This window comes from Cricetulus griseus, chromosome 2 (assembly GCF_003668045.3).
Source record: "Cricetulus griseus strain 17A/GY chromosome 2, alternate assembly CriGri-PICRH-1.0, whole genome shotgun sequence".
NCBI classification, from domain to species: domain Eukaryota; kingdom Metazoa; phylum Chordata; class Mammalia; order Rodentia; family Cricetidae; genus Cricetulus; species Cricetulus griseus.
In genome coordinates this window covers 194619020-194763198 of record NC_048595.1, presented here as the reverse complement: position 1 = coordinate 194763198, position 144179 = coordinate 194619020, and the positions used below count along the sequence as shown (strand labels likewise).

The window sequence follows — 144179 nt, the reverse complement described above, 5'->3', positions numbered from 1 at the left end:
CTACGAGAATGAGAAGGGAAGAAGAGGAAGGATGCAGAGGTCATGAGGGAGCAGAAAGGTTGAGTCAGGTGAAGAATAGAAGAAAGGCTATGTGATAGGTAGGGTTTTAGTTGGGGGATGGGAGGGAGAAGGGAACTGGGATTGTCATGTAAAACAATCTTATTTCTAATTCAAATAAAAAAATCTGAAAAAAAGGAAAAAATAAAAAAGAACTATAGATAGATAGATAGTTCAAAAAAAGAAAAGGTTGCCTTGCTTATAAGCTTCATATTAAAGAATAAACATGTTTCATATTTACTAAAGGAATGTAACAACTACTCCTGTCTCTGTTAAATGATTAGATGGAAAGGAAAAAGTTCAAAAGTATTCCTTCTTCAGCATGAAGTCTTCTTTCTCATAAAGCTCACCTTCTAACGATATTGGGAGTGACGATAATAATAAATTGGTTCATATATAAAATGTTAAATGCTAATAAGTAAAATGCAGAGAAATAAAAAAGAAAAGAAATTGCTGAGAATGGTGGAATTGGCTTGGTCTAACTACCTTGAGAGGCATGCATCATAGGTTTTTCTGGTTATGTTACTCTGACCGTTTCCTTAGTAGCCAAGGAAAATGAAATCTTAACAGGATAATTGGTCTCATACATTAATCTTAAACACCCTGTATGACTTGCAAACTTCACTAAAAGTATATTGTTATACGGAGGTTCCCCAGGGTCAGAATTTTAACATTAATAAATGAAGTTCAGATAAAAAAAATAAAGAAGCTTGGTTTAGGGCATTGGTGGCACATGCCTTTAATCCCAGAACTTGGGAAGCAGAGGCAGGCAGATCTCTATGAGTTCGAGGCCAGCCTGGTCTCCAGAGCGAGTGCCAGGATAGGCTCCAAAGCTACACAGAGAAACCCTGTCTCGAAAAACAAACAAACAAACAAACAAGCTTGATTTAAAATTTTATTTTGGCTTGGTTTGGGTTCTTGGTAACAGATTCTCACTATGTGGCTTAGGTTGCTGCAATTTTAGATGTGAACCACAGTGACCTCGAATTCCTGACACTCTTGCCCCTGGCTCCTCAGTGCTATGGTTTTAGGCATGGGGTCTGATGCCTGGCTTTGTTGTTTGCTAGAAGTATCCAGACATCATAGCTTGTAAATGAGAGCTAGCAAGTGTGGAACATCAGCCATAAATCTGACAATTTATAGTTCCACTATATCTAATAATCTTTGTAGGTTCTTTAATCTACATATGAGAAGACTGAAGCTGACAAGTCTCAGGGACATTAAGAAGAATGGGAAAAGTTGATATTTTCTGCTATATCTCATGTGATTTCATTTGTTGTTTGAGGGTCATGTGCTAAGTTTACATCCCAAGTTTGAGTGGCATGGGCAGGTTTGGACCCACATAGGAGTCCTCTAATAAAGTCATTGGTTCCTCAAACTATAACAAAACGACAGCCCACAGACTGGGAAAAGATATTCACCAACTCCACATCTAACAGACGGCTGATCTCCAAAATATACAAAGAACTAAAGAAGCTAGTCTCCAAAACACCAAACAATCCAATTAAAAAATAGGGTACAGAACTAAATAGACAATTCTCAATAGAGGAATCTAAAATGGCTAAAAGACACATAAGAAAGTGTTCAACATCCTTAGCCATCAGGGAAATGTAAATCAAAACAACTCTGAGATACCATCTTACTCCTGTCAGAATGGCTAAAATCAAAAACACTAATGACAGTTTATGCTGGAGAGGATGCAGAGAAAGAGGAACACTCCTCCACTGCTAGTGGGAGTGCCATCTTGTACAGCCACTTTGAAAATCAGTATGGCGACTCCTCAAGAAAATGGGAATGAGTCTACCACAAGATCCAGCAATTCCACTCCTAGGCATATACCCAAAAGAAGCACATTTATATAACAAGGACATCTGTTCAACCATGTTCATAGAAGCATTATTTGTAATAGCCAGAAACTGGAAGCAGCCTAGATGCCCCTCAACCGAAGAATGGATAGAGAAAATGTGGTACATTTACACAATGGAGTACTACTCAGCAGAAAAACAATGGAATCTTGAAATTTGCAGGAAAATGGATGGAACTTGAAGAAACCATTCTGAGCAAGGTAACCCAATCACAAAAAGACAAACATGATATGTACTCACTCATATGTGAACCTGCTTTATGATACATACTAGTGACCATGCTTTTCAGAGCTGTTTTTAATGATGTTGCTCAGAATGGTTTCCTTCCAGATGATGATTGAGAAGCTAATTTTTTAAAAAATGGTGCCAGGTACCACAAGAGTAACAGAACTGTGCTGTTTTCTGGGATTCTGTTTTTTACTTTATTTATTTATTTATTTTTTTATTTATTTTTTAAATGGAGTATGCTGGATGTCTCTACAATTTTGTTCAAATGAATGCAGAACCTGGAAAAGCTGTTGCTGCTATTGATGCATAACATACTCCTATTATTGGTCTTTATTTAAATATATATATATATATATATATATATATATATATATATATATAATTTGAATTTTTAGAAACTTTAGCTGTGCTGTCAACTTTGGAAAAAAAGTATCCCAGTTTACCGTGTTGACTTGGCATTCTACAGAAATTAACAGCCACATTGGTCTAGAAATGTTGAACTTATTTTTTTTCCATTTGTACAAGGGTAACACACTGTATTAAATATGTAAGGTCTTATCTACGTGGGTTTAATTACAAAATTAATAAAGTATCCCCTAAATAAAAAAAGAAAACATTACATTTATTTACTGTTCCTTAGAAAGATAAGTGGCAATCAGGTGGATGTGTCTCTGTCCTAGCTGGTCTTGTTATCTGGAAGACTACCCATGAACACTGGATTTGACATGCCACTTACCTTGTTCCAATGCACACTATGAGCTGTGCTATATTTTGCAAAGCTAATTTTCACATCTGACCACAGAGACAGCTGATGTTGGAAGCTAACATGTGGGCAATTTCACGTGCATTAAGTGGTGATGGTCTTTTATGAGGCAGGGCAAGCAAGGCAAGATTGAACTAGATGAAATAATTGTCTATCTACATAATCTGATTTCAGAAGACACTTGTCCTCAGAAATAACTTTTTCTATGATTTTTTTTCTTACTTTTATTTAAACTTTTTTCATTTTACATATTGACCCTAGTTTCCCCTCCCTCTTCTTCTCTACTCCCCTCTCTTTACCTCCCCCCTCCACAGCCATCCAATCCTCAGAGGGGGTAAGTCCTTCTTTGGGGAGTCAACAAAGTCTGCTATACCACATTGAGGCAGGACCAAGCCTCCCCATTTGTCCCCTGTATCAAGGCTGGGCAAAGTATCCCATCATCAGGAATGGGCTCCAAGAAGCCAGTTCATGCACCTGGGATAGGTCTTGGTCCTACTGCTAACCCTCCCCCTCATAACTGTCACCCAAATTCAGAGGTCCTAGTTCGGTTCCATGCAGGTTCCCCAGCTATCAGTCCGTAGTGGGTGAGCTCCCCCTAGCTTGGGTCAGCTGACTCTGTCGTTTTCCCCCTTCATGATCTTGGCCCGCCTCCCTTGTTCATATGATCCGTCCTTCCTCTCTTCAACTGAATTCTAGGAGCTCAAAGCACAGCTTGGCTGTGAGTCACTGCATCTGCCTCCATCAGTTACTGGTTGTAGTTTCTATGATGACAATTAGGGTAGTCACTAATCTGATTAAAGGGAAGGCACGTTCAAGTACTCGCTCCACTATGTGGATTCTGGGAATTTCTCTAGTGCCAGATTTCTCCCTAGCCATATAATGGCTCTGGCTCCCTCTATCAAGATATCTCTTTCATTGTTCTTCCCCTCTGTTCTTCCCTCAACTCAGCCTTCTCAGTCCCTCATGTTCCCATCCCCATCTTCTCCCTTCTAATTCTCTCCCACTCTACCCAGGAGATCTTAACTATTTTCCTTTCCTTTCCTAGAGCTCTCCATGTGTGTCCCTCTTAGGGTCCCCCTTGTTACCTAGCTTCTCTGGGGTTGTGGATTGAAGCCTGGTTATCCTGTACTTTAGGACTAATATCCACTTAAGAATGAGTACATACTGTGTTTGTCTTCTGGGTCTGATTTACCTCACTCAGTTCCATCCATTTCCTGCAAATTTCAAAGTGTGATTGTTTTTTAACCTCTGAGTTATACTCCATTGTGTAAATGTACCACATTTTCTTTATTCATTCCTTGGTTGAGGAACATCTAGGTTTGTTTTCAGGTTCTGAGATACCATCTTACAACTATTAGAATTGCTAAGATCAAACACACTGATGACAACCTGTCTGAGCCCACAAGATAACTCTGGTTCATACTTGAAAAGGGGAGTGTGAATTGAGAAAAGAAATAGACAAGAAGCAAGAGATAGTGTTAGGAGGGCATCCAATGAATACTGAGTCACCCAAGTTTATTGTTCAAAGATTTTATACCCCCATCAAAAGAGGAAGAGAAGACTTCCTTTCTAATGATACAAGGAACAAATAGTAATTACCCCTTCAATACCCTAAACATCAAATAACCATTTCCTTAGTTAAGTACTTTTTGTTTAGGCAGGACATGCAGCAACCACACATTAGGCCAAACTTTCTGTTGCATTCACATCTTAGGCAAGACATCTTTGTTGTTTCACACATTGAAAGAGCAAATGAAGGTAAAAATTCTCTGATCTTAAGTCAAAATGGAATGGAGTCAATTCTGTGGGCTCCCACAACAGATTATGCTGGAGATGGTGTAGAATATTGGGAGCTGGTGGGAGTGCAAGCTTGCACAGCCACTTTGGAAATCACTATGGTGATTTCTCAGAAAAAAAAGGGAATCAATCTACCTCAAGACCCAGCAATACCACTCTTGGACATATACTCAAAGGACTAAAAATCATACCACAAAAATGTTTGCTCAACTATGTCCATAGCAGCTTTATTTGTAATAGCCAAAAATAACTCTTAGGTGTGCCTCATACATAAATTGGTACCAATAGAAATTAATTTCTCTAGCTAGAATAATTTCTCTCTTTGTCAAAATATGGGCTTCTCAGACCAGACATCACTTTAAAATAGGCCCAGTATGATCTACCCAGCAGAAAGATATGGTCAGAATCTATTTATGGTGCTTCATCAAAAATATGTTTAAGTATTAGCAGCCTGGTGGCTGGAAGCAGTATCGGTTTTCTTATATAGTCCATTTCTCATATAGTCCATAAAATAGTCATCTTAAGATATAATACACATTTACACCTTCTTTTGCTGGACTCAGGGAATGTGTCCATAGTACCTCAGTCTAGTTTTTGAAGTTGTTACGGAAACCCTAGAAGGTTATCATAAAAGAGATGGTTGTTCCCTCAAAGCTCTGAAGGCTATGGACCAATGTTCTAGCAGCTGGCAAGGCTAATCTTACTACATCCTCACATAGTGGAATGCATGAGTACTAGAGAGTGAGAACCCTTGAGGGAAGCCCTTGCTATAGTGGCATTAACCTGAGAGGGTGGGAACTCACCTCTCAATAAAGTAGCTCTGGGACTCTTCTAACACATACATTTTGGGGAACACATGTAAAAGAGTTAAACAATAAACAATCCATAACATTGTTTCACTGAAAAAACAAATCAATATTTTAACAGAAAAGAATCTTGACACTAAAAGTACTAGTTTTCACATGCTAATATCTGAAAACAGCCTTATCTGTAGTGTCCAGTACACTGAACTCCTGCCAGGACTCTTTGACACCACAACATATTCAGGAAGAGGGAACACAGGGGAGTATACAATCAAAAAGCCAAGACTATTTAAAAAAACAAGCCAGCTGATCTGACAAAGAAGCAAATGGAAGCTCAAAGATTACAGTTAGAAAGACAATAAAATTTGGGTTATTGATTATTAAAAACCTGTATTTTTTAGTCACCAAATAGTTTCTAGCCACTTACTGTGTGTTGACACTGTGTATGCCTGAAGAAGCCAGTCAACAAACTAGAAATGACCCCCACCACTAGATTGGGGATGGCTGATCATAAATGACTTTGACTGTTGAATCAGTGACTCTGGGCCTCTGGATGCTGAATCATCTAAAACTCCCCATCTATGTTGTTTCAGGCTGTTATCCCATCCAAAGCACACATAATGGAAATTTAATCCCTAGGGCAACCATGTTGGGAAATGGGGACCAAATGCAGGTGTTTAGGTCAGGTGGGTAAAAACTTTATGAATAGGTTCACACTCTTGTAAAATAGGTGGCAGTATTGTGCCTCATTTGTCTGCTCTTCTGTTGTGACAGAACATAGCATTCCATATCCATCCTGAAAGCAGAGACTGGGCCCTAGGATGTAAGTGACTTGATTTTTTTTAATTCCCAGCCTTTAGAATTAGGAAGCCCCAGGAGCTGTGCTCTAGACAGTAAGCAAAGACCAGAGTTGCCTTGACTAGCATGGACAGGACAGATGAGCCAATGAGGGAAGCCTTACAAATTCTAAAGCCAGTGACCCTTGCACCTCTATACAGATTGTAATTCTACTTAAAACTTTAACTGTTGGAAAGGTTCTAACTATTAAAACAAAGTAAAATTTATATAAAATAAAACTGTGCATAAAGTTTAATCAGTGTAAGGCTATGGCACATCCTCCAATTATTCTGTCCCTGCAATCTTTGTTTTTACCAGTATAATGTATTAACATGTAATTCTTTAATAAAACTGCGTATGTATTTTATTATACTACATATTAATTTGTTACACATTGACATTATTTAATATATTTAGTTATTGTCATTTGAATTATAACTATTATATTTATAAATGTTACAAATGTAAAATATGTGACTATAAAACAATCTTACATTTATATAGTATAAGTTTAAATTTGGGACTGGAGAGATTGCTTAGTGGTTAAGAGCACTGACTGCTTTTCCAAAGGTCCTAAGTTCAATTTGCAGCAACCACATGGTGGCTCACAGCCATCTATAGTGGGATCTGATGCCCTCTTCTGGCATAAAGTCAATAAAACACTCAAATGCATAAAAGAAAGAAAGGAATCTTTTTAAAAAGTAAGGTTTAAATTTAAGAAGCAAGTGAATTGGAGTCATTCTAATAAGTCACATGATATTTTCTGGAGAATTTAAACTTCATGGTAGGAGAGATAATTACAACTTTTAGAACACAAACACACTGGTTCAGTTTGTCTCTATGTAGACAGAATTATTTCCACAAAACTAGATCAATGAATAGCTCTTGGTACGAGGTCAGATCTAGATGACTCTAATAAAAACTAGGTCAGACTCAGTAATGGTTATTTGACAATGAAGAAGGAAGTTCACCATGTCAAGAGAAATGAGTGTGGGTTATAAAAAGCCAGAGGCACCTGAAGAATAGCATGGATACTGTAATTTTAGTGAATTTTCATAATTTGGTTATAATTTGGGAAGTACTGTGTTTTTTAAAAAATAATTATACTCACCTCACAAAACAGTCATCAATATTACACACATATTGCTAACATAGTCCTTGCAAATTATGTGCATATATTTAAGTGAAGTCAATACTTGTGTTTAATTTTCATTATTTTAAAAGTGTCCAAATGTTTGTTGAAACTTTATGGCAAAAATTAAGAAATATAGTGTATATGAGGCAAGAGTTTCAAAAACAAAACCAAATCGCAAAATACCAATGTTTATACTTACAGTTTCAGTGTCTTACATGGATATTATATTTCAGTGACACAATCATTAGGAAATTCTCTTATAATAACATGCTACTTTAGTAAGTTTTAAACTGACATTTTTTGAAGACTTCTACCTTGTATTAAAGCAGTAACTTTTTAAAAAACTACAACTAGCAATTATTAAATTTTCAGGTTGTAAATTTTCAGGTTATTTCCCATAGCTACAGGAAAACATCATCCTTCAGTTGTTGGAAAATCTTTTATAGAGAAGTCTGAGGGCACACAATTAGGTAGTGTCATGGGGAGCCAGGGAAGGCAAGGAAATAGTGAACATTGGCAGCCCTGTGTTCACTCTAAAAAACATGATGACTGTGCTCTCCATTCCTTTGGGATGAAAGGGAGCTATTTATAACACAAAGCTTTTTGTGCCATATTATTAAGCTAATAAATGGTACAGGCAATGAAGTCTTGTTTGGGTACCACCAATAATTTGGAGGGGTGTACTTAGTAGATAGTTACAGTCTTTAAGAAGGAAATGGTGTCTGTGGCTAAATTGAAACTAATTGGGGTAAATGAGTGTATCTGTCATAAACCCCTAATAATAATGCTTATTATCATGTTTATATAAGTATTGCAATTAACTAAGGAATTTCACTGGAGCACAGTGTATCCTTTATCCTCAGATCTCCTCTGGCAAGACACAGTTACAAAGCTCCCTTTATGCCACAGATAAAGGAATTGTTGAATGTGACCAACACACAAGACAGGCTGAAACAGAAACCAGCTATGTTTAAGCTCTGACAGTATTTCAAGTTTTTTGAATATGCTGCCTCCATTGTTTTCAAAGGCTTTAGGAAATGGGAACAGAATGGTGCTTAGGATTGCTATCTGCCTTTGATGCCATCTCTAGGGACATGAGCAATGCTAAATGAGGGGAAACGGCAGGTATATTGGGTACTTGTTGCTATGACAATATAACTGACAAGAGCAATGGAAGGAAGGAATGGAGGAAGGGAGGGAGGAAGGGAGGGAGGAGGGAGGGAGGAGGGAGGAGGGAGGAAGGAAGGAAGGAAGGAAGGAAGGGAGGGAGGAAGGGAGGAAGGAAGGAAGGAAGGAAGGGAGGAAGGGAGGGAGGAAAGAAGGAAGGGAGGAAGGAAGGAAGGAAGGGAGGAAGGAAGGAAGGAAGGGAGGAAGGAAGGAAGGAAGGGAGGGAGGAAGGAAGGAAGGAAGGGAGGGAAGCGAGGAAGAGAAGTATGGAGGAAGGTAGGGAAGAGAGGGGGAAGGAGGAATGAAGGGTTTATTTTGGCTTACAGTTGGAGAGTATGGTCCACTGTTGGAGAGGAGACATAGTAGTAGGAATAAGAGACAACTACCCACACTGCATCTACAGCCAGGAAGCAGAGAGAGGGAGAGAGACAGATGAATGCTGATGCTCAGCTCTCTTCCTTCTTCAGGGTGCAGGGAGTGGTCTGAACTTGGTACAGAGAGTTGAACGTTCATGGTAATCAGTGAGTTGATAACCCAGGGAAACTGTCAGAAAGCTAAAGCACTCTTAATGAATCTTTACCTGTTTCTTTGCTTTATATATCAACGTCATGGAAGAAAATTTAAAAGAAAATTTGAAGACCTGGGTGGGGTTTAGCATGCCACTCTGGGTATTTAAGAGTTGGAATGGAAAGACTGTTTTTCCAAGATGACAGTTCAGCATCTTTCCTAAACACTTGATGTAATCAACTGCTTGGTCTTTGTGAGGACACTAGTTAAGTAGAAGTTGATTTTTTTTTGTTTAATTGATTTCAATTCACACATAAATCAATGCTTTACGGCATCTTCATCCATGGTTGGCTTTGGTTGATCCTCCATTTGTTCTTTTCTCTCTGTCCCCTCTTGTCTCTTTCCATCCCCAGTAGTCTTTTCTCTGCTTTCCTGTCACATGGGTCCTGTATCCATTATATGTTTCTATAAAAATTAAGTTCACTGAAAAAGGAATTAAATATGATTAATATTCTAATCTGAATTTTTTAAGAGACACTGCAAAATAGTATCAATTCTAGTTAATCATAAGTTGGAAAATATTTTTCATGGTTACTTTAACAATTAAGTCTAAATTGGAATTAGATGTGCACCTTTAGAACTGTTAGGATAGAACTGTTCTATCCTCTTGCTTGAATGGCCCAGGTCTCTGGAGATTTTCTACTGTCATTGTGCTTTTATTCTAGTAAAAATAAATAACTTACTACCAGCTGGCAGGATGGTTTGGCAGTTAAAGGCATCTGCTGCTAAGCCTGAAGACTTAAGTTCAATCCCTGGAGCCCAAATGTAGAATGACGAGCTGATTCCACAAGCTGTCCTTTGGCCACATGCATATACACACTCATGCACACATGCCCTACTCTGAAAGCTGAAGTAATGCTAAAGTAAGTTACTTCCCTTGTTTCAGTGCTTGCATGTCGATACAATGATCTTGTCACTCCGTGTGAGGACAAAGCCAGAAGAAGTACAAACATAAGGTCAGTCAGTGTTCTTTGGGTCTTTAGGACTAGTACAGCATTCATTCATATTCAGAAAAACTGAAAATTTCAGCTGGTTTGAACCGGAAAACTCACCATTCATATGGGGAATGGGAGCAGACTGATTGAGGTACCCCAGTTCTAATCCCAATTTAGACTCAATTGATAAGTTGAATTTATAAATTATATATCTTCTGAATCTCCATGTCCTTATTCCTAAGGCATGGATGATGATAACTACATGGACACCTGTCAGAGATCAGGTGATGTGCTTCATAGGAAGTCTTTCAAAGGGTGGATACTCACTGGCTGAGATACTTTCAAAAGGATGACAGCAATTAGCTTTCTATCTTCTTTCATAACTCATGACCATTACCTTCATCCTCATCAATGTTAATCTTGGACAAACTGAGATGGTTAGTCATTCTAATCACAGGTCACATGACATCTTCCCTCTTCATAGACCAGCAGCACAAGAAGGTCCATAGAAAGAAACTCCAAAATTCAACATCATCACTTCTCTTTTCCATTAGAAAGTCAAACCAGAGGTGGGTACTCAGTGACATCTCCAAATGCAGAGAAAGCTCTGAGATGTATTTCAGGTCATTGGTGGGATGCTTTGTTCTGATTCCAATTTTTAAAACAGGATGCAGAAGGGTGTATGATGTCATGGCATAAATCTGGGACCCTGACGAAGAACACTTGGGTAAGATTCCTGCTTTTGGGCCTAGAGAGATGGCTCAGAGGTTAAGAGCACAAGCTTCTATTCCAGAGATCCTGAGTTCAATTCATAGCAACCACATGGTGGCTTACAACTATCCATAATGTGTTCTGGTGCCTTTTCTGGCATTCAGTGCAGGCATACACGTAGACAGAATCTTTTTAAAAATGATTTCCACCTACTTTCTTTAAGTCCTCAGTACTGACCAAGTATTGGGCTGTCTGCATTAAATAAGAGTGTGAAACAAGTGTTGAGTGCAGAACTTGGCACACAGAAACACAAAAGAGATGATGATGATGATGATGATGATGATTAACTTGAAACTCGGATTCTTCCTCCACTCTATTAATGTAATCTTCCTCACCATAATTATGGTTTGTTATCTAGTGAGAGGAGACACACACAACCATGGATACAGAGACCTTTTGCTGAGTAGTAGGCTGTGGGTAACTCAAAGGGCAGCACTTCCCTCTTGAAATTTTCTTGACATAAGTCATTGAGAACTTGTGTCATGATGATCTAAATAGTACAAGGCCCTTCCTTGAAAAGATATCTTTTGGAGTATGACAAATGCATGGAAATTGCTTTAGTAATTCAGTTTCCAGGCACTCTATTAAGGTTCTTCAAAGATTCTCTTTGCAAAATGCACAACCTCCACTACAATCCCTTGGCCATTATAGCCACTACTGTATCCTCAGCCATTCTCTATAAAAGTCAAACTGTGAAAAGAACTTGCCATCCTAAAATAAATATGTCTGAAATGATTTCACAATCATGCAACATAACAATGGGACTTGTAGAACTGGTTTTAGTTGAGAACTAATGCCTCAAGACTAGACCTAGTATTTAGAAAATGAGGCCTATTTTGGGATACAAAAGAAAATCTCCTTCCTCTAGTCTTCTTTCTCAACTCAGTATTGTGGCTTGTTAAAATATGAGTCACTTCCACACCCATTAATATATGAACTAATAGATTACAAAGAAGTTTTAGGGGCTGGTAAAACAGCTCAGCTTGTTCTAAAGCCTGGCAAGGTGGAAGGAGAGATCTAACCCTACAAAGTTGTGCTCTGACTTCACCCCCAAAAAAGCTAGTCTCTAAGGACCACAACATTAGTTCTTGAATATATATTCTTAATTCATTGACACTAAGATAGTTCACAATTTTCTGGCTTGCCTGGTACTCTGAATTATTCTATTTTTGTTGCCTATAAACTTTTTGTAAAAATTTGAAGATAGAAAACCTCACAGCAACTCTAGGTGAAAATCTCTCTAATTATAACTAAAGTAGGACAGACTAAGAAATGATTCTTGTCTAGGAAGTGAAAATTATTATTAGAGGAGAAATATGCTTAGAATTTCATTAATATTGATACAAGTTTCCAGAGGGGGGAACTTATACATTAACCCAATATAATGCAATATTTAACCTAAACACACAAAATATACATTAATACATTCTCCTACTTTGATCTCTGCTGCTGTGGCAAAAAGCAAGTGTAGGGAGGAAAGAGGTTTTTTTTGTTGTTGTTTTTTGGTTTTTGTTTTTCGTTTTTTGAGACAGGGTTTCTCTGTGGCTTTGGAGGCTGTCCTGGAACTAGCTCTTGTTGACCAGGCTGGTCTCGAACTCACAGAGATCCTCCTGCCTCTGCCTCCCGAGTGCTGGAATTAAAGGCGTGCGCCACCACCACCCGGCGAGGAAAGGGATTTTTAATCTTATACTCTGGGTCATACTTTATTACTGAAGGAATTCAGGCCAGGAACTCACGAGTTCAAGACTTGCCTGACTCTATAACGAGACTCTACCTCAAAATGTCCCATGGCAAAAAACAAAAACAAACAAACTAATAAAACAAATTAAATTGTGTGTTTTTGGAGAACATATGATGGGCACATCAATGACTCACCTAGAGGTGACTAAGAATGTGTTACAGAAGAATGGCATCCAGTGCGGACCTGAAAGTTAAGTACAAGTTAGTCTTGCAAAGAGAAGAGGGTTAATGCCTCAGAAAAGGAAAAAAGTTAATGATTTAAACCTCCCACCTTTGAAATACATCACAAAAATATTATATTAAAATTTATATTTTTGTTTTTAAATGGTGTTTGTAGAATTAAAACTGTACCACACATGTGTCCATGTGAGCTACGCAGAAAAGAGGCCTGCACTATAATGTGAATATCACTGGCTTTGCCAAAAACTAGACCTGAGTTTGGGAAACCTCCCTAAGTCATTTTTCCCCATTTTCTATTATGAGAGCAGTGATACTACCACAGGGTTCAGGTGTGCAGGTTACATTGCTTCCTCACATTGCATTGGAGGTCCGTTCTATGTGTTGAGCCCTGATCTTCCATAACCCCCCAGCACTCTCTGAACGCACAGGTTCTCTCTAGCCTATGGTTGTGTCCACATTGTTTCCTCTGGCTGGAACCCTTGTTCATTATCTCCTTTGGACAACTGGCTAGTACTTACTTTTAGGACCACACATGGATATTCTGTGCCAGCTTTGCTGACACCTCCAGACTACACTGGATGCTTCAGTTATGTACTCACAGAGCACCCCAAATTCTTGGAAGGCCTGGTCAACGTGTTTTCAGCTGTCTTTTTCAGTAGCTGATAAATTCTTTTCATAGCACACGATTCTGTAACATTCAATGTGGTATGTATGGCTCCTGGAAAGGACCTTTCAAAGCAGGCGGTGCAGCCGAGGGTGTGGTGAGGTGGATTATCTTCTACTGGTCAGACATGAAGAGCATTTGGTGTATGCTAATCCAAGTACTGGGTACCCACATGGCACAAGGCATGTCTTACTTTGTCATATTGACACTGCTTAGTTCAGGTGCTTCCATCACATGCACATCATTCAGTTCAGAAAGCAAACGGCCTCAGACTCTAAAATTAGGGGATCTCAACTTGTGGTTCGAGACCCCTTGGTGTCCAATAACCCTTTCACAGGGGTTTCCTAAGACCATCCTGCATATCGGATATTTGCATTATGACTCATAACAGTAGCAACATTACAGTTATGAAGTGGCAATGAAAATAGTTCTATGGTTTAGGAGGTCAACACAACATGAGGAACTGTATAAAAGGGTCATAGCATTAGGAAGGTTGGGAACCACTGGTTTAAACATTTGCACTCCACATGCAGCTTTTCAATACACATTTATATGTATATAACAAAAGATCCTCAGACCTTCGTTAATTTACACCAAGTTCCCTCTACTATTTTCAGGCAGCTGTCAGAGTATTTTGATTCTATGTATACCTTTTATTTAAGGCACCAGAATAAAATGCCCCCTTTTCTTCCTAAGTGTGTTTCTTCTCTCTCTCTCTCTCTCTCTCTCTCTCTCTCTCTCTCTCTCTCTCTCTCTGTCTCAGTAAAATTGTGTCTGACTCCCGAGGTGTGCAGTAACAACAGCCTGCTGTTTGTTACGGGCTCAGCAGAGCTTGTCCTACAGAACAGAAGTTGGTTTATCTGTCTTCCTATCTACAGCTCCTGGCAAGGAGCCCTCCTAACAAATGATCAATACAGCCTAGTAGGTAATTAAGCAGATAAAGAAGGAGTTACAGAATTTGTAAATGGTATTTGAAAACTGAAAAGTTCAGTCAGTCAATGAAATCGGAAAACGAATGGGAGAATCTCTTACAGGGCAATATCTGAAAGAAAAATAGTACAGGAGACCATTACATGCTGTACCTCAAGGTGGTTGGACCCTGGGAGAGAAAACACTGTGAAACTTAATGAACACAGGGTTGAATTCGACAAAGATCAGAGAACTTAGTAAAAATGAGACTGTGCTACAACATGATTATAACTGTGGAAAACTGGAATGTTGTTATGAGAACACACCTTCTAAACATCAGGGTATAATTTGCATATCAAAACAAGAAAAAATAAAGCTTTGTGTTATACAAAGACCGAAGAATGGCCTTACTGAAACTGAATTGCAAGTGGATCTGTTTTTCTGCTAACACATCTTGAGGCTTCCCAGTGATGCCCTGTTTAAAAATTCAGTGTTTTTCACACAATCTTTCTTTCCTCAAGGTGTTCCTCTCAATTTTTTTGCACACCACACTGCTACTCCAATAACACTAAAGTTTTTAATCGTTTTTCCTCAATATTACACACTTAGGTCTCCATTCTCCCAGCCTGGAGGTTACTTCTACCTAAACCCCAAACCCTCTGGGTGAGATGCAGTGTTTGTTAGTCTTTTCTTTCTTCAAACACTGTCCTACAAAGGGATGCTTCCTTCTTGTAGTTACTGCTTTCAGGTACAGTTTGGCTTTACTGTCTTTCCTTTCATGATAAAAACATGTGTTTTACTGAACACCTCCTTCCTTTACTGAACATTGCCAACTTCCAGATGCAATGCTATACACACAAGGATAGGCAAAGCAGAGGTCATTCTTGTCCTCATGGTGTTACATCCAATCAGGGAAATGAAGCAAAGCAGTCACAAAACAAAATCATTGCAGCACCTCCTCCTGAGTAATAGCAGGAGAAATCCAGGGCTATGATAGAAAATGGAGGAGGAACCAAGATAAAATTGTAAAGAAGGAGTTGAAGGAGCATCTCCAGTCAGAATAAATGTGAGCTGAGAAACTTATATGACAGCTGAGTGAAAAGAAACGCAGAAGTATGTCTATAAAGAACTATCCAAAGACCTGTGGGAGGCAGACTCAGCACAGCCTGCACATAAGCAATTTGGATGGAGAGAAAGTAACCCTGACTCAAGATGAGTTAGTTGAACAGAGTGGCAAGGACACACAGTTTATAACAATGACTACTAGGGTAATTTGGTGGTCTGAATGAGATTGGCCCCCAGAGACTCATATATATTTGATGCTTAGTCCCCAGTTGATGATCTGTTTGGGAAAGATTAGGAGGTGTGGCCTTGTTGGAGGTAGTGTGTCACTGGGAGTGGGCTTGGAGGTTTCAAAGGCCCACACCAAACCCAGTGGCTCTCTCTGCCTGACTGCAGGTCAAGATGTACTCTCAGCTACTTCCCCTGTCACGTGTGCCAGCATGCTCCCCGCCATGGTCATAACAGACTACCCTGAAACTGTAAGACTCCAATGAAAAGCTCTCTTTTATGAAAGCTGCCTTGGTTACAGTGTCTCTTCACAGCAACAGAACCTTAACTAAGACAGGTAAAGAATGTCATTTTACTTTACCTGCAGTGGCTTCAGACTATTTCAGGACAAGAGGTACATGGTTGGAGTACATGGTTGGAGTTTTAGTACATGGTGCTAAAACTTGTGATGTAAACCATGATTTACTTTGAACTTCCTTGGTTACTTCAATCTCCTCTCCACTGGGGGGCTCCAGAGATTGACACATGCATATAGCCCAGTTGGCCAAGTAAGTGCCTAGACTATGGCTGGCTGCCCTTTCCTCACAGAGATGTGTGCAGCCAGCAAACAGGCAGGAAGTAGGGACAGTGGATAATATGAACAATTAAATTTTTAAAAAAAGAGAGAGAGAATAAAGTACAATTATCTTGTTGAACTAATTCTGTTCTTGATAGAGAGGATACACCCATAACTTAAATTACCCGTTACTTTTTACTTTTGAAACTTCCATACATATTTACAATGAAATATGATCATATCACCCCTGACACACCCCTTCCAAACTGATAGTCAACTAAGTCCAGTTGGTGCTGTTCATATGTGTGAGGGTACAGAGTCATCTGCTGGAACATGAGAACCCCACCATTCATATTCTCAAAAAGAATGATTCTCCTTCTTCCTGCAACTATCCACATCCTCTGTATGAGGTGGGTTCTAGAGATCATCTACCTTGTTATGCTGGCATGGTGGCTGGCTTGGTGTTGCTCAGATCTTGTGCAGGGAACCACAGCTGCTGTGAATTCATGGGTCCAAACCATGTCACAACCAAAAGAAAACATTTCACAGTTCTCCTTCCCATCTTCCAGCTTTTACACGTTCTCTTCCTCAATGATCCCTGAGTATTGGCAGTATGTGTGGATAATATGTGGATGTTCCATTTAGGGCATCCTGTCTCCTGTTCCCAGAACCTTAGAAAAAAAAAAAAAAGGTGCTTCTCTGACCAAGGCTGAGAGAAGTCCAAGTCTAGCTGCATAAACATTAATATTTGGAAGCAGCTTCACAACATGACTACTGAGCAAAATAACAACAGCAAGTTCTAGCCTAGGGCCTATCACCTCCCACACCATGGACTTTTTACAAGGATTACAGTACCAGGCTTGTCATTCCCTCCTGTAACACAGCCCTCAAATCTAATCAGAAAGTCATTAGCCTGTAACACTTGTGCCACTATCGCCTGGTGGGGCAAGTGGGTATTATAGCATGCAGAGTCCTATGCTGGATAAGACCAGCATTGATGTATTCCTCCCCCAGAAACCTGCATAGCACTTGCCAAAACTATAAAAAGTAGCCAGGAGGGAAGAAACTTTCTGCTGTCAGTTTGAGATTTGTTTCTCTATGTCTTCGGTGATAGGTTCTTTACCAGGTAGTTATGGTGAATAACCAAGGGCAATGGCAATAATGTTGTTTTGAAGACCTCAATGGCCTCCCTGACCAACAGCTCATATGAGGGTATCCTGTGCATTGTATTAACATTTTTATTTAATTTCATTTTAATTAACCTTTTAATTAATTTCATTTAATTAACATTTAATTTAATTTAATTTAATGTGTCATGAGCAATATACTTTTAAAATTAAGCCCTCTTCTATGCCAAGATTATAAGGGGCACATGCACTTGGCTGAATGGCAGCTTTGTTTTAAGCAAAAGTGACCGAAGCTGAAGAAGAATTGCTTACAGAGCAGGTCTGAGGAGGATGGGGTACAGCCTAGTAGCTTGTTTACTGAAATGGCAATCTTTTAAATTTTTCATTAGATTTTTAAATTTTATTTTATGTGGGGTTTCTTTTTCTGCATGTATTCATGTGCATGTTTGGTGTCCGTGGAAGTCAGAAGAGGGTATCAGATCCCCAGAGACTGGAGTCACAGATGGTTGTGAACCACCAGATTGGTGCTGGGAATTAAAGCTGGGTCCCTTGCAAGAGAGACAAGTGCTCTTGAACCACTGAGCAGACTCTTTAGCCCTGAAATGAGAACTTTAAAAGTTGTTAATTTGAGTGTGTACTCTGTCTTGTCCATGTTTACCATTGTGCCTCTCATTCAATCCTCCCCCTGACTACAGATGTCTTTACTGACATGGTCTCCACAAGGCCCCCTGCCCCATCCAAAGCTGGAGTTTGAACATTTTCACACAGAAAAGTGAAGTGTGCTTCATTCACACTAGTGATTGCTAGGCCTTTAGGTGACCTAGTGAACACCCCAGAGATGGCAGTTTGGGCATTTGGCTGGAAGGCTGTCTGATTCTACATATCTCCATGTCAACCTGAGTGGTTCCTGGAGACTTGGATCTTGTCTTAGTCCACTTTCTTGCTGTGTTAGTTTCTTGGATGATAAAATAGAACTCAGAATGTCTTGGGATATTATGATGATATTAATACAGGCTAAGTCAATCTGTAGTGCATGCCCAGTTCCTTGATAATCAAGAGCTTTGTTAACTATCAGAGGCCATACAAAATAATATTATGGCAGGTATCTGCATTTTGCTTTAAAAATAAAACCTTTACCATAATGAATTCATTAAAATTTTACTTTTCCTCCTGGCGGCTTTTAGTTCCCATGTGCAAGCTACGTTAAACCTCACATTAAATTTTAATTTGTAGCTCCAAATCATAAGCACAGTTTTCCCTTTGGATGTCCAAGGCAAAACGCACACGTGGGTAAGATAAAGGTAAGATAAAGGCGGCTCCGAGTTTTAAAACACTTGGGAAGAACGTAGTTCATGTTTAATTGTGAAAGATTAGGAAAGTGGCTTGAGCGAGGACGGCAAGTCTCATCCCGAAACATTCCCTTGTGCCTTTGGTGAGGCTTCAACAATTTCAGACACCAAGAGCCACACTGAGAAGTTCAGTTTGGTTCTGTGTTTCCACTCTCGTGGAACCACAACTAGATAGATCCACGAGTAGCGCTCTGAAGATATTTTAGTCAACGCACATTCTGTGTTACTAACAGTTTTTAAACAGTTTAAAAAACATTGTTAAAACTTGCAAATGTTTAGAAATAACGGCAGTTTTAATCCCAAAGTTCTCATTTTCAGTTTCTCTTTATGGATCTGAGCATTCGACAGCGCTTATCTGGGATTCCCATATGGCAGGGATACATGAAGATGGACAGAATTTGTTGCCACTTCCAAACTAGATCCCCCGCTGCCGGTTTGTTTCCGCCTGGCAGCTGCCCGGCTGTCGCATCGGTCACTTCTGAAGCATCTGCTGCAGCACTCTTCTCTTGCCTGGAATAGTGTGACCCTGGCGTTGGAGGGAAACAATAAGTTACTTCAACTGTGATGATGACTACAGAGGGTAGTAGAGGGAACTGCCATGGAAGCAGACCTGATAGCTCTCTCTTGGTTACTTCCTCTGTACTTGTGGGGGTTCCCACTCTTTCTTCCACCAGCAAGTGAGCATACAGAAATGGAGGGAAAGCTGGCGGCCAGGAAGGTCTCCCCATAGATGGTTCTGCTACGGTGGGCAACCATTCCCTGACTTACGCCTCAATTACCCCAGCAATAAAATGGGGCAAGCCATGGACTGTCTTTACTTCTCTAGTACCCGCCACCCTCACACCTACCACCCCGCAGCGCTGCCAGGAGTGAGGTGGGGGGACGGGAGTCGTCTCCACGGACCCCTTTAGGAAGAATCCCCTACTGCCTGGGTCTGAGAAGTTGGAGAGCGCTCAGCGTGCAGACTGCAAGAAACAGAACCAGCGACCGGGGCTCCCAGCCACGCCCTCCAGCTTTCCAGCTCGCCCTCCTGGGGCGCTCTCCCCGCCCTTCCCCCGCCCCTCCCCCGCTCGCGCCTCCCTCCACCCCCTACCCCCAAGCTCAGGACGACTCACAGTTCCCGGGCGACTGGCACGGTTCCAAGCGACTGGCAGTCCGCTCCGGGGGAGGGCGCCGTCTGGGGACGCCCCTGGCGGACTGCTAGGCGCTTTTCTTTTCTCCCGGGACCCGCCCCTCGCTGGGGAGCTGCGCGGCTGCGCTTGGTCCCCTCTGCAGCCGCAGGTGCCTGGAGCCCTGCACGCAGCCCTGCCTGGCAGCTCTCTCAGCCCCGTCCTGCTAGGCAGGTGTCTTCTGTCCCCACTGCTCTTGGCCTGCCGAGTGTGGTCAGCTCCAGCTCCTCGAATGCAAGCATCACCCTGAGGTGAGTGGAAGGGCTAGAGATGGACGCGTAGTGGGTGAGTAGAGACTGCACATACAGAATCGCCCTGAGTGAAGAAGGGCACTGGTGGGAAGCTGAGAAGTTCAAGGGGATGGGGATGAGAAAACACAAAGGCAGTCGGTCAGCCGGGCTGGCATAACCAGATGGAGGATAGGACCCACCCTAGTTATTGCCCTCATCTGCTCCTCCCAAAGACTTCAAGAAATATTCTCTGGGTTGGAATGAGCGAGGGGAGGGTTTCCCACCAGCTTCTTTCATCTAGTTTCAGAAGAACTAGCATTACTTTCCTTATGCTTGTCATCGTCTCCACAAGGCCCCCTGCCCCATCCAAAGCTGGAGTTTGAACATTTTCACACAGAAAAGTGAAGTGTGCTGCATTCACACTATTGAAAAAGCATGCATCAGAGTTGTAAAGATGTGCGCGCTCATACTTAGTTCTCCGAAATAGGATGGCTAATGAGCACAGCAAGATGCTAGGTGCACCCCCTTCGTGGTGCCGTTCAGAAGGCTTATTTTAAAACACTTCTCCCTTTTAAAAGTGCGGAGGTGTGTGCAGATCCAGGAGCTGTCTTTGGGAGGTGGAAAAGGCAGTCTATTTGGTTGAGGGTTAATGTGGAAATGTTTACTTACCTGTAACTTCCAATACCTAAAAATCATGAAACAAAGTTGAAAAATACAAACAATTGTTAATGGAGAATGTTGCTATATTCAATGTTTTCCATTCTTGTTCTTTCTTGTATTTCTAAGTTGTTTTTAATGCAAAAAATTAATTATGACCGTGTACACATTGCGATAATGAAATCTACACAGTGCAGTGAGATGTTGCAACATTCTTGCATCACACCTGGTGTTCTCCAGTTCTAGGAGTCACTAGGGAGACAGAGCTGCTCCAAGCAGCCCTCCTCCTGACTTGTTCAGGGCTGCAAGCCACACTTGAAATGCCCATATTGGAAAATTAAGCTACATTTAATAATCTGGTAGTTATGGGCTCAACATAGAGTGTAAACTCTTACCCATTCCTGCAAGACAAATCTGTCTTCTTCCCAGTATTCTTGGGATTCCCTTTCCTCTCTCGTGGCTGCTGCTCTGCATGCTTTGCTGACTCTGGGAACTGGGAACAAGAGGTCAGCGAGAGTAGAGGTTTTATGGGAGTCTTAATATTTCTCCTGTTCTCTATTCAACAGAGTAGGAAGAATGAGTCACCATTTTCTTGCCAGAGAAGGGCCCATTTCTTTCTAGTTAGGAGAGAAACTTACTTAATTTGGTTATGTACTTGGGGGAGAAAAAGTTAAAGACAATTCTCAGCTAGATTGTGTGTGGTAGCTACCATGGGGGAAGATGCTAAGCTGTCATCTAGTACTGCTTACCTATCCCCTTCTAACATCATGACAGTGGTTACCTTTTCATATACTTTCCTCCCGGTGAAATGGATGGCTATGCAGTAGGTAAAATTGCACACCAGAAAGGAAGTCTAAAACGTGGGAAAATATTACCACCTCTTTCCCCGTCTGACATGACAAAGTGCTAGGTCAATGCTTGGCATGTCTCATGTGGCAGAGAGATGAGCTACTTGAGAAAAACATAATGTGCGAAGAAAAATATAAGAGAGGTAGAGCTGTTATGTTATGTGAAAGCATGTATTTAGATTTTTACCAGACATGAGTATAGTCCAACTCTATGGTGTTAAACAACCATTGTTCCTTAAAATGTATAAGATCAATTTTTCTTTTTCTAATGTTGCTTGTAGTAGAGTCATTGCTATTCATTTTTCCTAACTCCATGCAATAATAAAACCCAAAGGGTACTCCATTCTGCTCCTTAGCTCTCCATCAAATGCAATGGGCATCCTACATACTTTTTCTTCATTCACTGTTCTCTTCTTTAAAAAGCTTTTTTTTTTTAACTTACATAGACAGTAGTCTCTCTATCTTCCTGAATCTCAATAATCCCACTGAGTTTGCTTCAGCCACCAGCCACCTGCTCCAACCCTCTCCCTAACCCTAGCTCATTTAATTGGTCACTTCCTAATTGCTGACTCTTTCTTTGCACTACAGTTAATGATTCTTTTTAAAGACCATAAGGCATTTTGCCAGGAGTTGGCATTTAGTTGGAAAAGTAGCAATTCCTTAATGGATCTTCCTTCCAAATGAAGGTTTGACTTACATTTTCCTAATGAGAAAATTAGCTTTTTTTCTATACCTAGAAACCCCCTGAGTTCTCTTAAAAATAACTTATTCATAAACCAGGCTATCTTGGATAATGTTTCTAATTCTGCATCTAATCTGCATTTACTTCATGTGTAAAAAGTCCAAGGGGAAAAAGTAACAAAACAAAAGGTCAACAAGTGTCAACAACTGAAAAATAACAAATGTTAAGGGAATATTACCTCATAAAATAGTAGAAACAAGCATTTATTCTTTTCATACTGTATATGCCAGGTACTTTGTTAATTACTGTACTTCTATTGCTTTTCTACTTATATCTATAAATCATATTTGTCCGGAGCATGACTTTTTTCTTTTAGCTGTAGAGCTGAGCTGAATTTTAAAATGTTCTTTTATAAATCCTGGCTCTTCACCCTGTCTCAGAAGTTCTAAAGATCCCTGGCCAGGTTTCCACACAGCAAAATTTCTTCATCTGATTTCAAGTGCATTTTTTATATTAAGCCAGTGCTGCCATTGTCCTCATAATGCCTGAATGTCCTGTACCTGGTCTGGTTTGGTCCATTGTGTGAGCTTCCTGGCACTTAAAGTCATTCCAGCTTGTGACTGCTAGAGGAGGCACTGTTATGTCCCCATTTTAGTGTACAGAGGCTACATAACTATTTTGAGGCCATGGTCATGCAATTCTTAGGACTAGAACCCAGGCATTGCCTCTGCTTAAGAGGTTCTGGTATGGTAAGAGTCTTTGCACTTACGTTTTTAAAGGAATCAATGAATAAATGTACATTTTAAAGGTACTCTTGTCTCTTAGTTATATAATTTAATTTGAGGTTTATGATGATCAGCAATTGCTGAATATGTATACCATAAAATCACTTTATTTATTGGGTTAAATATGTATTTACTTTTGTGTACTCAGTGCATAAAGATAAGAGCCAGGGCTAGTGGTAAACAAACCTTTACTCTCCAAACTATTGAGGGCTGATGTAGGTAATGGAAGCTGAAGGCCAACCTAAGCTATATAAAAGGATATGCCCCCAAACAAGTAAAATTTACAAATGTCACATAATGTGTGTATTCATATGATACAACATAACAATCCTATAATATATATATATATATATATATATATATATATATATATATATATATATCTTTACAAAGAGTTAAATGCATGTGAATCACATTTAACTCTCCTTTGGGATAAAGACCATTATCATCTCCAAGTTCAGAAGAAGGAAAAATGTTTGGAGGATGCTATCTATCAGCTAGTAACGACCAGTCCAGTGTGGTACCTTCCAAGGAGAGGGGAAAAATAAGGCAACTTCGTGCTTAAGAGTGAAGATTTTTAAGGTTGTTCTTGATCACACAGCAAAAAAAAAATAGTGGAAATGTAAACAGCCTACTTTCTTTAAAATATACAGGTTTGCTAATATTATTTTTATTTTATAGTCACTTAACTGACCTTTCCTTAATTTTTTCTTACTACCTGGGAAAATATTTTTCTTTCCTCATACTATGTAAGCACAAAGTGGCTTTTGATGACATTGTGCAGTGTGGCCTCTCCTGTTGGCCCAGTCACTATTATTTCTATTATAATTTTAAGTACAAAAATTTTTGCTACAGTAATACAAGTCTATGTTTTTGTTACAGTCTACATTCAGGGCATCTATCACAAACTATATTAAAATGATACCACTTCTTCATTTCCTTCTTTTTATAGATACCAGCTGACTTTCCAGGACCTATACTGACAAAGATGAGTGTTTCTTCCAGCATACTGTAACTAGAGTGTCCAGGTCAGTGCAGACTTGACCATGGGAGCCAACTCTTCAAGCAAAGCCCCAGTGTTTGATGAAAATGAGGATGGTAAGAAATGTGCTGTACAGGCATGTAAAAATGGAATTTTGTGAAACTCAAATATAAGTATATGACTTCACAAGTGAGTATAAGTAGGTTTCTAAGGACAGAGGGAGAACGAATAGAAGGATGAAGCTCAAGGAACTCGCTAATATCTAGAAGGCATTGTTTACTTTTTAGGATGCCTTTGGTAACTTTCTTAATCACTACTGTATAGTCTCTTCCCTGCTCCAAAGAGAGCTCTGGCACATGGTAGATATTTAAATAATTTACTGTTGAAGTTACTTCCATTGCAAGTTTGCCGTGGAATATTAGTTAAAGATGTGTTACATTTGTTTATGCTGTGGAATATTTGTTTAAAGATGCAAACAATGTATTGCATTGTTTTATGTTGCATTTGTTTAACTCCATGAAGCTGTGTTACTTTTCCTACTTAAAACACCTGATTGGTCTAATAAAGAGCTGAATGGCAAATAGCTAGGCAGGAGAGTAATAGGCATGGCTGTCAGGTAGAGAGAATAAATAGTAGAAAGAAAGGAAGGGGAGGAGAGAAGAGTGTCAGGGGCCAGCTACCCAGCCTAACAGCCAGACACAGAATAAGAAGGAAAGAAAAGTTATATATAGATAGAAAATGGTAAAAACCCAGAGGAAAAGGGTAGATGGGATAATTTAAGAAAAACTGGCTAGAAACAAGCCAAGCTAAGGCCAGGTATTTATAAGAAAGAGTAAGTCTCCATGCATTTATTTGGGAGCTCAGTGGTGGGCCTCCAAAGAGCAAAGAGTAAAAAGGACCAACTATACAAATTTTTATAGAAAAAGTTATGTGAAAGATAATTGTTCCTCATAATATTATAGAATCAATTTCTAAAGAGTAGATGCCTTCTGGATTTATAACTGTCATGCTTCTGCATCCTCGGCATCTTGTGATGGGGTGTCACAGTGAGAATAACGAGTTTCATTGAGGAAAAGGGAAACATTAAAGGCTAGGGTTAATTAGACAAGAAGTACAAGCATGAGTCCTCCTTCCTCATCAGCTCCCATCTGTGGCACATGGGGATGGGGGCCTGGGCCTTGCTGTGACTTGTTTTCTTTCCATGGTAGAAGGTTGAACAGTCTTATTGGAATGTGTTGTGCTGTAGCTGTTTGTTGCATTCTCAGACAGAGGAGATGTTTGATCCCAAGTAATAAGTTGTTCAGACTAACAATAAGGAGAGTCCAGAGTAACTTCTACGGAGTTTTGCTAATTGCACCAGAAAGGGGAAGGATGAACTAGAATTCAGGATGCTTACAACCTATTCTACTACCAGCTAACTATGAAGATCAAGAGATGTGCCTACTCTTCTAGCTTCAGTCTTCACTTCAGTACAATGAAAAGGAGGAACAGAACCATGAAGGTGCTTTCCATATCAGAACATTTTGCTGGATCACACAGCTACCCATGGATCATCCAGGGAGTTCATTGTGTTAGAATGTTGAGTTTGATCTTTAAAATAGAAGATAACAGTGGTTCATGCACAATGGACATGCTTTTCCTTCTCAAGCTGCCTTGGTTCTGTCTGCCTTGCTTTTCCTTTCTCCCACATCTCAAGAATGGTACCCATCCCCTCATGCCTCTTAATGGACCATCTATAGCCAGTCTCCAGCTGTTGAGAAAGAGAACAGTCAGGAAGATGTATTCATTCCTCTAAGGATTTGATATGGTCTAGCACTTTCATTCACATGCACATACTTCTAAGATATCCCACAAAATGTAGTTTATTGTTTTGGGTAGCTGTAAACTTTCTAAACATAAGTTTTTGTTACAAAATGGGGAATAATTTGAAGTTTTTCATGGATGGGAAGCCACTATGTTTGCTATGACTGATGGACACCTTCTGGTATTGAATCTTTGGATGCAAACACTTAAATACAGACTATTTGCCTGGTCCACATGCTTTGTTTCAAATATCAAGCTCTTCACTATCAACATAGGAATAGTGTCACTACTGTCTCTAGAAAATATTCCACAGGGAAAAAGAGAATTATATAATGGGAAATATCTTAAACTTTTCATTGTTATTTTTGGAATCTTCCTTTGTTTTATCAAGTAGTTTAAAGAAAGCTAGCAATGTTATGTGACTTTGCTGTCTCTGAAGTGGAAAGACAGGTAGACTTGCTTTTTATGCGGTTCACTATGCTCTCTGTGCTCTGGACTAAGAACTAACATTTGCACGAGAAAGGTCTTTATAGTAAACAGAGTGGGTAAATATAGTTTACATATTATGCAGGCAACAGGAAGTGGTCTGTCTCACTGGGTGTGGCTTTAACATATATGAGACCTCAAAGCCCACCTCCACAGTGACACACTTTCTCCTATGAGGCTATACCTACTCCAACAAGGCCACACCTCCTAATAGTGCCACACCAGCTACCTTTATAGTAAACAGAGTGGGTAAAACAGCAACTCACACTTAAGTTGCTGGAGCTATTACATCATCTGCAGGTTAGGTATTGTGATGCTGCAAAAGCACAGCCATTCCTTCTCATGGGGTTCCAGAGGCAGCTATATATCCGATGGTTTGGAACACTTTATAGCTCTTTGAACTATACTTAAACCAAAACAATAAACTTAGATTAGAGAAGAGTTAGGCTTAAAACCCAGGTAGGCCTTGATGTCCCATAAACTGCTACCCTTTTTGTGGTCTTGTCCAGGACCCAATGGGAGAACCTACAATAGCCTCCATATGGAGAAAATCTGAAATAAACAGAACATTAGTTTACACTTCCCAGAGGGGTTAGGCTCTCAGTTCATTTACATAAGCCCCTACCAGTAAAAGGCAAGGTCATCTGCTTTAGTCTTTCTCAACTTGTGGGTCAAGACATTTTGGGGTGGAATGAGCCTTACACAGGGATCTTCGAAGACATCTGCATATCAGATACTTACATTGCGATTCATAATAGTAGCAAAATTACAATTATGAAGTAGCAATGAAAATATTTTTATGGTTAGTGGTTACCACAACATAAGGAACTGTATAATAGGGCCAAAGAGTTAGGAAGGTTGGGAACCACTGCTCTATTGTGAGCATGCCTCTTTGCTGAATTCAGAGAACTGAGGAAGAAAGGAGTCGGGCCTTTGCTCTTTTTCTTGAAGGCTTCAACCTAAAGACAGAAGGCAATCATTTATCAAGGACACAAACATGGAAAGTTCACCAAGGAAAAGAGTCCCTCCAAGTGATCTTGGAAACAGTATGACAGTGGTAGCTGGGGCTAGAAGAAGATACTTATGCAAAGGCCTCAGAAGAATAGTTCAAGCACAGGAAAAAACAACTCCAAAGCTTAGATGGTGACAACTTGGGAAGTGCACACTCACCCGCATTGCAACAGTCTTTGGTGTAAATGAGTTTGTCCAAGAGATTGCACTTACTTTCCTTATCAATTTATCTCTTTATGTGGTAGATTGAAAGTAATTGCCCCATAAGCACATAGGGAGTGGCACTATTAGGAGGTGTGGCCTTGTTGGAGTAGGTATAGCCTCATAGGAGAAAGTGTGTCACTGTGGAGGTGGGCTTTGAGGTCTCATATATGTTAAAGCCACACCCAGTGAGACAGACCACTTCCTGTTGCCTGCATAATATGTAAAACTCTCAGCTACCTTTCCAGCACCATGTCTGCCTGCATGTTGCCATGCCCCATCATGATGGTGATGGACTAGACTGAACCTCTGAACTATAAGCCACCCCAATGAAATGTTTTCCTTTATAAGAGTTTCTGTGGTAATGGTGTCTCTTCACAGCAATAGAACAGAACATTGACTAAGACATTTTATAGGATCATTATATTTTGAAGAAGGAAGATGTGGAATTGTGATGAAATTACTTTGCATGTGTGTGATATTCATGTGTATGTAGGTATTCATGTGTCGAAGGCAAAAGTTGACATTGGGCTGTTATCTCAATCTCATATCTATTTTAGATATTTGAGACAGGGTCTCTTGATTAACATGAAGTGTCTGATAGACTGACTGGCCAGCAAGCCCTCAGAATCTGCCTGTATCTTCCCGTTCCTCAACCCTAGTTCAGGATTACAGCCTTGCTAGGCTTTTTACTTGGTTCTGGAAATCTGAACTTCAGTGTTTATGTTTGTGTAGCAAGCATTTTATCCACTGAGCTACCTCTCCAGCCTCTGTTTGTTTTTCAATTCAATAAATCCTATGAGGTTCATTTGGCTGTTTGTGCAGTTGTGGACTCAGCAAAAACTAAGGTTGCATTTGATTGCTGTCAAGCTTCTGTCCAATGGGTAGCAACGACAACGGCCAATCAAATAACATAGTATCTATGTCATTTTTATATCTTTATTTTGTATAAACAATCAAACTGGGCCAGAATCTAGAGCACTAAAATAAGCCAATTTAATTACTTAAAAATATTGCAGAGAAGAATCCTTTAATGTGATGAAAAAAGTATTTAACATTTCCTTTAAGTGGTTTCATATTCCCAGTTTATAGAGTTGAGAAGAATATTTAATAGTTTTCTCAGACAATGTTTTAAGGGTTATTTCTCATAGAAAATGGTTTTGTTCACTTTGAAGATAATTAAGAAATAAGATGGATAGTTAATAGAAGTCCCTTGAGGTGAGCTCCCTTTGTTAGAATTCATCCTGACACTAGAATTATGGGGTGGCTCATCTGATGTCTAATCTTGAAAGTATCATTCTTTTCTTTACTCAGGTTGATCCTTGATGAAGCAAAATGGGAGATTTGGTAGTGAAGAGAATAAGGTTTTGCTTATCTAGTCCTTGTTTTTGTTTTTACAAAGCAGATCTTGAATGTTTGCCATACATCCTTGGGTAACTTCAGATTAAGTAAAATAATGAAAGTAATTCAGTAAGATGTTGCTCATAAAGTAACCACCCAATTAATGAGAATTAATGCAATATTTAGAGTTTCTTAGCATAAGTTCTTAGAAGTTCTTCAGCTTCTTGAAACAAATAGATGAAATGTGTCTCAGTAGATGTCACAGTCAATATGCCTTACTGGTGACTTTTAATTGAATTGGATTGACAGAATACAGGATTCGATAGATTCTGCAGAGATCTGTATAAGCAAGTTATTGGATGCACAAAATTATGGTCTCTCATTTAGCTTGTCTTTTTTCACTCTGAGATGACATTTTCTTTCTTCCTATGATTTTCTTTTACAGACCCAAAGTGACCATTAAAATAACTTAATTTGATCAGAAGACAAGTTTTCCCCATACCTAGTGACTAAATACATATGCTGAGAAAAAATTGCTAAGGCAGAAAAATGCTATATTTGCAAAGAAAATGAATGCAAATGACCTTTGTTTTTAATGTTTATATTGTGGTTTTTGAATCTACCTTATTTCTTCTGAGGGTTGTTTGATTTTCTTAGTTGTGATGGAATTGCTTATTTGTTCAGTTTGTTTTCTTCAACCAGTTTTAAAAGTTGAAAAGAACACAGTCCAACACGAGGACAGTTTCCTGCCATGATCATGGGTAGTGATGTGTCTCCAGGCATACACAGAGAACATAGAAGTGAAAAGTTGATTTAGTTAAGCCAAGAGACAGCGTCTTCTGCAGCTAAGCTAAGAAAAATTGGCCTTAGGTTAAAAAGTTTCTCCAAAGAGTTCATCAGTGCCCTGAGTTTGCAGAGAGAGTTCAATTATTGCATTCTTCTTTAGACTTGGTGAAAACTCAATGTTCTTTCATTTGGCTACACTCGTCTCCTAGGATATGTAGCTATTTCCAGTTTCCAACATCTTCTTCAGTGACAGAGGCAATGGGGGTTCTTCAAAATGTTGGGCCAAGAAAACTGGCCACAGATTTGCAATCCAAAAGAAATAGGAGGGTTACTGAACTGGTTCCAGCTAAGAAGGACTAGAAACTCCTGGTATTTAAACACCCATGCCACTGCATGTTTCCGTTCAAGAGTGTAGGTCAATGAATTCCAGATTTTCTCCTGCAGACTGGAGTAGAGCAATATTACTTATGTTACATGTATTATTTTAGATTGGAATGGCCAGAGAAGTTAAAGGAAATCTGTGTCCCTGGGAATTGGCTTATTTAAATACTTCTACCATCTTGGACAGCCTAATATCCAGTCAGTTCCTTTGTCATAAATAACCTCAAGTCCAAATGCTTGTGAAAACATTTTTAATTTGGAAGTGTTTAATTTCTCCACAAAAAGGCATCGGGATATCGAAGAGGCAACAAGCTAGAGCCAGGAAAACAGTCCTCAGAGTTTGAGCTAGCAGTTCACACTTGAGGTCAGTTATAAATAAATTCAAGAGAATTTATTCAAATTCAGGAAAGTAGCACCTTGCCTTTAGTGGTCCACAATCTTACTAGTATAAAAAAATGGTTCAATAATGACCTGCAGTATTAAAATCCTGGTCTTCTTGAGATTTTTCTGATACATTTCAAAATTGAAACATTACCTTTATGGAAACTTTTAAATGTTCTGTGGTACAAAATATTCATGGGTTAAAATTTAGGAAACAGTTGAGAGGCTGTCTTGAAAACATCCTTTCTTGACATTTCCCCTTCTGGCTGAATGGGAACAGATTTTATGCGAAATATTCTTAATATGATTTGTAGAAGCATAATAGGATTTTCATATTACATATGAAGAGTGATTATTATTCCCTAAATCCTCTTCATAAGTTCCTCATTGCAGTCTGATTCATGCTTATTGAGGCTAATGAGGAAAACACAGGATAGCTTAGTTTAATTCTGGGATGTTGGATATATCTGTTTGAAGGAACAGCTGATTTATTTAATTTTAATCTGTTTTTATGATTAAGTTACTATCAAGAATATTTTATGAACAAATGAAAGTGAAGTAGTTGCTGATGATAGCCCTTTTTATCCTATCCAAGACTAGATTTTTTTAAAAAAATATTTTTATCTTATAATTTTAACTATAGTTTTAGGACAAAAGTCACAGCTCCAGGAATTCTAAAAAACTATGCCCAAACATGGTCCTAAGATATCAACCAAACTGTGCAAACTTCAGAGAGATTTAACCACGATGTATTGAAAAAAGAAACATATAAAAGGGTCCAATGACTCTAATTTTTTTCTGTGAAGAACTGATATGAGCTTTAGGTATAAGAAGGGAAAGGATTGGGAAGAAGGTGCCAGAGGTATGTATAATTAAATCATGTTGGTTAATCTGCCTGGATGATCATAAGGATGGTGGTTAGAAGATTCTAACTGTGTAACTACTTGAGTGGAGCAGTTTGGTCCCCATGAATTGATTACATGTGCTCCATGTTGCAATTTTTTGGTTACACAGATACTACCCCTCATTGGTAGGTGATCTGTCTTGTCAGACTTACCATTCAGTCTGCAGTCACAATGCTGTGTATCAGTCAGTTTGGTTTCTGGAATCAAGGCCAGACCAGAGAGGGGCAGGGTGAGTTGGTTAGGCTCAGAGACCAGTCCCCTCTTTCAGAACTTTATTGCTGGAAAAACTAAATCTGTAAGCCTGGGCCTGTATGCCAATGGTGTTCAATGAGAATGCATATGAAGACCTCTCTGAAAAGCCAAGTCTTGTTGTTTTGCTTGCACATGTAGTGCTAATTATAGTGACAACTATTAACCTTCAGTTTATGGATTATATAGTGATCTCAACTGTGTTGAGCAATTGAACCATTTGTGGGAGTTACATGTGGAAACATAAGCAGGAAGAAGCCAGTGATAGAATACTATGCTTATGAGAGGTGATGGTAAACACAATATAGATAACACATAAGGACTGGAAAATTCAGGGTTATAGATTTGGAATTTAACTGTCTGACTCAGACTTTACTTTTACTTTCTAACCTACTTTTGTCTCCTCCCTGGAGACATGTTTACAGTAAAAATAAATAAAATTAAGCTCATTTCATAGTTAAAGAGTCTTTATCTTTGTGTTTTTAAATTTGTTTGTAAAACTAGTTTAGCACAGGGGTTGGAAATGTACTCTGTAATGACCGAATGGTAAATATTTTATGCTTTGTAGGCAACATGGACAGCTTCAATCACAGCCAGTCAACTTATCATTGATAGGTAACATGACAAATATAGCTCCATACCAATACAGCTTTTCAGACTGTGAAATTTGAATTTCCAAATATTTTCAGTTGTCATCAGATAGGGTTCTTTGATTTTTCCAGTCAATTAAAATGAAAAAGTGATTGTTAGCTCATGAAATGTATGAAAATAGATTTTTGTTCTCCAATAACTTGCAGGTATTTAGTACACAACATGGGAACCTTTCTGCTATACCTAAATACTCTGGATTTAAGAGATGGGGAAAAGTGGCCAGAATTTGTTTTTTGATGATAATTCAGCCTTCAGTAACTATCATTTACTTCACCCCTGAGAACTAGTGAATTACTTTGAATAATAATCTAGTGTTTGGAAAGATAATATGTACAAATTGGGAAGATGATTAGTAAGATTGATGATGGATAGATAGATAGATAGATAGATAGATAGATAGATAGATAGATAGATACATAGATACATAGATACATAGATACATAGATACATAGATACATAGATACATGGGTGGGTGGATGGATGGTAGACACACACACACAGAGGGGGGAGAGGAGAGATTGGTAATTCCACAATCTGGAGTCAAATAAATAATTACAACCTCTATTGCATTTGAAATAGGACTAAAGCAGAATTTGTTTCCCAATAGGGATATGAATTCAGCTGAAGGGCATCCAATAGTTGGAGATATTAATCTTTCATTTTGCTTCATTGTCCTACTTTGTGGTTTCTTCTAGAGTGTCAACATTCTTCTGATTTCCAAATAAATTTATGAATTGGGGCCCAGACAGCAGGACATGAAGAAGTGTCCTTTGCTTTGTCTTGGCACCAGTGATTGGTCACAGCAAATCCCTGACTTCCCAGGGTGCCATTTCTTATAAAAGGAACTGCTGACAATGCACACAGTGGCCAATATTTGTCCTGGAGTCCACTTCTCTGGAGAAGTTCCACCATGTTTTTAAAGGTCTTTCCAGACTCTCAATGCCTTAACCATTTGTTGTCACTTTTGTCTGGGATGGTGTTAGATTGATTGTGGTGTATAAGATCAGTTTTTTATTACAAGATCATAAGTGATAAGCTTAAGAGACCCCCTTTGCCCATAACCAATATCAAGCTGTCAGAGAGTTCTGGTTCCCACACGCTTCTATGGATGAGTGCCAAACTGACCAGGTTTTTGTTTGTCTGTGGTAAAAATGAGGTAACTAGGATAAGGTAATACTTTTCTCACCAAGCTAAACCCATTAGAATTTTAATTCTTTTTAGGTCTGCATGCTGTGTTTGTAGTATTTGAAGACTGTGAAAATTGAAATTATTTTTCATAGTTAGAACTTAGATAAGCAATTTTCTCCAGGTCTGTTTTTTTCAATTGTAAAAGGAAACAGATAATAGTGTCTGCCTCCTGTAGTTTCTGTGTAAAGTGTTTGACCAGTGTCAGGTACATAATAAATGTTAATCATTTTCATTGTAATTATTAGAGTCATAGCTTTCAGTGCCTTTACTTGGTAAATAAAAAATAAAAAACAAGTCAGTGTTGGATTTCTTTTTGTCCCTTGGGCTTTCTTTTAAGGAAGGATGAGAAATAGAAGGTTTTCTGATCTATGAAATTCAAAGTTATATCAGAAGTTTTATGTATAACTGTTATGAATTTACTTAGGGAACTGAGGTGAAGATAATATAAAATGATCTGTTTTCATTAGGGCCATTGTTATTACCTAAGTACATCATGATGGTGCCTGTACTAACATAATGACTGGAGATGGAGTTTAGAGAAACTTCAGAAACCTTGAAAAACACTGAGTTTTTCCCATAAAATAATTAGAATTTAATGCTGTCTTGAATGTAAAATAAGATATAAAAGATCAAAAGGAGGAATCCTTGGATCTTTGCTTAAGAAGAGTGGATATTAGGAGCTCAGGACAAACACACACACACACACACACACACACACACACACACACACAGAGAGAGAGAGAGAGAGAGAGAGGGGAGGGAGAGAGAGAAAAGGAAGAGAGGAAGAGTTTCTTCAAAATCTGGTGTTGTCAAATTGTGCTGTTTACTTTTATCAGCCTGACACAAACTAGTCATGTGTGGAGAGGGAACCTCAATGAAGGAATTGCTTGATCAGCTTGGCTTCATAAGTAAGTCTGTAGGAACATTTACTTGGTTAATGATTGACATGGAATATGCGATACACTGTTGGTGGTACCACCCTTCGGCAAGTGGTACTGGGTTGTATAAGAGAGCAGGCTGAGCAAGCTGTGGAAAACAAGCCTGTAAATAGTGTCTCTCCACAGTTCTGTTCCCATTTCTGGTTGAGCTTCTGTCATGACATCTCTCTATTATTGACTGTTACCTAGAAATGTAAGATGAAATAAGCTCTTCCCTCCCAATATGGTTTTAGTCATTGTTTTTCTACAGCAAGCAGAAGCAAGCTAGGACAAAATTGAGCGCCTAGTGGTGAGTGCAAAATCTGGGCTAGAAATAGAGGCACTGAATTTTATTCCTTAAAGACTGATGTGTCTTCCTTAAGGAAGAACAGGGATAGAAAGGATGAAATTGAGAAGTCAGGTAGAGGAGAACAATACAGCTAAGGAAAGAGCTGTAATAGGCAGATCAGAATGAACACATTTTGTCTAAAAATTTAAAAACTAAGAATGTTCAGAGAAATAGGAAGAAGTCATATATGTTGAATGTTCCTGTATAAATGAACAGGTAGACATGTCTACAGGCATGGAAACAATGAGGCATCTGGTGTTATTGACAAAAAGCATACCAATAGGATCATGCAAGTGTGAGATGACAAGTGGTAAGGGGTGAGTGCGAGGTAAGGAAATGGATACAGCAAATATACATGACTTCTTGAAGAAATTTGACCTAAGAGTAAGCAGAGGACGAGTCAACAGTCAAAGCTGAGTATAGCGATAGATAGAGAAATCCTTCCAGAGGAATATTAGAATATACTGATGTTGATGGGAGTGAGCCTATATAAAGGGAAGGAAGAGGTAAATCAGACTGAAGAACAAGGTTGGCTTCAGCAGTATGAGCTCTTAGTAGTCACACATGGCCTAGTACTCAAAAAATTGCAACCTTTTTTTTTAAGTATTACTCTTGGGCTTTGATTTTCTGTAAGTTCTTGCAAGCTAATGTTCAAACTGTACATCTAAGAGAATAAGAGAAGTTGAATGGGATAATGCAACTTTCCTTGGAATGGATGCCTTGGCTCATATATATCTTCCTACTTCCCCTGTTAGGGATAGTGAGTGGTTGGCTGCTCATTGGGAACCAAGATATCTACCAGATTCTATCCATACTAAGGGTCTGTATACTGATCCAAAGGCAATTGGTGTGTGAGAGCCACCATGACATCCCTAGAAAAGGCATAGTAACGGCTCACTACTCCAAGATGTCTGTTTATCTGGTGGGTTCCTGTATCTTGGGTTCTCAACCAGCCTGTTTCTACATCTAGATACTAAGTAGAGTTCAGAGAAGAAACATAAAAAACCCATTAGAAATAAGTAGCATTCTTGTTAAGGATGTGGGTAGAGACAGCCAATAATCATGGTATATTTTATCGGCAGACCAGCCTACAATTTAAACATGCATGGTCTGAACTGAGACACAGGGAGATTAAACTGTTGGCTGAAATCAGATGTCTACAGCATAGCCTGAGCCCTCATATAAAATGAACCCCAGTTATTTCAGCTATAGATACATCATCCATGGTCATAGAGAATTGGCATAATCAAATGAACTGACTTGAGGGAATCACTCTTCAACTTGTTGTGATTCCTGCTCACAAAGAGCTGTGAGTAGTTTTATTTCTGTGTGAAATTCATCTTCAGTTCTGCAGTAAGTCACAGCCAGGCCTGATTAATTAGATTATTGCAGATTGGAGATTCTTCCCTCAAATCAATAATGGAGCTACTCTTTGGGTTTCCTTACCTTTCTTTACCCACTTTGATTCTAAGCAGTATGTCAGTGGCTTTCACCATGTATTCCTCTTTATGCTCACCATTCTCTTTAGACTGCTTTTGGCCAACTTAATACATATGCCTTATTTTCTGCCCAGAGTATAAAATAAAAGGATGACTGTTCAAAAAATAACACCTGATTGTAGTATTAAAAATGAATTTCTGGGGCCGGGCGTTGGTGGCACATGCCTTTAATCCCAGCACTCGGGGGTGGGGGTGGGGGTGGGGCAAGGCAGATCTCTGTGAGTTCGAGACCAGCCTGGTCTCCAGAACGAGTGCCAGGATAGGCTCCAAAGCTACACAGAGAAACCCTGTCTCAAAAAGCCCCCCCCCAAAAATGAATTTCTGTTTAAGGCTTAAGCTTCTGTCTTCGTCGGTAAACCTGCCTGCTCTCCTCTGGACCTCAGCGAAGACTGTAGACATCATATTCTCTACATGCCACTATTGTGGGAGATGTGAATGCAAAGGTTCATAGACTTTATTGTGACTGTTCTTAAGACATGTGTAATTATGGACTTAAGAGAAAATTTGACAATTATGAAAGAGTGCACCTGAATTATAGAATGCTCAGAAAATAAAATCAAGATCATCATGGCTAATATTTTGAGGTGTTTGCTTTCAGAAGTTCCTTCTCTATCAAATTATCATTCATCCTAGATTTTTTAAGCTTATTGTTCAGTTTACTTGTTTGTTATTTGTGTTCTCTTCTTAGTGGAGTATAAAGTTTGTAAAACCCCAGGAATTCTATTTTGTTCATTTTTGAATCCTCAGTCTCTGCATTGTTGACTAAATGAATACATCAAGTCTTTGTAAAGCCTGGGTAGAGTTATAAGAGACAGGTGATATACTTGGGATGATATTCTATATATTTCCAGAACCCCATTTCCACTTATATTGTGTGCAGCTTATTCAAATTGCCTAAAATTTGTTTATTTGTTGAAACTATAATTTAATGGTTGTGAAATTTTACAACATAACATATTGCAATCTACCTAAAACATACAGAGTTTTAACTGTAAGTGCTAAAATAAAATGAGATCTTTTACATTGCAATGTTGTAATTTAACAAATGTTTAACCTTGAAAAAACCTTATTGTAACAGGAAAGAAACGAGTATCCTGTATAGTTGAGAATTCAAATCATTTACATAGGACGCAATATATAAAGGAATTTGGTTTGTTTATTTGCATGATTAGTTATAAATATGAATAATATTTTAGAAATAAGTATAGTCTATATTTTAGTAAATACAATTAACAAGTTCTTAATAAGTTTATGGATGATTTTATACCATTTCTTAATGGTGTAAAATGGCATATTTGCTTGGCGGTGGTGGCACATGCCTTTAATCCCAGAATTCAGGAGGCAGAGGCAGGCAGATCTCTGTGAGTTTGAGGCCAGCCTGGTCTAGAAAGCTACACAGAGAAGCCTTGTCTCAAAAAATAAAAACAGGTAAGAATTTCTTTTAGTATTTTTAGAGTAAAAAAATACACTTATGTAAAACTGAACATTTTAAATAGTTAAAGTGTACATTTCTGCAGCGTTAAGCATAATCACAATGTTGTACAACCACTACCATCACCCATCTCTAGAGCCTTCTTTCTTTACAATGAGAAATAGGATGTCCATTGAATTGCTCAGTTCCTTCTGCCTTCTGCCCATGGTATCTATTTCTACTTCTGTCCCTATGAACATGGGTAATCTAATCATTCCATGGAAGAAGAAATCTTTAAGATATTCCTTTTGTCTATCTTATTTCACTTCACTCAGGCCCATTATTTCAGTGTGCATCATAATCTCAAATAATATTCTCCATTTCATAGATATTATTCATCTTTACTTACAATTTTTGTGCTGTAGACTCTTGGGCTGTTCATGTGTTTGAACTTTTGAAATCACACTGCTGTGGATATTAGTGTACAACTGTTTGTTTGAGTTTCTGTGTCTAATCATTGGTGTATATTTCTAGGAACAATGTTGCTCAGAGTAAACTCTTACAATTCAGGCATTCAAGGCTTTTATTATGGAAGACTTGCATGTACCTTACATGAGGATAAAGAATGAAGCTTCTTTTCCCTTCAAACTATTTTCCATGAAAGAATCTTGTAGTGAGCCAATAGATGGAGTAAGGACCATGCCTGAGCCTGCAACCTGAATATCACAGCATTTGCTCATTCATATGAAAGGGGTGGGTGTTCTAAAGACCAGTGTATAACATATTAATTTCATTCAGAATGTATTGTTCACAGGGAATTTCAGTGGTCAGTTAATTCTGACAGAAACGGTACATAGAAGAAACACATCTTCTTCTCAGGGATACTATTGGCACCAGTGATGTCCCATGAATTCTAGGGTGCTCTCATCTAGGATCTTAGCATGGCTGTGTTGCTCTGCTTAACACTTTCTGACAATATATGTACAATTCCAGGTGTTCTGCAAGCTCTAGGAGTTTATTATTGGAGTTATTATTAGCCAATATTTTCCTGCCATTTAATATTTTATCAAATTTAAAATATGATAACTGGATAGGCTATTCTACCTATTTTGAGACAGAAAGAAAAAGTGCCTGCATTTATCTAAAGAGCTTGGATTTTGGAATTACTCATAAATTTTCCCAGCTCTGCAGTTCCAAGTATCACAAAGCAGATGGTTTATAAAAAAGGAAGTCCATTGTCTCAGGACCATGGAGGGTGGAGGTATAAAATCCAGGTGTTGACATGGATATATTCCCTTTCCATTCTCTGGTGATGGTTCTCCCAGATTCATCAAAGATCTGGTAGCCCAGTGTTCTGTATCTTGAGGAAGGGTAAATCCAAATACCTGTGTCTTCACAAAACTATCTTCCCTCTGTGTCTATATTTATATGATTTTTTTCTCCACAGGAAAGAATGCTAATATTGGATTAGGGCCTTCTCTATTCCATTATGACATCATCTAAATGGAACTAAGTATATTTGCTATAAAATCATTGCCAAATAAATCCATATTATTCTTGTGTCAGGGGTTAGGACATATCTCTTTAGGAGACACTCAACTTATAATAATCACTCTTGGTCTGATTATAAATTTCAACTCTCACAAGATCTAACACCTTGAGTATGCTACCCACTGTCTTCATGAGTCACTATTCTATCTGTTTTATAATAAAAGAAGATTAAATAAAAATAATGTAAGATGCCTAGCACATTGTCCCACAAACTAAGGGTTCCAAAGTGCTAGCAGCTTAGATAGTCATTAGTTCTTCAAAACAGTCCTATGCTTGGTGTTTACTTTAGGATTCTGGTTTAGAGAAGACCACCATTCATTTAGAGGAGATCCAGTTGTTAACATAGGATGCATAAACAGAAGTCCAAGTCCAAGAAACCCAGGAAGTTATACAAAGCTGAATTTGTTCTGTGTATTCTATTGTTTTTCTCTCTGGAGAAATCATCTATAGGCTCACCAAAAACACCCATGCTATATTGCCAAATTTAAGAATGAGCTTTTACTTGTATGCATGATTCTCATGGGAGGGAAATTATATAGGGAGAACTTCAATCTATATAATTTAGAGCTATCTTGGAGAGAAAGATTGAGATGTACCTTCCAGCAAGAGGGGGAGGCCTCAAGGCTTATAATGTGGGTCTTTTCTCAGCTGGTCTCATCATAATCTCATTAGACATTATGAGGAAATGGTCAGCCACACAATGTGCAGAGCAGAGAAATGAAAGTCAGAGAAAAACACGTGCAAGCTCATACAACTAGAAAGAGGTAGAAACGAAATCACCCTCTTCTGCTTGCCTCCAAGCCCAAGAGAAAACTTTGCATCTCACATTTGCTCATCCTTTCAACTAATTTGACTCTTGACAAAATCTTGAGATACAAATAAGAAAATGATTATCATTTGCTGGCTTGAGTGTATGAAATGAGTCTAAAATGATTTTCAAAGATCCACTAACCAAAGCCATAAAGCCAGTTAGTGGTAAAGAAATGGTTAATTCTTACTCTTTGATGTAATTCTTTCAAAAATTAGCTCTTGTTTACTAAGTGTTTATTATACTCTATATTTAATATGCATTATTTCACTTAATCCCCCCTTATAAAGTAGGTATCATAATCCCATTGCATAGGTGACAGGAAAACACCCTCTGGAGAAAGAGCAAGAACAGAAAATATTCTTGTACTTTCATTTTTCGTTCTCTCTCTCTTTTTTAATGGTGTGTGTGTGTGTGTGTGTGTGTGTGTGTGTGTGTGTGTGTGTGTGTGTGTGTGTGTCCCTATGTAGCCTAGACTAGCTTTAAAAATACAATCTCCTGGCACAGCCTCCTGAATTTTGGGATTACCAGTGTTCACTACCATGCCCATCTTGAACATCTCTAATATCATTTGGTTTAAGATCTTGTCTCAGAAGTCTGAAAAACATAACGGAGGGGATCTCACTATTAATAGAGCAGAAACTAGAAAGAGTGTGAAGAGAGTTTGGTCATGAGCAGATTCACCAGGGAAAGTCCCTGGTCATTAGGAAGTGTAGTGTCAGGAGCCACTAGAAGCAGAGGTGAATGGGGAGATCTAAAACCAAGAGTATTTGCCTATCTGTTCAGAAATTCATTTCCTTCTAATAAATACCCTGCCAGCCAGGGAAAAAGAAACAAAACAAAGCAAACAAATAGAAAACAACTGACTATTCATGCTGTTGAGTGGCTTTTCCTCTGAAAATGAAGCATGCTGTGAAGTCTTGAGGTCTACTGAGAGCATGATAAATATGGTTGATAACAATATGCTATATTTTAAAAGTTGTGAGATAGTATACTTTAATTGTTCTCAAAACAAAAATGATGAATATGTGTGATATAACATGTTAATTGGTTTGATTTAGCCATGCCATTGTGAACATACTATATTCTGTATCATAATTGTGCATGACTTTATTTATGAACTAAATAAATGAATGGAAAAAAAGAAAAAGAAGCATGCTTAGTGAAGAGTCATTTACACGAAATCGACATTCTGAGAACGTTCTAACAGGGCATTAGGGCTGCACATTGAAATATGAGGATTTCAGATGCTTGTGAAAGGTTCTAACATGACCTGTAGCAGCTAAAGCAGATTTACATGGATAAATAGGAGAAATAACTTTGGGCAAACCATATTAGTGAGAGAGAAAAAGATCTAAAGTGACACAGAGGAAGAAGGGGTGGAGTAATATCCAGAAAGGAAAAATTAGTTTTGGGAAAGTACAATTTAGCGTAAGTGGAAAAGTTCGAAGATGATTCAGAAGATACATTTAGGGAAGTTTGTTAGAACAACAAGAAAACAGAGATAGGAGATTTTAAAAAGAGACAAATCTAAGACCATTGAAGGTCAGTGTAAGAAGAGTTGTTGTTCTTTACACACAAGGTGAGGAAATGGTAGTAGGTGTGTGGGACAAGTGTGTAATCCCAGAGTGTGAAGTGCTAGCGCAGATGATTCTGAGTTCAAAGCCAACCCGGTCTGCATATTGAGACCATCGTTCAAAATAACAGGCAACAACAGAAGCAACAAAGTACAGAGAGGGAGAAAACTAGCATAGAGGGAAGAGGGGACCAATCCTATAATTTACAAAATTGAACCTGGAATTGGCATCATATACTTACGCCATCACAAAATTTGAAAATAGTGAACATAAGTATATGGTTATGTTCTGGGGGAGAAAATTCCAGTCCAGTGAAACAACCATGAAAATAGTCCTGGACTTCTTAATGACAACATTAAAAACTGGCCATGAAGGAAAACAGTGCCTTCAAATTCTGAAGGAAAGTGCAATTTCTTCTACTGATATTCAACAGAGAGCCACACTACCGGTGAGCAATAAAAAGAGTTTCCACAATATTTTAAAATTGCTATCTGTATAAAATTTCCTACAAAGCCGCTGTGAGATAAGTTTATTATAAAAAGCAGAACAGCCCTAGGGTGAGGGTGAAGGACAGCTCAGAGGAGACCTGCCCAGCTAAGGAGATAAGCTGACTGGCACAGGTCAGTGAACTCTCAAGGACATCTATGAGGATATTATCATGACTGATACCCTTGAGCTCAACCACACCAAGGGATTAGAAATGAAAAGAGAAAAGACATACAGACAAGTAGGGACATGTGTGAACAAGACAATCACCTCGGGAGGAAATGAAAATTGTGCAACAGTGTCACTCATAACCAAGCACAACAAGGGAGTCCTATTTTACTGTGTGACACTGATATGCAATTGTATGTAGTCAGAAGAATTGAAAAAAGGATTATGAGTTAGTTGAAATGAGTAGGGCAGATACAATTGTATTGGAAAGATGCTGACTTTAAAACCAAAAATATTGAGCGAATAAGACAATCCTCACCCATCTTTGAAATTCAATAACTAATTACTAACTCTGAGAAGAAAAATGGACAACTAAGTTATACTGTTTTAAGATTTAGCGGAAGCTATCCATGTATTAGCTAAATGAGGGCAGAATAACTGCTTCTAAATGGGAAAGAATAGGAGAGAGAACAATGAGTAGCATAATGCTTATTTTTTCTGTAAAAACCCTTTAGAGAGATTTGATTATTTATAAGCATAAACAAGTATAAAATCAACAAATAAAATAAATTATTTGAAATAAATAAAAATATGAGTAATGATTATCTTTAGGTAGTTTTATTCTTGTTTCTTTTTGCATATTTTTATTTGAATTAGAAACAAGATTGTTTTACATGACAATCCCAGTTCCCTCTCCCTTCCATCCTTGCCTACTACCCCCCCAAAATAAAACCCTACCTATCACATGCTTTCTGCTCCCCGTGGATGCTGAGGCCTTCCATAGGGGGTGATCAGAGTCTATCATATCCTTTGGGATAGGGCCTAGGCCCATCCCTGTGTGTCTTGGCTCAGGGAGTATTCCTCTGTGTGGAATGGGCTCCCAAAGTCCACACCTAGGGATAAGTACTGAACTACTAGAAGAGGTCCAAAAGATTTCCGAGGTCTCCTCACTGAAACCCGTGTTCCTGGGGTCTGGATCAGTCCCTTGGTGGTATCCCAGCTACCAGTCTGGAAAGCAAGAGTTTCCCGATGTTCAGGTCAGCTGTTTCTGTGGGTTTCACCAGCCTGGTCTGGACCCCTTTGCTCTTCACTAGTCTTTCTCTTCATCTGGATTTCAGTTCAGTTCAGTGAATAGTTGTGGGTGTCTGCTTCTACTTCCACCAGCTGCTGGATGAGGGCTATCGGGTGGCATATAAGACAGTCACCAATCTCATTATCAAGGGAAGGCATTTAAGGTAGCCTCTCCTCTGTTGCTTAGATTGTTAGCTGGTGTCATCTTTGTAGATCTCCAGATATTTCCCTAGTGCCTGATTTCTTTGTAAACCTAAAATTTCTCCCTCTATTATGGTATCTCCATTCTCATTATCTTCTATTCTTTGCCTGACTTAACATTTCTGCTCCCTCATGTCCTTTGCATCCCTCCTCTTCTCCCCATCTCATTCTCCTAGCTTCTTCCACCATCTTCCCGTGCTCCCAGTTTGCTCAGGGGCTCCTGACCCTTTTCCCTTCTCCAGGGGGACCATGTAGGTCTCTCTTAAGGTCCTCCTTGTTTACTAGCTTCTCTGACAGTGAGGATTGTAGTCTGGTAATACAATACTCTATGTCTAAAATCCACAACTGAGTGAGTACATACCATATTTGTCCTTTTGTGAATGGGTACTTCGCTCAGAATGGTTTCTTCTAGTTCCATCCATTTGCCTGTGAATATCAAGATTCCATTGTTTTTTGTTTTGTTTTGTTTTGTTTTGTTTTTTCTGCTGAGTAGTACTCCTTGTGTAAATGTACCACATTTTCTCTATCCATTCTTCAGTTGAGGGACATCTAGGTTGATTCCAGGATCTGGCTATTACAAATAATGCTGCTATGAACATTGTTGAACAGATGTCCTTGTTGTATGAATGTGCTTCTTTTGGATATATGGCCAAGAGTGGAATTGCTGGATCTTGTGGTAGACTGATTCCCATTTTCTTGAGGAGTCACATACTGATTTCCAAAGTGGCTGTACAAGTTGGCACTCCCACCAGCAGTGGAGAAGTGTTCCCCTTTCTCCACATCCTCCTCAGCATAAACTGTCATTGATGTTTTGGATTTTGGCCATTCTGACAGGAGTAAGATGGTATCTCAGAGTTGTTTTGATTTGCATTTCTCTGATGGCTAAGGATGTTGAACACTTTCTCACGTGTCTTTCAGCCATTTTAGATTCCTCTATTGAAAATTGTCTATTTAGTTCTGTACCCCACTTTTTAATTGGATTCTTTGGTGTTTTGGAGACTAGCTTCTTGAGTTCTTTGTATATTTTGGAGATCAGCCTTCTGTCAGGTGTGGGGTTAGTGAATATCTTTTCCCAGTCTGGCTGCCATTTTGTCTTGCTGACTGTGTCCTTTGCCTTACAGAAGCTTCTCAGTTTCAGGAGGTCCCATTTATCAATTGTTGATCTCAGTGTCTGTGCTCCTGGTGTAATGTTCAGGAAGCAGTCTCCTGTACCAATTAATTCAAGGGTTTTTCTCACTTTGTCTTCTAATACTATGTTGTTCTTACCTATCCAAGAGCATGGGAGATCTTTCCATTTTCTGGTATCTTCTTTAATTTCTTTCTTTAGAGACTCAAAATTCTTATGTACAGGTCTTTCACTTTTTTGGTTAGTGTTACCCTAAGATATTTTATGTTGTTTGTGGCAATTGTAAAGTGTGATGTTTCTCTGATTTCTTTCTCCACCAATGTGTCATAGGTACATAGTAGGGCTACAGATTTTTTTTAGTTAATCTTGTATCCTGTCACTTTGCTGAAGGTGTTTATCAGCTGTAGGAATTCCCTGGTAGAGTTTTTTGGGTCACTTATGTAGACTATCAGATCATCTGCAAATAGTGAGAGTTTGATTTCTTCCTTTCTGATTTGTATTCCCTTGATCTCCTTTTGTTATCTTATTGCTCTAGCTTGAACTTCAAGGACAATATTGAAGAGTAATGGAGAGAGGGGACAGCCTTGACTTGTCCCTGATTTCAGAGAAATTGCATTGAGTTTCTCTCCACTTAATTTGATGTTGGCTATCGACTTGCTGTATATTGCTTTTTTTATGTTGAGATATGTTTCTGTTATCCCTGATTTCTCCAAGACCTTTATCATGGAGGGGTGTTGGATTTTGTCAAAGGCTTTTTTTTGGCATCTATTGAGATGATCATGTGGTTTTTTTCTTCAGTCTGTTTATATGGTGGATTACATTGATGGATTTTCATTTTTTGAACCATCCTTGCATCCCTGGGATGAAGCCTACTTCATCCATGGTGGATGATTTCTCTGATGTGTTCTTGGATTCGATTTGCCAGTAATTTATTGAGAATTTTTACACCAATGTTCATGAGGGATATCGGTCTGTAGTTCTCTTTCTTAGTTGTCTTTGTGTGGCTTTGGCATCAAGGTTATTGAAGCCTCATAAAAAAATGTTTGGTAATGACCCTTCTGCTTCTATTGTGTGGAATACTTTGAGGAGCATTGGCATTAGCTGTTCCTTGAATTTCTGGTAGAATTCTGCATTGAAGCCAATCTGGCCCTGGGCTTTTTTTGCTTGGGAGACTTCTGATGACTGCTTGTATTTCATTAGGGGTTATAGGTCTATTTAAGTTGCTTATCTGTTCTTGATTTAATTTGGGTAAGTGACATCTGTCCAGAAATTTTTCCATTTCCTTTAGATCTTTGAATTTTGAGCAATATAGGTTTTCGAAGTATGACCTGATGATTCTCTGGATTTCCTCTGTGTCTGTTGTTATGTCCCCCTTTTCATTCCTGATTTCATTGATTTGCATGTTCACTCTCTGCTGTTTGTTAAGTTTGTATAAAGGTTTGTCTATCTTGTTAATTTTCTCAAAGAACAAACTCTTCGTTATATTGATTCTTTGTATTGTCCTCCTAGTTTCCATTTTATTGATTTCAGCTCTCAATTTGATTATTTCCTGGTGTCTGCTCCTCTGGGGTGAGCAGACCCCTGGCGTCAGATGTCCCAGAGCAGGGCCGCCTTATTCATGTTTCTACTGCACTGTATTTTTATGTCTAAAATATTTTAAATTAAAAACAATCTTTATTGTAAGCAAAACACTGAAAGCTGAGAAGAGCCAGATAGATTTCTCTGAATCTTTTAAGAGGAGGCTGTAGAAGACTCATGCATCCCTTGCTGAATCAAATCTTTTTTATCTTTTATGAAGACATTCCAGCTTCATTAAAATCTAAGAAATACAACAGCTGTGCTTTACCATTCTCTCAAATTTCTGAAGATCCACAACACTGCTAAAATGTAACGAACATAAAACTGCTCATATATATATATATATATATATATATATATATATATATATATCTTGTCTGCCCATCTAGCTATCCATCTAACCATCAGTCTTTCTACATATCTGTTTCAGTTTCATTCTGTTGCTCTGACAAATATCATGACAAAAAGCCACTTAGGGAAGGAAAGAGCTTATTTTAGCTTATAGGTCCATCATTGAAGGAAATCAAGGCAGGATTAGAAGCAGAAGGCATGCAGAAATGCTGCTTGTGGCCTTGCTCATGGGCTCATGTTTCACTGACTTGTTGTACTGTCCAGAACTCCTGCCCAGGGAATAGTAACTCCCATAGTGAACTGAGCCCTCCTACATCAATTAATCATCAAGATAATCCCTAACAGACATGTGCTCATAAAGACAATTACTCATCTGATGTAATTGAGTAATTTCCAGGTTATTTTAGAGTATGTCAGCTTGACAGTTATTGCTGACTAAGGCACTATCATCTTTCATCATATATTTTCTCTCTATCAATCTATCATTTGTTAATTGTACTGCTCTATCATTACTATCTATTTCCTATCTATCATATATCCATTTATCTACATCATCTATCTATCATCTGTCTATCTATCATCCATCCTCATCTCTTTCCAGAAAGGTGAGTGAATTTCAATGACACATGTTCTATAGACAAGGTATCTAATCCTGGTTTTGTGTTCTCAGACTGCTGAATCTGCTCTCCTGTGTCTCAGACTCATTCCCCTTGAAGAGCACAGGTTTCCTGAGGACATAACTGAGTCCAACTCTCCTTTGCTTTCCCTATCAGTGCTTACAGAGTCCCAGGCACCCAGATGCTCACTGAAGGCTTGCTGATTTGACTCTCCAGCACAGCTGTGGCTTCTGGGGGTGTGATTTTGGCTTCTTTCCTGTCTTTCTGTGACTGTCCTAAAAGGCTGTAAGCACTTCTTCCTAAGTGATTCCATTTGAGATGCAACCCAGCAGATGAGACACTCATTGGATTCATGCAGAACTGTACATTGCACCTGAAGAACTATCTTCTTAAGTACTACCTTAAACTTGTCTTGCCATTTTCTTTTTTCCCTGGTCAATCATGCAGTGTCCATTCTTATAAGGAGACAGGGTTAGAAAAGGGGCTGATTCTATCTCTGTTTGGCAGGCTGTGATTTAATTTTTGTGCCTTTCTGTTGCCATAGTGAAATACACTTACTTCTGTTCAAAGATCATGCAGCTCTGACAAAGCAAATATCCTCTGGCTCTCATGTTAATTATCCTCAGTTTCTGGAGAGCTTCTACCCATGTCCTCACTGAGGATGCTTGTTGTTTATGATAGTAGATGGAGTGCAAAAATGGCAGCTCTCAACATTTTCAATTCATTCTGAAAATAACTGAAACCTTGTGGCTTTAATGGAAATTCAGTGTCTGCTAAGAAATCTGTACTTGTAATGGTATCAGAAAGCCATCTGAATGATAGACTTACTGTCTACCTCACTACGAAGTCTTAGTACATTTTCATTTTATTTGTGGTGTGTGTGTGTGTGTGTGTGTGTGTGTGTGTGTGTGTGTGTGTGTGTGTGCATACATGAGCACATGTGTATGTGTGTTTCAGAAGGTCAGAGGGCAATTTGCAAAAATGGGTTCTCTCCTTTCATCATCTGGGTCCTGGAGATCAAATTCAGGTTGTTAGGCTTGGTAGCACTTGTCTTTACCTGCTGAGCCATCCTGCTGTCCCAAGGTGTCTTTTAACAACAAGTTGTTGGTGTGGCTAAGAAATGATGATCAAAACTTGTTTCATATTTTTTCCAAAGCCATGCAAACACCCTGGTCCTGGCACTTCATTCCCTTCTTTTAGTTGCCAAGTTTTTACATGCTTTCTGATTGGCTCTAGGTGATGTGACATGGGGGGAGGCTTATCTGATGTCTTTCTTCACTCTGCCTCTATTCTTGGCACTGAATCTCTTCTATCAAATTTTCCATCATTTCACTTAATATTTTGTTAATAAAGGAGAAATTCTGGTCTGATGTCAAGATAACTTATTTAGTAACAATAGCAAAATTATAAGCAGGAATATTAATAATTCCTTTGTTGGCTCCTACTTTGCTGAAAACACTTGATCCACACCATTGCTATAACTTAAGTTTCCAAGACTCTATAATAATTTTAGAAGCTGGACTATATGTGATAAGAATCTTACAGAAGCAGAAGTTGAAATAAAGAGACATGCTTAATATTGCTAACTCCTTAGTAGTAGCATAGCCAAAATCCAAACACAAGAGTTCCATAGCTTTGCTAATGTATTCTAAATTTCAGGCTAATCATAATATTGAAAAATGGAACTTGGGGTCATACAAAGTTGGGCTGAAGTCTAAGCCCCTATATTGTTGGATTTCATTTCCTGGGTGTTTATAACTTATCAACAAAACATGAATGATATTACTATTTCACAATGTTTGGGCAAGATTATATAAAATAATGTGTATTAATGTGTATGGATGATACACATGCATGCAGATATGAATATAATAAATATGACTCAGGATGTGGCATGCTGGAAGCAGTGTAGATGTCTTATCAATTCTTTATGTGCAAAACCATAAATTTTCTTGAGATTCAAGATGGGATGAGGGTGGAAATGGAGATTTGAGGCAATAATTTCAATCACTTGTCCCTTAACAATCTCTTCTCCTAGGGATATGAGTCTCTTTGTAAGTGCCCCCTCCCTGCCCTTCTTTGCTTGGCTGGCTGTTAAACTGCTCTGTGTTTTGGAAAGCCAGATGAGTATTGCTTTTCTCTGAAACTTTTTTAATCTTCTAAACTAAGAAGAGATTTTTTTGCAACCTTAGAAATCTTGTGTATTTTACTGTATAGAACAATAAATAAATAAAGAAATCCATGCAGACTTGTGCTAGGCAGGTTCTAGCAGAAACTGTGGGCTCACGGACTCCCAAGATGATAAAAGAAGTTAAAATTGCTGAATAAAGAGAGACTCTCACATCAGTTGATGCCCACAGCCTGTGCAGGGAGCTCCGGGGATCGAGGTTTCCTGAGTCACCTTTGCAGTGATGCAACTGTCTTTGAGTGACAGATATTCCTTTAGGTAACCCCAATCAACTCCCAGGTAGACTTGCCTGGGATTGTTTCTTTGGTTGTCATCTGTATCCTATTGAGATTCAACAAATGCCTGTTCATATCCCTCTAAAAAAAGGGACACAGAAAATTTTCATTTCTTTTCCTGAGATTCTTTCTGATACTTCAGTTGCTATAGTTTCAATGAGTCCCTGATTTTCTTGTACTGGGAGCTCAATACCAAGATCAAATGGTGATAGTATTTGAAGTGGAGCTTTGGGGATATAACTGAATCAGATAAGGTCATCAAGATGACAACATGACAGGACTGGTGTCTGTATAAGATGATGAAGAGAAGACGTACCTGGCAGGAGGTGATATCATGCTCAAGAAGAGAAGGCAATGTGATCTGGCATATGTGTGCTTTGTGTCACCACGTGATCCTTTGTGCCATGTTATAATCCAATGGAAGTCTAGCCACATGACAATAGTAGCTTGCTCTTGGGATTCCCAGCCTCTGAACCAGCAGTGGAGTAAAACTATGTTTCTTTTTCTTAATAAATTTCCAGTCTCAGAAACTATATTATAGTAGCAGGAAACAAATGAAGATACCAATGATTCAATGAAACGATGAGCAAACGCTGTAAGAAGGAGATAGACCAGACATTTAGAGCAGTTCCTTAAGGGTGCTTCAATGGGCTCCCTGGAATGGTGAAACTTGATTTCTTTGCAGGACTCTGATCTTCCTAGAGTAATCACATCAGCATTACTTTGAATTTGAGTTAGTTTTAATTTTGAAAGTTAATATTGGCCAGGTATGACAAATGCTTTTAAGTCCAGTACTTGGGAAGATCACAATTCAAGATCACACTGGGTTTGATGCCAGCCTATACTGCATGAGACCCTGTCTCAAAATAAATCAAATAAATAGATAAAATTAGAGTTAATTAAAGAATATTGGAGATACCTGGATGGAAATCAAAATCAGATCTTTCTAAACATGAAGCCAGACATTTCAATGCCATTTGGGTGTGCTGCTACCTTATGATTCCATTGTATGGCATATACTGGCTTTTTTTTCTGTTGAAGTGAGGTCCCCTTTTCTCTATGTCTAGCCAGTTATTTTCATTTTTTGGACATTAGTGGCAGAGAGAGAAAAACATACATTTCCAGGTCAGGAAAACAGTGTAAGGATACAGAATAGAATGGCTAACATCTAGACCAAGGCTTCTGACTAGGGATGAGGGATGGAATGATTGACAGTCATTGAATGACTGCAAGTAGTTTGTGGGACATGGCTTCCAAGATAGCACCCATCAAAACTACAAATACCTACTTAAGAAAAGTGGAAACAGGAATATAAGTGCTGTGGGAAGTCAGGCCTTGACAGACTCAGTGGCTTATTCTATTTCATATGCAAAATATTGGCAGATACAGTTGATTATGTTTAATGGAAGGCAGCAGAGAACAGGGATGGGAGGTAGAGAGTCCATCTGAACTTTCACTCTACTACTCTGCTACTCTGGCCTTGAAAAAATAACTTAATTTCTCTGCTGCAGTTGGCCCATCTTTAAAAAAGAATAGCAATTATAGTAGTGCTGTTTTGTAGAAATCGTGGAATGATGGGATAATTATGGTACATGCTTAGAATAACGATGGGTATCCTTTATATAAGGTTGGATGGTGACTATGATTAATTATTTTCTCATCCCATTAGACTGAAAGTTCCATCAGCCAAATAGACTTCTCAGGGCCTAAAACAGTGCTCATAGCTGCTGACTGGGTCATCAATGACTGTATTTCCAATGAGCCCAGTTCAATGAGCAATGTCTTTGCTGAACTTTACCACACTTTGTTCTTCTGTTCTCCTGGGAAGGGAAATAAAGGCTTTTCAGGCTGGAGAGATGAAGCAGGGTGTGTGAACAGCTGAGCAATTATGATTTCATGTTGAATTGACTTTATCTCTACAGAGCACAGAACCAAATAACACCACATTTAAATAGAAAGATTGTGGGAAAATGAGCAGAAAAAAAAAAAGGCAGGTAGGATTTCTGTTTCATTTTTTCCCCATTTCTAGGATTAGAAACTTACCTTTATTTTGGTGCTCTTAACCTGAGTCACACTGTCCTGACTTAATATACCAGTGCCTGGGACCATGAGCCATTAGAAGTTAGCACTGTACTTTGTAAACAAACATTTACCCAAAAGTTATCAGCATAAGCAAGATTCAGAAGACCTACTTGAAGCCGATAGTCATGCAAAGAATGTCAGTGCATCCGCCATTCAAACGGCATAAGCATCCACACACCCAGATTTGTTTAAGTTCTTGAAAACATTGGGATTTAGAAACTTTTTGGCTCTATGGATGAGAGAATAGAAAACCAGTTACACAGATTCATGTCAAAAGCTTTGATGGGCCAGTGAGATGTCTCAGCAGGTGGAGGAAGTTGCCTCCAAGCCCAACAACTTGAGTTCAATGACCCAGAAGGAGAGAACTGATTTCAACACATTGTCCCATGACCTCTAGTTGTATGTATGTGGTGGCATTCTCACACCCTCCCAACCAGAGCACAAGTATTCTTCTTAAAATGATTAATTAGTAGGCCCATCTTTCTATAAAAAAGCTTTTAATTTAAAATATAGGGACATATTTGTAAAAGCAATTTTGAAATAAAAAAGACAAACTCAGAAAGGCCAAAAAAAAAAAAAAAGATTGATACATTTGACTATAAGACTTCCATTATTTAAATGTATTCAATGGGATAGCCAAGAAAATTTGACCTGATATTTTATAATGAACTAATTTACTTAAATTTAAGTGCACATGCAAGTTGAAATGAATAACAAGTAATTCAAAAAGGCAAAATATGTGAATAGGCAGTTTACTGAAAAATATATAACCTACCCATACAACTTCACTCATTAAAGACATAAAGTAAGTCAATATATACATCTTTTTATCTTGTCGAATCAAAGCAATTGTGTGTAGCAGTGTTGGCAAGTTAAAAATTACCTCCTGTTGAATAGTTTTATGTCAACATGACACAGGATATTGTCAATGGAAAGGAGGAAGCCTCAATGAGAAAACACCTACGTAAGTTTGGTCTGAAGGCAAGCCTGTAGGATATTTTCTTAATTAGTGATGGATGTGGGAGGGCCCAGCCCTTTGTAGGTGGAACCACCCCAAGGCTGGTGATCCTGGGTTCTGTAAGAAAGCAGGCTGAGCAAGACAGAGAGAGCAAATCAGTAAGCAGCACCACTCCATGGCCTCTGGATCAGTTCTTGCCTCTAGGATCCTGCCCTATTTGAGTTCCTGTCCTGTTGTCCTTTGATGAACAGTGATGTGCAAGTATAAGTCAAATAAACCTTTTCCTCTCCAAGTTACATTTGGTCATGGTGTTTCATCATAGTAATAGTAACCCTAACTAATGCCCCAGCCCGAGGGGCTCTGGTAATTCGTGGGTGGACGAATTACCAAGGTGGACTAAGCCTGAAGATAATGGGCAGGAAAGAAAATTGAGACCAAGCAGTTTTTCCTTGTCAAGGTCTCTTTGTTGATTGTAAACAAGGGGTTTTTAAAGAGAAAGGAGGAAGCAGAGAAAGAATTAGTGGGGGAGGAATGGTTGTTAATTGCTCTCAGGCCAGAGCAGGTGTCTGGAACCTCCTGTGGTTATCTGGAACACTAACCTAAGGGGTGGGGTGCTTGACTAATTGACGGTTTAGCATGGAGGTCACCAAGCCTCTGTAAAGGGGACTTTTATATCTCACCAGAGCTGGCTCCTGACAAACTAAGACATTCTTGTATATCACTGATATGAAGGGGGATTGGTGCAGTATCTTTGCAGGGCTACTGGCAGTATCTTCAAATAAGAAAGTTGGCATAAATGAAGCCTACAAACATATGCACAAAAGCCCATCAAGGATATCCCAGGTAGTGTTGCTGGTAGTAGATAATTAAATCACTTTTCAATACTCATCAATAAGTGCAGTATTTTGAGACAATGGAATAAAATGGGCAGCTTAAAATAATTAGATCTCTGTATGTTGTATGAATGGATGGACACAGTGGAGTTGCTAGAAAACCTGCTCTTTTCCCAATGATGGTTCTGCTGCCAGAAAGGAACACACACATGCTGAGAAAAACCCTTAAAGGACACCTAGGGTTTGTAACAGTGGTTGCATTGTAGCAACAGAATTGAAACTTTGAAAATAAGGCCCAATTTCCATTGAATAATTGCACGTTTAAAAGTGATTGTCATTTTCAGATTTCATCAGGGCAGACACTACACTTCTGGCTTACAGTGTCTCATCTTGGAAGCATCGTGCCTGTTGGGTTTAATTAGCTCCATTTTACAGATGGGACATTGTGATTTGGAAAGACTGAGTAACATGTCCAGGGTCACACAGCTGGTGTCCTTGTTCCATCATCAATAGGAAGATTTACATAAGCAGTTTGTGGGACTTGGTTCTCAATAGACTCACATATGTTCACGATTTGCTACTTCCGAAGGCTGGAATCAAGGTTTTCAAATATTGTTATCTCAAAATATCCTAACGAAGATGTGTCGCTTCACTTTCTAGAACCTCCTTCTGCAAAGCCGTAGTGTCAGGGTATTATTTCAGATTCTGAAAGGGGGTGGTCCTCTTTTCTTCCTTCAATAATGTTAGTTTCACAAAATGTTGAGATTGGGGGTGGAGTGAAGTAAAAGAAATAAAGAGATGGATAACACCATCAGTAATGTGTCTTAGAGCCAGAAAGGTTCTGTGTAGGGAAAAACTTAGGGAGTATAATTTGATTCAAACCATTCTAAATGAGAGGGAAAGTTCCAGGTTGTTCTCCCTGGGTCTCCAGTTGGAGTGGGTAGATGTGTAAAAACACTATAGTGCCTGGAAAGACAGTGGAAGAGCCTGCTTTCAGAATCAGAAAGGCAAACACTATACGCCCAAAATCACTATGGGATTTCTGTTGGAAATCTACAATTCTGAATTTGTCTCTTTCATTATGGTACTGTCACAATGTATGAAGTTTGGTTGTATTTTCAAATCAGCTTTCTTACTAACTGGTGATTGTGTTGTTAGACATTTAGAAGGAATGTTGTAGTTGTAGTCAATTTAGAGCTTGTCTTGCAGTCAGTTAAAAAGAAAAAAAATCATTTAAAAACACGGGTATAGGTGTTTTGCTTCCATGTACATCTGTGTACCACAAGCATGCCTGGTGCCCTTAGAGGCCAGAAGAGGACATCAGATCCCTTGCAACTAGAGTTAAAGAAGATTGTGAGCTACCATGTGGGTGCTAGGAACTGAACCTGGGTAAACTGGAAGAGCAGCCAGTGCTCTTAATCCCTGAACCGTCTCCCAAACCCTCCAAATCACTTCTGATCATCACTGATTTTCTCCCTAGGCTGTATTCCAGGGAGGAGGGATTTGGGGTGGCCTAGAACTATCTCTGAGTCTGTTCTCTCTTTAATTCATAAGACACAAGATGTATTTTCTATCTTTATTTTTTCTCCTCAGAACTTTCTGAGAAATGACATTTAGGAAGGCACATTAAATTAGGAAGTTTTTCCAGGATAAAGCTGAAGGGACACTAGTTGACTTGAGCATTGGCTCTGGCGGGCCTTTCCCTTTCCCCCAATTCCTCTGCCTTGCTAAAAAACCATTTGATTGCATTCCTGAAGTTAGCCCCCAAGTCTAGTCCCTTATTTGGCCAATCGTCTTCCTCCTGAGGCTGACTACAAGGGTCCAGTATTGAAATTCAGCAATCAAAAGTCCCCTTTGGCTCACCTAATTAAATGGAATACCCATCCCAACATGGGGTTTCTCCTCAGACCTTTACAAACTGCCATTTTCCTATGTGTTATGTTTGTCTCCTCTATCCAGAGACAGTCCTCTGTTCCCCTCTAGGACAAAGAAATCTCCTTTGTGCTGAGAACTTGGTCTTGGGGTCCTGAGCTGGTACTTTTCCTTTCACATATTACTAGGAACTTTGACATGTAATCACTTACTATTTTTGGCTAGTGCTTAAAATGATTTAGAAGAAGACGTGACTATGAAATAAATTAATGCTGCAATGAGACTTCAAGCTTCCCAGGTACTTGCTGCATGCGTGGAGATTAGGGACATTGTTGAAGCCTCCTAGGCTACTAGTGAAAAAAGGTCATATCGAGTTTCTGGATTTGCTCAAGATAAAATCTTGGGTTTGCAAACAAATTCTGGTCAATTTCTTTTAATGTTACCATGGTAAGTAATATATTCCTGAGATTCATGTAGTGAGTCTAAAAAGTCATTGATCTGCTCATGTCAATGTGTAATTTGAGAGAAGATGTATAAAAGCATTTTGCTAATTATTTTCATGACAGCTCAAGGTAAGGCATGTACCAAAAATTGAATATCTACCCACGTATATAAAATAAATGTTTCAGAGGTGACATTCTACTCATATCCCATTTGAGTAATTTCTGGTACTTTCTATTCTATTCCTTTTAAAACTTTAATGTTTCTTATGAATGCCAAACCTGTTTCTTAACTTATTAATGGGATTTCACTCACAGTTAGCAAAATGTTCCCTGAGATGGTCCAAATGCTCACATTATTCATATTTACAAGACTCCATTGTTTGGGGGTTCTTGAATGTCCTTATGGCTTAGTTTGATAAATATCCTGGGAGTTGAACTTGTATAAATCATGATACTAGACTCTGCAGGGGCTACAGAGAGTTATGGCTTCACCTGCCTCAGTGGGTAATCTTCCTAGGCTGCAGGGAAACCAGTGTGCACAAAATGACATACAGTCTGTCCTGCAGCGTATGCTGTGGTAGATGAGTCATTCACATGAATAATGCTTCAGGAAGGAAACAACTTTATCTTTCCCTTCTAGGTAAAGATGTTTTCTCATCTAGGAGATTTTTCGGGGGAGAATATGGAGAAAGTGAGGCTGTTTTTCCTATCAAAACACATTGCTGCTTGGGGTCCAAGTCTAGGGTGGACCATTTGTAAAACATAAGTCCACAGAAGTAGACTTATGATCACACATGATTAAATAGATTTTGTGCTGGCAAAAGAAAAATAAAGGAAGTTCAGAGAGGAAGTAGTGAAGTCACTATAAAAATATGTGAGCTTCAGAAAACCCAGAGACCTTCTGGAGTCCCTGACCATCTCCTTTTTCCTTCATGGGGAAAGAAGCTAATTGTTGATGATAAAGACAGAAAATAACTCTTCATGGGTTGAGAGAGGGCTGGACAGATGGCACAGTGGGTAAGGGTGTTTGCCACTAGAATGACCAACTGAGCTGTCCAGAGAACAAACATTCTGGAAAGAGAGAAGTGGCTCCTCCAATCTGTCCCCTCTCCTGCACACATGTGCTATGGCATGTTAACATCCCCATAAAAATAATGCAAAATTTTCTAGGAGATGAGAGATATTTCTAGTGTTTCACACTGCTTCCTTAGGAAGCTCTTTAAATCTCTCACTTTGAATTTGTGCATCTAAATCCATATTTCAAAACCAAGAAATACACTTTCTTAAGGTCGTCAGGGCAAGAGACCAAAGACTGCCACTTGCCAGAGAGAGTCTGAATTTTGTCCTTATCAGGAATTATTTTATAAGCTTAAACCTGAAAGATCATGTGTGTTTATAGTGGGTATCTCTTCTCATCGTGAGGCACTATGAATGCAAAAGAGCACATGTAGAGCATCTCATCTTCAAAGCTCACTTTAGTGGACCTGCATGGACATCCTCATCTGTAAGCTGGAGACGGGTTCATTCTGTGAACTTATGGGTGTATTAATTTACTACTTGGGGAAACTGACATCATTTCGGTACAAGAGAGTGAGGTGGGGCAAAATAGGCAAGCAGAACAAAAGTTGAAAGCATAACTGCTTTACATGAAGCTATGTGCCCCTCTACACATAGTGTCAGAGACACTCCTTCAGTGTCTTTAGGCAAATAAGTGTTCTGTGTTCTTAGAGACAGCCCCACTGCCTCTGTCATTCCTAGGGCTCAGTGCACTTTTAAATTTCCATTTATTTTTATGAGTACTTCATTTCAAAGCACTCTATATAATATCATTAGAATTCATAAACGCAGGATTCATAAACGTAGACTCTCCATTTTCATCCTCTTAACACTACCTAAGCTTGGTGGCTACATGAGATTAGTGGCTAATAAGTCATTTTCAATGAATAAGTTGGTACTTTAACTAGTTTGCTGTGTCATTTTAGACAAGACACTTTGATTTAGCTCAATGCTTGTTTCTTTGATTAGCTGTTAAAAAGTAGTTTATAGTAACTCCTAATATTCTTTGTTCTCTTGCTTTACAGTCAACTTTGATCACTTTGAAATTTTGCGAGCCATTGGGAAGGGAAGTTTTGGGAAGGTAAGAACTGAATTGTCCAACTACCTGCAGAGCTATGGGTCATGGACAGAGTCAGAGAATAGTACTGGCATGATAAAGATAGATTAACTCGGGAATGTTTTAGAATGCACTTTTACAAAATTGTCACCATCAGGTAATGCAAGCCAACTATAAGATAAGTCATGTGCTCAGTATTACTTTGTTCAAGTCACATCTGCCTACTGTCAGGGGTGCTGGGGAGTTGTCTCTTTACCCTAAAGAAGGTTAAGATTTCAGATTCTTTTGCAAATTTGTCAGTAAGAGTTATCTTATTAATGTGAGGCGTAATGTTTTCATGGGAGAAGGAAACCACTTAATTTCTATATAATATACCATTTTCAAAAATGCTACCATGAAAAATATATATGGTCCACCTTTCTGTAGAAATCTTCTGTTTTCTTCAAACTCTGACTAATAGTTTCTCCGTGGAGACATACTTTAAGATAAAATAATGATTTCATCTTAAATTTGCATGTTGTTTTTAGGAGTTTGTATAGGCCTCTAAAAGAATTAACAAATCGTGAACAATTGTGTAGCTGTTTCCTCATGCTCACTCTTTTCTATTATGTCACCTATGCTGGAAAAGAAAAACTTTGCCTAGTTGTTATTTTTTTCTTACCTCTCTCGTCACATCCATTCCAGCCACTTAAAGGAGGATCCAGGGTGCTATTTGTTATCAGAAGATTCTTAACATGGAAGCAGATTTAAATGTTGTCTCGAAGATGCCAGGAGCAAATACAGGCAAACTAATATCAGAAAGCAGAGATTCAATTATTGATGTACTAAATACACAGGGGAAGAAAATGGAATCTTTACCCTGAGTGAAATAAGAACTTTAATCCCAGAGAATGACAAGGGCCCTATGCCATGCTAAGGAATAAATCCTGCTTTTTGTCCCTCAGTCACACTCTTCCTTCTCCCTAACCATTTGCTGACCTGGGTTTACATCATCAGGTCTGCATCGTGCAGAAGAATGATACCAAGAAGATGTATGCCATGAAGTACATGAATAAACAGAAGTGTGTGGAACGCAATGAAGTGAGGAATGTCTTCAAGGAACTCCAGATCATGCAGGGACTGGAGCATCCTTTTCTGGTGAATCTGTGGTAAGTGCACTGACTGTACCCCTGAATGGACACTCCTGCATCCATCTGCAAACACAGTTTCAGGCACTGCCTTCCTCAGCCAGAAGGTTTAGATAGGCTTAACACACCATTGGCTACACATTAACGATCTTGGATCAGTTCTCAAAGCCTTTACCATAATCCAAGGCTTAGAAGACACTGAGACGCTTGTAATGTTTATCACCTCTAGCGCTTTGCTTTTCATGTGCATCGAGATCTTTGTTTTCTTCTCATTTGCCAGTGCATTTTAATGCATCTATTATGTGAAGAGCTGGATCTTAAAGTTAATTCAGTATGACTGTTATTTAAAATATGCACACCAAGCAGTTCTTACTTGCCAGCAGGAGCAAAGAAAATGAAAGTCTTTACCCAGAGAATGCTAATGGAAAAATAATTGAGATTTCACCATGTGTTTGAGGAAATCCTTTTGAGGCAGCAGTGCAGAAAGCCTGCCTCCGTCCATCTTTACCAGACACAGTCCAGTTAATCTGCAGTGTCTTAGATGCCTCTCAGTTGAAAAGGAGATGGTTCTGTGTGACTTAGAAATAGATCTATTATAATTTGTGCACTACTCAGACCTCCTGAGAGTCTAATTTTGGTACAGCCTCGGTGTATTTGTTCATCAGTATTTTTGAGTGGCCTATTCAAAATGCTGCCATGTAAGGTGCTAAAATGGATGCAGGCTTTCTCTTGCTTAACAATCACCATATCCTCTCTTCTCTCCCTTCCCTAAAAATGACAAGGTGCTGTCACTTCACAGCCTCCCTTTGTTCAAAGTCACATTTTTCCTTCTTAAAATGCTCAGCCAACTCATTTTCCCTTTTTAGAGCCAAGAGCTCCTCCTAAGCACACACCTAGAGCGTTCCTTTCTCCTGCTCTTTCTTCTGGCTGTGCAGGCACAGGCAATGAAACCTGGGTGCCAGGATGCAAGAAGCAGAAAATGTTCAGAAATTCTGTCATTCCAGACCACACTCTGTTTACTGTATGTGCAGAGTTGGCCATAGTGTGGCAGACATGCTAGCACAGTGGTTCTCTACCTTCCTGATGCTGCTACCCTTTAAGGCAGTTACCATTGTTGTAGTGAACCCCCAATCATAAAATTATTTCTGTTGCTGCCTCATAACTGTAATTTTGTACTGTTCTGGTGCATAACCATAAATATCTGATATGCAGGATATCTGATATGAAATCCCTGTGAAAGGGTCATTCTACCCACAAAGGGGTCATGACACACATGAGAATCACTGTGCAATAACATATGTCCCCTGCTCTTTTGTTGTTCTCATTGAAACTCACAGTGAAATATTGAGCACTCCATTGATAAAAGAGAAGGAAGAGGAAGCCTCACTGCTATCATACACTATGTAGAACACAATTATTTTTTATTCATTGACAGTAGTGTGTGTGTGTGTGTGTGTGTGTGTGTAAATTTTCATCATTTCTTCCTCCATTCTTTTCTCTCATTCCTCCCCCCTCCTCCTTCTCTCCCTCTGGCCTTTCTTTTTCAGTAAGTGCTCCTCCTTCTTTCATGTCTCTTTGGAATGTTTGTGGCCCACTGAACTTAATTAGGATTGCTTGCATGAGCATAGGTGGAAGGTTATTTAAAGAGGCCTAGGCAACTTATCAGTGCCTACACCATGAAAAAAAGTGACATCACTTTTCCAAGCTGCCATTAACTGTCTATGTTCCCTCTGGGAGAAGTGGGGACTCATGATGAAATATTGACAGGCCTTATCTTGTGCAGGGTTTGTCCAGGTAAACACAGCTGAAAGGAATTCACAACTACAGCAGCTACTTCATATAGAAAAGTTTTTGTTTGTTTTTTGCAACACACCTTCCCATCTCCCATTCTTTTCACCCCCTCTCCTACACTGTCCTCTGAGCTTGGAGCCAGTGATATAGACATCGCCTTCAGGGTTGAGCACTCTATAGCCCCTGACACTCGGCATTTTCACCAGTTACTGTCTCTGCATTAGCCACTGTGCACTGTAGTAAAAACCTTCTCTGATAAGGCTTGAGAAGCACTAATTTGTGGATATAAACATGAATATTTAGAAGGCAATCAGACTACATGTCCCCTAACAAAACAATACAGTGTGTTCCTAAGGGCCAGGGATTTCCCCAGTCACCAGCTCCTGAGCAGGTTTATTGTACCAGACATAATTTCCCTCTGTTAGAGTAGGCATGGAATCCAGTCAGAAAGCTCTTGGTTATCCCGTCACATATATGCTACTATGGCACCAATGGATACCTCCTGCCAGGTGGATTGTTATTGCAGTTCAAAATGTTTACAGCTGGGTAAGACTGTAAGTGAATTTTCTTCCTCAGCAGCCTTTATAGCACCTTCCAGCACTGTTGATGCTAACCAGCAGAGAGAAGCTTCCAGATACATTTCTGTTTGATTTTCCCCATATCTAGTGTATAGTGTTCAGCAATAGAGTCTTAGCATGAAGCTCTAGTGGACACTCAGGGCAATGTCAATAGACTGTATTGCTTTGGGTACCTATGGCAGCTCCCTGATCAGCAACATAGAAGGGGAAACCCCACATCTGGAACTCAGAGTTTTGTTTAATGACTTATGTCTTGTGGGTAGAGAGTTATCATGCTGTGTAGGGTACCTTCCTTTAAACTTGGTTTTTAAAATTGTATTTTTAATGCTTATAAAGTACGTTTCCATATGGCTTTTGCACACACCCTTAGTCTTGGTTATTCCTCTACAAATCTTCTCTGCCATAACTACCTAATTTCTTCCCCACTGAAACCTCTCCATTTGTAGTCCTGCCCTTTCTACCTTCATATTACCCTGTCCCCCTTCCCATGGGTTTTATCCCACTCCCCAAGGCCCCCTAGCAGAAGCCAGTTTAACTTTTAAATCCTTGAGATTAAAAATCTTCACAGAGGGCATGTATTCCTTCTCTCTGTAGTGCTTTCTGTCCTAACAAGCTACTGTGTTTTTAAGTGAGTCTTTTCTGGAGAAATAATCCCACTGCAAAGCATCTGAGTCTCAATAATGAATGATCTGTCATTTTAAAGTCACATTGTCAGAAGACATGATTACAATGAATGACAGTTTGTTTCCGTGGATGAAAGGGTTACACAGCTTATAGGCTCTTGCAACTATTTGTTAGCATTTTTTCTTCTTCCTTGCTTCATACAGGTATAATATTCTAAACATAACAGTCACTAGCTGACCAATGTGGATGCCCAAAAGTCTAACTAACTTGAAGGATGCTTGATTCCAAAGCATCATGGGAAGTGTCTTCAATTCATTCTTTATTAGAGTTGAGTTTGATTTTCCACCCTCATTCTGCAAATCAAATACATGTTAATTAAATATTCCCCAAGATATTATATATAATTCAAATTTATATTCCAACTCAAAAATTAGGTTTACATGGCTACCTCCAAAGCTTTAGAGGCTAATTTCCTTAAGAAGCATTGTATAAGAGATAAAACTACAGCAATCCTTTCAAAGCCCCTTACCATTTTACATTCTCTGTTTCTCTAATATGCTTCTTCCCCTCCGTGTTGCATTGAATAACCTCATCCGTGCTCAAGGTACATCTAGCCTCTGGGGTTAGACTAAGAAAACTGCACTTTGCAAGCTGAGAAAAATAACCAATTTCTCTTTAACAGTGTTTGCTTTAATGTTAAAGAGATACGAATGTGTGTGTGTGTGTGTGTGTGTGTGTGTGTGTGTGTGTGTGTGTGTGTGTGAGAGAGAGAGAGAGAGAGAGAGAGAGAGAGAGAGAGAGAGAGAGAGAGAGAGAGAGAGAGAGAGAGAGAGCACATGTTGTTAGGATAAATTTTGAAGGGACCTTGCATGGAGAACCTTGGTGGATTCCATATCAGGCGATGGTGACCAAGGCAGTGGGACAAACAAGCCAGACAGACAGAGCTTAACTGAGTTTTTTTTTTCCTATTTTGTTTTTGTTTTTTTGGTAAAGAGACACAGAGACAGAGAGAGGAAGAAGAGAAGAGAGAGACAGGAAAATCCTGTCTGTCCCAGTGGAACAACAGGAAAGGGGTTCTTTGCACCTGTGTGCCAACTAAGCAATCATGGAACCCTGGGCTGACCAGGGTACTGCCTGAGTGCATTCTGCCAGGGGCAGGCCAGCATAATTCCTGAATCCTTACACATGTATTTCTCTCTCTCCTGTCTCTCTCCTCTGTGTGTGTGTGTGTGTGTGTGTGTGTGTGTGTGTGTGTGTGTTTGAAAACTTTCCTGCTTATTGCAACCAATTTGAAAAATGAACAAAAGAATCTTATAGACAAACAAAAAAATAGGAGTCTTAACCCCTTCAAACAACCATGTTTGATATGTTGATATGTGCATTCCAGCAAAATATTTACATATAGTTTTCTTCTTTTGTCACGAATTAGTCCCATTATTTCCTTCATTAGTGTGCATATTTACTGAGCATCAGCTATATTTCAGGCTGCTGTATAAATGTGGAAACACAGTTTTTTGAATCAATAATTTTAGCCTAAGTCCCAAACACCACACAGACACATTTTTAAATTATTCATTATTGAATGTGTCTGGATGTCAAATTTAACTGGCTATAGAGTACTCTTATTTGTTCCATCTGGCAATTCTAATTGTAACACACACCCACAGTGGGAGGATACAGTGATGAGCAAAAATAGATGGGGCTCTTATCTGCAAACTCTTCCTATTGATAGGAAACAACCAATACCAATCAAATGGTTCTTGAAATACAAACTGTGAGGAAGGCATGGGAGGATTTAGTAGAATGCCCCTGCATGGGGGTACCTGTGTTACCAGGATAGGACAAGGTGTCAGGGAGGGAAAACATTTGAATTAACATTCAACCTTGCCAGCCGCCTGGCCCTGGACCCAATCAGGAAGAATCTTCAGATGTAGGGCATGTTATCAAGTGAAAGCTGCCAGACAGGGCTGGCATCCAGGAAAAGTAAATACAGTCTTGCTGTGAGTCTCTCCCTGAGAGCTGTTAACAAAGCCCTGGCAACCCATGGTCAGAAAACAAATAGACCTGCAGCAGCTTCCCCAGGTGGCTTTTGTTAATTGAGATTAAGCCTGTGGCTGCAAGGCACTCTGGGGCCTCTCTCCCTGCTTGCTTGGGTCCCTGGGCCCCCAGAACAGAAAGGGCTCACATGTGCTTTTAATAAATTAGAGGACAAAGCCATCTATTTTAAGTGGAAGAGACCACCTGTACCTGGAGCATGACAAGAGGTCCTTTCAGACAGCTGAACACACAGCCCTACCGATGGCTGCCTGGAAGCTTCTCCCCTGGTCTTTACTCAGGTTCGTGGAGTCACAGATCGTGACTCTACGTGGAGGCACAAAAGTGCCCCTGAATGGTGTCCTATCACTTTTGGCTGGATGCATATTAGAGTCTTTGTTTATCCTAACAAATTCAGTTGAGAAAGATTTGTAGTTCCATTCTACACTCAGAGAAACTGAGGGGCTTCCCCAGGAGTTATATAGAGACAATTGTAAGGACCTGGGCTCTCATCTGTAACCTACCCTTGTTAGACCCCCGGAAAACTCAGGTATCCGGGGTCCCAGGCCACGACCACGGTCACCCCAATCACCAGGTGGATTCGAGAGCTTGATGCAAACTGCATGAGACTTTATTGTAATTTAATGAGCTAACCCCATGTTAGCTCGGATCTTTCACCCACCTGCCATGGCGGATGACTAGCAAAGACAGCTCCTAAGGCCTCCTGAGAGATCTTATAGGACAGCATAAGGGGAGTGTCTAGGGGTACGCACAGGCTCACGATTGGTGTGCCTCCAGGCTTGGAGGGCTTGCCCTGTGTTGATTGGTCAACTGGTTGTTATGGCCCATAGACCCTCCCAGGGTGGTTGCTATGCTTTGTGCGTCATTGCTGTGCACTTGTCCATAAAGCACACCCAGGGTCATAAAGCATAGCGCCACCAGCTAACTTCTGATTGGTTCTTTGTCACGAGGCAGGCATCTGACTTTCTAGTGACTAAGACAAGGTCATAGAGCACGTGTTCGGCCGTTTTGGCTGCCAAAAGGGAAGCTGGTCCCTTCACCCTCAAATCCGCTTTCTTCCTATCTTATAGCACCCCCAACAGATATCTTATGAGACTCCCTTACAAGATACATAAGGCAGCAAAATCAATTTTATTATCTTTCATACCCACCATGGGAATATAACAAGGCAGGTAGGTATGCAAACATGCTTTTCTGTGTCTCCTTCAACTCTTACAACAGTGGCAAGCACACTGTATATGATCAATAAATACCTGTTCAGTGAGAGAATGAGTCAAGTAAGTTAGTGATAGGACCCTGTTATTAGCTCCTGGTTGATTGATCTTGTCCCCACCATATCAATACCACTTTTGCACTCTCACAAACATACTATTTTCTAATCATGCCCACTCCAGTTCCTAGCTGGCCTTAGAGTCTGAGTTTTAATTATTGTTGTGCAGTTTGGTAACTATGAATTAGGTCAGTTACCCCAGTATTTTGCTTGATTTCCCTATACATAATTCAGAATAATAGCAATACTCATTTAGACAGCTACAAATGATCAAAATACATATATAAAATACTGGACATAATTGAGCAAAGCTCCTCGTGGAAGTGGAATTGACTCTCTGCCCCTCTCACCAGATATTTTATTTCTCAAGATTCTATGGACAGGCCAGGCATTTCTTCTAGTTTGGGAGAACTTATTTGAAGTTGTCTGAGATAGGAGAGTTAGCCATACAAAATAATCCACCTAGTTCTTAATAACAGGGACTAGTCATCTCTGCTGCTGTCTTCATAGCAGTGTAGATATAGAGTGCTGTCAAGTGGTAGTGGAAGGATTCCATGGGCAAGACAGGACACACTTCATGAGAAACACTTTTCCAGCCTCTACTTAATGTCATATCTTTTACTGTCTGCTTGGCCAAAGTGAATCATGAGTTCATGATCAGATGGAGGGTTTAGAGAAGCAGGCTCTACTTTGATGATGGTCATGGAAAAGTCCTGATCTCACAAGGGCAGGTAGAGGAGCCATATGGTTCATTTAGAAGCCCTCTGCCACAATACATGAGATATTCTTAAGAAATGACCAAATGATCAAATAAATGGTAAGAACTCATAGCTTTGCCAGAATTGGGAACGATAAGAGGTAACCAAATGCTCCTAGCTGTGCATGTCTCCAAGGAAACATTTGTCTTTGACCTACCTTCCCTTTGAGGGGTCTCTGGCTACACACAGATGTGTCTTACTGTATGTGATTCTAAGAAGCTGACACACATGCTCTCAAGTGTGTCTGACTTTCTTCTGAGCCTTTCTCTCTCTGAGACCTTGTGTGTAAGCCTGTATTAAAGTATTCTAAACTCCAATGCTGTTCATTGAAATTATTGTTCTTGGGTATGACCCTGATGTCCATGGACAAGATAGAAGGACAGTACCTGAAGGACTCAGGAGAGACACAATATTATTGGGTGACCTGTGTTCAGTAATTGCACCATACGAACTTGATGACTGGCTCTCGCCTGGACTAATGGGTTAGTCTCCTGGACTAGCTAGGTCTTCGTAATACACTAATCAACTCTTCATTTTCTCATCCTATTAGGAAAGTTTCTTTATAGAAAACAACACAGAGATATTAAAAAGACTCAGTTCAGAGGAAGCTCACTGGGCCCATGAGGGATAACTTAGATGAAGAAATCAAGTTGAAGAGCAGGGACAAAGACAATTCCAGGAATCCAGGTACAGAGACTAATGGGCAAACTCTTGAGGCTATCTGGTCCAGATGAGTCAGCTCCAACCACTTTCCTAACCTCATGTCAACCACCCAAGATTCAGAGTCCTAGGGAGAAGTCTAATTAGCTCTGTTCAGAAAAGCAGGCCTGCTCCTTAACTGAAAGACAGAGGAAAGAATAACTCTTGGTTTGTTGGCCTGAACAACCTGGATGACAATGTCACTCAAGGAGATAGAGAGATCTGAAAAGGAGCAGATTCAATCTGGGGCTTTTACACAGTGGTCTAAATATAGTTGTTGGGTAGGGAGTCAATCCCATGTTCTTAGGGAATCCCAAACTCCAGGGAGTAGTCAGGCAAAACAGGAATGTGCAGAGCATTGGCTAGTGGCTGCATTTCAGGGACTGGAAAGGAGCCCCTTTGGAGAGAGTGCAGGTGAGACATAAGGGCTGAGAATTAAAGGCTGAGTGCTCCCCAGTTCTCACAGAAGAGGGGGGAGCTTCAGGAGACTAGATGGAGAGTGAACCATTCCATAGCACAGGCCCATTTATCATCTTTCTAGTTATTGTACACATGTGGATGTCTGCACTCAGCTCTGTGGATTAAATGGCTACACTGGCAAATCCACACTCTGTTGCTTCATATCTCATTTGCACCAGTTTTGGCGTTATGTTGGCTATAACTGTATCTTTTCAATTCTATAAAATTTTATGATAGTCTTCCAATTTGTATTTTAAAGATATTGGTATTTGGGGAACTAGTAAATTCATAGATTAATTCACGGAGGATTTGTATCATACTAAAATAAATAGTAAATCTTTTAATTCAACATTATGTATTTTTCTTCTAATGTAGAGAACCCTTGACTTTCTCCCTTTGTTTCTGGTTTCAATGTAACCCTGGTGTGGAGGCAGATTTTATCTGTTTTTAAGATTGACTCAAGTATTTGATGTTTTTGATAATGTTATTTTTTATTAAATTTGTGTTTTCTAGTAGTCTGTTGCTTGCATACTAAAATAAAATTGATATTGATATTATATCAGCAAACCCTTCTGAACTTACTCAGTAACTCTCTTATAGATTTTCAGTATTTACAACCATGTCATGAACAGATAATGATAACGGTGGCTTCATTTCTCCCTCTCTGGTCTCATTCCTTTGTTGCTGAGAAATGGGAGCAAAGCTGAACACAAAGAGTGATCCTGAGAAAGCCAGTCTTTCTTGAGTTCCTAGAAGTAGGTTTTAATAGATGTCACATGATGTTTTCCATAAGATATCCTTTGACATAGTCATGATAAAGAAGTTCCCTTTTGGTTCTAGATCATACTGTTTTTAAAATGAATGAATATTATAGATTATCAATCATGTAACTTTTTTTAAATTGAGATCATTTCTACTGCATAAAAAGTAAATTGGTTTGGGACTTACAAAACAACTCCCTAAAATGAACTGTATTTGGTTACATTCCATTCTCCTTATACATTTATATAGAATCCTGGGTCATTATGAGATTCACCAACCTGTTAGATTTTATATTTTCATCTTATTTGTAGATTACTTTTATTTATAAGTTTGTGTTTTATTTAAAATTTATTTTGAGGTATGTATGAATAGGAGTGAATGCCAGAGATGATAAGGCAGTTAGAGGAAAGAATTGTCAATGAAGGGCAGAAGAGGAATGACTGACAAGTAGACTCTGACAGGATGTAAATGGGCTACCCTCTAAGTGGAAGATAAAAGTGAGTAGGCTAGCCTTAAGCCAAAAGTATGGGTGAAAGGACTATCCTGAGGTAGAAATGAGGATGCTTCCTTCACAGAATATTAAGCATATATGGGGGAGGCAGCAGGTTTGTTGATGGGCATATGAGGAAGTAATGCTCATGTTATTGTCTCTGCTTACCCCACAAAAATCACAAACTGAGAATGAAGGGTATGGAGACTTTAAAGAGACAAGTTGAGAAATAAGTGAAAATGTAAAATTTAAAAATTAGAACAGTATTTTCTAAGTATCCATTTAAAATTTTGTGTTTATAAATTCCAAGTGAATCACAATTTTGTGTTTTTCTATATAGATTACACATAGAAGATACTAGTTTTGTAGATTTTAAAATATGTTAAGACAAATCAGATTGGGGTTTAATCATGAAGAATTCTCTTAGACCCAAGAAGATTCTTGCTGAGGGTGGTGGTGCAGACTTGTCACTCAGCACATGGAAGGCTCAGGCAGGGGGATTGAGAGTTTGAGGCAAGTCTGGGCTACCTAGTAAGAATTCATCTCAACAAAGAAAACAGGGATATAGATTCTTAGGAGAAACTTAAGATTTACATGGAAAGTAATACAATTTCATATATCATATGGAAAGTGACACAGTTTCATGCTATCTTCATGTCAGTGCCTGTGTGGTATATGTTAGCTTTGTCCCTTGAGAGAAATAAGTGAACTAACTTTGAGCCACAAAACCAGTGTAATGGCCAATCTGGATCCCATCGATGTTAACTTCCATTCCATCTTAACATTATGATTGCAAGGTAGTTACTTATCACCACCTCAACCAAACATTTAAAAGTAAGTGTAATCTAAGAACTAATTAAAATGTAGATATCATTTGGCATGATGAATAATATATTTTAGTGGGATAAAATCACTACTTGTTCTTTGAAATATTCAAGTCTGAATGGGGGATTCTGTATTTGCTTTCGTGGAGGAGTTTTGACTGTCAGGTTATCAGAAACATTGCTATCTGGTATATCCCTGCTAATAAAGGACACCAGGATGCTCCCAAGTCTGCAGAAGATGCCATTGGTACAGTTTGGCTGTAGGCACTACTTGGTTGAAAGGAAGTCAGGCACATTGAATACACAGAATCAGGGAGAAGGACATGAAAGACGAAATAAGAACACTTTATTTGTGCTGGGGAGGTCTTCCTTTGCCCCAGAATTCTTGGAATTTTACGCCTTGCTCATTAAGGAAATGAATTGTCTTTTTGATCAGAGAGACAGAGGGATGGATAGCTCAAGTGTGCCATATGAGTGTTCTCTCTTTACTCAGTAATGGCAGGTCAGCACCTCTGATTCAACACCTGATCCCTGCTAATGCCAGCCAAGACATTTCCATCCATTCCCAACCACTAGTGACCATTTCCTATCCCATCAAAGACCCAGTATCACCAAGTCTGTCTCTGTGCAGTGGTCTGTGATTGTCACAGATCCCCCAAATTATCAATTTCTAACACTGTTTTGTACTTTTTTCTAACCCTTTGTGTAATGTTCTGATTTAATTGCTCTTCATTAACTCCTGAGCATGTGTCTTGGCTTTTCCATTTATATGGGAACTAGATGTTATTCCCCTTTGCCTGTTTACTGGGTATCATATTCTCTAAGGGAACCATCTCGGGAGACTCTGTACAAATTAGAGTAGAAAATTTCCCCCTGGAGAGACTTCATAAACAAGATCTCCAGAGCCAGTATGATGAGCTGACAGATCATAAAATTCACAGAGTTCTGTCCAGAGGAAGGTCAGTGCTTGGAATAGTCAGCTATGACCTGAAGACTTGGGGACATGTGATCTGCAGCCTGTTCTGTGATTTAAAAGAAAAACTACACACCACATTTTCACTGTGAAAGTTACTAATCTTTGTGCATTTATTGAAGACCTTAGATTATGGCTTTCAGTTTTTATGAGCCCTATAATTGATTTTAGGGCCTTCTGTTAATTACTATTTCTATCATAGTACTTTATACTTTCCTTTCATATTTCTTGTCAAATTTTCTAACCACTTATTTGTGTACATATTTATTTTTTTAAATGGTTCATTTCAAGAAAGAAGAAAACCCATATTCTTTGTGTCACTCCTTCAACGGAAAAGCATTGTACAGGGATATAGATACGAAATAAATATTTGTTAATGTCATTGAATGAACAAGTATGCATCACACACCAGGCTATGCCAGGGGTTCCTGGTGGATACAGAGATGAAGAAGGCATAGGATCTTCAAAACTTTCCCTCAAGTGAGGACCTCAAGTAAAATGAATAAATTATGAAAATACAACATGACTAAGAAAAGCATCCACTCTTCTGAAATGTTCTGTCACAGGCAAGTGTGTGGGTGCTTTGGAATTGCACAGGAGGGAAATAGTAACAACTCCGAGATCTGTGAAAAACTAAAGTGGAGCTGAGATAAACCCAGACCAAGCTTTTATGTCTCTGAGATGTATGTGAAAAGTGTTCTTGCAAAATAGGAAGTCTGACTATATAGTAGTTTTCTCAATTCCATCTGTCTTAAAGATCTGCCTACACTCTGAGCCATCGAGTTCATGGTTTTCAGTTATGTGGCTCTTCAGTCTGGACAAATATGCAAAAGTGGGTAATGTCATTTGGCCATTGGTTTAATGAGAACATTTAAGCTGCATGTTTCCTAAATAAACTCTGAGGCATGACAAGGACAGTGAAATAAGAACTACATAAGTTCCAAAGCTTGGTGCACTGATGAATTTTTCTGAAGTTGAAAAACCCCTGAAACTTTGACAATATTCCCTAGAAAATGAACATGACAAAGTCTGTACTGTCACATATTCCCGGTGGGATTCAAAATTGACATAGACACTGAAAAATTTTGGTAACATCTAACACAATTATGTGTGTCTTTGTCTTCTGTTACAGTGAATCCTGATACTAGAAAACCTACTCCTAGCAATATAAGATAATGCTAAGCCAGCCAGAATATAAAAAGACACATGAACTACGTATGTACTAATTGCATTCCCTGAGTCTCCAATACTAAAAGCTTGAAAACAGCTTGGGTGGTTTCCCACAGAGGATAGCTTGAGCAAACTGCTGATAGACCTAAACTGTGGGGCATCATAGCTGAGAAAGGGAATAACAGGTAATTCTTTATGGTGTTTTCTCTAGCTTGTACTGCTAAGTGAAAACAAAAAGCCAACAGACTTCAGCTAATCTATAGACTTTACCAAGTCCTGATGAAAGTTCTGGATGGTTTGTGAAAACTGGAACCAAAGACAGGGTGTGGTGGTGCACATCTTTAATCCTAGCACTTAGAGAGGCAAGATAGTGGGGTCTCTGTGAGTCTGAGGCTAGCCAGAGTATTCCAGGGCAGTCTGGGCTGCACAGAGAAACCCTGTCTAGAAAAACAAAAACTAATAAAACAATCATACTTAATCTATAAATTGCTCTTGAAATTTACAAAGAACTGGGTGTGGTGACATACTCTTTAAAAGAAATTTTTAAATTTTTTATTTTTTGAGATTATACTAGTACACCATTTCTCCTTTCTCTTTCCTCCTTCTAAGTTCTATTATGTGCCCCCTCCTTTGCTTTCTTTCAGATCTGTGGCCTTTTTCTTTAATTGCTGGTGTGTGTGTGTGTGTGTGTGTGTGTGTGTGTGTGTGTGTGCGCGCGCGCGTGCGCGCGCATGTGCTCCAGAGTGCATATTTCTAAATGCATAAATACAACCTGCCCAGTCCATATTATGAAACTTCTCATTGCAACAGAGACCACTGCAGAAAAACACAACCAATCAATAGGTTGATTTGTGGAACCCAGTCTCAAATGATGTATCTACAGCACAACTCCTGCATCTAAGTAAGACTCAGGGATCACTGAACAAGACAGGGCAGAAAGATGTTAAGAGCCAGGGAAACCAGGAGTTTGCTGTGAGATTATGACTCCTGGAGATGTCAGAAGCTGCATCCTTAAATTCTCAACTACATGGCTGCCTAAGCATGAGCTGAATAAGGATAATACCAATAGACAACATGCTAATGTGGAAAGATGCAAACTTTTACTACCAGCTCTCAGGAAGTCAAGCAGGTAGATCTGTATGAGTTTAAGGCCAATATGGCTTACATAATGAGCTCCAGCCAAGACTACATAGTGAGAGAGACCTTGACTCAAACAAACAACAAAAGAAAAGAAAGAAGAGAAAGACATTCACATAGAATTCAATAGCACACAGAAGATACTCTTATTTCAAAAATTAAAAAAGGAAAAAAGTCCCAGTTTAAAGACTGATAAAAAATGTAAATAGAGTTTTTTTTTTCCAAAATGGTGAGTAGCCAATAGGTTCTCAAGAAGGTGTACAACATGCATAAATCCTGGGAAACTGCAAATCACATCTATAGTGGAATACTACTTCCTGTGCATTGGGATGACTACTGTTTTCAAAGCAGAAAGGCATGAATGCTAGGAAGGATGTGGAAAAATTGGAGCCATTGCCCTTGTGGATAAAGATGTGAAACAGCATAGCCACTGCAGAAAATGGCATGAGAATTCATTATCAAAAATGCTAAGCTCCTCTCATGATGTGCACACCATGTCTATTTTGTGACAAGGGTGACTAACAGCAACTTTACTATGCTTGGTTGGTATAGACAGTAAGAGTAAAAGTAACACAATTTTCAGTGATGCTGTGGTGAGTGGTGGTGCTGCCATTCTGACAGTAGTATGTGCATCTGGTGGGAGAGAGGTATCACATAGTTTTATGTCTGTCATTACAGACCAACACCTTCAGAAACTTACTTTCAGGACTTACTTTCTTTATGAAAATTAATGTGTTTATTGTAGATTACACTTGATTCTGCACTTGTCCTGTCTCTCTGTGTGTGTGGGGGGGGGTGAGAGAGAGAGAGAGAGAGAGAGAGAGAGAGAGAGAGAGAGAGAGAGAGAGAAGGGAGGGAGAGAGAGAAAAGGAGAGAAGAGGGAGAGAGAGAACACTTCCAACAATCATCTTTGTTTGGAGTAGGAATTATATAAGACAGCTAGCAATATGCTTTTACATCATAAAAGTATCAAAGCCTACTTGGTCATATCAATGTCTGTGTTGTTGCTTGATTATGTCTCCCCAGTTCAAGAATGAACATTACACACTAGCAACGGGAATGATAACACCAAACCCATGAGCTCATTTCATGTTGGTTGCTTTTGAAAGTTATTAGGAAACAAATCATTTTGAAAATCATTGCTAAAGGAGAGATCACTTTTAAATATTTGTTTTAATCTTTCATATCTGAACTATGTCTCACCATAGCTAGTTTATTAAATCATTTTCCTTATTAAAGTACTCTATTTGAAGCATAGAGGAGAAAAGACAGAGTTCAATTTTACCACTCTGAAAGAACTTTAAGCTCTAGACAGTGATGCCTATGGCAGATAACAGTACAAAGTAGATCTATTAATTATATACATGTTTATTAAAGTTCATAGACTCAGCTATAAAATAGCTTTGCACTCCCCCAAATAAACAATACACACAACATGCATTTCAGTAAACCTGTGGACCAATCTAGCAATTTTCACAAATACAGACTTGTGAAGCATATCAGAAGCAGGACATGCATGTCATTTGCAGAACTCCAGCCTCCTGAAATGCCATGACAAAAATGATTTGATTTCTTCAACAAAACTTTTGCTAGAACATAAAAGATGTTGGTCAGGGAAGCTATAGAATACAAGGCCCACAGGATCTATAAAATTTCTTGGTTAAGAAAAAGTTTGATTATTTCATACATGAATATCATGTGTTTTGATGAAATCCACCCTTCGTTCCCTCCTCTCTTATTCCTCCACTATCTTCCCATTTGGTACCCCAAACTCACTGAGTCCACCTAGTGCTGACCATATGTGCATGGGTATGTGACCACCACTGGAGCGTAGATTCTCAATGACTGCATGAAAACTGAGTCATCCTCCCTCAATAGCTAACATTGCCAATGGCTCTTCAGACACAGGTGGGACTTCCTGAACTCCTCCTTGCATGATTAAATTTTAGCTCACTTGCTCTTGTATAGGTCTTATGCACACAGCCAGTGTGATAGTGCTTCATGTGTGAACAGTCCTGTCATGTCTAAGCACAATGTTACAATGTTTTACTGCAGTTATTCACTATCTCCAACTCTCACAATTTTTCCCCCTCTTCCATGATGATCCTTGAGACTTGTGTAAAGTGTGTGTTATAGATGTTCCATTTAGAGCTGAGCACAGCAGTTTCTTGTTCTATATGTGCTGACCGGTTGCGGGATTTTGTTGTTGTCACCATCTACTGAAAAGGAAGTTCATTGATGAGGGGTGAAAGATGCATTAATATATTTGTATTAAGACAAAAGTTTAGGAGACAATTTAACACTGTGTCCATTTAGCAGAATAAAAGTATTGGGTTCTGCCATGGGGCCTAGGGCCTAGCCAGACATGTGATTTGTGCCAAATTAAAGTCATTAGACATGTATTCTGTCTTGTGTAATAGGCTTTAAATACAATTATAGAATGGTTGGTTACTCCCATAACATTCATGCCACCTATGCACAGCTGGGCCTATCATGTCAGAATATGTGCTATTGTAGCTTGCAGGTTTTACAGTGAGGTAATACTGATGATTACCTTTTCTCTCCTAGTAGAATTCTTAGACTGTTGCAGAACTCTGGAGGCTACTTAGTAATAATGAAGCTTCCAGGCTAGTACCAGTTTATTTTCTCCATGCCGTATGACTCAAATTCCTGGTTTATCTTTACTAATAGGGACTTACCATTGAGTTTTGGAGGTAGTGTCAATAGCCCATAATACATCAGAGGTGTGTGTGTGTGTGTGTGTGTGTGTGTGTGTGTGTGTGTGTGTGTGTGTGTCTATGGAAACACATTTACCAATTCCTTGAAATTAGGTACTCATACATGTCCCTAGGCTTTTTATTTGATAGCCTATGTTGTCTACAAAAAACATTTCCCCTCTTATGGTGTGATTTCATTTAAACTCCTTTTATATACGATACACACATCTATGTTTATGTATATTTTAGGAAGTTTCTACAGTAGTAGTTTTCCATGACTTTTTCAAAGGTCTTTAATGTTAGTTATCTCTCTCCATACTCTCTCCTCTACCCTGACCTCCCAGGGTTGTATAGTAGTTCAATTTAAGGAAAGGAATTTCCTTAAATTAGTGTAGAATGGAACTATGGACATTGAGTTTGTATTTGGTGAATGTTCCTAGATTCATTTATGCAGGTCAGAAGCCAACATGGTTTGCTCGGCAACTAACATTGGATACAAGTAGAATAAAGCATTTCTTTCATTTTATTTGCATTTAAAAGTCAAGTAAAATACAAAACAGAAACTATAAAATTAAAAATTACATAAATCCCATCATTTAGACAAAGTAAGTTTTTGGCAGAAAATTTTATGCATGAATCAGCATTATTTAATTCCTTTTTATTTTGTATGTGTTATGTCTTTTAAAATATAGCCATTATATGTACACAGTATATATGCATATATGCACATGCATGCCTGTTTTTGTTTGTTTGATTGTTTGGTTTTGTGTGTATAATACCACTGTGCTGGCTAGCTTTTTGTAAACTTGACACAAACTAGAGCCACCTGGGAAGGGGGAACTTCAGTTTATAAATTGCCTCCATCAGATTGGCCTGTGGAAATATTAGTGAACATATGACCTAGTAAATTTCACATGCATCAGGGCTAGACTTGTCAATGCTAGCATAGATAGCTAGGAACTATGCCATGCTGTGACATAGGAAACCATGGCTACAGAAACCCAGCCTCGAGCCTCTGTGACACAGTGCTGAGTTACCAGGAAGGTCTTTTTATTTTAAAAAAGTCAGATTATGTTAAGAGTCTGAACATTCAGTGTATCACTAAATGATGCTATGCTTGCATGTTTTTAATTAATTTCAGAAAATTAAATGCTTATCTTTTCCCTTTGAAACTTAAGAAACCAAAGTAGGATTCAGATGGGATGAGCTGAAGAAGGAAGATGATTTTTAACAGTTAGACTTGACTTCACAGCTTAATAAATCTCTATTTCTGATGGCCAGGGGAGCATGTTGCCTCTTGCCTTGGCCTCTTTACTCTTTGATTATTAATCCCCTGCATGTTGGAACACTGTTGTTAACTTGTCGAAACTGGCACTTGCATCAGTTTGTTCTTTGGATAGAAATCGCTTAACTCAAGCCTTAGTAAAAGTGTTTGCTTATTCACATTGAATTCAGTACAAAGAATATTTACACTTTGAGTTTAGTGCAACAAAAGGAGAGGAGAGCCCCTGGTGTATCAGCAGGTCTGAGAGTGCAAGGCAATCAACAGCAGAGTGTAATGTAGGTCTGCTCCACAGGCTAACTTGTAGTTATATGTATATGTATGATTGACACTGTATTTTCCCTTCTTTTGCTACCAAGTCCTGATTCTCACCATTCTCACTCCATCAGCAACTCAGCTCTGGAGCAAGAGCAGCCTGAGGTGCAATAGACCTTGGTGTGATTACATATTAACTATCCAGGGGGTGGCTCACTGAAAGATCTCCTGAACACAGTGAATATAATTTGTGTTGGTGCAGTTGGAAGGATTTCAAATGGAAGTGTCTTGATCCAGCAGCTTTCCTGGTGCCACCACCAGCATATGTAATTCCTAAAGATAATACCAAGCACGCACATCTCAAAGTCTTAAAAATCACTTCCTGCATTTGTTTTATTTCCCCAAGAGCTTAATTTCTGACATCTTCTCTGTGAATATGAAATATCCTTTGTTGAACCAGTGAACACCAGGGACCACCAGTCTTCATTATACCATCACCTCCCTCATATTAATGCTTTGTTGAAATTCTCATTCCTTATTGTCTATAAATCTCCTCACGCCCTTTAGTATTTGTCCCATCATTGGTGTTCTACAGTTACTCCTGAGACAATTCCTCACCGAGAATTTACATGCTTCCTCAGCTACTGCTTGCAAGCACTTAGTTCTTCAATGCAAATAAAACTTCAAAATGTGATTTCAGTGGCATTAGAAAAACAGAAACACATCAAAGCAGTATTGATTTAGATAACTTTGTTGTGACAATCAATCATGCCTGAGTCATGTGCATACCAAAACAAATAATGCCCCCAAAAGAAGTCTTTACCAAGACGCTGTGCATATAAACAATTTCCCGTTTCTCTGCTGGAGGCTCTGTGTATACATCAGGGGCCCATATGGGGCTGTCTGTGTCTCACTCCACCTCCCAATCCTCAGCTCCATGCTCCTTCAAGTGAAGAGCTGGCATTTGTTCATACAGCAGCCATTGCACTTGATAGTGATCCCTAGTATCTATAGATTTGTGAATAACATATATTTGGCCCATGCATTCTCCCCCAAACTCAGGCTTCTCCACCATCACTGTTGTTCCAACAGTCTAAACTATACCCCACCCACAGAGTTCTCTTTCTTGTTTGTGATTCATGATGTGATATTGTTCTCTTTCACATGTCATTTTGTCCCTGGAGAACCAGGCTGTATCATTTATTATGATTTTTACTTTGCCAAGGCCACTTAAACTTCACTGCTCCCTAATTTCTTCATAAAGAATGAAGCATGACAGCAGCCTAGTAGGGCTTACTTCAAGTACTCTATCCTGTAAGTGTAGTTGCTGTTTATTTTTTTTAACTCTTAGTGTATGCTTTACATGTATTCATGTGTGAATATAGGTACACTCTCTCATATCGGTATACATGGAGGCCAAGGTTGACATTGTCTTTCTTCAGTTGCTTCTCTACCTTACTTTTGAGACAAGCTGTCTTATCAAACCTGAAGCTCATTATTTTGGAAAGACAGGCTGGCCAGACAGTCCACCCCCAACCTCTGATGGGCCATGTCTGGCTCCCAGTACAGGGGTTTCTCTCACTAGCCCCCATGCCATGGTTTTATCCCAGTGCTGGGGATCTGAACTCAGGTCCTCATGCTTTTGGGCAAGCACTTTGCCCACTGAGCCATCTCTTCAGCCCTAATATTTATTTTTCTAATGTTTTTCCAGGTATTCCTTCCAAGACGAGGAAGACATGTTCATGGTGGTAGACCTGCTACTTGGTGGGGACCTGCGTTATCACCTGCAGCAGAATGTCCACTTTCAGGAAGACACAGTGAAGCTGTTCATCTGTGAGCTGGCCATGGCCCTAGACTACCTGCAGAGCCAGCGCATCATTCACAGGTCAGTCAAGTCCAAGAAGACTATCCCAGGGGTTAGATAAGAAGCTGCATTGAACAAATATTTGCTGATCACAGCATTTACTGTTCACTTAGTTGTTTCAGCAGGCCCTTCTGGGTTGGTTGGTTGCCCCTGTGGGTAGTTGGCATATAGAGTTTAATTTATCCAAAGTCACAGTAAATGACAAGACTAAAAAGCACTCTCAATGTCTATTGGTACTTGGTTATAGCTATGCATATAAAAAGAGAAGGAATGGTGACAGGTGAGAACTTAAATATTAAATTACTTCATTTAAATAGAAGTAGAAGCATGCAGAGGGAAAGATAACAAAGAAAATCCTCATAGGAGAAAACTTGGTTTAATGCCTTCCTGTCATGGCAACTGTATTAAGTGACTCCTCCTGGTGTTCACTGCTAACAGGAGCAACAAAAACAAGAAGTCTCCTGCACTTAAAGAATTTGTTTTAGGAAAACAAAGGGTTATAAAGGGATATGTCCAGTAGACAGAAAGGGTTACATTACAGTTGTGAAAAAAATTAGTAGCTTTAGTGAGGATCTCACATATCATATCTCATTTATCTCAAAAACAGCCACGGTAAATGATCAGAGCACCTACTGTTAGATCTGTATTAATTATGACAAAACCATGGTTTATAAATATGAAATTATCACCTAGGTTTATTAATAACCAAATCATCATCATATCTGTTGCTTTTACTGAGGCTTCCTTTGTGGTGGGCACTGGGAGGCATTTCATTACTGTTTTGATTCCTTGAGCATCAAAAAGGACTTCCCATTTGATCATAGTGTCCCCATTGTACCAAAGAAGAAAGTGGGTCAAAGATTTGCTAACAGTTGGTACCGGCATCTCCAGCCCCAAGTGAGAGTGAGAGAGAGCCATGTTATACCGAGAACACTAAATATCCATGTGAAAATGCATACATCAATTATACATCATTAGATAAAAAACAATGTAGATTGTTTTTTTTTTCCTAATCATGAAAGAACTGACTGAGATTTTAGTACACTTGTGGCTCATTTATAGGCCTGAGTTGGATAGCTTATTTGGCCCCTGCACTTATCTGTGCCTTTTCTGGATCAGCTCTGAGCCTGTGTATGAACAGGTACCACCACAATTTGTAAGCACATGAACTAGTCGCCTTTCTCTTTTCTGGCTTTAAGTGGGTAGCCTTAAGTTACTGTTTATTTTTCCATCGTTGGAGGGGCTACTTGTATTGGAAATGTGCTCTTTAAGTAATAGTTAAATAGAAAGCTGACCAGTTAATCACACAGGACTTCAGGCGGCAATTTACACACCTGGTGTTTTGTGGGTAATTGGAGATCTTGTTTTGAAGGTCAGGCTTGCTGGCTCTTGGCAGCTCTTTCTGGGAAGAGCTTTATTCAGAGAGGAATTCAGGTGGGAAATTCACCTGGAACCCAGAAGGAGCTCACTCCCAGCTGGTGACTGTTGTTCTGTCTCTTTCTCCCTCACACCTCACTATTCCCATCAAATTTGGGCCACTTAAATAATGTAGTACACAAGAGATGACCTTCTTATTCCTAGCTTTTTACACTCACACACTATTTACTTCATCCAGCTTTTGAGAAGGCCTGTTTGTGCTAAAACGTCTTCTCACGTGGAAATGAAGGAAAGAAATGTGGACATTCTGGATCCACATTGAAACAAACTGAGATGCTGCCTTTCTGGAGTCACAGAACAAGTGTGATTCTGCAGCCTGTGGGCCCCACTCACCTCCCATGCATTTATGTGGGCCCCACTCACCTCCCATGCAATGTATTTTATAAGCCACCAGAGCATTTTGCACTTCTGAGAAGCTCTGACACTTTTTGATGTGCAATTGCACAATTTGTTTGTGCCCTTCTACTCCAGGAGTAAAGCCTTGAGTGCTTACCTTCTCATTGCCTTGCTATTATTTGGTAAAACTATGAAGGGATTCATGATGGCTAAGCCATGTAAATGACTAACTGGAAGCAAATAATAACTGCACATTTAAAATATGAGGCATTAGAGCCAGAGAGATACCTCAGTAGGTCACAGGGCACCTTAGCAGAGAGCCTGAGATCAAAATTCTCAGAACCCAAGTTAGGAATGTCACAACTCTTTTAACTCTACTTCCAGTGATGTATGATACCTTCAGTATTCAAATGCACTGCACTCATACTCACATATACTCCACACAGAGACATACACATGATCAAGGAAATATATCTTAAAGAAATATATGGCACATTAAATCCAAAGATTTTAAACTTCCATCATCTTTATGTTGAGTCACATAATTTATCATTAGAAAAGTGTGCTTCTGAAAGCTAAATAGGATGTTTAAATAGTCTTCCCCAGAGGAGAGTCTGTAGACTGGTTATCTAATATTAAATGTGCAGTCTTGAAATCATATACATAGAAGTAATATCATACAGAATGAGCAAGCTGTATCTATATATTTAGAACTATATACATACACATAAATATGTATGTATGTAACAACAATCAAAGAAAATGAGGCCATAAATTTGAGAGCAAGTTGGAGTACATAAGAAAGTTTCGGGGTAGGGAAGGGAAGAGGAAATGATGTAATTATATTTAATCTCAAAAAATAAATAATATTGCTGAGATGATAGTTGAAACTCTAATATGTTCTAGTAAATTAAAGACATATTACTAGTGATAAATTTCTTTCATGACAATGGGCCAAATAGATACTTTGAATATCAATAATGAGGCTCTTTACTATTAAAATGCCAGATACCAATTCAATGTGTTATCATCTTGAAATGGTGTCCATTGGCTTTAAAAACCAGATAGAGGTTGAATGTTGCTAGAGTCTGAGGAGGGTGCAGAGTAAGGTGAAAATGGCCACCTGCCTGCAAATACCCATATTCCAGCTGCACAGACAAAGATGTACACTGAAGCCACCAGGTAAGAGGGTGATCTAAAACCAGAAGCTGAACATATGACAAAGGCTGGAGTATAGTAAAGAAAATGTTAGATAAAGAAATAGTTTTGTAAGAACTCAGAGTATTCAAATGAGGTTTAACTGGCCAAATCAGGGATCAGACTAGACCATGTAACAGGGACTGAATAAATGCCAGTCTTGATTCTGGAACTAGGGGATGGCTCATTCAGTAGGATGCTTGCTACAAAAGGGTGAGGACATAAGTTTGGATTGCTAGCACTCACATAAAAAAATACACACATCTACAATCTCAGTAAGTGGGGACTGGTGATCACTGAGAAGCTCTCCAAACTGAATTGTTTAGTTCCAGGTTCAGTGAGAGACCCTTAAAATATTAGGTCAAGTGTGATTGAAGATGTGTAATTTCAACCTGTTAACCTCAACAAAGTACAGGTATCCAGATGAGTACATACTCTCTGCCTCCACATAAACACACTGTCTTATTTAGGGTTACTGTTGCTGTGATGAAACACCATGACCAAAAACAAGTTGCAAAGGAAAGAGTTTAATTGGCTTACACGTTCACATCACATTATCAAAAGAAGTCAGGACAAGAACTCAAGCAGAGAAGGAACCTGGAGGCAGGAGCTAATGCTAGAAACCATGGAGAGGTGCTGCTTCTTGGCTTGCTCCTCATGGCTTGCTCAACCTGCTTACTTATAGATCCCTGTACCTCCAGTACAGGGGTGGCCCACTCATAATGAGCTGAGCCCTCTGTCATCAATCACTGATTAAGAAAATGTACTACAGGCTTGCCAACAGCCCAATCTTATTCAGATGTTTTCTCAATCCAGGCTCCCTCCTATCTGTGTCATGTTGACATAAAACCATCTAGTATACACACCACACACACACACACAGAGAGAGAGAGAGAGAGAGAGAGAGAGAGAGAGAGAGAGAGAGAGAGAGAGAGAGAGAGAGAGAGAGAAGAAAAAGAGAGAAGAGAGAAAGAGAGCTCATTCTATCTGAAGAAATACAAAATGGGCTCTGTTTTAATTTTGTTCTTACATTGATGTCCCTGCCAATGATATGTTTCTAAGACACTCATCTACTTTACCATAAGCTCCATGTGGGATATAAATGGGTCTTTGTCTTATTCTATCAATAGAATTTTTCAATCCATAGATTTGAAACTTTAAAGTTCCCATAATATGGAAAACATTGAGCTAATTTTCATCAATTTCCAGAGCTTTGACACAGTTGATAAAGGGCTTGTATTATAGCCTTAATTTTGATTGATGTAATCAATCAAAATTGATGTAAACAACAAGACATGTCTCTTGTTGTTCAAGAAAGACAAATGTTTTCCTATGCTCACAGATTGAAAACTGACTTTAGTTTTCAAAGTGTGGCAAATCCTATTTTTAATACCCCCTTATTTACATTAAGCCAGTCAGTGAAGGCTTTATAGCATGGCCAAAGTAATCATTTGCTTTTATTAAACATAAAAGAGCCCAAATTCATTGTAATTCTTGTGAGGAGAGCAGTATTTGATTAGAGTGCCACACTCCCTCCAATGACTAATCTGATGGAAACTAATTATTGTAAGCCAAGAAGGAATTGGTAGTCATTCTCCTGTCACATGTTGAAGAAGACTCAATTATGAATTTAGGCTATGGAGATGAGCTATATAAGACCATAAACAGTAAGTTGTCTCAGAATAGAGTAGATGGTTGATTATGTTTTCCTCCTAGTAGAAATAATTGCACTCTAATGAAGTTGTAACTCACCAGTTTCCAAATTCCTATAGGAATGAGATAAAAATCCTATTAGATAATTCATTTAAATAATCACTGCCCAACAGAGAAAATTGTGAAATTTTACCTCCCATCGATGATGGAAATATTGAATAGGGAATAATAGAAAAGTTTTGATTATCAAGAAGAACACAGGATTGTGTTTTCATTTATTACCTTTGTCTTCTTTGTGATGGTGAGAGGGGCGGAGGGACCAATAAAGGCTGCCAGCTTCATTCTGAAGCAAGATGCAGATAAGATTTAATCTTCAATTGTCAACGCTTCAGACTGATGTAGCAACTTTTAAGAAGCTCCTAGCATCTTTCTCAGGAGCAGTACCTTGATAATGAAAAACAAACAAACAAAAAGCCTGGGGACAATGACTCTAGCCTATTAAGGGTACCTTTAAAGCGTGTGGTTACTTAGCCAATGCTGCAGAGCCGAGGCTCCAGTGGTGATCGAGATGAACGCTCTGTTGCAACATTGATAACAATTTATCATGAAAACACGGTGTACAAATAAGAAAAGCTTTTAAGTTTGGGAGCATGCCTTATAAAGTTTATAAGCTGTTGTGACTCTGTCCCAGTCTAGGCCATCATCACTCATACTCAGTTACATCTTCCCAATGGTCATGGTTATGCTTCTAATTGCAACTTCTGAGCCACAATGCTATTCATATAATGCTTTCTCTCACTCCCAAATGTAACTTCTTATGGGTAAAGAATGTTTACCCAAGTTTAATCACCAACACTTGGCACAGTAATCAATGTAGAGAGTTACCGGATAATTTAAAGTAAACATATGAGTCAAAGCAGCATGCACAGGTGACTCTTGGACAACTGTATGGGTTAAATTTACAATGGATGATGTTTTCCAAAGCAAATCTTAACTTGCTGTACAAATTCCTACTGTTGGCTTCAGGAGAAGAGATTCTGTGACACCTTTGTCTTGTATCCTTTATAGGAAACAAGACATTGATTTAACACACATTTATTAGCTCCCAGTTTCATTGGCTTGGGATTACAACTGAGGTTTCCGCAATGCTGCTGTCTTGTTGGACAGAACTAGATTTTCTTTCAATATTAGGCAGGATAAATTCACCCAGGAAGTTAGTAGAATTTATTCCTCTTGAAGCTGCAGGATTCATGGCAACTTGCTTTGTCAAATTAACAAGAACACCTAGACTCTAGAGTGAGCTGACTAGTAGGACAGCATTTACATCTTCAAATAACAATATATAATATTCTATAACCTAATCCCAATAGTCCCAGTAATCCCAAAACAATGTTGGTTAGAAGCAAGTGATAGAACTTGCTTACTCAAGGATATAAGCAAGAGGTGGAAATCACAAAGGGCAGTGGTCCCCATAATGTCTGTTTGGCACTTTTCTCTGAAGAATTATACTGTGCCACATACCAATGCCAGTTTCCTTTACAAGTTTAGGCAGAGCTCTGAACTTCTCTGTCAAGGAAGAAGAGTGGGGCATTGATGGGGATCAGAGGGATTCCTTCATGCATAAGTCTCTAGGATGGCTTCCTCTTTGCCTCAACGGGATGGTCTTTAGTGTGAGCTTGTCTTTTCTCTGCTCTCTACCACACATATATTCCTCTCTGAGAAGGCTATGTGACTGAAATGAACTGCCTGACAAGCGAGTGACAAACAGCTCTTAGCACAATTACCAGACAAGTTCTTATTTGCAATTCAATCGTGAACCAAAATCATACTTGTTTTCAGTGAAGGTCTTTAGCTTATTGCAGGCAAGATCTAGGCCAGGAGGTCACCTTGGCATCTAATTAACACACACTGTAGCATCTTAGCAGTCATATTTTATTTTCTTAAGGTGATAATTCATAGGCAAAAATGAGATCCATTTGGTGCTAATCATTCAAGAGACAGATCGGTTCCTAATGAATGAACACAGTGACAGCTAACCCAGTGACAGCTCAGCTTTGAAGCCTTAGGAATGAGTCACCTGGTGAGATATTTTTCTCATTCCTGGATGTGTTTACTTCTTTTAGCTCACCAGCCTTTTTACCCAATTACTTTATAGTTCAAAGTACATACGTCATTGCGTTAATGACTTAACAAGAGTTATTTATTATACACATACCAAGACCTTGCCCTATGGTACTTAGCATGCTGCACACAGTGTCCCATTTGACCGTCAACGATATTTTGGCAGTTAAGTAACTTGGCCATGTACAGTTAGTGTATGAAGACTAAATTCAAATGCAAGATTATCTAGCTAAAGGTCCTGACTGGGTGGAGAGTGACAGAGCACTTGCTTTACTCTTAGGGAGCTGTGGTTCAATCCCCAGCACTGAAACAAACAACAAACAAACAAACAAAATAACCAGAATGTCCCTGCTCTAACTACAGACTTCCTTAGTTTCTGTGTAGTACTACTTAGCCAATTGTGAGATGATTGTGTTTGGTGTGTATTGTGTGTTATTTTGTATTTCCCCCTCCCTATTTTGCTTTGTATTGTTGTGATAAATGACCAAAACCCATGCAGAGAGGATAAGGTTTATTTCATCTTGCAACACTGAGGTCAGTAATCCTTCATTGAGGAAAGTCAGGACACGAACCCAAGGCAGAATCCTAGAGGCAGGAACTGAAGCAGAGGCGTTGGAGAAATGTTGCTTATTGACTGCTTCTTCTGGCCTGATCATTCTGCTTTCTCATACAGCTCAGACCGCTTGCCTAGGGATGGCATTGCTCACAGTGGTCTGGGCTCTCTCATATCACTCAACAATCAAGAAAATGCCCCCATAGACTTGCCTAAGACCAAGTATATGGTAATAATTCCTGAGTTTAGATTTCCTCTTCTCAGGTGATTCTAGTTTGTGTTAAATTAACAAAAAGTAAGTGCCTCAAAATGTGACCTTTTGGGAAGCAGGATCTTTATAGAAATAATCAAAGCTAAAATAAGATCATTCAGATGGGCCTTGTTCAGACATGACTGGTGGCTTTATAAAAAGAGGCCATCTGGATGTAGAAGGACAGACAGACAGACAGACAGACAGACAGACAGACACACACACACACACACACACACACACACACACACACACACACACATACACGATGGCCACAGGAAGATGAAGGACTGGAGACATATGTATATAAACCAAAGAATAGTAGATTGTCTGTATACCAGAAGATGTAGAAGAGGCAAGAGAGGGTGATCTCTGTGGAAGCTGGATCTACCGATCCTGTGACTTCAGACTTGCAGCCTCTAGAACTATGAGACAGAAACTTCCAGGAGCAGCCAAGCATATGATGCAGCATGCAGTTTTCTCCCGCTGTTCAGATCTACTTCTTCTTGCCTTTTTTCTTTCAAGTTTAGTGAGATATTTCAGCTATCTACAGCATTTTTATCTGACTTCTCTGGTTGAAGTTGTCACCTTTGACTTTTATATATCTGTAAAGGAGGCTCTTTATCATTTACCATAGCAGTATGTTCAGTCTTTCTTTCTTTCTTCCTTTCTTCCTTCACTTCTTTCTTTCTTTCTTTCTTTCTTTCTTTCTTTCTTTCTTTCTTTCTTTCTTTCTGTGTACTGACAACATTTGTTCTTTTGCAATGAAATATTAAAATTAGGTTTCAGGCTAACATCTTCTGTGGAGTGCCAAAAAAAGGGCTGTTCTCTTTGTCTTACTAAATCTTATCTTTAGAAGATCACAAGCCCTTGCAAACACTCTCTTTTTCTAACTGCTGTAGCAGAGGGGCTACTTGAGCCCTAGAAACATAACACAGTGCAGTAATAAGGGTATTATGTTGCTGTGCTCTGTTCAGCACCTGCTCCCATGCTATCAAATAATGAATGAGCATGAATTACACACCGTGAAAACAGGAGAATCTGTCCTCTTGATGTCATGCATCAGACAGTTGCAAAGGGCCTTTAAAATGTACCACTCACCTACCCACCTTGGAAAAAACAAGGGAATGCTCGTTTACAGCATTTAACATTTAACTAGGCTGGGCTGAACTTTTAATAATTTCAATAAAGAGTCTCATTAATATGTAACCTATGAGTTTCATTAAATACAATTTCATTTAGTTTAGCATGCATTACAAAATAAAGTAAAAGCTTCACTCTTTTAGCTTTAATAGTTTAATACTAAATAGTATTGCTTATTTATGCATATGTCAGGATCATAACTCTGAGTAGTATTTTGGGGGTGGAGTAAACTTCCTCTTCCTCCTCCTCCTCCTCCTCCTCCTCCTCTTCTTCTTCTTCTTCTTAAAGATCACAGCTAATGAGATGACACAATCAACAAGGACCTAATTCCTGAGGGAGCTGTGTTAGTTACAGATTGCATTTAGTATTTAATAGTAAATAAAGATTTGAGCAGGCACGCTTCTGGGAGGTGTGGGATGCTTTAACACAGGCAATCCGGAAAATTGACAGCATTGGTGGCAGGCCTAGCCAAACAAACAGCTCTTAGGGTGTTTGTTACGTCCTGGTGCAGAGCAGAGGGCATGTGAGGGTAGGAGTGAGGCAACAGGTGTGAGCAGAGCCTAGATCACTACCACATTCAAACAAGTGTGATGGCATAGCCCGGCTTTATATTTGTGCTTAGGGAAAAGGCAGAGCAAGCAAGAAAGGGCATGCATTTGAACTTGATTTTCACTCTACAGTGTGGGGTCACTGAGTAAGGATGGGAGGGATTAAAAAGTTCCAGTTAGCTAGTCTCACGTAGCAAGAAAGAACTCATGAACCCACGAGCTGACCCATTCATCTTCTTATCCTGAAGATACAAGATAGACATATGTTCTGTGAAGCCCAACTAGCAAATTCATTCTACTTCAAGGGCATGGCTGTGTACTACCAAACTTTGTCATGGATTCTATATAAGTGTTTTGGAGACTAACATAGACTTGAGCACACTTTATTTATTTTGTTTTCTTTCAAGGCAGAGTTTCCCTGTGCACCCCTGACTGTCCTGGAATTTGCTGTGTAGACCAGGCTGGCCTTGAACTCAGAGATTTGCCTGCCTCTGCCTCCCACGTGCTGGAATTAAAGGCATGGACCACCTTGCTCAGTTTATACTTAAGTATAATGGAGCTTAGGCTGTGTTGCCATGTGTAATGAGTAAAGCCTGTCACCTTTATAATGTCACAATGGTTGGATGAACATTGGAAATATCTGTTCACTCTTGACACTCTCAGTTTATCATCAGTGTTTCATGTCCTAGGTCTTCCTATACTGTATCCTTGTTAATTATTTGTTCAGAGTTTTATGAAATTTAGCCGAGCAGTTACTTTGTGCCAGGTTCTGTAGTAAGAAATTTACATGTGTCCCTTATTTAAATCATCATAACCTTATGACATAGAGTTTCCTTCTTTCTATTATGTATACTGGTTTAGAGCTCAATAATGGTAAACCTAAACTCACATTGCTTCCAATAATAAAACAAAATACTAGCACATAAAACTGGGAAAAAACAGATGTGAGTTTATCTGCAGATTACTTATTTCACAGTCCAGAAGCAGCATTGACTAAGCAGCTTCTTTCTCTCATATGCTCTTTCTATGGCCCTTTCATCCTCAGTCTGCTCCTCCATGACATGCTAAGAAGGTTCTTATACTCCATGCTAACTCTTCTGAAGTTTTCCTCCTAAAAATCTTCCCTCAGGATATCAAGGGAGCATCTTCTGTAGCCTGGAATTACTCTGCCTCCCACTCATTGGCTCAAACTGGGTCATCAGTCCATCCCTAGTCTGGTAACTGGAGTCATGTGATAGGATATTTCTTAGCTTATGCCTAGAGTCAGCCCGGAGTAGATGCCCTCAAAGTACATGGAATCGTGTCTCTTTAATAGCCAAGTGGAAATTGCAGTAAATATTAAGAGAGTGAAGAATGCATGTTAGGAAGGTGATCACATTTACACATAGTCCCAGAACTAGGAAGTTGCAGATTTGGAATTTGAACCTGGGTCATCTGACTATAAAGCCCACATTCCTAGCTTCTACCTCAAGTGAAGCTGGAAATATAGGGGGCTGGATTGAACAATTTGTTGCTGCCATCATGTGACTCTGTGAATTAATATACCTATGTATTTAATTTTAGGTTGCATGTGTATATTAGTTACACATATATATGTATGTAAAGCCTGTTGTTACATGTATTTTTATGAAATATATGTATGCATATATAGTCAAACACTATGTAACATAGTAAAGCATGCTTGGGGCTTGTGTTTAATCTGTACAAACTTCTTCATCATCCTGTCACAAACACATGAGAGTTCTTTCACTCCAGTCAGGTGGAAATAATGAACAGGAAAAGGGCAGCTTCCGCTCGAGTTGAAAGCCTAACACTTTTCATAACCTGAGACTTAAAGAGTGGCCTTTACTTTCAGAGACCCATCCACATCTTGAGACTCACAGGTGTATACCTATGACTTTCATTGCCAGCCACTTAGAGATCTAAGCACACAAGTCAAAAATATATTGTGTTTTCCAAACCAGAAGCTTATAGCTGTGCGGCTCCAGAAACAAAGGCCTAGGGCTGCCTGGTTTCAAAGCCAGCAAGCACCTGCAGGTAGCCAAGTGAGACTTACTGCTTCATGTGTTGACTTATAGTGGCCCAGTAACAGCCCATAATACCATTATAGCTTTCAAGCCCTCAGTGTCAGTCCATAAGCTCTTAGCCTGCGGTATCTCTGGAGCTCTTCTAGGGCTGGGATCTGCAGCTCTTCTGTTGAGCACTTCATAGCCTGTCACCTCATACTCTGTAGCCAAGACTTTGCTTCAGGCAGCTCTCTGGAATTCCTCAACTATCTCTGAGCTGCTGAGTGTTCTGAAAGCTTACAGACCCAGCAATTTCCAGGGCATATAGCCCCATAAGTCATTCTTAGGCTGCCTTATGGCTGTTGCTATTCAGTGCCTGGGACTAGAAGCCTGATGACTTCATCTATTCTTAGTGTAACCAGCTCAGCCTACTTCATCCATCATAAAGATCATAAAAAAGTAAAAGAAAAAAAATATGGCCTAGTGTCATAGCATAGGGATGTTGTCAGTGCACAGGCAAACTTTCCTGGTGGACCATAGAAGACTGACATAGGATGCTTATGCAGTCATAATAGGGGAGGGGCAGACAACAGGCCCAATTTCTGCAACATAGTCAACAGGCTTTATGCTGTTCCAGGCTGGGAAGTGCTCCCTACCTGGCCTGGGTGGAGACAGCAAGATGAGATGACCTACTGGGAACAGACTGTAGGCAGGTTCACCTAGAGGTCACTGACATTCTTTGTGACTTGAATATCTCTTAGAGATACTGCCAGCTGTCCAGGGGCAATTGTAACTGGAGAGAGGCCAGAATGGAGGTTAGTGCCCTGATGCAGATGGTGGGTCACTAGGTAGCACATCTGTGCTTTATTGTGAAGGATGGACTATGCACATTCCCACGGCCAGTGGTCTCTTTTCTGTAAGTCAAGGTTAAAACTAGCTGCCTTCAGTCAGGATGGCCCAGGAGGTGTGCAGGACTCAGTGGCCTTGGTGTATGTCAACCCTCCCCCTGCGATCCAGGGAGGGGGCCAGTTTCAGAGACAAGACCCACCTGGGCAGAGTGAGTTTGAATTGATTTGATGCCTTTGTTTGGTCTCTGTATGAAAATGCTAATGAGAGAAAGATTGTGGGAAGGCAGATTTTATTCTGACTTCCCAGATTGTGGCTCTCTGAATGAAGCACGGATTCAATTCTTGGCTCGTTTTTTTTTTTTTTTTTTTTTTTTTTTGTGTGTGTGTGTGTGATGGGCAGTGTGGATACTGACAGTTGCTGCAGTCCTGACAGCTGGAGTGGAATTTCCTCAGAAGGTCCAGGAAGTATTCAAAGCTGCCATGATCACAAGCCAGTTGATTGTCACGTAAGGAGCATCATGATTGACAGCTCCTCACTCAAGGCAGCTGGACATAAGAGAAGGGTCTGGAAGCTGCCCATCAAACAGTGTGTCAGGAACAACTTTGATTACTTAAAGGGAAAACAGAGTGTTTACAACAAATATTTGATGTCTTTCTCTTGGAACTTTGCCTAACATCACCTACTTCCATCAGTCAAGTACATGTAGGGAGGGCTGTCTTTGTCTGTCTCAGTACCATTTATAGAAATAAATGATAGAGTATGCTTGCCTAATGTTCCTAGATGGATCAACCCAGTGGTAACTCAGAAGAGATCTGTGAGAGTACCACACCCATGCCCACCACACTAGTCTCTATTCTTTGACCTTCATGAGCATGTGACTCTAGTTATGAAATATTTGAAAATTCATATACTTAGGTAGAACATTTATATTCCTACTCTACTTAACTCTATTATACTGTGCTTATGTACAACTTAATCTTCCTAGGACTTCCTACTGCCCATTCAGTGGCTACTGTATACCAGGTTTTTTTGAAGGAAACAGACAAGGGGAGATTTATTAACTTTCTAGAGTCAAACATAGCCAGGCTGTGGTTCACCCTCAGGCTATTTGGCATTGGTGGCATTCCAAACTGCCTGGTTATGTAGAAATCTCCCTTCTTTATTGATAACCCCAATTTGGTAGCAAGGACCCAGGTTAGTATTCAATGCTTGGGCTAGGTCAATCACAGTGCTTATGCTCCCAACATCCCCACTTCAATATGGATATGAATCAGTATGGCTAGTGACTTCTTCAGATAAAAAGGCTATTGTTTTCCCTAAAGAAGAGAAGAAACCCAGTTTGTGCTGCTGGGTCCAGCTCCTTTCTGCCCTAAAGCTGTAAGTGAGGACTAAAGCTGTAGCAAATGTTCTGAGATCAGGAACCAGCAAATCAAATTGCTAATGGGGCAGAATGGCCATATGGAATTCAAAGCTGTGGCTTTGATACCAGTATGGAATCAGCACAGGAGCCTGGATGCATCATTCCTTCTGAAATGTTTCTAACTAGTTCCTATCTGCTCAGATCACCAGGAACAGCACATCAAGCACATCTGTAGTCTAAAACCCATTAGGTTTCTTGGTAAAAGAAGCTGCAGATGCTAGGACCTGTGGGAATCTTAGAAAGTGGGAGGGGTCCTCAGGAAGGTCTGGGTTCTGCTGGTGTCTTGGTGTGTACTAAGTAAGCACCCTATTCCTTAGAATAGGATTCTATCAGAAAACAGTGCAGCAACTGACTGACAATCTTGAGAGTTCTTTCTTAGGAACTGGGGGAAGAGAGTGGTCCAGGTCTGTAACTGGTAAAGACACAGCCACCATTTCACAGTTAGCTTTGTGGTTTGTCTGGTGCATTTCTGTCATGCTCAGACATGATTACATAGTTGAAGGACTATCTTCCTCTGTCTGCTTTGGTCACAGAGCAGCTTTCCAATTTAGTGATCAAAAGCAGAGCACACAGCCCAGCTCATCACACAAGAGCACATCCCAGCTGGCAGCAGTCAAAGCTGCTGTATGCGTCTTCACAGTCCCTGCATAAGCTAGAGAGGTAAGTTTATTGTCCTTAGCATCAAAACACATGCAAAAATAAATAAATAAATACAAAAAAACAGGGCAGTGACTAATACAGGACCTGACCAGCCAGCCTGAACTGCAATTTTGCTCATTTAAGCAATTTGCATCGGTGCACTCCTTGTTGTAGCGTCTGCCAGAGCAGCTGTTCTCTGCCTCTAATCTTCACTACCCTACAGGCACTTCTATCTGCCACCCCATTGTTCTGATGTCTGGCTCTCTCTTTCTGTGACCACATCACTCACTTTTCTGCAGTTTTAACATTGCATATCCACTCAAAATGAGTGGATCCTGTTCTAATCCTGGCTCCACTCCACCCTTCAATAGCTATGGGACCTACCCAATTTCCCAGTCTACCCTGAATTCAGTATCACTGTGGTTAAGGTCAAAATGATAATGCTGTTTTTCATCAGCGATTTGGTGGAGCAGGGGAGGAAGTAATTGAAATAATATGAGTAAGACACTTAGCATGATTTTCAGGCAAATGATACATAATTGATACAGACATTTCATTATAACCTTGTATGCTTTATAGGACAGTAAAACAAAACAGCTTAGGGCATGGACCAGCTGGTTGTATCCTGTGACTTGTTTCCTAAACAAGGCATGTGCTTGACATACAAATCCTGTCATCCCCAGGCTCCTGGAGTCATAGTCTGCTCTGGAAAGATACAGATGTTCTTCTAGCCTTCTTTTATTTTTAATTCTCTTGGCATCTGGAGAGTTAATTTGCTTCATTTTCAAATGACAAGTCTATTTTTCCTTCTGTGTGAGAGAGTGCCTTTGGTTCTGGAGTAGAAATACAGGAGATTACTCTTTCTTTCTAATTGTATACTCCTCTCCATCTCCTGATTTTTAAAGGACATCTTCTACTGGTTTCTCTATTATTAATAGCCCTTGTTCCCTTTGGTTCTTCTCTCTTCTCGATGCCTTCCCTTTCCCAGGATGGGGCATCTTTATCTTAACCCTAAGGAGAGCCCACTGTGGTCTCAGTGGCTATGTGAGTCCTGGTCCCTGTTGCTCTATTAGTTGATGTGTGTGTGTTTCCACCAGAGTGGATCTGAATCAAAGGTGCTAATGGTTGACTTCTGTTAAGCCCTAAAGGAGACTTTTCCTTGAGCAAGCATTGTTTCCAGAGCAATTCTTGAACTCTCATTGCTAGGACTATTATATATGGACTACTTCTCAAGCTGGGGTGTCTGTGCCTCCACTTCTAGGAACCTGTGTCATCATCATCCTCCCAGAGAACAGATTTTTCTCTACAATAAGAAATTGAGAACTTTAAAAAAATGAAATAGACTTGGATGTATATATTGGTTTAATTTTTAGTGCTAAACCACAATATTTGTAAGCTGGGTACTTATAAAGAAATGGGTTTTACTTATCTTATACTTGGGGGGACTGAAAGTCCAAGCACTGTGAGGCCCCTGCAGACAATCTTGAGGTACAAATGTACCATAGGAAAATATGACCAAAAATATGCTTGCTGTAGCCCACTCTGAGCTGAACTCATCCTCTGAGTTTATGAAAACACTCCTCTCTTTCTTTAGGAGAAGTAAGGAATGAAGATCCAAATGTGATCCAGATTTACATCAGTTTGTGGTGGTGGTTCAAGCTCTGTCAGGTCTTGTATGATAATCTTGGATTAGAAATGCCATTCTCTAAGCTACCCCCTTTTTATTTGTCTAAATCCAGGGACATAGGTAGCACAGACATGTTCTGACACATGAAAGGTACTTGTTATCAGATGTTTGTTACTCAGATACCATGTCACAGGCAGTAATGACCTCAGCTAGTTGAATTGTCAGTGCTCAAAAGGTTGGACAGGTCCAGAAAGTTTTGGTGATTGTCCCCAAGCATCACTTCTGTGTTCATATCAGGAACTGCTAATCCGTTATGACCCTCATTCCCTTTGTCCATGGGCACCTTCCTCATCAACATAGGCAGAAACTACCAATTCAATTGGTCTTTAGGGAACCTGGCTACATACCATCCTACTTAAAATAGCCAAGCTAGTCATTGAGGAAAAGGCATTCCAATTAAATCCTTCCTCTGAGAAGTGGAGAAGAGAAGGAGTGAGGAGGACATGAGGGAGCAGGAAGGTTGTGTAGGGCGAAGAATAGAGAAAAATAAGACATACCATCAAAGAAGGAGCCAGTATAGGTTTAAAGCAAAATCAGGCACTAGGGAAATGTCCAGAGCTCTACAAGGATGACACAAACTAACCATCTAAGTGACAGTGGAGAGACTACCTTAAATGTCCTACCCTGATAAGAAGATTGATGACTAACTTATATACCATCCTAGAGCCTTCATCCAACAGGTGATGGAAGTAGAAGCTGATACCCATAGCTAAAAACTGAACTGAATTGGAATCCAGTTGCACAGAAGGAGGAGTGATGAGCAAAAGTGTCAAGACCATGCTGGTGAAACCCACAGAAACAGCTGAACTAAACAAGGGGACCCCCTTGACTGATCACTGGGAAACCAGCATGGAATTGATCCAGACCCCATGAATGTGGGTGTCAGTGAGGAGGCCTTGGAAATCTATGGGGCCTCTTGTAGTAGATCAGTACTTATCCCTAGCATAGGAATGGACTTTGGGAGCCCATTTCACATAGAGGGATGCTCCCTCAGCCTAGACACACAGGGGAGGGCCTAGGCCCTATCCCAAAGGATATGACAGACTCTGGAGACTTCTCCTCACTGAAGGCCTCACTCTCCTGGGGGAGCAGAAATGGTATTGGATAGGTAGGGTGTTCGTGGGACGCAGGGGAGGAGGGGAGTGAGAGGTAACTGGGATTGACATGTAAAACAATCTTGTTTCTAATTCAAATAAAAAAATAAAAAAAGAACCAACTAGTAGGGGGGCTCCTTTAGAACATGACATGTGTGAATCACAAAAGATCAGGGCTCAAAAACACTGAATGTCAAGATGGCCTCTCTACTATACTCTGCACTAAAACATAGCTTTTAGCCAGGCCCTTTCAAGCCTTAGTGACAACTGAATCACAGCCTAAGATTTCATCAGGGTTCATGCCAGCATTGGAACTGTGGGACTGTGAAGAGGTTCTTCCCTGTTTCTTGACTCACTGTTTCTGTTAATTCCCCACACAATCTCTACTGACATTCAATCTGTTTTCTACTGAGTGTCCTTCAGCATTTGTTCCCTCCTGCCCTTATTTTCACTCTACTGAAGAAACATAGCTTTCTTAGGTGAAGATAACGTAGGTGGTGGGAAGCTGGAGTAGCAGGAGGTCCTGAGATAGATGTCTAATGATGTAGCTTTTGTTTTCTAAGGGGGTACATAAGCTAAATTGTCAGGAACAATTGGGCAGAAATTCACAGACTATAGGAGAAGCCATGTGACAGAGGGAGGTTGTTGAAAAGAGAACATGAGTGACACAATGAGAAAAGAAACACAAATTGTTTAAGGTTTGCCCAATGACATTTTCGTGGATCCCTAAAACTCCTACTCTCATAATCTTCCCATGATACTGAACAGAGCCTGCTTTCTCACCATATAATGGATGTGTTTGTTAGAATGAAAATTAGAAAACCTAAAAGAGCCATTTGTACCTAAAAGGAATATCTAATATGTACAACACATTTACTGAACACTGGAAATATTCACTCTGGTACTGAGAGCCCACAGTCCCTTTATCTGATCCTCTGCTAAGATGAGTTTCTGTAACTCATCTTCCCTGGAGAGAACAGCAAGAGATGCTGGAGGTGAGTGGATGCAACAGACAGTTGGTAAGACAAAGTATAAGTATAGGCACTTGCCTGGCAGTGTAGCCTTTATTTCTCACCAGAGCTCCACCTTTATTCCTTACTATGGTGGCTCCATTACAGAGATTAGACCATGTGTGCAGATGATGAAAGGGCAGGTATCTTAGAGAGCTTAAATTACAGGACCAAGTTTACATGAGAAGCAAAGAAGAGGACCGGGATTGTCAGCAAAGCTTGTGAAGTGTAATCTTAGAGCATAGTATCTGGTCTGGGACACCATCTGCTCCAGAAAACTCTTTACTCTGCTTCCTGTTTCAGCTTTGGTTTTGTTTATAATTTCTTCTTTGAACTTCCCACCCAGTGCCTTTAATATAGGTCTAGTTTGGGAACCAGTCTTTGTGTGACACTCTAAATCTTATATCACACACACACACACACACACACACACACACACACACACACACACACAGTATTTTCTGCCTCTCAAGAACCTGGGGATGACCCAGCTTGAGGGTGTACTATACAACAATAAAACCAAAACCAAACTAACCTGTTGCCTAGTCAGAAATTGTGGGATGCTGCAGAAGTTGGTTTGGGTTTGGATACAATGAGCTCCTTGTTCCCCATTGTCACACACCCTGTGTGGCATTGCAGGGTGAGCAACTTGACTCCAGTAGTAGGTGCAATGAAAGATGTAATTAGCCTATTAAACCCTGCTAATGTCTTGTAAAGTCACTCAAGTGAGAATGGCAGATATATCAGTTCCACCTGGACCCTGCCACAGGAAGCATTGGGTTTCTTCCCTGCTATTTATAATCCTTGAAGGTAGAAATAGCAGACTCAACTGTGTCTACAGCTTTGTTGGTTTTCTCAAGCCAAATGCAACAGAGAAGTGCTTTAGAATATGTGTGTCCCTAGACTTGTACTTTACCACCCTCCAAATTCAAAGCCCCTGTCTAAAGTCACAGCTCTCACTGCACAGAGCTCAGCCTGTCATCTCTCACTCCGATGCATGCTCAGACACTTAAAGGGGTCAGGTTTGCAGTTGGCAGAATGTGAATGCAGCTTAACTGGCATCATAGACCCATTGGGAGCTTTTGTGTTTCTGTTTTGTGTTATAGAGTTTAGTACCAGGACTCAAGCAGAATTTTTATGATGAACATTTACTAAAACACTTTACTCTCTTCTGGGCACTTTAATGAGTCCCAGTGGTTACAGCATTAAATAAAGCATTCTTTTCCTGGAGAACTTTGATCCTATTGAAGAAACAGAAGTAATAAGCACATCAACAATAAAACAACTTGGTGGTGATGGTATTTTACTAACAATAGTACAGGTAGTAACTTTAGGATGGTGTAAGAGGATGTGCCATGCACTCCAGCCATGGAAGTGGGCAGAGATCAGGTCTGTTAACATAATGGGCTATCTGGGAAAGATGTATAAGCAGGCTAGGGAGCTGGGGAAAGCAAGACATGTGGTGGAGTTTGACCTGTGCCTGCACACTACTGTGTCTACTGGGCAGCAGAAATGGTGTCACTCTTATTCCCCTGTGGGGTGAAAGCCAGTGGGAGTTCAAGCAGGGAAGACACGTAGAGTATGATACTCCTTGCCAGATGATAAGAAGATAATGGATATTCAAGAGAAAAGGGGGAGGCAAGAAAAAGGTACCGCTGCAGTATCTGATAAGAAGTGCTTTTGCAACAGCAGATGTTGGTTGTGTTACTAATACATCTATTGATGTTTAAATTATATAAGATATAAAACTGGATCATTTTAAGTGACAAAATACAGTGAATAGTTGAACATGGTTGAAGCCATAGCTACCTCACATTCTCAGAGCTTTCTCCTTGACCCGAATTGGAGTTCTGTACCTTTAAATGATAACCTATCATTCTGTGTCTATTCCAGCTCACAAGAACCACTTTCATGTCCTCCGTTTATGTGCATTTGACTCCTCTACATACCTCATATAACTGAAATCATACAACAACAGCTCCTTTGTGTCTGATCTATTTCACTCAACACAATGTCTTCTAGACTTCAATATGTTCGTTAATGCATTTATAAGAATTCCATCCTTTTTTAGGAGAACAGTACTCCATTGTAAACATATTTTGTCTTTTTCATGTATTTATAGACACCTGGGTTGCTTCTGCCTTTTAGCTGTTGTGAATAATACAGTGCTTTGGGCATGGTCACACAAATCCCTATGCAAATTTCCACTCAAACCTCTGGGCTAAACACCTAAGAAATGAAGTAGCTGTAGCATGTGATATTTTCATACTTCATATTCTGGGATATTCCCTAGCTATTTCCAACAATTTTGTTTTAAAGGTAGAGTTATCAGGAGTTGCTAGGCAATTGATGTTAGGAATTCAAAAAGGAAACTTCATAGTTCAAGATTTTCACTTTTAAAATGGGAGAACTATGGGAACAGATCCTGGAGTAGGGAATTCTGGGATCATTTTGGCATTCTGTGGGTGAAGGTTATTGATAGAAAGAAAGGCCCTGTTCAGGGAAGTGTGCGTTTTTCGCGTATCTTAAACAGATGATACCACCAGATAGGCAATTTTGTGTACTTCTCTGTAATTCCAGGGTAAGGACTAGAAGCGTGCTTCATATGCATTATCATTTGGCATGTAAATACTACTTAAAATCATAAGACTAAATGCAGTCATTTAGTGGGATGGAGTTCTGCATAGACTTAAACCTTGATAGAGCCCAACATTCAGAGATTCGACCAAGAAGCTTCTAGGAAAGGAGGCTGAGGAATCTCTGTGATAGAAGAAACCCATTAAATGAGTTTTTTTCTAAGCCATGGAAACTAAGCGAGTCATGAGGGAAGAGTGATCTACACCCCCTCCCAGCAAGGACCAGAGCATGAGTAACTGCATGATGATTGAATTTGGCACAGGGATAGATGTGTCTGACAGAGTAACCTCAGGGACCCAAGGAGATAGAAATTAGTGATCTGAGATAAAAAGAGCAGATGCCATTCCTAATTCCACCTGTCAGCATTCAATTCAGGAGTGTCATCATTAAAGAAAGAGTAAGCTGTACCAGTAGGAGGAGGTGGCTTCTTCGAGATTCGGTGGTAACATATTTGCATAGAGGAGAAGGAAGAGTTGATGTGGCGTTCAAGGGCATTTACCAAGGCAGTGTATGAAAGGAGAGAGGACAGGACTCCAAGTCCCACAGAAGAGCTGGTATGCCATAGCCAATGGTGAATCACAAGGTAGGTGGGTTCACAAGGTTCTCTGATCTTGGTGAAGTGGCAGTATAAGGTCATCTACTGAGAGGAAGCAAGAGGTGAGGAGTTTTAGGGATGATCAGAATGTGAAGTGAGCTAAGAGTAGGCAAGTGTCACACACTGACACTTAGTTGGCTATGAACCCTCTATGTTATCTCCATCCTGTTGTATGGAGAGCATGGCTGTGTCTTCAGTCTTGGTCTTTAGAACCTCAATGCTAATTTCTACAGTGGCGAGACTCACATATGTTCTCCCAACAGCATGCACAGTTCCTTTGCTCCCTCAACAGCATCTGTTGGTTGTTGTTGCTTTCTTGATGAGCCTTCTGAATGTGGCTATTCCTCAGAATAGCTCTGGACAGACATGGAGTCTGATGGCTTAGGTCTGAACTGCAGCAGAAAGTCTTCCTGCTCCAAGCTCCTGAGAGGATCCTCAAATATGCAGTTGTGTTGACACTAAGTTAAATAGCTATCAGTAATCATCTTAGAAAAAGTGGATTCTTTTTCTGAATTAATTTAGGTTACTGGAGTGTTTCCGAAGAAAGGAAATGGAGCTGAGATTCAGAACTAGAAAACTCAACTTGTTCTAGTAGGAGTTTTAACATAACTCTGAGTTTCTTTTCAGTTTCTTTGTTCTGGTGTACGAATAAACCATTTTATCATACTGCAATTTTCCCTGTACTGACTTAGAAGTTAGCTTTTTATAGTTTGAAGAAACTGTGTAGTTAGATTCTAAGCTTGTGTAACTTATTACAATGCTTAAAAATCCACACTTTATTACACTTCTCATATTCTCTCATTGATGTTGTGACAAGCAAGTCCCTTTACCATTTCATATCTTTCTGGTTTGGTTCCTTATGTATTTTTCTCATCCTCCTCACCCCTGGGAGAACAACATCTTATTCCTCTCCCTGTCATCTGAACACAGTGGTTTACCTAAGTAGATAAACATGAGGAGAGGAAATAAACATAAGATTGAAGCAAGAAAGCATAATCAATCAATTATTCATCTCTGTGAGTTTCTGTATTATTCTCTAAGTTTCAAGATGGATTCTGGGAAACCTAGTGGACAGAAAAGATAAGAGAGACCAAAAAGAATCAACCAAGACACTCAAGAACTTAATAGTGAACTCACAAAATATGAAGTCTGTTATGATTCATTTCTGTCATGAGCCCTCATAAATACAGGCAAAGCGATAATGATATTAGTCTTGCCAAACCCAATTTTTTTCCTGCCTGAGCCTCATGCTTTCCTGGAAAACAATGATACAAACTGGATACAATCTGAAAATGGCAAAAAGAGCCTGACATCTGGATTACTCCCAGCTTCCTGCTACAGAGAGTTTTGGTAGTGAACAGAAGCAAGTGGCCTGTACTGTTGGATCCACCTTCCTAGGTGCTATAAATTTCCCTCAGTCTCCTTTAGAGAACACCACAAACTGAGACTCTGTGCTGTCCAAGAAACCATCCCTGACATCAAGGAGGTCATGAGCCCAAGTGTGCACTATGTGCACATGAGTGTGGCACATATTACAGGGAAGTCAAAAGCACATCAAAACATTTGGTTCAGCATTGGAAAGTCATCGAAGATTTCTTGCAGAAAGTGAAATCTCTGATGCTCAGGGTGAATCCGCTGTGTCTCAGAGTGGTGGTGAGAGGGTCTGATGCAGGCTAAAGAGCAACCAGTATAGTAATAAGCAGGCACAAGTTTTCAGGGAATATGTTAGTAGATCCTACCTATGTACACAGAGCTAAAGCACAGAACAGGGTAATGCAATGTCTTCTATGACGTGTGTGAGTTTGGACTTGATAATTCTTCAGACAAAGGGTTTGAAGACAGCTCTGCAATATTACAAGAGTGCTTTGCCACAGAAACCAGCAATTTGAAGTCCTGTTACACTATCTTTCTAGCAAATTGAACCCTGTAGCACAGAAAAGAATCCTGCCACAGAGAAAGGTGATCCCCTTATGGATCCAGAATGATTTTAACAGACTAAAGCACAAAAGGAAATTTTCAGGATTCACAAGTTAATTCATGCCAGCTAAATGCTGGATGTAGCATGCCCTGACATCCGTTTGTAACTTTATTAATTTTGTCAAAAAAGATGAAGTCCAGCCTTTGTCTGTCAAAAGATAAGGTCATTTTTTGTTCTGACAACATAAAAGCCACTTGACCAAGTTAATAATGTGTTCCCAAGCCCATTTTAGAAATTTCTTTCCTAATGGCTTTTGTGAATCTAGTATGAAGCATTTTAATGGCACATTAGGGAAGGGTTGTGAAAATCTTAGCCTAAATAATTTTGGGTTGTTATAAACTATAGAGCTCATCTCTGATTGAGGAGAATTGCCCAGTGTAATCATTTCATGAGAATATGGAAAACACTGTCACCATTATTCTTCACATATGCCATAACAAAACTCCTTTCATTGGGAGAGAGTGGGTTTTCCTTTGTCTTACCATCTTTTTAGTTTATTTTTCATATCTAATAACAAAGGTATGTTTTAAAGGTATATAATATTATGTATTGAAAAATATATACATAATAAAATGAATATTACTATCAAACAGATTGCCATTACCTTCTTATGAAAGTACCTTTTGAGCTTGGATTTGACCATGTCAGAAACTTACCAGCTTAGCAAATTTCTAAAATACAATGTAATATATAGTAATTATAGTTGCATTGTTATACACTAACTCATAAAAGACTTTCCCTTTTATTACCCAAGTACAGTGATTAAGCAACTAATGGCTTTAAACCATGTGTAACTGGGGTTTCACAGGAAGATAATGGCTAATATTACTCTTGCTACTTAAGTCAATGTAAATGTTCCAAAAAATCCCTATTGACCAATACTTTCATGCTATAGCAATTAACAGTCTTTGTGAATGAGACAAACCCAGGTTCAGAACCCAATTATTTCATTGGTCTGTGACCTCAAATGAATCATTAGTTTTCTAATTTACACAGTTAGTGATAACTGTCTCAGATTCTGTGATAATGGGATGAAATGCTAGCACAAGGTTTCAACCCTAAATAGGATCTATTGAGCATTTTTGTTTTCATCATATGCCTCTGTTTGCTTTATTATGAACAATTCTATCTTTTCCTTATTTCCTCTCCTAGGGATATGAAGCCTGACAATATTTTACTTGACGAACATGGTAAGTAAAGGATTTGCTTGCAGTCATCTATATGGCAGGTATTCATAACACATTTGTTACCATAGCTTGATTCAGTTGACATATGTATGTATATACACACATTTATTATATATAAATTTCATCTGTGTATAGGAGAGGTGAGATAGAAAACTTTATAACAATGTAATAATCAATAATAGACTCTTAAATAACATTGAGATAACACAATGAGAAGGTCATTCTTTACTTCATTTTCTTCCATTACTATCCCTCTTCCAGGAAACTATCTGTTGTTTTAATACTAATTTTCTTAACATCTTTCAGTGAAAGAAAGAGCTAATTTGAATGTACAGCATTTATCAGGTAATAGTATCCACCACGCAACTGAGATGCTTTTGTTACTGTATCCTTTCATAGTCTGCATCTCATGAAGGCAAATTCCCTCCTGCATATTAGAGAAATCAAGTCTTTTGTTCAATTTTTTTCAGTTTAGAAAACAAATGAGCTTAAAGAAAAAATATAAGGTAGGTAAAAATGGTATTATTGAGCTGAGATATAAAATTGATAGTGGAAAAGGGAAATAATCATGAAGGGGACAATGGGTGCCTAAAGTACAAGAGCACTGGCTAGTTGTGCAGAGGTGGCACACGCCTTTAGTCTCAGCTCTTGGGAGGCAGAGGCAGGTGGATTTCTGTGAGTTCCAGGCCAGACTTGTCTACAGAGCTAGTTCCAGGACAGCCAGGGCTACACAGAGAAACCCTGTCTTGAAAAGAAACCAAAAAAGAGCACTGACTAAATACAAGATTTTGCCAACATAATGAAATATGCAGTCTCTTTTTGACATGTTTAAAATGTTTATTTTATGTGTATACATGTTTTTCCTGCATGGATGTATATGCACTGTATGTGTGCATTGACAGCAGGGGCCAGAAGAAGGCACAGGATCCTCTTGAATTCTATTGCTGATTTCTGTGAACCACCATGTAGGTGCTGCTAATCAAACCTGGGTCTTCTGGAAGAGCAGCAAGTGCTCTTAACCACTGAAACATCTCCTCAGCCTCTCTTCTCAACATTGTAAAAAGTCTTTTTTTGTCTTATTGGTACCACATCAGGGAATACTGTAGGGCACACTGCTTGCCTGGTGTAAATGGGAGAGTCCTGCTGGTGGGCACTGTTGGCAATAAGTGTTTCTGGGTTCTTGGCATCTCATTAAGCTAATTGAAAAAGTACAAACAATGGCAAAACAGTTTCATTTAAAGACAGTAGAGGACTCACTGCAAAGAAGCAGCAGTCTTCTGCAGCTAGAGTGTGCAGGAGCCCCAGTTATGGTTTGTGGATTCCCTTTTACGCAGTTCAGGAGAAAAGGTTGATTGCTAAAAGGAGAGTCTTTCTGTTTTGATTTATAGGATTGAGTGATGTAAGCTCTTGTTTACTATGTTGTTTCCCATAGTGCATCTGATTTTAATCACACGCATGTGCAATTTTTCACAAGCATTAGATAGCAAATAGACTATTTTACCTCTCACTCAGAGAACATAGTTACCCTAATGTATAGGAATCCCAAACCAGGGAAGTACCTGGCTGTTTTAGATAGGGTTTCTATTGCTGCAATAAAACACCATGACCAAAAGCAAATTGGGGAGGAAGGGGCTTATTCAGTTTACACTTCCACATGGCTGTTCACCACCGAAGGAAGCCGGAACAGGAATTCAAACAGGGGAGGTACCTGGAAGCAGGAGCTGATGCAGAGGCCATGGAGGGCTGCTGCTTACTGGCTTGCTCCCCATGACTTGCTCAGCTTGCTATCTTACAGAACCAAAGACTACCAGCCTAGGGATGACCCCACACACCATGGGCTGGACCCTCCCCCATTCATCATTAATTGAGAAAATGCCTTATAGTTGGATCTCATGTCTGTATTTTCTCAACTGAGGCTCCTTTCTCTCAGATGACTCTAGTTTGTGTCAAGTTGACACACAAAACCAGCTAGTACAATGGCTTATTTCTCTTCCTCCCTCATTACTTACTATATCTTAAAACATGTTCAATTGGATATTGGTATAGGATGGTCAAAGAGCAAGTTACTTGATTGTTATAGCAGGGGGTACATGCAGATTGATGTGGTGGTGGGGTCTCCTGTGCTACTGGATGTATTGTTAGGAAAGTGGTATGTGTGGCTCAAGCCATGTAGAGGCCCAGGTTGCTCAGTTGCCCTTCCCTGACTTCACAGTGGCAGTCTCACCCTTGCTCCATATTGGACAACTTCTGCAAAGCAAACCTGAATCTGTGAAGATCCTTATTTATTCACCTTTGATAAGCAGGATTTGTAATTAGAACTGAAACTTCAAGTACCATCCAGTCCTTATTATTTATTTACCACTTGAATTGAAACTTGATTTTCCCAGCCCCGCCTAGGTTCAGAGAGCTAAGAAACACCCTTGTTCCTGACCCCTAATCTCAAAGCGAAAAGTCATTATTTATTTATGGACTGTCTGAAGGGATTTTCCCCCCACTTCCTTCCAATGTCTTATTTCTTTACAGTTACAGCTTCTGACATTTTGGAACACATTTCTGACTCTCAGAAATGTGAGCAATGCTGAGACTTAGCATGAAGGTGACCTTCGTGAAAACCCAGTTCTTCCAGCCTTCTAAGGGAGGCATGATCCTCCCACGCCTTGCTTAAGTACACTCTACGAATCTTCAGAACTGGGGAGAAGGGCAGCCTGTGGAAGCCATCCTTTTGTTATTTAGACAAAAAGCAACTCTGTACCACCAAGCTTTCTGGAAAGCATGCCTGGCTAAGCAGAATCAGGTTTTGCTCTATTCCTTACCTTCTGTGATAGACAGCTGCCGTTAGGCAAGAATACCTATCATTTCATCATTTGTAAGACTGGGAGAAGACTTGTAGACCTTGCCAATGGAAACATTTTTCACTCCAGTTTCAGTCTTGGTTCTTAGAACATGCTTGATCATGCTTTTACCACATGTGCACTCATTGTCCTTTATTTTACTTCCTCTTTGTTGTCCTCCTCATTTTTCTTGGAAAATTTGGTGATTATGGATTAGGAAGAAAATGAGTGAATCAATTAATTTTCATGTGTAGTCCCACAGAAAGGCTACTCCTGTGAAAGACTGATACAATGTTGCTTAGAGTGTGAATGCCAGAACTAGATTGCTTGAAAACCCAGCTCTATTCACTACCTCTCAGAATTTAGTCAAGTTCCTCTGACTCTGTGCATTTGCTTCTCAGAGGACAAGAACGCTTACATCTTGGGGTCATTACAAGCACTGATGCAACACTGACAATGTATGATGCAATGTTAACCATAGAAACAAACAAACAAGCCAGACAGGGGTGGCTTACACCTTTAATACCAGCACTTGGGTGATAGAGGCAGTTGGATCTTTGTGAGTTCAAGGCCAGCCTGGTCTACAGGAATAGTTCCAGTACAGCCAGGGCTACACAGAGAAACCATGTCTTGAAACAACAAACAAGAAACTTAGGATCAAATGGGAGTGTGACTTCCATGAGATTGTAGAGGCTTTCAAGGACTGTGTTGATGTTCTACGAGGCTTTGTGTAGAGCAGCATGTATCTGATATAGTTCAGATCTCTAGAGATAGAGTCTAGCAAAGTTAAGTGACTACTTGTCTTCCACCAAAGAATTACTAAATATACTAAATATACTAAATATCCTTTTTTGTTGAATCCTGGGTTTAAACAAGGTCATTTAAACTTAATCTTCAAGTAACTCTACTTTTTTTTATTTAAGTTTCTTTTTTTCATTTTAAATACCAACCACAGTCCCCCCCCCCCACTGCCTTCTCCCTATCCAATCTCCCAACCCACTTCTTACTTAGGGTAAAGCATCCTATGGAGAGTCAACAAAGTCTGGCATATCAAGTTGAGGGAGGACCAAGTCCCTCCCCCTGTATCTAGGTTGAGCAAAGTATCTCTGTATCCCTCCATAGGGAATGGGCTCCAAAAGTCAGTTCATGCACTATGGATAAATTCTGGTCCCCATAGACTGCCCAAGTCACATAACTGTCATCCACATTCAGAAGGCCTAGTTAGATCCTATGCAGGTTCCCCAGCTGTCAGTCCAGAGTCAGTGAGCCTCCCACTAGTTCGAGTCAGCTATCTCTGTGGGTATCCCCATAATGATCTTGACCCCTTTGCTCATATAATCCCTTCTCCATCTCTTTGACTGGACTCAGGGAGCTCGGCCCAGTGCTCAGCTGTGGATCTCTGCATCTGCTTCCATTGCACTTGTAATGATCCATCATGCCTTCCTTCATTTGTACAGTTATCCAAGATCACTGTTCTTGGCATTTTCATTCTGGTTCAGACTTTATGGCTTGGGATGTGGGAGCTGTCTTCCCTGCCTTCTTGAGGGACAGTTCCAGTGTCTCAGAAGCCAGGAAATCTCCAATGCTCTCTTTCGTTTTCATAGCTTTGATTTAAACAATGAACAACAACAACAGCCAAAAGAACTGTATTGTAGTCCCATTCTAAACTCACCTTCAGAATTGTTACTATTAACAGAAGAAAAAAAATTGCTCTGCAGGGACTTTGTGAGGGAGACAGAAGCAGACAAACTGAAAAGTCTGGGATCCATTCTGGAAACCTTATCCTGGGGCTCCCTTTCTAGAGAAGATAGTTGTGTTGACATCATTTTTCACTTAATTTACAAAAAAATAAAAGACTTTGACACTGATCATGAACCAAAACTAGTCGCTTTTAAGTGATTGCATTCCGAGCCTGTCTCCCCCAAGCTTCTAGGTTGTTCTTATGAGAACCAGCTGAACCACAAATCAATGCTTGCTCTTTGGAGCAGGAGCTGTGATTTCCCATGTTCCCCTTAGAGCTGAAGCTTCACTGATCTCTGCCACCACATTTTTGATATTTCACCCCTGGCATGGAAATATTAGCAACTGTGAAGGGCAGCTGTGTAATTTTTCTTCCAGGCCTTTGCCTGTGCCCATCCTTCCAAATAAGTATTGTATGCATCCCTTGGTTTCTGTCTTAATTCACCTGTGCTCAGTAAAAGGATGGCACTTTATTTTAGTCTCATGATTCATATTGTTCATATTCATCAACACATATTGACATTTATATAAGATTATACATGATGGAGACTCTTCATACAGTGTGAATGAACATCTCTTATGACTCACATTTGACATAAAAAATGTATTTCATTTTGAGCACTCAAGTTGCTGTTCTCCCCAGACATCTCACTTACACTAATTTAGAGCCAATATGGCATCAGGTCTTGGATGAATCATAGCAAACCATCCCGATACAAATCTTCACACCCTACCAATTGAAGTGGCCAATACAATTCTATCACTTTCACATGTCTAAAATATTTGTGTTTTTCTTAAGTTAGCCAGGAAACAAATACTACATCCAGAAGAATAGTACTATCTGCCTGGCATTATCAAAAACCTTGGCAGTTACAGAATCATACATAATTAGCTTCTTAGTACCTGTAGTCACAAGAGAGGGAGGTAAAAACTCATATTTGAGAATAAGAAAGAATAGAGCCTTCTATCTTATTGGCTTCCTTCATGAAGAGTCCTAACGCTTGCTAAAAAAAAAATCAAGAAAGCATCCTATTAAAAATGCAAGATAATACATGTGGCCCCAGATAATGATGATCATGTCTTAGCTACATCTGAGAGTAGCTGACATCACAGGAAAAGTGAATGTATTGAACAAACTGTAAACTCTTGTTCTAACAGTTATGGCCATTGCCAACGGATTAGATATGGTATCCTAGAGAGATGTGTTGATGAAAGGGGCCTCAGACTGAGCACATCAACAGTGAGGAAGAATAGAGATAGTGACAACAGTGGTAGCTGAACCCAACAGCCCTGTAAGATAAGTTAAGATTATTAAACTGTCCAAGGTGAAAACTCTCCCCTAGGTATCTAGATCAGGAAGTCCTTAGTCTTGTACGGGAAAACTTTACACCAAACATGATACAATGCCGAGGTCAGCGCCAAAGCAAAGGCAATGAAACTAGTATCTCTACAGCCCTGAGGTTGAGGACATTATTCCAGGAGTTTCTTGGAGTCCTGGCTTGGGAAGAAAGTATAAAATTCCCTCAAACTCAAAGTCCTGATTCCTGTCATCAGCATCACAGTGAACCCACCCCTCTAACTCAGCCTTGGAAGTCACCCTCAAAGCTCAGGAGAGAACCTGGCAGTGTGAGCTCAGCAGGGAAGCACCATGGGAACCCAGGCTCAGTATAATGGATGGCGCTGGGAAGTTGTTGTAGCACCCACTAGAGCTCCCATTAATCCTAGGCTTCAGATATTTCCTCTGCATCCTGGCAGGGGAAGATAACTGAGTCAATGAAAAAATCCATGTTTCAAGTTCCTCAGTCCTTTGGTTTTGCAACAGAACACACAGCATTTTGGGAGATTAGGAACCTGAACCAAAGTATCATGGGAACAACATCTAGATCCTAAACCAGTCTCTAGATCTTAACTTCAATTCCACCACTTCTGGATCCTATGAACTTAGCTACAAACCACTCACCTATGCAACAGGGGCCACTTCGATAGGACAGGCTGGAACAGTATTCTAAAGTCTGAAGGAATCATGTGCAGATGTTCATAGATATTCATTATTCATTCAGTCAAATTGAGCAGTAAGACAGTCAGTGCTGACTGGGTTTGTATTTTTTTCTTTTCCTTTTGGCCAGTCTCCCCCATACTTTGTAGTTTTGTGGGACAGACGCACTCTTCCAATGAGCTAGGTCTTTTTTCAAAACAATGATGTCAAACTCTGCGGCATGAGAGTTACCTGGAGGGCTTGTTTAAATGCTGGGACATGGACCTTAGTGTTTCTGATCCATAAAGTATAGAAAGGCTCAGAGTTTGCAAAGATCCTGAATGGCACTGTTGCTTCTGATCCAGAGAACAGGCTTTGGGAATTGGGCATACCCAGAGCATCCTTTACATTTTACGTCAACACTATCTAGGCAACTTTATACGATATGGAAAACCTCCTCAGGTTTTAGGAAAGGTTCCATGCCTGACTGCTCATGACCACTGTCTTCTGGAGTTTTCTTTTGTTTTCAATGCAGATGTCTGGCTTTCCTGTCAGTCCAGTTGTAGTTGGAGGGGAGTAAGACACAGGCACTTGTGCTTTGAAAATCCATGCCTTAGTTTCTGATAATGACTATCAACAATTCTGGTGCCCTGATAAGTGCAAGGCTAAGTCTCCCATAGTCACTGCTATCTTTCATGTCCTCATGATCTTACTTAGTAAGACAACTACAGTCAGAGAGTCTGAGTGACTTTTTCAAGGTGACATAGCTGATTAGTGGTGGGGACTAGACTTAAAACCACACATCCTGATTCTGGAGAACAGGCTCAGAATAGTTGTGATTTCAGGTCGACCTAATTTGCATCAAATTCCAAAGTTGTCCAATATTTGGGGCATGAACTATGGACAAATAGACATAAAAAAAGAAAGCAAGACAGCTTTAACTATGTTGAAGAGTGCATTCATTGATGTGATTTGGCCAAGAATACTGCAACTTTCATTTTGATGAATGCTGCTTTTACCTTATGAAAATGTCATACAAACAAAAAGAAAGTATTTTCTGCATAAAATAGAGCCATGTTAATGGAGAGAGTAACAGTTTTCCTTAGCAATGGGCTGAATACGACCAGAGGCAGACTGTGTAGTTCAGAGTGGGGAGTTTGGACTGGGGGCCCTGGAAGGAGAATGAGGTGGTGTTTCCTCTTCAATCCCAACACATCAAAGCATCAGAAACATGTAAATGGGTATGACAACACCTCCAGCTCCTAGGAAGGCAGATAACTATTGTGCTAATAGCTAACAGACAATTTGGCTTGAGTTTCCTGCCTTGCCCATTCTTCCTTCCAGCTGTAAATGCAGGAACCCTGGAACATTGCATAAGGAGTTATTTCCTACCAAATTAAAGTGCCACACACACATTTTATTGCTTTGTTACAACACAAAGAGATTTGTTTCCCAACTCAAAGAGTCCCTAGACATCATTTGATCTACCCATTATTTTTTTATTTAAGTTAGAAACAAGCTCGCTTCACATGTCAATCCCAGCTCCCTCTCCCTCCCCTCCTCCACCTCCCCCCACCAGCTTCCTAAACCCCCATCCCATCTCCCCTCCACTCACCAGGGAGGATGAGGCCCTCCTTGGGATCTCAAAAATCTCTCATATCATCCCGGGTGCGGCCTAGGCCCTCCCCCGTGTGTCCAAGCTGAGCCAGTATCCCTACATGTGAAATGGGCTCCCAAAGTCCATTCATGTGCCAGGGATAAATACTGATCTACTAACGGAGGCCCCATAATTACCAAGGCCTCTTCACTGACACCCACATCCACAGGGTCTGGAACAGTCCCATGCTGGCCTCTCAGCCATCAGTCTGGGGTCCATGAGCTCCCTCTTGATAGAATTTACTTTGTTAGAGGTCACTGAAAGCTTCCTCCATACTGAAGGGGTTTTAGAACAATCAGGAGAACAGCAACAACAATAACAAAAATGTGTATCCATAACCACACCAAGTAATTTTACTTGGTTTTTTTTTAAATGATCCCAGAAGAGATTATGAGAATTGTGATATTTTTAGAGCCCCTGGATGTCACCTATATGGAATACATAAGATGGGCAATCTAGACTGGTGCCAGCAGACAATAATATCCAGAGAGTTCTTGAAGCATGAACTTATCTACCAAATTTCAAACAGTCTGAGTTTGAGCTCCAAGTTTATAGTCAGAGACTAATGGCTGCATATCATGTTCTTGCTGCTGCAAACCTGCTGGTTTAAAACCTCATTGGCCTTGAGGATGGAATAAGGGAGCTTTTATTGCCTGTACTCAGTTACAGCTAGTATACCAGAACTAACAGGCTAAGCATCCAGATCTTTTCAATTAGATGGATGGTTGTTCTTCTAGGTTGAAGGGATTTAACATTCTCCTGGTCTTCCTGTTCCCACAGGACATGTGCACATCACTGACTTCAACATTGCTGCTCTGCTGCCCAAGGAGACCCGGATCACCACCATAGCTGGCACCAAGCCTTACATGGGTGGGTGTGAGCAGCTTCACAAGTGTTTCCTGCTTGTCAGAACAGATCTTGTGTTTCTGATTCTTCTAGATCCCATTCGCTGAAGGTCAGATTCATAAGGACTTGTACCTAGAGCAGTCAAGCTCCTTTCTGGTTGGCTTTACCTGGGGCCCTACAGATGTATGGGTCTGAAGTGAGGCAGAGGCATCTGCATCAAGCTGCACAGGGTGATCTTGATTCATCAGGGACATGGACTACATTCTGCAAATGCTATTTTATGACCTAATTAGTTGTCTATCCATTTCTGAACAAAAGTATGAACAAAATGATGAATTACCTATGTATGGGGAAGGGTTTTGACATGATAGTGACCCATTAATAAGCAACACATACAATGTTTCTACCTCATGGAACTTGCATACCAGTAGGAGAGATGCAAAGACAAATAAAACAAAAAGAATCAGAAATAAGTTGAGTCATAACATATGACAAGAGTAATAATTTTAGTGTTATTTAAATAATACTGTGTGCATGCACAATGTGGTAAAGTTTTGAAAGTATCTTCCAAGTTGTGGGATTAGCTCCAAGTTTGTTTTCACAGTAATCTTATTAGATAGTTTTAAAAATAGCTTATGCCTAAGAATGGTTCTGTCATGTACATGTCTTCATTTACAGTGATATATGGAACTGGGTTTTGCCTTGATGATTAAAAATTTAACAATGCAGGACTAGGAGTCTAAGGGCCCATAAAATCTACATTTAATTGTAGCAACAAATCAGTTACAAATCCTATCTTCAAGCCGGGTGGTGGTGGTGCACACCTTTAGTCCCAGGAGGCAGAGGCAGGTGGATCTCTGTGAGTTCGAGACCAGCCTGGTCTACAAGAGCTAGTTCCAGGACAGCCTCCAAAGTCACAGAGAAACCCTGCCTCGAAAACAAATGGCATCTTCAGTTGTCAGTGCTGTCTTCTGTAGAGAAACACTGTCTTAGTAGATCGTGCTGTAACCTGTGTCCACTGTGGGAAATCAGGAGACATGTGGCTTTCACAGTAATGAAAAGCACCCCTTTCCCACATCACTCCTAAAGACATGAGTTAATTCTCATAATTATCTGTTCATTCTTGGTTTGGCTGTAATAACAGGATCTTAACACTCAGATTTAGGTTACATGTTTGTCTGCTGGGCTTGCTGTTTCATGATTTAACAGACCCTAGTTGTTCATGAGAGTTTGTTGACTGTGGAGACAAGTATCAGCAGTAGAAGACAGAACTTGACTTTTCTGTGTGTGTGTGTGTGTGTGTGTGTGTGTGTGTGTGTGTGTAAAATTTGTGGTTCAGCTTCCCATTGATACCTATAGTTTTGGATTACAGTTTAGGAAGGAGACTCATGTCTGCATGGCTCACTGGAGATGCCAACATTTGCAGTACAGACTAACTGCACCAGACTTCCTAAGGGTAGGTCCCCTGTCATCATCAGGCTTAGAAAGTTATTAGGTCACTGCCCTGTAAGCTGAATTGACAAGCTCTGCCCAACACTGTGGCAGACTCATTGTGCTTATGGTAGGAATTCATGGACCTTTTTACATCCTCAAACACAAGAGATGGAGATATATACTACAAATTCTAATTGGTATTAATAATAAAAACTCAGAGACATATATTGGGGTTAATGACTGAGTATCAGAGTGCAAAGCTAGACACAACCATAGGGGACAGGCAGTGGTGGTACACACCTTTGATCCCAGCACTCAGGAGACAGAGGCAGATGGATCTCTGTGGGTTTAAGGTTAACCTGGACTATATGGGAGTGAATCAGTCAAAAGGAGAAACAGAGCTCACACCTTTAATCCCAGAACTAGGGAGGTGGAGACAGGAGTGATATGGCTGGGAAGAGAGAGGAATATAAGGCAGGAGGAGACAGGAGCTCAGAGCAGTCTGTGGTTTGGTGGAGACAGATGCGGTTTGGAGATGCAATCAATCTGAGGTTCTGTGGACTGCCCTTTCAGTTGAGCACTGATAAAGGTGAGAACTCTCTAGTGGCTGGCCACTTCACTTTTCTGATCTGCAGGAAAGCTTTATTTGTTATATCATAAACAAAATATCACCACAGAGATGGGTTAGAGCTAGCCCAGTCCTGCATCCCCTTACCAAGGTGTGAAAATCCATCTCGGTGAGATGGGTGACTAAGCTCTGAGAGACTAAACATTCACCACCATGCTGGATTTTAAAATATTTGAAGCATTACAATAAGCAAAGGGATTAAAATTTATTAGGCTTGATGATTGATAAGCTATCAATGGCTGGGGGTGAGGTACCAGTCAGATAAAGCAAGACATTAAACAATGCAGGATTACTAGCAAACGATAGGAGAAGAAATCACCTCTCCTCTTGTGCATCTATCTCTTATTAGTTAAGATCTTAAAGCTGTTGAAATTGAAGGGATTCAGTAGAGAGTGGAATGAATGGCACAAACCAGATACAGATAGAGAATTTCATAGAAAAAATCTGAACTTGAAAGATCAAGGAAAAGAGCAACGTCGCTTTCAATTTTTTCCTATCAATTTTCACTCTCTTTCCTCCATGTGATGAGAGGCATCACTCTTATATGAAAGGCCACCACAAGATTTTCTCTGGGGATAAAAAAGCCCTATTTTATGTAACATTTGAACAACTTCAGATTTCATGCCTTTCAATGACCAGTGTGGAGGAATAAATTTCTTTTGTCACTTCTAAAATAATGAACACATGCAATTCAGCCCATTTTTCTCCTGAAACCCACGGCACTCTGGTGATAAAAGGGAATATTCAGGCCTGCTGGTCTGTCCAGTTTATTCCCCAGGTTTCCTGGGCTTCCACATTATAGGCTATTTTCTTGGTGCCAAATCATAAGTGTGCATCTGGGGTTTCTAGGGATGGTTTCCATGGTGACAGAAGTACGGGGAAGACAACTTTCTTTTCTCTCCCCAGTCATTTTAAGTATAATATCTGTATAATTTAATTTTTTCACAGTTGTCATTTCTAGCATCTTCATGGAACAGAACTAGGAAATTGTAATCTAGACACCAGGCCAGGCACTGTCCCCCTTTCATACTTTTAATGGGCAATAGCTAGTATTTATCAAACTATTTCTGTAGACAGTATGTTAGATACTTTACATCCATTTATTTATTTTTTGAAAGCTTCAGGTTTGGCATTTATTGAATGGTACCCAGATGGTCAGAGCAAAATAGCCAACACTTTCTCTTTTCTTTGAAAGTTTATTTTGTTTCTCTGAATCATAATAAAACTCCGAAGAAGTGCTGAGGGGTATAATTAGAGAGGTAGGAAAACATACATAGGGAGGTTTGACACTTTACCTTGGATTGGCTTGGTAGCTACATTAGAGACCTATTCCTATCAGAGAGCATGTGGCTATTGATATCCCAAGATAAATTTGCTCTTCTATTTTGGCTCTCTTGGTAGGATTCCCCAAGTCATGTATCATCACATGCAACAGGATACATGGAAAGGCTTTCTAAGTGTCTGAGAGAAGATTGGTCTAGCTTCATCTTCAGACCTCTGGCATGTGGGTCTGCTCACCATGACCACCATTAAAAAATATGGAACGCTTCACGAATTTGCGTGTCATCCTTGTGCAGGGGCCATGCTAATCTTCTCTGTATCGTTCCAATTTTAATATATGTGCTGCCGAAGCGAGCACCTTTACATCCATTTATTCATTTATTTTTCTCAACCTGACCAGTGAGGCTGATTATACCTATTGACAACCAGATACTCAGTAATTTGTCATGATTTTCACGGTAGCAATTAGTCATCTTGGAATGAAAACGTTAGACTTAAGTCAAGTTCTTTCTGGCTTCAGATATTGAGGGGCATAAGGGGTAAAATGTGTGCTGGATCATTTTCACTTATGGTTCTTCAGAAGCTGAACCAGTTTAGTTTGTCCGTCATTTTGGGAATGTTTCCCATTGTATTCCAAAAGGAATGTGCTAGTGACATCATAGCCTATGACTTTACCCACAACTACTTTTGCCTTTGTTTTATTCTTTTTTTTTTTTTGGATAGGTCTCTTTTCATGAAGAATTATAGGTAGGAGCTTTCTTTTCCTTTTAAAAATTATATTCATGTGATTTAGTAAACTATCTTCTAGTAATTTACTAGCACTCACTTTACAATGCTGGTGTAGAACACTAGCAATTGACTAGGAATGAAGGAAGGAAGGAAGGAAGGAAGGAAGGAAGGAAGGAAGGAAGGGAGGAAGGGAGGGAGGAAAGGAGGGAGGGAAGGAGGGAGGGAAGGAGGGAAGGAAGAAGAGGGAGGGAGGAGGGAGGGAGGGAGGGAGGAAGGAAGGAAGGAAGGAAGGAAGGAAGGAAGGAAGGAAGGAAGGAAGGAAGGAAGGACCTAAGAAGACAGAAGTCCAGGCTGAAACAATGATGAGATGACAGGTGTGTCCTCCACACACTCTCGCCTGTGCCCTCCTATTCCACCTCACTACTCTAGGCCTTTATTCTCCCTCATCTTAGAACTGTGTGAGTGTAATTCAGATCACTTAGAAGTTCACCAATTAAAGCTTTCTCTTTAATACAGATGAGATGTGTGTGTGTGTGTGTGTACAAGTACACTACAAAAAATGCAAAATGTTGACAAGCGAAGAAGAAAGTAAGTTAACTCTTCTACCAATAGATGTTTATAGCTTCCAATTGAATGTTTTTCTTTATGTACAAACATACTTACCTTTACACCTTTGGAAGATGGATTGGACTAAATTTCTTTAATGTAAGTACCCATTTAATAATGTAAAGGTAACATCAATTGCTAGCATGTAGTGAGCATTTGTGATGCCCCAGGTGCTTTGCTAACTCTTTAATATTTATTGCATCATTAAAACAACTCTGTGAGACAGATTTTACTACTATTTTATTCATATATTTAAAAATCCAACCCAGAAAGAAAATAACATGATCATAACCACAGAGCAAGTGATTGACAGAGCATGAAATTAAACCCAAATCTAGAAACATCTAGCCTGGAACATTTGTGGCGATGGCAGTGATAATGATGTAATTACTGACATTTGCTGGCATTCTGGGTACATTCTGGGAGCAGGCCTTGGATCACTCACTCTGAAAGCAATTCTGTAAAGCAATAACGGTTGCTGTTTCCATTGTAGAGGTGAGCAATCTGAACAAGTATGACACAGGTCCAGGGAAGGTCTAGGAGCATGGTCTAAGCCAGTGGTTCTCAGCCTGTGGGTCCTGCCCTCTTTGGGGAGAGGGGTATAGTGACCCTTCCATGGGGGTCATCTATCAGATATCCTGCATATAATATGTTTACTTTACAACTCATAACAGTAGCAAGGGTTGAGGGGTCACCACCACATGAGGAACTGTATTAAAGGGTCTCAGCATTAGGAAGCTTGGGAACCACGGCTCTAAGCCATCTGATGTCCTTGGTTCAAGTCAGTCAACACATCTCTACTGAAAATGGCACCCTCTTCCCTCTGCCCACAGAGCTTGAGTCTTGTTTGACAACTAACACTGTTCATTTTTCCACGTCAGTGAATAGAACTAGCATTCTGTACCATGTGCTGCAGATCAAAGTGCACCACAAGATGTGTTTGGTTTCCTCTGTTGTTGAATACTTGGTTCTTTCCCATTTTGAAATATAACTTTACAATAGAAATCTTGTTAGTAGAATCATTCCCATCAGCTGCATTATTTGTTTGTGATGTATCAAATATAAAATAATGTCTTGTACTCTTAGGGATCATTGAGAGTAACCTTGGGTTTTATCAATATAAAAAAACAGTAAGGGGCCAACAAGATGGCTCAGCAGGTAAAGTTGCTTACTGTCATGCCTGAAGACATGAGTTAGATCCCTGAAAGCTGCATAGTAGAAAGAGAGAAGTGACTCCTACAAGTTGTCCTCTGACCTTCCCATTCACGTCACGGAATGGAATGTGCACACACACACACACACACACACACACACACACACACACAGACACACACACAATAAATGTCAAAAATGATAAATATGTGTTGGAATTAATAGTTGCTTCAATTTATCCCTTCACGCTACATTCACATTTCAAAATGCATTGCACACAATGAACATATATAAGTTTTATTTATTAACTAAAATTAACACTGCAAGAAAGAATTCCTGGTTATAGGTCACACATCATAATGTCTCCCTCTGAAGGTTCATATTGATTTCTACTTGTATGAGAAGAACATAACACATGAAATTCCCTGCATCCTCACCGGTGCCCAGTTACCAGGACCATAACCTCCCCAAATGATCAGTAGAAGTGGACCACATTTTGATGTTGAAATCCATCTCTGTGCCTTTTATCTATTTCCTCTTCATAGAATCTGCTCATTTTCTTATTGGATCTGTTTTTCTTCCCTACTTTTGCTTCCTAGTGATTATGTAAATAATACCCAACTTTGTGTATCAGGGATATTAAATCCTAGCTCCTAGTGTGTATTATTTGTTGTGATACTGTACACGAGTTCTCTGTCTCCTTGATTTAAGATTTGTTTTAAGATTCAGTTTTTGAGTCAGAGTCTTGCAATGTCACTCTGGCTGGCCTGGAACTTTCTATGAAGCAGACTTTAAACATGCAGCAGTCTCCTCACTTTGTCTCCTAACTGCCAGGACTGCACGCATGCACACTGAACTTCTTGTTAATATGATCAAACTACTCATGTTTGTGTGGAGGACTGGGACCCATACCTGGCCCATGTGTAGTGTCAGGGTTTCTGTCATAGATGCTATTCTAAGCTAGAGCTTCTTATTCCAGACCTTAGATAAGTTTACCTATTACTTTATTATCATATTCATTTTTACTTAATACCAATTCTACACTACTTTCACTGAACATATATTTAAAAAGGACCTTACTTTATTTTTGTTAGTTTATTAAGTAATTAATTGGAAATTCTGTATAAAATCACAGCTCTCCCATGCTGATTTGAAAATCATTCATCATCATTTAAATAACTTCATATACTAATATTCGTACTCTGGAGTTTTTAGCATTAATTGCCATAGCTTTATAATGTAGGTTAATCTATGGGATATATGGATTTTTCCTGTTCTTTTTCCAAAACTCATCATTTGCACACTCAAATCTCAAGAATGGGATTTGAGATCATTTCTATAAAATCTTGTGAGTTATTTTCATTATATTATACAATTATTTGGGAGACCCTTTCCTTCCATCCTGACAAAAAAATCCAGTGTCTAGGATTTTAACCTCTGAACAGCAAGTAATCACCATCAAATATCCAATGAAACATTTAAGTTGTAGCAAGCCTATTAGTAACAAGTGGAAATTAATTTTAAATGGAAAAAATAAAATGGCACATGCAACAAATCAGTAAAAACTCCAAGTGTGGAAAAGAGTGTCGAGCAAAAAGAACTTTGACAGCTGGTCTTGGTGTGAACTTCACAGCTCCTTGGTGGGTAGATTGGCCATATCTAGGTGTGTGAAATGCACACTGCCATCTTCAGCATGTCCCCTCCTGACAACATCACTAGTGATACAGAATCATAGCAGCACAGGAGTGGTCCAAACAGCACTGTTTGCAATACTTCCAAACTGAAAATAACTCCAATAGCTATCCACAATAGGGCAGATATGTAAGTCACCATGTATTCATGTAGAACTAAATTCAAACAAACAGAATTGCCTGGCAATTTGGATAAATCACAAACAAATATTATTGAGCTGTAAAAGCAAGACACAAATGACTACAGAGATAAGCATTTCATTTAAAAGGACTGATACAATGCAAGGATGTTTTCCTTCATTTTTTTCCTTTTTCTCTTTGCTAATATTTCCTTTATTATAATTGCTTGAAACAAATTAAGTAAGTGGCTATGCAGCTAGTCCCTCTCTCAGCTGATTGATTTATAGCCCTGGAGTAGTATTTATAATATAGGCAAAATTAAACTCTTGTTTAGAAATTCATATATTATTGTAAAAGTCAACATTATTCAGTTAAAATTCAGGATGGTGAAATCTACACAGGGTGGACAGGACAGGTACAGTGGTGGGAGCATAATTGTGTTTTTAATGGCTATGATGGTTGCAGGGGCACTGGCTTCTAAATACTTGTTCGTTTCTTTTGTGTTTCAGATACTTTCTGAATGTGTAAATTGAAAAACAAAGGAAAAAAATTTCCACACAAAAGACCTCCTGTCTATTTGGAGGGAGAGTGATGCCTTGCCAGTTCTGTTTGGTTCCTCTCGGGAGCAGGAGATCTTCCCAAAGAATCACAGAAATCCCCTCAGTATCTCCCATATCCATCTGCCTGCTTGAGGGCCTAAAATATCATAGCACTTTTGTATATTGTTGTGGGTTTTGTTCTTAAACTTCCATCATAATTCCTCTGGGCTTAGCATACCATGAATGTTTGTTTAGTAGAGAAATGTGTTTACAAATGTCTTCGTGTTTGGAAATAGAACAAATAGCAATCAAAAGGTAGACATCTACTTACACTGGAGAATATAAAAAAAAGAATAGTCACACCTCCTCCAAGGAGGTTTGATATGAGAGTACACTGTTTTGATAGTGTAATATTTACTTTGGCGTTTTGTAACAAGACTATCTCTGCCATGTTTCCAAATCATCTAGATGTCCTCTAAATGCAATGTTTGACACCTATTGCCTTAGAGATGATTTGTGGTACGATACTAAAGAAGGAATGCAAAAGTCCACTCTATCCAGGAGTAGGAGCACTGCGGGGTCAGGGCCATTATCTCCCCATTTGCACTGGTCCTTGGAACTTGAAGAAATGACACAGTGATGCGTGAAAGATGAATTCACCAGGGCATTAGACCCACTTAGTCCTCCAGCATGAAGCTCTTAGAATCAGTCGTGAGCATCCGGGGGATGTCAATATTCTACCCTTGTAATGGGAAGCTGTCCACAGAAATTTAGAGTTCGAGTGCACAGGTAAATGGGCTTGTATAAAGAAGTCATGTCCTCAGGATTTCCTTTACCCAGTCAGTTCCTTACTACAAGAGGCTTGGCATCAATTCTGTATACCTTTGAACTACGTAAATTCCTCTACTGTTGTGGACATTTGCTTTTGTTTCTTTGTTTTGATTTTTTGCAAATGCCTAACACCATTGACATTTGGACATGCATTAATTCATTTAATTTCTAAACTGATAAAGAATTCTTTTTAGTATTCTGATCTTGTTGGGGGCAGGAATTATGCTGGGCCAACTGATTTTCTCATGGGCACCATAAGTTGTAGAGGCAGCATTTGAACCCAGCCAGGTGCAGAGATAATGACTAAAAGTCTGGTGGCTTCAGTGTTCATTCATCTGTGTGATAAGTTTCTAACTACTGACTCAGTTGAGTACCAGGCTCTGTACTAGACACTGTGTGTAGCCTGATGAGCAACAGCACCGTAACTGTCCTTGCTCTGTCCTTCATGTTCTAACTGTTATGATGCAAGTATATTCATAAATAGGTATAAAGAAGTGCTTAAAGAAGTCCTGAGGGGTCATCTCTGAGGGTTCAATTGATGGTGACTCTGGTTTCCAGTAGAGTCAATTTAGAAAACTATGGTTATAAAATATAAATGTCCCATGGCATAAGTGTTATACTTCCTTGAGTGCCCTCTGTCCTCTTTCTCTTGCCCTCACACACTAGAGGCTGCATTCACCTCCCTTGATGCTGTATGGTAACACCAAGCCAATATGTTTCTCCTACAACTCTAAACATTATTTGAGAATGCTATATCCATTCAGCTCCTTTAGCGTAGATTTTCCAGATCAAGACAGCATATCCTCCTCAGTTTTCTTTGTCTCAGAGTGAGTGGCTCATTAGGCCCAATAGGACCTACAATGCAATAGGTTCTAAAGAAGAGAAGAATTTGTCCATTAAGGTAGGTGTGTGTCTGTTTGTCTAAGCTGATGAATGGGACTGAAGAGAGAGCTAAAAAATTAGAAAATGTTGCCTGCTGTGAGCAATCTACCAATGAATAATAAACATCCTGAAAGTGTTTACACCTTTCAGGCTGCTAATTCTTCTTTGGAGGAATGTGTTGGGAAAATAGATTGATTGGCGGCTCAGGGAGTGAAACTAACCTTTTCTGTCTTTTTTCAGCACCTGAGATGTTCAGCTCCAGGAAGGAAACAGGCTACTCCTTTGCTGTCGACTGGTGGTCCCTGGGGGTGACAGCTTATGAGCTGCTGAGAGGCCGGGTACAGTTGAACCACACTTTCTTATTTTTCAATATTCTAGAAAAAATTGTTTTCAAAATCTGCTTCTTTATGTGTATGTATGTGTGCCTGGGTTTGTGTGGGTACCCCACATGTGTGCAGTGCCCAGGAGAGGGCATGATTCCCTGAAAGTGAAGAAAGAGGTGCCTGTGAGTCACCTGTTGTGGGTGCTGGGAGCCAAACCCAGGCCCTTTGCAAGCACCCAGTCTTTTAACCACTAAGCCATCTTCTCAGCCCTTTCAGATTTTGTTTCTGAATGAAAGAATTCATTATTTGCTAAGAACCAAGCACTTTATTTGAAATCAGAAAACACCTACACTGTCTGGTGTTAATAATACCCCTTGAGACCTCTGCAGAGGTTAACTCAGTGTCCTATATATGTGTCACCAAATCTGTCTGTTAATATTAATTACATAGATAAGTTAATAATATGAATATCAAAAACTCCTAGTGAAGGGAAATCAATACACTTCAGTATCTTGGATAAATAGTCGTGTATGTTTAAAGAAAATCATTTTAAAATCACTGGACAGAGCTTTAATTTCAGATACAGCTCTTAAAAAAAAGTCTGAGTTACTGACAGCAGACAATTCGTGCTCTATCTTGCTGGTCCCATGTCAGATGTGGCTGCTGAGTCCCTGGCAAACTGAAGTAGTGTCCTTGTCAATGGAAACATTTCTCAAGCAAGAAACTCTTCTCTACAAGAAGTACAGAGAAACATAATAAAAATTATATTTTATACAATCCTTACAAACTTGTATGAAATTCAGATATCCCCCAAAGTTTTATCATAGTTAGCCCAGCCTACCAAAATAGCAGACTGTGAACCAGGTAACTTAGAATGTTTATTTTATTACAGCTGTGGAGGTTGGAAGTCCAAGTCAGAGAGTCAGAAATGCTGGGTTCTAGTGTCCTTACAACACAGAGAAAGGAAGGTGGGTAGGGGGAAGAAGATAAGGATGCAGAGAGGACATGAAGGCAAATGGCAGAAAGAGAGGTCATTTAATCTTAAACCTTCAGGCTCTGCTATTAGGATATATTCTGTCTCAAACTGTCTGCCTACCATAGTTCCTGTCTTCAAATGCCATGTCACTGAGGGTTAGACTGTGTGTGAGGGTTACATCTAGACCATGTTGTTCATCTCTTGGCTCTCCAAAACCAACCTCCTTCTCACATGTAAAATACACTCAATATAGTCCATTAGCAATAATATTTTCTCCTCCCAACATCATCTCTAGAGTCCCAAAACTCATCTGAATATCATCCAAATCCAATGTGCATGGGACTTAGAGCATGGTTCATCCCAAGGCAGAATTCCCATCTAGCTAGGAACCTGTAAAGCCAGACAAATTATGTGCTTCCAAAATATAATGACGAACACAGACACCAGTTAGACGTCCCATCCAAGAGGAGACAAATAAGAAGCAAAGAGGGGCACCAAGTTCAAAGCACAGAGTCCAGCTAGTTCTCTTTGACCACAAAATGGAACAGAAGATGTTCAGTTGTCTGACACCTTTCCTTCATTCCAGCCCACAGTCTGTGCCCTTTAACTCAAACAAACGGTCCCTCTGCTGGCATAATTCCACCTGCACCTTTAACTTTGCTTGTAAGCCCATGGTTCAATTATCAATTAGTTGTCTAGCCTTATCCTTCATGTTCTCTTCAAAATAACACTGTCCCTTCTTCATAAGCTTGTTTTTTGTCCTTTTTAATTTTTTCTTCTCTTTTTTGGTTTGTTTTGTTTGTATTATTTTATACTATGAACAGAGTCCAAATTTTCAAGATTTTAGTTTCTGCTTCTGTCTTGCTCAATAATTTTCATTTGTAATTCCTCTCTTCTTTTGCATTTTATTATAAGTAGCCACGTGGAGCCATGCTTCTGGCATAATGATCTTTAGGTTCTTAGGTGAAGGAGTTGTTTTGTAGATATATCAGTTGGGAATGGATTCCACAACTCTGCATTTTATTGGTTTTAATTTTCTGTAATGGTCTCTATCTGCTGCAAAGAGAAATTTCCTTGATGAGGGGTGAGAGTACTAAGCTGTAGGTATGAGGATAAATATTTAGGGATTATGCTAGCAGTGGGGAGTACATGGAGGGATTGGAAGGGGGAAATGGAGGTGGAATTTATGTAACTCAAAAAAATTAAAATAGGAAAGTCAAACAAACAAAAACAAAATCTGAAACAACAAATAGACCAAACAAAACAAAGCAAAAAAAAAAAAAAAAAAAAAAAAAAAAAAAAAAAAACTCCTAGCATTTTGCTGTAACTACCAAATCTTTCTATTTTCTTGTGGATAAACCCTCTTCAGATGTTTATATGTATAATATTTAGCAGTTTCAACAAAAATAAATCATGTTTTAACTTCCTGCTGAGACAATTTTATAACTCCTTGTGTTTTGTTTGGGGAACAGAATCACTGTGTAGCCCAGGCTAAATTCAAGCTCCTCATCCTCCTGCCTCTGCTTCCCAAATTCTGGGATGGGATGTGAATGACAGGCTTGTGCCACCTACCCACTGACCTTTTTCATTCTGTACTCTTGAAACACAACCACAAGACACCATTTACTCCCATCTGACACTTTGTTTCCTACACACCCGTTCATCATATATTCTCACTCTTGGTTGACAGCACATTTTAAGGTTCTTTGATATATCCCATCATGTTGTTAGCTAGTCATGTGTCACTCCATAGAGAACTTTCCCTACATTACCTCCTCTCATTTTTCACAGCCACCCTTCACAGTGGTTCATTTTGCTGATGAAGTAGCTTCATTTTGTCCATGAAGAAACTGAGGGTCAGAAAATGAATGACCTGATTTAGCATCCAAAGCCTTCTGACCTCAAGCTCTAACACATGACTACATTATAAAACCTTTTAATTGACTCCTGGGAAAAACAAACACTTCCCCTTCTTCCAGATTAGTTCATCCATCAGTGATTACTTAAACATCTGGAAAAGGTCAGTCATGTGTTAAATGTGTACACACACATTAATTGTCCTGTGATTAATCTAATGTGGAAGTCCTGGTCCTGTGCATATAGTAACCTCTCTGGCTTTAAGTTGCTTACAGTTTCTCTAGAAGACAGGAAAGCCCAAGCCTGGCAGAGCAGTTAGTAACCACAACGTCTGCCCTCTAGTGTAAAGATGTAAAATCATCATTAGCTTGTCTTTTATTTAAAATTTTTTTTAATTTTTGGAGTAGGTTAGAAAGTAACACGTTTCCAAATAAGATTTTCATACTGATTTCATTTTGGGTTTTTAAATTTCTTTTATTCAAACTAAAGTCATAGATGACATGATTGTCCTAGAAAAGGTTTTGTTTCTTTGCTTAGCTTTTTGTCCCAGCATAAAATTCTCTACTACATACTTCATGGAAGCAGAGTATTAGATGCTGGAGTTGATATTTTCTAAGAAATTTTTTATCCTTAACCTTCGCGTTATATTTAATGTTGTTATTTGTTTGTTCAAAAGCATCTCTCTCTCTCTCTCTCTCTCTCTCTCTCTCTCTCTCTCTCTCTCTCTTTCTCTCTCGCGTGCGCGCGCGCTCTCTCTCGTAGCCCAGTCTGACTTTGAACTTATGTAGCTGAGACCAGTCTTAAATTTCTGATCCTTCTACCTCTACCTCCCAAGTTTTGGGATTACAAGCACATGCCACAGCATCTAGTTTTTGTTGTATTTCAGATAAGGCTATGGGGAAATTCTGATCTGTTTGTAACCAACTTTATAAAATAATTTGAAGTTTTTCTATTCATTGTTCACTTTTTATATAAATATGGCTTAAAGTTATGAATAAAACAGTTTGAATGAAATCAGTGCATCTGAGACTGGTTCAATCCACTGAAATATTTTGCTTGGATCTGTAAAATAACAAGTTCTTAAAAATTTTTTTTGATGAAAAACTAAAGTCCATGACATTTCTTTAAAAATCCACAGTAATTCTGACAGGATTTGACCATGTACCCCATATAGCTACCTGTCAATCATCTTGAAAAGGTTCTTGTTTAGATTTTATTATTTTAAGGTTTACCTTGTAAATACTTGCAGGCTTTCCCCCCCCACTTTGACCTGTAAATGAAGGCTTTCTCTTTTTCTCCCTTAAGAGACCATATCATATCCGCTCCAGTACTCCCAGCAAGGAAATTGTGAACATGTTTGAGACGGCAATTGTAACTTACCCTTCTGCTTGGTCACAAGAAATGGTATCCCTTCTTAAAAAGGTGAGACAGGAGAAAGAATGTTGGAAGGAAGCCAAGAAAGGAAGTGCACATCCTGGTTTATGGGTTAGAAGTCAAGATGTGGTCAGAGTAACACCCATTTGTAGAATGGTTGTTGTGACTATTTTCAAGTACATGGCTTTCTTAGTTCAACCTACAAGTGCCTTTGGGTGTCCCAAGGCCTTCTCAAACTCATCGTGTTCAAAACATAATTCTTAATCTCTCTGTATTTCCTGGGTCTCTTCCAATGTTCCCTCTCCCAATGGTTGATCCCTTCACTGGTACTCATGCATCATCTTCATATCTAGTCCATCACCTGACCCTAAATTTATACTTCAGTAGCCATTGTCACATTCACTGCCTTTCATATCCTTGGCATTTCTCTAAATGCTATCAAATCCTTTCTGATTTGTTGCATGCTTCTGCCACTCCACTCTCTTTGGTTCTCTTTCCCATATTTCAGAGACTTCTCATTGGTCTTTGAGTAAAGATCAAACTAAATTGTACATTACAAAGGCTCTCAAGCTTTGGTTGGTTTGGCTGGTTTTGCCTTCTCCTCTCATTCATCCCCATCATATCACTACCAGGTTTTGTACATGAGACTCTCTCCTCCTAGATCACCACTTCATGTCTTAGCTCTTCTAGTACCTATCCCGAGATCAATACAACTTAGTGTGATTTTCTGACTGAGGATGGTCTATACATTGCTCTCTACAACTCCATTGTAAGTATAGAAACCAAGAGAAGAATTTTGACACTGCTTGGTCAATACTACACCGTCACATGGTCAATGTATGTGTCTCCTTGGGTAGTGAATGAGCTTGTTTGGCTACTGTTAAACTGAAGTCATGTGTTATACATGGTCTGGAGCTGGATGTGAGCCAGGTACAGTATGACCACATATTGGCTTCAACGGGTCATAGATTGAAGCAACAATACAAAGAAAAAAGAATTGCTGGCCATTTTATGTCATTTGAAAAACAGAGCTTTAGGTCTTAGCTCTGTAAACCACATCATCATACTGTTTTTCATGATTTGAGTTTGGTAAGTCATGGTTTAGAAAACAAACTTGCCCAGTAGGAGAGTTTTGTTTAATTCCTGGGACAAGCCACTTGTATGCATCATGTTGCAAACACTACTTCTAGTGTTATTCCAAAGCATACATTCTCCACTTTATTGGCATGTGGGTAGAAGGAGATCGCTGTCTTGTCAAACCACTTGCTCAGTTTCTGCTACAAGGAACTGCCTTTGGATACTCAGTTTAGAACACCTAGGGAGAATTTCTGGGGTCCACCTATCTGGCCTTCCTTGCAACAATTATGCTTGCATTTCATTGGCAGCTTCTTGAGCCTAATCCAGACCAACGATTTTCCCACTTGACTGACATTCAGAAGTTCCCTTACATGAGTGACATGAATTGGGATGCTGTGCTGCAGAAGAGGCTCATTCCAGGCTTCATTCCAACCGTAAGTCAAGCTTAACAAGCCCTAATGGTTCCCACACCCGGTTCACATTACTCTGTGTACAGGTCCATGCAGGGTCTCATTTGATCATCACATTAGTAAAGTAAAAATGCCCCAATACTAGATTTACAGAGGAGTAAACAGAGTGATACATGGGGCAAGGTGGCCACCAAAACTCATATAACTGGCAAAAAGCTAAACTGGGACTCCATTCTAGAGATGTCAATGTCTAGGCTTCTAGGTTTTAACCATGTGTTGTCCTGTAAGAGGTTTTAGTCTCCCAAATAGTTTTTCTAGCAATGTGCTGGTTGGAAAAGAATGATTGTTTTCTTCTTGCAAGGAAGTAATCCTTGATGCCTATCGAAATCTGTGAGTTAGTGGGAAACTTCATCCCTAGGATCATACCTCTTCTTTTGTAGGTTTTATTGTACTGATGTATGGTTTTAGGAACTAATAATTACAGAGAGCTAACTCCCTTTGGGTGAGTACCCAAACAAGGGACATTGTGTCCCACTGTAAACTTATGGATAAAGATCAGGCGAAGGCTCTACTGAGGCTCCTCTCTTCTCTCTGCCTGGGATTTGAATTATACCACTAGATAGAGGAACACTGGCAGGAATTCTGTGCTCCTGGGGAGACTTGAGTTTTCTGTTCATGTCCAAGTAAGGCACTTGTTCTGGGGACATGGACACATGGATGTTTCAGTAAACAGCTGGATACGGTGCTCACTTATCAGTCAAGTGATAGCCCTGTGAAAGGAAGGAGAGTGTAATGTGGTGACATCTGAGGTGTGTCTACTGAGTGAGCAACAGGAAAGTAGGGAGAGATTTGTACTTGGGTGCATGCCTGATGTATGACTATGGCAGACCCTGGGAACCACGTCTTGCAGGTACAAAGTTCCTTCTGTTAGCCACTCCTGACTCCTGTGAGAGGCTCCATCTTACAGATTTGTGGTCTTTCTGTGACTCTGACCCATTTGGAGAACTTACCAAGTGATGAATTCTTGGCCTTATGTTCAGAAGTCCTGATGCTGAAATTTGGTTGGTGACTTTGGAAGCTGAACAAGCAATGGCCATGATTCTGATCTATTTGCTCATTGGAACAAACTGAGAAACCCAGAAGGCACTTAGGAATATTATTTTAATGTGGTCTCCTTCATTACACACTGAGGAATAGTTAGAAGTTTGTAAAAATAGTAAACTATACAATCAGAGAATGTAAAAGACAATGCCGGCAGTAAATGCTATAAAATCTCAGTGGGGAGCCAAGATATTGTGCTTGGATTGCTCCTATTAGGACTAAGTATTATTCTCTGTGTTAGGAATAGTGCAAGAATCTGAGGCCTCAGTCATATTTCCTCTTTACAGAAAGGCAGGCTCAATTGTGATCCGACATTTGAACTTGAAGAAATGATTTTGGAGTCCAAACCACTTCATAAGAAAAAGAAGCGACTGGCAAAAAAGGAGAAGGAGATGAGAAAATGTGACTCCTCTCAGGTAGGTGGGTTTTCCACCAAGCTCAGGAAGTATAGTTCATTCTGGAGCTGCTGTAGGGAGGTCATCTCAGAAGTCTGCTTTTGCACTATGTTGGGGATTTATGGTGATGAGGGAGGCAGGGAGAGCTGAGATGGCTGCTGGGTTGTCTGCACCTCCTTGATTCCAAGCAGCATCCAGAATACTATTCCCTGGGATTTGGAGGATATCATCTTAAATTCCCATCATGTCTTCCAAAAGGTATGGGACAGGCTGTTGAAGGTGCATGTGCAGGACTCTCTGACAGGGACATGGAGGGTGGGTTGACTGCTACTGTGTCAGCATTGTAATTGTAGCTAACATGCACTTTCAGAAGCTGAAAGTGTGATATATATATTCTAGGGTGCCCAAGTCATTGTAGCCGATTCTGATAGAACAGTGGCCCTGGTAGAGGGATTCCCCTCCTGCCATCTTCCCAGAATCTACTCCCATCTGGAAACAGGACTATTTCTATCCAGGATGCTCACCGAATATAGGTTTATTGACTATTTGAGGTCCCTATGTGTCAGCTAAGCTTGCCTCTGTTTCTTTGTTATGTTCACCTTGAAGACATGTCTTCTCCAAGAGCACCTTGATGCTGTTCAGAAGGAATTTATAATTTTCAACAGAGAAAAGTGAGTAACAGTGGGGTGGAGACCAGCAGCTTAAAATGATGTTATTTAAGCAGATTTCACTTGCCTAGATTTGATATATGTTTAAGAGTTTTTATTTTCCTTATTATGTAAATAATATAAATCTAAGATACAGATTTTGAAATTTCCTGGAGCCTTTTTTTCTGTCAGTGTTTTTTAATTAATAAATAACCCTTGTGTTGTAGTTTTGCCTATGGGAACTGAAATGTAAACACAGTGACTATTTAAAAAGTATTTATTCTAACATTTGGGAGGATGTGTATATTCATTGGACAAATTTCAGGAGTCAATTCTCTCCTTCCACCTATGGGTCCTAGGGATTAACTCAGGATGTCAGGCCCATTGGTAAGTGCCTCTACCCACTGAGCCATCTTGCCAGCCCAACAATTGGTTTTTTAAAAAACATTTTCTTAGTTTATACCTCTTTATAAGTTGAGGAAACCCTGAGTGGAATCAGCAGGTTGTATTTGTATATTTATTCATTTGTATTACAACAATAGTTAAAGAGGAAGAGGTAGTAAATTCTGGAGGGGGCTGAGTCAGACATAAGACAGGTGGGAGGGAGGAAAGATGGTGAGATTTAAATAATTACATTTTAATTATGTTTTAAAAGAAACAAAAATTACTGGATTATATCTATCATTTCAAAAGTTTAAATTCATTTTCCTTTGAATGAACAACCTTCCCTTCCCCCCTCTCTCTCCCTCTTTCTCAAGAGTAAAAAGAGACTTTAATCAAAGACAAGCAAATGTTCCCTTGGAACAATCCAAAAACAACACAGAAGAGGAGGATGGCCAGAATAACAACCTATGAAGCTTCATCATCTTCAGGGGACAATTCCAGGCACCTGGCCAGAAACTTGTGATTATTGCCTCCAGAAGTGCTAAAGGCAGTCCTTACCACACCACACCTCATGACATAGAGAATGTGAATGAATCCCCTTCCAAGGTGGCAACACTCTACTGGTTCTGGGTCCTCCAATCTTATTCCACCACTCATTAACTTTGCAACCTTAAGAAAATCATTGAACTCCTTCCTCTGTCTCAGTTCACTGCTCTGAATGTGGAGGGCTCTTCCAGATGAGCTAGCCTTTACTCTGTTAATGCCACAGTTGTTGTTCTAAACAGTCTTTATTCTCATTTTTGAATGAATATTTGAATGTAGGGTTTTTTTTTTCACATTTTCGATGACATTGTGAATACGGACATTGTATACAGTGAGCCTCTTCAGGGCTAGAGAATATCATACAGGGGCCAAAATTCCAAGGCCTGGTTAGATAGGAATAGGCAATTCCAGCCGGAATAAATATATAGGTCAGATTAGGAGTAAGAAAGACTCACAGGACCTCACAATGGGGTGCTATGTTGGCATGTTATCTGTAAGCATGGGCCTTCTGTAACTCTCAACTTCCCTTCAGTGATAGGGCCTTGGTCAACTGAACTTGGTACTCATGGAAGGAGTCTCATGTGCAGAAGTTTGGTAAATGCTGCAATCTGTGAAACTTTCAACATGGCAGTTGTAAAATACTGGACTCCATTCGCTGTTAGACAGTATGCCTGCCACTTCAGGGCTAATTTTCTTCAGCAGAAGGTCAGAGAATGCTGCTCCAATGAAGGTAGTGTTGCTTTCAACACTTCAGGGAAGTTATACCTTACAGGAAAATTATCTTGCTTTTTAAAACAGGAAGTCAGAGAAACTTTCACTTGAGCAATGCCTAACTGCACATAGCACAAGGGAAAGAAAACTTAGCCCTTGCTTTTCTGTCATTAAATACTTCACCTTTTGTTTCATCCTTTATGTTTTATTTTGGTCAACTAAAATATGGAACAATATACACATGGTCACAGACTAGAATTACACTTAAAGGAACAGCAAGCTTACAGATCCAAGAGGTCAAATTCAGAGAGATGGATACCCCCACATTATACTCACTTGGAGATGGATGGCAAAAAATGCCTGGCTACTTAAAATACCACTGCTGTCTCACTCTTTGCTGTCTTTATGTTTCACCTGTGTGGAAAATATAATCCATATACATGTGCATGTGATGTAACCCCACTGTGCTGATGCAAACAAGATCTTAGAAGAACCTTTTTGGGTGCCCCCCTGGTGACACCAGGTAGAATCAAGAAGTAGGTGAGCTTTACAGGGAATTGCTCTCAACACCTTGAAACTGAGGCCATCTAGTGGTCACCATGATGGCAGCAGGCTGGCCCAAGTGACCTGATTAGGGGAAGGCAGACATTAGGGGAAGGCAGACAGAAGGAAACTGATGTTAGCAACTAAGTTTGTGTAAGAAAGCAGGAGCTGAACATAAGACAGCATTCATGGTTCTCCAAAATTTCTTGCATTGTTATGTGCCTCTCTACTAAGAGCAACTATATTATATTTTTTTAAAGAATCAATAGCCACCTCCTCTATCCCACTACTATCTCTGAAGTTCTCATATGATACCTGTGATGTTTTAATTATGTTTAGTCACTGTTTAATTCGAATCCCTTGCCCTGACATTCAACGAGGTGAGTGGGCCAATCATAGCAACATTTAAGTGACTGAATTGTGCTCCATGTGCCACCTCGACACCTGTCAGAGACCACACACATACTTCAGTTTCATTCTTTTGTCTGTCTGTGTTGAGGGCCTGATGTGCTATGCGTTCACCTTCTACTGCCTGGCTCTCCCTTCTCCTGGTTCTTGCTGGCATCCTCCAGAATGGCAGCTTTCAGAAATGATTTCCGAAAGACAGCAGGGACAGCGGGTCTCCACCGAGAAGATGTGGACTGCTTTGCAGCTTTAGACATTAAGGTGGGGGTAGAAATGCCTGAGATCTCTGAATTTCAAATCTATATTTTTTTTATTCCCACTGAGTATTTTTCCCGAGTACTTCTGGCTTTCAGAACTCCCAATGTGCTGGTTCTAGAGCAGTGTGGGAGTTGGGTAGATTTTTATTGCCAGTCAGATGATTGGCAGGCAATCTGATTCATTGCTGATCTGTACCTCAGCCATGGAGTATGTGCTTAGGATGTACCAAAGCCTAAGTTAGATCCCCAACACCAGGAGACAGAATCACTGCATCTGGCTGTGTAGAATAACTGATTCTGGGCACTGCTCACTGCTGAATATTATAAAGATATTAAAAACCACAAAATCAAAACCTTCCCATATGTTCCTGGTGATTGCTTCTTGGTTTTATTCTCTAGTTTGAGCTAAGTGCTAGCACCATCCTATGAAACTCAAGAAATCCTTATGAGAAGAATTAGGGCCAAGAACTCCAGAAAACAGTGTGGCCACTCCATCACAGAATCTCTCCTACCATTTTCCTCCTGTACCATACATAGCATTTGAAAGCCCTGAGCAGGGTTTGAAACCCTGAGTGTCCTGGCTGTGACACCACTTCCTGCACTGCAGTGAGCTGCCACCTCCAGAGCATTCCCAGTGACCCACAATGAAGAGGTGGACAGCCTTACCCACAGAGCAACTCTGGCCACGATCCCTACTCCTCAGCCCCAGTGTTAGCTGAGATCATCTTTAGGACAACAATGAATCTCAAGCAATCTAATTAATTAGAGGAAATCCAGAAATGACTGGATTTCCTATTGCTATGGCTTCCTAGTGGGCACATGAATAAGTAACCAGGAAAGAGAGTGCTGAAGCAACTATTGAGACCGTGTTGCTGCTTGAGGTTGGCAGGGATGCTAAGCTTCAATGCTTCAGTTGATCAGTGAATAGGCAAGGCAAGCAGTTTGCTCAGCTCCTCCATATTTCTGTGTTCTGTCCACACAAAATCTGTCTCCTACTTCTGTCTATCTGTGTTTGCTCTTCACTGTGACTTCAGTGTGTCTGCCCAATGTTAGACACTGAGACTCCAAATTTCAGTTTTCTGTACTGTGCTGAACTGGTGGCTGATTTAGAAGCCCCCCAAATTAAAAAAAAAGTGTACTTCTGTTGATTCATAGCATATGTGATATAAATGTGATATAAATGTGCCTGCATGGATTAAAATGTCGTCTGTAACAATAAACCCTGGACGTTCCTTTGTCAGCTGTGTGTGTGTGTGTGTGTGTGTGTGTGTGTTTGGCCATCCCAGGTCACCTGCTCTTACTTCAACTTCTGTTGAGAAGAAAGTGCCTTTAGCAGGGATAGTGCTGGAGATGTGTGCCTGGACATTTTAGTGGACTCACTGGGGGAGTGCCATGAGAATCCTGCCTTCTGCCTTTTACTGTGACCTCAGGTTTACAGAAAAACTCTAAATCTCTTTTGAGATCTTCTCCGCCCTTCAGGGCCCTGTTTCTTTCCTTATGCCATAGCCACGGGTGGTTATTCCAAGGCCCATAATCTGAGATGGGAACTCTGGGCTAACTCACAGGCTCACAACAGCTCCATAACTGCAACCTGCAATCTCCTGGGCTTGCTGTGGAGTTCATGGGCTCTGAAGTCCTGCATTCCTGCTGCCCTGTTGCTCAGACCATGCTGAGTGTCCTGGATGTACTTCCCAATAGCCAGCTGAGCAAGCAAAGATCAGGACCCAACACTCTGGATTCTGAAGAGGGCCAGCCTTAGGTGTATCAGTGATCTCATTTTGTAGGTTGCTCTAGTCTCCTTATTTTCCATCCTCTTCTCTGGATTTTGTTCTCTCTGGAATGGCTTGGTGTTAGGAGAGCTGATTCTCAAAAGTTCTTTGGAACCAGAATGTCCTTGTTATTCTCATCCCTGTTCAGTGTTCTCATTCCTGACCTGGTCAAGTGTGACTCAACTCCTGGGCACTTCCAGATCCAATAGGTATGAAAGTTAGTCAATGCTTGTCTGGCATCAATGTTTTTTAAAAAAACTGTCTCTTCCTTCCCAGAACACTGGATCCCAACTAAGATTGGTGTAAGTGCTGATTGCTTCTTTTAAAGATATTCAAATCTTTTAACATGCTTTTCCTTGCTCATGAGAATGGAGGCATGTTTCACAAGATTTGAGGGTGACCAAAGGTATCCTCTCTGACTGAGACTATGGAGGAGATCTCCTTTCTGGGTTCACTAGGAAGGGAAAATGAAACCCTGGAGATGCCAATGACTGGTTTTGCCTCCACAAGGAATGAGCTTTACCAAGGTGGAAGCACCACTTTAGGAGGGCTGGACTGAGACAGAAAGCTGCCGGGGTTCACCACTTACATTTAACAATGCCTATGGTGTCTGACCAATTGTATCCCAGTTCTTTGGGCATCCTAAAACCCCACTTCTAGTCCCACCCCTGTACCAGTGGAAAACTAACCATTGAATGCCCTATGCAAATCAAAACTTTATCCAGGGATGTTTCCCAACACAGGGAGAGATGTTATGGTGGTCCAGTAGCCAAAATGATCTCAGAACCCTGAATTGGGCTTTCATTTCCTTGTTGTGGGTTTCTGTTTGTTTGTTTGTTTTTGTTTATGCAGTGCTGGGGATCTAACTAATGGCCATCTGCCTCCTGGCAAAGCAAATGATCCACTCTAAACTGCATCCATAAGCCCGGACATTTAAAGACTCATTATACTAATCAGAACCTCCGAATTTCTAATGCACATGGAAGCTCTCTGATCAACTGTCTGAAGAAAAGAATAGTGTAGGTTTACTTGGGAGTTTTCCCTCCAAGTTTAGGCTTTGGGAAATAAGTAGATTGTGTTTACAGATCAGTATATTAAGAAGGGTTGTGTGAAGATAGAAACACGTGAAAGTACAATACAGCTTTCAGAGTTCTGTCTTAGAGTCAGCTAGATTTATCCCCAATAAATGTATTTTACACTAATAGTGAATATGATTGTTTATCACAAAACCTTTATTATTCTCCAAAGTTTCAAATGCCATTGTCAGGTCAATGGCCAACGGTTTAATCTCAATGAAAACTGTCAGCAGTTACCTGTTTTCATCAGGTCTGTTGTTTATCAACTAAGTCTTATTATGGGGGTTCTTTCTCCTCACCTTGTGTGTGTTTTTATGTGGTGTGTGTTATGGCGAGATTGAAGTCAAGCTGTAGTCTGTAAGGTTAAGATACCTTTATTCAGATAAACACCAGCCAAATGCAAGCCAGAGAGTGCCAAGAGGCAGCAAGCTAGGGAGGCCAGAGAGAGTGGCTCCCACGTATCCCTTTAAGAACTCCCCATGAGTCATCCTGAACCTTCCCTGACCATGCCCTGGCAGGCGTGGTCAAACACATCTGTACCTAGCTCCTAGGAGGCTGGGCTACAGTGTCTCCCTACAATTCCCCTTTTAGTCTAAAAGAGGATTAAAACTTAATAGTGTAAAACATCCAAAATTAACAATCATAAAGGTGTAATACAAGAAGATACAATAATCTGCTATTGTAATCCTAACTATGTCTATTCCAGCTAAGCTCCAAAGTCATGTGAAAAGGGTATCCAACTTGAACACCTCCTTCCAATCCCAACTCTAAACAATAAGAAAGTTATTCCTAACTAGGCTTACACTACCCTAATAGACAATAATGGGGAATGGGGGCATAGCATTCCAAGTTACTTCCTGCTGAAACAGGATGAAGGTAGCCTTGAGGAGTCCTGTGGGAAGAAAATGTTAGTATAGTGAGTCTCTAATGGGTTATCTCCAGTCTATGTTAGATGGGATTTGGTTGATTGACGATCTAGGTTAAAATCCTCAACTTGATTGAAGTCAGTACCCGAAACTCTGGTTGGAGTGTCAGTTGAAATGGAGTAAGTTGGATCCAGTGCAGTTGAAGTGGTATGGCCCAATTCCTTTTCTGGAGGATCTAGGGATTGTTGTCAGGCAGGTCCTCATTGGCTGTATGGAACTCAAATATAAGTGTTAGGAGAGAAATGTTTGCTTGCATATGTATGTACGCTGGGAATGGCAACCATGGGAAAACAACAATTATGAGAAGGTGTAGACCTTGAAAGAAAGAGCCAAGAAAAGACAAAAGATAGTCCACAATTAATTCTTCATTTATTCTGTATTGCATCAATTGGCTTCTTGATATAATACAGAAACTCTAAAAATTTAGTAAAACAACATGCTTGGATTTTAGGGGAGGAAAGCCAAATCCAACGCTAAATCCAGCACTGATTTAATTGAGTAGGGACTAGAAAATGAAGAGAAATAAAGGTATTTGAAAGACAGCTTTAAATGTGTGTGTGTGTGTGTGTGTGTGTGTGTGTGTGTGTGTGTGTGTGTTAAATGTGTATATTTCTACATGGTTGTGCATCTATGTGCATGATCCTGGAGCCCAGGGAAGACATCAGCTGTCCTGCTTTATCACTTCTCCCATGGAAACAAGGTCTGTCCCTGAACCTGGAGTCAGTAAGCTTAACTATGCTCCTGTATCTATCCTACCCCAGCACATGCTAGTCATACCTGGATTTTTACGTGGATATTGGGATTATAACTCAGTTCCTTGTTCCTAACATGGCAAGCACTCTTACTCACTGAATAATTTCCGAAGTCTCCCAGAGTTTCAATGTAGTAGGTGAAATATTACTGTATGCACAAAAATCTGGAGAACAAAGTATTTAATTTTATAATTATTTTAATAACCATGTTTACATTAACAGTCACTTGATGAGCTTTTCTTCTCATTAATCTCAGCTAACTCGATACAGTTTTCTTCACTGTTCAAACCAAACAGCTCTTCAATTTCAGAACATTCTGGAAGCTAGCACAGGTCACAGGGAGATGCACTGTCTGGTCTGTCCGTAGCCACCAGACACAGAACTGAACACCCGCATACCATGTCTCAAAGGGGAAGGCTGGCTGCCAGGGCCAGCCCATGACAGCATCAGGACACAAGCTGGGCTGTCTAGGAGAGAAGATCTGAGGGCTCAGGGCAGGAATCAAAATTGGGAAGCCCGGGCTTCTCCCAAGGGACTTGGCAGGATGAGCAGAATGGAGGCCAGAGTTAGGATGCAGGCCTTGAGAGATGAGATGAGACCTCTGATTATCTTCATGAAGAAATGAGCCAAAGAACCACCTTATTTTGAAGGAGGGGAAAGGCTATTTTGAAGTATGGCTATAATTCTACTAGTTTCAAAAAGTCTTACAAGTAAAAGAAGTATCTCCACTAAGGAAGCTGATTTAATTGCTCCACAACAATCTTCTCAACCACTCAAGCCTGTGGCCCTTTCAGAACCAGAACAAATGTCAACAGATTGCCATGGCGGCTTAGAAATAACTTGGGGTTTGGAGATCACATGGTATTCTTAGAGGGTACTGAGTGTAAAATACAGATTACAAAGCTTCTTGAGAGAAGATAGTACCCAACATGCAGTCCCACACTTGAATGGGATGCCAGTGAGCTTGGAGGAGCACTCACTCCTTCTCATTTTCTTTACCAAAACTCAGTGGCAGGGGCTGTCCAATGTATCTATGGAGCAGAACCAATTTCAGCATAAAATTTTAACATGTTGCTTAGAAAATTCTCATGTTAAGAAAATAGTGTGGGAGTGGTCAAGGAATTCTCAGGAATTTTTGTGCTTGGGTGTTGCTAATAATGAATGAAGAAAGGGAGGTGTCCTGGGATGGTGCCATCCCACCTTGAGGGCTTCAAGAAGCCACACCTCCCACAGGGAAACCTTGAGTGGAACAAAATTTCAGGACAGTTGCACATTTTGGAAGTTCCTAGTGCAGTAGAGATGGCCCAGAGAAGGGTATATTTCAGGACCAGGGAATCCCTGGAGGGAACAGTTGGTTTCAGCCATGGGAAACCACACAGTTGTGGTGGCCAAAAATTAGTTAACTTACATGTCTCTTCCTCCATCTGGTGGCTACTGATGGTACTACAATCTATGATGCAGCCTAGCCTGGCAATTGAGGTATATATTATACATGCTCAGATCTGGAATACTCCCTATTAAAAGTCAGTCTGAATTTCCTGGAGACAGCCACAAATCTTTGCATTGTAATTCAAGGCTACACTTCCCTCATTTTCTTCTGAGGACATTCCCGTTAGAATAAAAGCACCATAAGAGCTCTAAAAAGCAAGATTTCCTATTGTGAAGTTCCAAGAGCCTTTCCCAAGATTGCAGCAGAAACCAATTGCTCAGGGAAACCGTCTTTCTCTACTATTTCCAAATCACTTCATAGCCAAATCGTTCGTGTCTCTCTATTTCTCAGTTTTTTTTTTACAACCTGCAGTCAGGGCTGGAGGCTCCATGTGTGGGTAGCACAGTGGCAGGGTGCTTGCCCAGCAGGTGAGATTCCTGGATGCCACTGTCTAGCTCCATAAAACAAATGAACAAAGATCCTCCAAAACTACAAAACAAACAAAAACACCAGTAGGTTTCTCCGAATTACTTAGAATGTGTTTGAGCCCTGCTCTGGTCGTCAGAGTATTTATTACACACTGTGGAATTTCTTACCAAGAGGGCCTCCAGAGCACCGAAGTCTGAGCCACGGTTGATAGTATGTTGATTGCAGGAGACCCTACAGGCATCTCCAGATGCCTGTCTTGCTCATAGAATCTGGTTCACAATTGGTTTTGGAAATAGTGTAACAGAGACATGGACTTCCCACTTAGACAGACAAAAGGGGGTGCAAACATCGCTGCCTACACCCCTTATGTGCCACAACAAGAAGGGTGCATTGTGTCACTTCATAATCTCTCCCTGGAGATTTTAGTACCAATTAAAAAGTGACATCCCCACGTCTCTGGACCTGCTAGCAGAAGAGGAAACACATGGTTTAGGAAACACATTGGAAACATGGTTCTACATACAATACTCCTGCTACTCAAGGCTGGATTCCCGAAATCTCTGCTTTACTCCCATAGGAGCTAAGGTTACTATTAGGGATCAAGATTGAGAACAACTGGGAGGCTGGTTGGTGGCACATGCCTTTCATCCCAGCACTCGGGAAGCAGAGGCAGGCAGATCTCTGTGAGTTCAAGGCCAGCCTGGTCTACAAAGCTACACAGAGAAACCCTGTCTCAAAAAAAAATAGCCAGTCACATCACCCTTCATCTACCTCTGCCATGACTTTAACTCAGCAGGCAAGAGCATGGGTCTCCCCTCAGCTTGAGGGCAGGAGAGTGAGAGTTGCCACCCCAAGGCTGAGAGAAAGGTCATGGAAATGTCACTGCTCTCCCCAACCAGAGCCTGTGCTGCACCCTCCATGGCAGCCTTTGTGGACACCAAGGAAGCAGAAGAGACCTCTCCATGTGTTCTGCTGTGTGGCCTCACAAGCCAGAGAAGAGGATTAGAAAGCAACACATGCAGATCCCAGAGGACAATAGCATCCAGTGGCCATTGTCCCTAAAATTAACATATATCATCAACACAACACACAGTGCCCATCTGCTCTACCAGCCCACCAACTCGTTCCTACCTACCCCACTCCAACCCCTTTGTGCCCTGCGCCTTGTCCTGGGTTCCCAACATCCAATCACCCAGAGAAACCTCCAGTCCTTTTGTTAACTTTCTTGATGTCCCAGCTTTTTCTGTCCCCTCATCGTAAGATGCAGTGCCAAATAAGCTCTCAACAGTATAATATGCAGACTCTACCTTAGTGGCCTGCCTGACCACATGCATGTAAGTGGCACGGGGGTGGGGGCAAAGAAATCAAGGTTATGCCTAAACAGAAATCAAAGCAATCCATAAAGCTAGGCAAGGGAGCATAACATTGGGAAACATAAGGCTTGAGGCTTATTGATTCTTTAGATCGAAACTGTTAGGATTCACATTCCTTTTTAAATATCTGTGTCCCAATTTTGGCTTCCAAAAATCTCTTCTTGCTTCTGCCTCTGTAGTTGGAAGGGCATGCTTAACTCAGGGATGTGATATTAGAATGGCCTCCAAGGGGCGCCACGACGCTTTTGATGGCTGAGCTGACACCCTCATCCACTTGGGTGCCTGCAGATGGAGACAAATTTCCAGGGAGAAACAAGGGGATAGAATGGTGTGGGGGAAAGAAGTTGGGGAGTAACTTTAAGAGTCAATGATATGAAGAACTTACCTAGTGCCCAAGAAACTTAACACCAAATCTTAAACTTTGAATAGTCATTCTTTCCAGGTGGGGAAATCCACATTCCTCCCTAGAGTTCATCTGGTGCTGCACACATCAATCATATTAGCAAGAACATGGGGATGGCTGCTTATACTGACCGTGGCTGTCCATGTGCTAAATCCCATGGATTATTCCACTGCATCCTCACTACTGTGGTTTGGAAGAGAATATTTCATTGTTCCATGACAGAGGGGTGCTGGAGAGGTCACCTGTCCAAGGCCTCCAAGTTGGAAGCTCAGGGTCTCCTGGTTATACACCTAGAAGTGCTAATGTGCACTTGGTGCCATTCAGAAAGGTGCCTTTTCTATTACAATGGGCAGCCAGGATGGGAGAGGAGGAGCCACACGGTGCAGTAGGAGGCTCAAGAACCTGGGAGCACCAATCACCTTTCTTCCTGACTTGTGAGAAGAGATCAGCTGTGCTCTTGCTCATCACCTTGGTGGCACAGAGGGGGCAATTGGTCTGACTGTTCATGGTGATGGCACAGAAGACAGCCTCAGCTTCCAGCTACAAAGAAAACAAAAAAGGTACCCAGGAATCAGTAACATAATGAGCCTCTCACCCTGCCTCTTTAAAGGTAGTGATAAAATGCTGTATAGAGGCTAAGAGACACCAGGAGGATATACACGGGCTGAATCTGCTTCTAGGGTGCATAATGGCACCACTTGTGTTACTTTCCTGAGCAACTCAGTGCCTCCCCTGTCCCTCAACAGAGAAAAACCGAGAATAGCACAGGGCTGTGTCTAGAACATGGCCTCTCTCTCTCTAATAGGCTCTACTCACCAATCAGAGTATCTGGAGAAACACAATCACGTCAGCAGGTCTAGAATCTCCAGTGAAGAAATCAGGCACCCAAGGACATCCAGTCCTTTCCTGCAGCAATGGGCTCAGCAAAGGGTTAGTGTGATGAAGGATTTCTTATGGGAATAATTCCCAAGCCAAGGTCCACAGCAAAAACACTGTTCTTATTTTTTACCTCTTCCAACCTACTCCAATGTAAAATTCATGTTATCAAATATGCCAAGTTACCCAGGTGCACTTATGACACTGGAATCAATGGTTTTCCCCACATGTGATTAAACAAGTGAAATTTGAGAGCTCAGGCTACCTTGGGAAGACAGAGAGTGAACCCTGGTTTCACTAGGTACAAGCCAGGTAACCTCAAGTATATGACACAATCACCTCGTACTGCTGCTTCTCTATCTAAGTGGGAATATCAGGGAGTCCTGGTAGCTAGGGCTGCTGGAAGGATTAAATGATTAATTCCTTTGAGAAATGAGTGCCCAGACAGTGACTTTTGGTGTGACTGCTGATCACAGTTTCTGACCAATGTGAAGTCTGCTATTGCCCAAACCCTGAGAAAGTCCTGTTGGGCCTGGAGTGGAGGCAGTGGTGACTTCTCATTGAATCATCAGCCATTCCTTCTCATATGCATATGACTTTCTGGGTAAACTTACACAGACTGAAACTTAATAAAATAGGCTCCAAATAGTTCATAGATGTCTAGTGGTTGCATAATGCAAACCAGTCCCTTCATAGTGAATGTGGTTCAGTTGGCTTGATGGACTGGGTTGGCTGTGCTGGCATCCTCCAGAAGGTTCCTGGGTAAAGGTGAAGTCCCCTACAGTCCCCAGACACTGCCCTGCAGATGATGCTCTGTGACTCTGGCTGTCCTTTCTTAACAGAATCACTTGAGACCACACCTGGGTGAGCTTTGAGGTGGAGAGCAGCTGGCTTTTCCTGGGCTCACTCCCCCTTCACACATTTGCTGACCACTTCAGCAGCCCCGTGACCACAGTCCTGGTCCCTCTTTTGGATCTCATTCCCTCCCAGCACTGCAGGGTTTTCTACACTTTGGCGACAATACTGTCTTTAAGGTTACATCACATTTCTGCATTACTCAGAAGAGTTTCTAGAGTTGAAGAGATTTACAGATAAATGGTCTTCTTACTAAAAAGGAGATGGGACCAGGAAAAAACAAACCAAGAAACAAAAATTGACTTTGCTGTGAAATCCCCTGGCTGCATCTGCAGAAGTCTGTCCTGGCAGCACATCCCTCCAGTGACCAGCAGTTATAGTTTTACACACAGTGTTGACCACTATGGTCAGTTGACAGCATATAAATGATTTTCCAGTTCTTTAAGCATGGTAGCCCCGTGCCTGACTTTCTCTAAACTTCAGGTTCTTTATCACACATCGTCACCACCTGCCACCTGTCGTGGCAGCAAGAATAACTGAAACAATGCATACAGTTAGCACTGCTAGAAATAGGTGTCCCTTAGAAAGGGCTTGGAGGTATTAGGGCACAGATTATTTTTCAGAAACTTCATGTGTGACTGGAATGTCAATCATTAATTTTAATTATAATTTAATTCATCATTAATCATAACAGATTGTATCAACTAGAAACCTCTAGGGAACTGGCCATGTTCTGTCTCCATCTTGATGCCCCAATACAAGATACCAGTGTATTATTATGCTTGTCAAAACTATATGGATTCCTTGTAATAGGAAATTTTCTCTATATTTGTTTTACATTTATTTTTTATTTTTTTGGCTCTAGAATGGATGAGGAAATAACAAAAATTTTAAGTTCTGGCTGTTTTGTGGATTTTGGCATAACAGGATTAGCTTCCCTGACATGAGGAGTTCTGGGATCACTCAAGGTGGAGGGTCAGAACCCTCTACCTCTCAGATTGGTGGAGATTAATTCAAACTCTGAGCCCTGTGCTGACATAAGAAATGTCTGATATAAGAAATAGGAAATAGCCACTAGTCACCTTTTACTGGCTCTGTAGATGCACAGCCTCAATCATTTCATGAATGAAACCTTCCATTTCTGACCACAATCATCACTTTATTCAAATCAATAGGCCTAAAGCCTATGAAAAGACTACTCAAACTTCTATCCACATTGTC

At 39.9% G+C, this 144179-nt stretch overlaps 1 protein-coding gene and 1 non-coding gene across 2 annotated transcripts; one reads left to right on the top strand and one right to left on the bottom strand.

The window, feature by feature from the left end:
- The first annotated feature begins 57926 nt into the window (after window positions 1–57926).
- Window positions 57927–131082, top strand: Stk32a (serine/threonine kinase 32A). The gene is made up of 11 exons (XM_035439046.1): window positions 57927–57974; window positions 58947–59098; window positions 78633–78806; window positions 103091–103128; window positions 112109–112198; window positions 122308–122405; window positions 126529–126645; window positions 127983–128108; window positions 129473–129601; window positions 130187–130251; window positions 130986–131082. Exons 2-11 carry the CDS (start codon window positions 58980–58982, stop codon window positions 131080–131082), a joined length of 1053 nt encoding a protein of 350 aa, XP_035294937.1. The 5' UTR covers window positions 57927–57974; window positions 58947–58979.
- Window positions 115769–115875, bottom strand: LOC113831052. The gene has a single exon (XR_003481822.1). It is a non-coding gene; the product is annotated as a U6 spliceosomal RNA (small nuclear RNA).
- Window positions 131083–144179: the final 13097 nt, after the last annotated feature.

Coding starts and splice junctions, on each gene's coding strand:
- Stk32a (XM_035439046.1), top strand. CDS start 58,980: ATGTATGCCATGAAGTACATGAATAAACAGAAGTGTGTGGAACGCAAT. Junction 128,109..129,472: donor TTCCAGGCTTCATTCCAACC/GTAAGTCAAGCT, acceptor TCCTCTTTACAG/AAAGGCAGGCTCAATTGTGA. Junction 130,252..130,985: donor ATAATTTTCAACAGAGAAAA/GTGAGTAACAGT, acceptor CTCTTTCTCAAG/AGTAAAAAGAGACTTTAATC.